Here is a 113,811-nt window from a genome sequence, read left to right as displayed (position 1 = left end):
TGATTATGAATGCAAGACAAACAATTGGAGTCTATGGAACCTGCCATGTCACTGGGGATTCAGGTGGACATTGACAGGGTAGACAAACCAGGGAGTAGAAAAGATAGGTACAAGTTGTTCTTTGGGTCGAACTAGCCACTTGACCAAGGAATACAAAACAAAAGATGGGTGCAAGCTGTCCTTGGGATTGAACTTGGCACTTGACCGGAAACATAGACATATAGGCAGATACAAGTTGTTCTTTGGATCGAACTCGACATTTGATTGGAGATACAAACAGATAGGCAGACACAAACTGTTCTTTTGGATTGAACTGGCTGTTTGGCTGGAGACATAGACAAAAGGGTTGATACAAGCTGTTTCTTTGGATCGAACTTGCTTGTGGGATTATCACCACGTCATGTGAGAAGGTGCAAACTGTTCTTTTAGATCGAACTTGCCGTTTGACCGATAACAAAGCATAAGCTGGGTACAAACTGTTCTTTTTTAGATCGAACTTGTCGTTTGACCGATAACAAAGCATAAGCTGGGTACAAACTGTTCTTTTAGATCGAACTTGTCGTTTGTCCGGAAGTATAGGTATATAAGCAGGTACAAGTGGTTCTTTTTTGGATCGAACCTGGCACTTGACCAGTAACAAGATACCAATTGAAAGTCTGGCTTAACAAGATACCAATTGAGGGTAAATTGTTATTGACTTGATTTGGAAATAGACATGACCATTTTTGTTGGCCCAAGAGTAAATTGAGAGTAAATTGACATTGATTTGAGTTGAAAATTGACATTGGAAGAGGGATTGAAAGTTGAGATTGAACAGAGACATAGACATTGGATTGGAGAGTTGCAATTGACATCGAGATTGGATTGGAATTGAATTGAAAGTTGAAATTGACATTGACATTGGATATTGGAATTGAATTGAAAATTGACATTGACATTGAAACTGACATTGGATTGGATATTGGAGATTGACATTGAAATTGGAATTGAAATTGGAGATTGGAAATTGCTTCGAATTTGACATTGAAATGAAATTGAGATTGCTTCGAATTTGACATTTGACATGGTTGGAATTGAAGTTGGAACGTTGAGATTGCATCGAATTTGACAGTTGAAATTGAATTGAATTTGACATTGGAATTGGATTTGACAGTTGGTATTGAAATCGAAATTGACAATTGGAATTGAAATTGAAATTGAGTTTGTCAATTGGGATTTGGATTGAATTTGACAGTTGAGAGTTGGATATGCAACATGTATGTATGGTGTAGCAAGATTATTGGATGTATGAGCATATAAAATGCATGATTATGCATGTATGAGTGCTTGGAATGCATGATTGATTGGCAGTTGGACGGAGAGGCTTCACAAAGGCAGATGAAACATTGGAAGATTGGGCACGTAGTGGCTCGTGCTGCAACACATTCACAGGGGGAAAACCTCTTTGGAGAGACCGTCGTTGCGAGACGTATCAAAACCATGGCTGAGGGCAATAAGACTTGTAAAGAAGGGACCCTTGGGGGGTTCTAGGATACAGGTCGCCGTTGCTAGGCGTGTCAGTGCTGGGTAAACATTGGATGTTCGCATCTGTGGTCAATGCTTTTAAATTCTTTTCATTCTTTTCATTTTTCAATCCCACTTTTGCCTGAACCGCCCTTTCGGGTTTTCGATTCACCGGGGAGTAAAGATTCTTTTCATTGCCCCATTTTTGCCTGATTTGCCTTCACAGGTTGTCAATCAGCGGGGTGCTCATTTTTGCCTAAGCCGCCCTTTCGGGTTTTCAACTTAGCGAGCTCTTCACTTTCATTTTTTTCAATTTTTTTCATTTTCATTCTATTTTCATTCTTGCCATTGACCACAGATCATCCTGGGGAATAACCTGCTTGTAATAAGTATTGAAATAGACATTGACATTCATTTATTCATGCATGTTTCATTGAAATGTACCTTATTGCTCAGGTTTGCTTTCAAAATAGACATAAAAGATTTTTCAATTTTCAAAGATGTTTGTTTCAAACATTGACGTTATCAAATAGAAAGAAAATGTTTTGTATATAACATTGAAAGTGGAAAGAAAAATAGAGTTTCAAACAATAGAAAGGCTCAAATTGATGTAGAAGAGTGAAAATCAGCCAAAGGCGTGACTTCACGGATTTACAAAGCTTGGAAGATGGTAATTTTATTGGTTGGTGATACATTGAACACGATGACCGCTACATTTCATAGAAATTTTGAATCCACAAGTACAGAAGCCTCTGATGAAGAAGATCATTGACAGTTGCAGATGCCCCAAGGGGTGATGGTGATTTGCCAGATATAGTTACTTGTCTTTATTGTCAACCTCATTTTTGCATGAACCGCCCTTTCGGGTTTTTGGCTCATCGAGGCGCTCATTCTTGCCTGAGTTGCGTACATTCTCAGCGAGCTCTTTCATATTCATCATTTTTTTGTCCCTAACTTTTGCCTGGATCGCCCTTTCGGGTTTTCGATCCATCGGGAAGCGCATTTTTGCCTAGGCCGCCCTTTCGGGTTTTCGACCTACCACGCTGTTCTTTTCTTTCTAGACAAAGTATTTCTTGACTATATCGGCATTAACAGGATTTGGGAGTTCAACACCATCCATGTGTGTAAGAATCAAAGCACCACCAGAGAAAGCCTTCTTGACAATATAAGGACCTTCATAGTTAGGTGTCCACTTGCCCCTTGGGTCGGGTTGCTGACTTATTCTTCTTTTCAATACAAGTTCGCCTTCCTTGAATTCTCGAGGTCGGACTTTCTTGTCAAAAGCATTCTTCATTCGAACTTGATACAACTGTCCATGAGTCATAGCATCCATACGTTTCTCTTCAATCAGATTCAATTGATCATACCGACTTTGACACCATTCAGCCTCAGTCAATTTTGCTTCCATGATCACTCGAAGAGATGGAATCTCCACTTCCAGAGGGAGAACTGCTTCCATGCCATACACAAGAGAAAAAGGAGTTGCCCCGGTTGAACTACGCACTGTAGTACGGTAACCATGCAAGGCAAAAGGTAGCATTTCGTGCCAGTCTTTGTAAGTAGTGACCATCTTCTGAACAATCTTCTTGATGTTCTTGTTAGCGGCCTCAACTGCACCATTCATCTGAGGTCTATAAGGAGAAGAGTTGTGATGTTCAATTTTGAATTCTTCACATAAAGCTTGCATCATACTATTGTTCAGATTGGAACCATTGTCAGTGATGATCTTGTTGGGAACACCATATCGACAGATGATGTTATTCTTGATAAACTTGACAACCACTTGCTTGGTCACATTTGCATAGGAGGCAGCTTCAACCCACTTGGTGAAATAATCAATTGCCACTAGAATGAAACGATGTCCATTGGAAGCCTTCGGTTCAATTCTTCCGATCATGTCAATGCCCCACATAGAGAAAGGCCATGGGGAAGATATAACATTGAGAGCATGTGGAGGCACATGAATCTTATCAGCATAGATTTGACATTTGTGGCATCTCTTGGCATGTTTGTGGCAATCACGCTCCATAGTTATCCAGTAATAGCCGGCTCTTAACAGTTTCCTTGACATGGTGTGACCCGAAGCATGGGTCCCAAAAGTACCATCATGTACATCATGCATCAATTTCTCAGCTTCTTGTTTGTCAACACATCTTAACAAGACCATGTCATAGTTCCTCTTGTATAGGATTTCTCCGTCCAGAAGGAATCTACTAGCCCATCGTCTCAAAGTCTTTTTATCCCTGTTGGAAGCACCGGATGGATATTCACGCTTTTGCAAGAATTGCTTGATGTTGTAGTACCAAGGCTTTTTGTCATTCACATCTTCATTAGCTTGATCTGGCATATTTTCAATAGTAAACACATGAGCGGGTCTATTAAGACGCTGCACTTTGATTACAGGCACATCATTCCAATGGTTCACCCGAAACATGGAAGACAGAGTAGCAAGAGCGTCAGCCATCTGATTTTCATCCCGAGGGATGTGGTGTAGCTCAACCTTGGTAAAATACGTCAACAGCCGTCTCGCATAGTCACGGTATGGGATCAGCTTCTCATGATGAGTCTCCCATTCACCCTTTATCTGATTAATAACAAGTGCAAAATCTCCATAGATGTCAAGGTGCTTAATTCTCAGATCAAGGGCTTCTTCAATGCCCAAGATGCATGCTTCATATTCAGCTATGTTGTTCGTGCATTCAAAAGTTATTCGAGCAGTGAAAGGAATGTGGTGCCCCTGCGGGGTTACAATGATGGCTCCAATTCCTTTACCATAAGCATTAACAGCACCATCAAACACCAATCCCCACTTGCTATTGGGATCGGGCCCTTCATTGATCAATGGTTCTTCACAGTCTTTTGCTTTCAGATACATAATCTCTTCATCAGGGAAATCAAACTTAATTGGCTGGTAATCATCAAGAGGCTGACAAGCAAGATGCTCAGCAAGGACACTTCCTTTGATTGCTTTCTGAGCTTTGTATACAATGTCATATTCAGACAACAACATCTGCCAACGTGCGATCTTTCCAGTAACAGCAGGCTTTTCAAAGATGTACTTGATTGGATCCATTCGGGATATCAACCAAGTTGTATGATTCACCATATAATGACGCAGGCGTTTGGCAGCCCAGGCTAAAGCACAACAAGTCTTTTCAAGCATCGTATACCGAGTCTCGCAGTCGGTGAACTTCTTGCTCAGATAGTAGATAGCATGCTCTTTCTTACCAGTCTCATCTTGTTGACCGAGAACACAGCCCACTGAATCGTCTAACACTGACAGATACATAATCAAAGGCCTCCCTTCCACTGGTGGGACAAGGATAGGTGGTTCCAACAGGTATTCTTTAATGCTATCTAAAGCTTCCTGACATTCATCATTCCATACAACAGGCTGATTCTTTCTGAGCAATTTGAAAATGGGACCACAAGTAGTAGTCATGTGAGATATGAATCTTGAAATATAATTCAGACGTCCGAGGAAACCTCTGACTTGCTTCTCAGTTTGAGGGGCCGGCATTTCTCTGATGGCTCGGACTTTGTCAGGATCAACTTCAATGCCTCTCTGGCTGACAATGAAGCCTAGCAACTTTCCAGATCTTACACCAAATGTACACTTGTTAGGGTTCAACCGCAGCTTGTACTTTCTCAATCTTTCAAACATCTTTTTCAAATACACAACATGCTGCTCTTCATCACTTGACTTTACAATCATATCATCAACATATACTTCAATCTCTTTGTGAATCATATCATGAAACAGAGTTGTCATACCTCTTTGATAGGTAGCACCAGCATTTATCAAGCCAAACGGCATCACTTTATAACAGAACGTTCCCCACGGAGTGATGAAGGATGTCTTTTCTCTATCTTCGGGAGACATTTGTATCTGATTATAACCAGAGAAACCATCCATGAAAGAGAACACTTTGGATTGTGCAGTACTGTCAACAAGCACATCAATATGAGGCAATGGGAAGTTATCTTTTGGACTGGCTTTGTTCAGATCTCTGTAATCGACACACATTCAAACTTTCCCATCTTTCTTTGGTACTGGTACAATGTTGGCAATCCACTCAGGATATTCAGCTGTCATGAGGAAACCCGCATCAACTTGCTTTTGTACTTCAGCCTTGATCTTAAGAGCCATGTCTGGACGAGACCTTCTCAATTTCTGTTTGACAGGAGGACATTCAGGTCTTGTCGGTATCCGATGTTCCACAATCTTGGGATCTAGACCCAGCATATCTTCATAGGACCATGCAAAGACATCTGGATAATCATGGAGAAGCTGAATGATTTTCTTTTTCCCCTCTGGCTCGAGTGCTGCACCAATCTTGATCTCTCGCTTATTCTCTTCAGTACCCAGGTTGATAAGCTCAATCTCTTCCTGGTGAGGCTGAATGGCTCTTCTTTCTTGCTCAAGCAGTCGAGTGATCTCATACGGTATCTCTTCATAATCATCATCCTCATCTTCAGCTTCATATACAGGGAATTCAAAATTTGGAGGAACCATAGGGTCACTGTGTTCGACGGGTTTATTGTGGTTCAATCTGCATAATATGATTGGGATGATTTTAGAAAAATGTTTTTCTATGCAGATTTTTAAAATTAATAAGAAAAATACAGATGTTTTGGTTTTTTCTGGCATTACCATTATTTCCAAGAAAAAGGCACTAAAAAAGTAAAAAACAAAGAGTCGTGAGAAAGACGACCACTTTTTATTGATTAACGGCAATGCCGAAACAAACACGCCCTTACAAAGATATCACTTTCGCCTTGGGCAGAGCGAAAGGATTGTTATTTTGAAAACAAGAAACATGAGCAACAAAACACATTACATGGAAGCATGCATGACTAAAGGAACATCAATGGCTTCCCAATTTCTCACAGTGCCTCCTGGTATAACAAATGCAGGCACGTGACCACCTTCAGCAGCATCTTCAGTAATAGCATTGATGAACCCAGCACTGTAGAAAGTTCCCTTTGAAACAGCAGATGTCGGGGAGAATCCAAGGCCCTCTTTACGCTTGTTTTCCAGAATCTGAATCACTTTGCCCCAGCCAGCAGCTTGCCCTGCTTGAACAGCCTTCTGGGCGTCCTTTAGTGAAGCCATGCTAGCACCAGCCCTCCGGGGCTCTGCACCCTCAACAGTCAATCCTTGAAACGACGTCCCTTCAGCGGACCCTGCTTCAACACAAGAGAACGATGATACCTGGCTAACTAGATATGCTTCCTCACCATGCACAGTGACAATCTTACCATTCCTCATGAACTTGAGCTTCTGATGCAAGGTGGAAGTTACCGCTCCAGCGTCGTGGATCCACGGTCTTCTGAGGAGACAGCTGTAAGAGGCATTGATATCCATGACTTGGAAAGTTATTTGAAATGTCTCGGGACCAACGGTGATTGGCAGGTCCACTTCCCCGAGAACATCCTTGCGGGATCCATCAAAAGCTTTAACCAGATAGCTGCTACCCCTCAGGGAAATTCCATGATGGCTCAATTGTCTTAGCGTGGATTCGGGCATTACATTCAGAGATGATCCAGTGTCTACCAATACGTTGGATATCAGGTCAGATCCACAATGTACTGAGATATGTAGAGCCAAGTTGTGGCGTTTCCCTGCTTCGGGGAGCTCATCGTCACCGAACCCCAAGTTGTTGCAGGCAGTAATATTACTCACTATCCCATCAAACTGATCCACAAAGACCTCGTGGTCAACATAAGCTTGCTCGAGTATCTTCATTAACACTTTCCTATGAGCCTCAGAGCTCATGAGCAGAGACAGGATGGATATCTTTGAAGGAGTCTGTAGCAGCTGGTCAACAATCTTATAGTCACTTTTCTTGATAAGTCTCAGGATTTCGTCCAGATTGGACTCTTCAATAGATTGGCCTGCTGGGCCGGTGTTCTTGTCATCAGGAGGAGCAACTGGTGGAGTTACCGTGGCAATAGGTGTCACCACCTTCTTTTGAAACAAGGGTGGACGGACCTTCCCGCTTCTGAGAGCTGTAACTTCACTAGCAACATTATCAACTGTAGCTGGGGATACCAGAGGCACCTCTACTCCGTTCTCAACCATGGTTGCATTGTATTTGTAGGGAATTGCTTTGGTAGAGGTATAAGATACCGGACCAGGTAGCCTGATCACCAAAGGCTCAACATTCTTTACCTGAGATACACTTTCAACAGGAGAGTCATGGAACACTGGCACAATCACACATACATCACTGGCAATCAAGTACTTGTCATCCATCAGGCTCTGGATATCATTTTGCACAACACAACAGCCCATAGGATTCTGCAGACATTCTGAACAAGAATCATGATCATGTTTGAACAGAGAAGCCTGGCAAAGCTTGACATGTAATGGCGCCAAGGGAGTAACGACATTGCGGACATCCAACATGGGATCCTCTTGAGGAACGGGAATCCTTTCAAAGGCCTCAATCATATTGACAGCAGCATGGTTTGGAAGCGGGTTGTCAAGGACATGAGGAACGCTATTCTCAAAAGTCAACCGTCCTTTTTCTATCAGATCTTTCACAATATATTTCAGAGCAAAGCAACCTTCAACATCATGGCCTTGAGCACCCTGATGGAATTCACATGTTAAGTCCTGACGGAACCTGGGAGGTAACGGATTAGGCGGAGGCTTGCCTGGCCTAGTAACACAGTGTCCCTTAGCTAGTAGAGTTGGGAGCAGCTCACCATACCGCATTGGTATTTGTGGAAAGGAAGGCTTGGGTCGGGGACCCTGTTGTTGCTGCCGTTGCTGTTGAGCAGGAGGCTGTTGTTGTGTTTGCTGAGGGATAGCATTGACGGGCATTGGTGGTTGACCCGGTGGCAGAGGATATTGTTGGTAGAATGGTGGGAAGAAAGGATGTTGAGAGTATTGCATGTATTGATAGGGCAAAGGTAGTTGCATGGCTGCTGCAGACGGGTTACCAGACACCATCCCTACATCAGATTCTTTTCTCTTGTGATGACCATTACCGTACTTCTTTGGTGCACTGGTTGATGATTCACCTTTCTCGAGGACGATAATACCATCTCGGACAGCCTCTTCTAGACGGGTTCCCATTGTAACCATATCAGAGAAGTTGTTCGGAGCAGAGACTATCATTCTCTCCTTATATTCCTTCTTCAGAGTCTTCAGGAATGTCTGCGTTAATTCTTCCTCATCAAGTCGAGGAGAAACACGAGCAGCTGCCCCTCTCCACCTTTGAGCATATTCACGGAAGGTTTCATCTGATTTCTGAGATAGGGCTTTGAGGGAATCCCTGTTTGGCCTTAGACGGGTATTGAACTCGTATTGACCTTCAAAAGCAGCAGCGAGTTCCTCAAAGGTATGAATGTTATCTTTGCTCAGACTAGTGTACCAATCTGCTGCATCATCTGTCAAGCTACTCTGAAAGCAGTGGATCATCAGTGCATCATTGTCGGCGTAGTTAGCCATCTTTCGGACATACCGGATAACATGGTTATGTGGGCAAGAAGTCCCATTGTACTTGTCAAATTCTGGCTCTTTGAATTTCTTAGGGACCTCAAATCGGGATACCAAGCATAGATCACGAGCTTTAGCAGGAGCACCATTGTTTCCTCGGCTAGCCTTGACCTCACGGAGTTCTCCAGCCAACTCCCTCAACTGTCTCTTCATATATTCTATTGCGGGATCTTGTCCACGCGGAGTATCAACATCAATCACCTGTTGCACAGTGTGCACAATAGGGTCGGTAACAACAGTGGTTACTTGAGGCATAGCAGTGGATACAGGTATCTGTCCTTGACCAGCAACACCAGAGACACCAGCAGCAGTATTAGGAGAATAGTAAGCGGAGAGACCATAAGGACACCCATTGGGCATAACAAAACGAGCATCAGTAGCCACAGTAGATAGTGGGATAGACGGAATTGCTTCAGTAGAAACTGGGACAGATGTGGCTGGTTGTTCTTGTGCAGCCAGCAAAGCAGACATAGTGTCATGAGCCTTAGCCAAGTCTTCTTTCATAGCAGCCAATTCGGCACGGAGCCGAGCGTTTTCTTCTTCAAAGTTAGCCATAACCCTTCTCTTGTGAAATCTTGTTTGGTGAATTCTATCTGGTTGATACACTTTGCGAGCACGAGCCACTTTTCAGACTGCGGCGGACAAAACCAGGAGGCAGTAAGCACGAGAGAAGCTTTTTGTGACCAATGAATGCATATGAAGCATGAAATGTGTAAATGCATAAGCAAAAAGATTCTTTTTACGTGTTATCGAAGGGTTTTTAGACAAATTAGAAACTTGTAAACATTACTAAACAACGATTAACATGAACGGGAAACAAATAACCAACATATAGTTTTTACAAGACGATTCCCTTTGAAATGCTAAGCCAAGGGATAGACTTTGAAATGTAAATCAACAAAAAATGGAAATAACAACAGGAAATGGAGATCCTCAAGCATAGGAAGTGGAAGCATCGTCCTCAGACTCAGACTCATAGCTGCAGTATCGTGCATAGAAGTCACGGGCACCCCTAGCCCTCTTGGAGTCTCTCATAAGCAACCTATCTTTCTCTTCAATCTCCCTCTTAGCCTTGGCTAACTCTTTCTTCAGTGTCAAGACCTCATGTGTCTTCTGCTCATCCTTTCCATCCAAAGTCATGATCAAGTTCTCAGCCTCATAATATCTAGCTCTCCTCTGATGCTTCTCCCGACTCTCCATAGCTAGATGCTCTTGATACATCTCCTGGGTAGGTGGGAGTAGAGGCAAAGGCATGGTAGGAACAGATGCAGACACATATCTCATAGAGGGGTAAGGTATACCAATCTCCTCAGCTTGGTTTATCACCCACTGTGTATAGGCCTCATGAGCAATACCGGACCTTACACCCATATGCTTCACTTCTTTCTTCCGAAGCTTAGTCCAAGCTTCCATGAAATCCTCTCTAATTCCCGTGGGAGCATTGGAGTAGTGAAAGAAGTAAGGAGCTGTAGCAAGATTGATGGGCTTATCTTTCATCGGGAAACCAAATTGTCGCAAAGCGAGCTCCGGGTTATAGTTGATTCCACCCCGGGTACCGAGAAGAGGTACATTGAGAAACTTTCCACCACCAAAGATAATTTCCTTAACCCTAGAAGCGGGAGTGAGCCAAACCACTTCATTAGGAGTGAGAGCCATAATCCTCTGTGAAATAGACCAATTCTCCGGATTGTCGTGGAAAGACTTCGGAAGGTGCGAAATAAACCACCTATAGAGGAGAGGCACACAACAAAGAATGTATCCACGACCCTTGCCGGATCGATCATGAATAGCATGGTACGTGTCAGCTAGCAAAGTAGGAACCGGATTCTTGGAGTGGAAGATCATAATAGCATTCATGTCCACGAAGCCATCAAGATTCGGAAAGAGAATAAGCCCATAGATGAGAAGTGCAAGAATAGCCTCGAGAGTGTCCTGACAAGTAGTATTGAGGTTGGCTTTCCCAAGAAGATACTCTGAAGTGAAACCTCGGATGCGTGCCTTAGTGACAAGATTCTTGGAGACATCGGTGGTCTTGAGATAGAGATCCTTAGCAATAACCAATGGAGTAGGAGAATCTTCAGGTCCTGAGAAAGGTATACCCTTAGCAATAGATAAACCCATCAAGGAAGAATAAGCCTCTAGAGTAGGCACCAACTAAAAATCTGGAAAAGTAAAGCACCGATACTTCGGATCATAGAATTGCACTAGAGTGTGCACAAGCTTCTCATCCACATTAGTATGGAGAATAGGAAGTAAAGCCCCGTAACGACGTCGGAAACCAGTCGGATCCTCAATCTTGAGTGCCAAATCTCTCAAACTAGCCAAATCCACTTCCTTGAACTTGTAGGACTTAGTCATCTTCATTCCTACAATGTTTACAAATTCAACTCGTCTAAGCCCTTCGATAACAATGCATGACAAAAGATTTATGCATGAATGCATGTATGCATGAATGCATGATTATGTTCAAGTTCGGAGAAAACATGGTGGGTGAAGTTCAAAGTCGAGGAGTCATGGGTGGACACGGCGTCCGGTGAATCTAGGGTTTTAGGATAATAGTAACCGGGTTCTAAAAAGGTTCCCAAGTTGCAACCTCTCCGACGTATATCACGGTGTCACGAGACAACACTCGCTCCATGATTATACGTGGAAGGTCTAACTTGAGTGTAGTATCGCGTGACGACTAAAACTCGAGACAACACTCGGTTTAGCCTCCGCACTACATCCTAGAAAACGGCCATGGATGGGTTTGGTTTTCTACGGTTCATAGCGTCATAGAACAATTAGAAGTAAAGTGCCTAAACGCGACAACACGCGTCGACAACATCACCCCCAAAATGCCTCAGCTATGTGGGATTGATCGCATAATCCAAAACACGAGGCAACCCCCGGAATGAATTGTCGATTATATCCCTCCTAAATCCTAAGTTCACTCAGCCCGGGTGCAGGACTTTTGATATTCTCACCCCACACGTTTGCAAGAAATTAAACATTTATTCACATAGGAAAGCAAGTAAAGGAAGCGAGTAAAAGTACAAGCGCAAGCGTAAAAATAAAGACTAGGCGTAACTCTCGAATCTCCCCAGTGAAGTCGCCAGCTGTTTTATCTTGGTTTTCGGGTGTCAAACATTGATTACGTTTGAACCTTTCTAACCGGTGATATCTTATTTTTTCTTGGGAAGGGAAAAAGTAAGCAAAACCCTTGAGAATCGAGGTCCGGGAGTTATTTTCGCTACGGGAAGGTGTTAGGCACCCATAACGACTATAGTAACCTATAGGAACCGTCTTTAATTTCTACGCGCGCGCTTTATTTTTAAATGCTATTTGAAAATGTTATTTACACCTAAAATTTGCTAAGTGAAGAATTGGAGGGAGAAGAAAGTGTTTGAATTTTTATTTTATTTGAATTGAAGGAATTTGGTTCCTTGCCTACGTACCCGTTTAAGGGATCAAATCCACCGTAGTTCTCTTCCAAAAATGTTTTTGTTTTTTGTTGGTTGATTTTAAGTTTGAAAATGGGATTTTGAAGAATAGAAAGAGGCCTCAAGGGCATGAGATTGGAAAATAGTGAGGTTGAATTAGTGAATTGCAAAATATGGCCAAAGTAGGATTAGAGTTCATTGAAATTTGATTTAAGAAAATGGAAAAGAAAATACAATGGGATGTTGGATCCCAAGGTTTATTTGGAAAAGCTTTGAGTGAAGTTGTTCACATTTGTTTGGAAAATTGGTTTTTTCTAAGTGGAAGTCCTAGGCATTCATCTAAACATACAATCCTAAACATACATCTAAACATGCATATTCTAGCTATATAGTGATGTGTGTGCGTGTGTCGGTGCTTGTGTCGGTGTACATTATTAGAGTCCATTGTCCTTTACATCATACCCTAGATACATTCTATGGCCTCTTTGCCAAGAAAATTAAAAGCATGAAAGTAAAATATTACAAGAATTCCTAAGTGTTTACATTCTACCTTTGGTACAAATTAAGTTGCAAAAAAGAATAGAAATGAATATGGGATGAAATGAGGATGCTTATGAAATGATGGAACATGAAATGAAAGGAGTTAGTAGCACATGACAATGTCAAAGGAAATGAAGTAAGAGAAATACTAGGATAGAAAGGATAGAAAATAAAGGCAAAAGAGTGCAAATATAGCTAAAATTTATTCATAAAATGCAAGAACCAAGTGACCCATAATTCTCACATTCCAATTACATTTTAAGGGTTTTAGAATCAGGTCTTGGAATGGGAATTAAGGCAACATGATTTACTTGGCATTTTAAAACAGATTTTAAGCATATTTACATCATTTATTCATGCAACTAACTTGTAAGCTAAGTAACTAGCTAAATTTCACACACAAGTATCAAAATCATGTTCAAACAGTGGCTAAAAATTATAGGCACTTATATTATGCATCATAAGCATGTATCAAGGACAAGAAACAAAGTTGAACCAATTTTTACCACTTTTTAGCATAACATTCAAGAAAATAACACTAAAATTGTCTACATACTTTTTATCAAAATTTCTAGTGTAAAAGTATTAGAAAAAACACCAAGAAAGTATCAAGAGAACATGGAAAAATGGTTTGGATTTTTTTGCAAAAGATTTTGATATACAGGAGGTGCAGGAAGCCAAGTTCAGGGGTGTAACTAGCAAAAAAGAGCAAAAACGAGGGATCCAGCAAGAAATGACCCAGGCCCAAGGGTTTAGGGTGGGTTCGGATCATCCAAACGCGCTAGAGGCGTTAGATTGATCCGTTCCCTTCAAAACCCTAAATCCTAAGGCTAGGATTACGCAGCGCATCACAAGACAAATCAAATACACCATAACTAGCAACCTAGGCCGTACACGTCACAAGGAGACAGATCAAACGGTTAGGAATGAAGGAAGACTGGTTCAGAGGTGAACCAGACTGGTTCATATGAACCGGTCCGGTTCACACCCTTATATAAGCAAACCTTGCCGGTTTTCTTTCATTCCTTCCCTTCGTTTCTCTCTCTACATTGTAACTTCCTCTCTCTTCTCTCTCTAGCCTCACCGGTCGTCTTCTCCGGCGGACTTGGCCACCGCCGGCGACGGAACCTTAATTTTACCCAGAAATTTGAATCAAGCACATCAAAATGTTCGTAACCTCATCCTAAACATGAATCTAACACTGGATTTCACAAGAAAGGCCTAGAACGGCGTAGATCGGATTTTGAAACATTCGGTTTTGGAAAATATTTTGAGTTTTCATGATTCTTTGAAAGAAAATGCTCGATCTGCTCCGATCTACACCGTTTGAGGACTTAGATCGCACATGCAAGGTATAAAACTACACGAATTGCAACGGTAAGGCGAAGTACTCGAGGAACTTGAATTTTTACCTGGTTGAAGCTTTGGTTGGAGGATAAAGAAGGAGATCCCTGCGAAATGCTTCGTTTCTTGCTTCTTTGGAGATTTTTGAGCTGAAACCCTAACCGTTGCACTCTGCTTTGCAGGATTAGAGTCCTCTTCGTCTTTGAGCTTTTCTGGTTCAAATTACGATCTGAAATCCTAGGGTTTTGGATTGGTGACCTAGTCCTTGACCTCAGAGATGCTTCGTGATGATTTTCTGGACTTGATTCCTTCCTGTTTGATTCTTCTTCTTCTCTTCTTCGAACTTGATTTCGCGATCGCACTGGCTCTCGCACTTTGCGATTGAGCTGGTGCTCGAATTGCGAAAGAAAGAGTGCTCGATGATGAAGATCTTCGATCTCTGAGAGCTTGATTTTTTACCAAACGAATAGATTCTGCTGCTTTTTGCTATGTGTTCATGTTTATTGAAAGAGGAAAAGTGAATTTGGATGATGAATTTGCGTTTTCTGGTGATTTTTGGTTTCGGTTAGGGTTGAATGTTCTTAATTTTCTTGATGAATGTTCATCAAGTTCATCAAGAACTTTGGCTTTTGATCGAAAAAGGCAGAGAGAGAGAGTTGGAATTGTGTTTTTGGTGATGTGTAAGATAATCAATGGTGTTGCAATGATTGGCGCCTTTTATAGGCTGCCACTTGTGATACTCTGGCATGTCATGATCTGTCACGTGTACTTAGACCTGTAACTAACTTTCTGGACGCCTTTGCAATTGACCAAAAGACAAGGACCAAACTGCAATTATCAAACAATAGTGGACTGGACTGCAATTTGACTTAAAAAAGGACTCAAAACGAAAATTGACTTAAAGGACTTAAGAAGAAATAAGATGGCATAAAAGGACCAAAGTGCAATTTCTAAAAGTTTCAGGACTAAAATGAAAAAAAAATAAAAATAATAAAATTGGAATAAAATTGGTAAATTGGAAAGAACGTAAAGTGAAACAAATAAAATTGATAAAACGGACTAAAATGAACCAACGGCCTAAATGAGGTACTTTAAAGTACCTCTCTGCCGAAATTTCGTGTGAAATGACCAAAATGCCCCTGGGGCTAAAACGACTGTAAATGACTCAGATGCAAAATTTAAAATGGATTTTTTAACAGAAATTGAATCAAAGACTCATACGAGCAAAATTAAAAGACTCAGAGACAATTTTTTAGGATTTAAACAGGGTTTCACCACATGAAAAGACTAAAATGCCCCTAGGGGCAAAACTGACTCAAAAATGACCTCAAATGCAAATTTTGAACTGGATTTTGACATAGAATGAAACAAAGACTTATTCAAACTTATTTGAAAGGTCTTAAACAAAATTTTGAAAGACTGAGAGAAACTTTGACATAGGAAATGACTAAAATGCCCTTGCATGTGAATTTTGCAAATAACATTGAAATAAAATGCAGAGAAAGATGCAATTGATCAGAGATAGTTCAAATGACTTATAATGCAAGAAAAGAGGAATTGAGTTAGTATTTTTAGGTCCAAAATTAGGGTATAACAATTACTCATAGGTTGCATTTCAAATTTTCTTTCAAATCATTTCTATAAGTATATATGCATCAATTGCGTTGTTAATTTCCCTCCAACATTTATACTAACATCAACATACTTATTAACATAAAAGATATTTTAAAATATACTAATAAGGATAACTAATTCCGAAATAGTCATTCTACTAACTCATATTTATTCTATTTCAAATGTACCATTCATATGGCAACATAATCATGCTATAACAATGTCAACTTATTCTAATAATTCATAATCACACATTAGCAATCTAATTGTATAATTTACTACCCAAAGGTGAGTTTTCTAACTAAAGGAACTCACCTTGAATCACTCTTGGAAAAATTGCAAAGCATCTTATCAACAGCCTGCAACTTCTGCTATCTCCAAAACTACATAATCAATTTTCCAAAATAGCTTATGCCTCGACTTATAGGTCTTGACTTTTCCGAAACAGTCCAACCCACTTGTACATACTCCTAACTCATCAACCAGCATATAGAAAAATTACCATTTCAGTCCCTGCCCCAGAAGTTTTCTGTTTGGCTATTTAAGCACTTCCAAAACAGCTTATCTACCAACTTATGATTGCTATCAAATTAATTTCAACCCAACCTTTACCACAGCAGTTCCAACATGAATAATCAGCCCTATGAATCACTTATATAGCAGCTTAAACCACAGCTTAGTCATTTAAGGCATTTTTCTCAAAACTGCTTAACTACCAGCTTAAGCCCTCTAAACAATTAAATTTCTGCTCAACTTTTCCAGAATTAAAGAAAACATGTATACACATCTCCTAACCCATTCCTACAGCAATCCTAACATGTTATGTTCAAAAAGATCAATTATGGTAGTTTTTCTACAAAAGAGCTTATACCTCAAATAAAGCACTTTTGACTGAGGTGAATGTCCCAACAGCAACACACCACTTTTGCCATCTCCTTGAAACCCTAATCAAACTTCATTCCTTGATTCCATCATCTTCTAGTTTTAATCACCAATTTAGAGCATAAACCACATCATAAGGCACAAGTAACACCATTGTGAGCTAAAAAAAATCAATTTTCCAACTTCCTTAGGAACATTGTGAGCTCGGCAGAGAGTGTATGAAAGAGAGAGGAATAAAACAAAATGGTTAAATGGCTAAAATTGTTTAGAGATCATGATTTCATAAATATAAGTTGATTAATTTGAGTATTTAGTTGAAATTGATGAGCTTTGGGTGAAAGAAAGAAAAACCGATTTTCTAGAATGAGAGGGAGGAAAGGAATGGTTCTAGAGAAATGTGGAAAAATGGGGAATGAAGAAGAAAATTGGTCTTTGTCACTTAAATGGGTATAAAAAGAAAATTGACCATTTTGCCCTTCCTTAAAAAAATCTCTAGTCCCAAGTTACCAAAATGTCCTTCAAAGGAAAAGACACAATTATCCTCCGCTAATTTGTAACCATTTAATTTCTCATGTCCGTTGGAATAGTAATACGAAAAACTTACCAAATATCGTCGATTTTCTCAATAAGTAATTAATCCTTTGAAAATTATTTCCGTTCTGACATGTAACTGATACAACAATTTATTTAAAATTACGCGGGATATTACACTTTACATGAAGATAGAGTGTTTTGAGTTTTGTCAAATTTCCAATTGTGAAAGGAATTGGTCCAGAGAGATTATTTTGTGGAAGTTCAATAGTATCCAAATTGATCAAGTTACCTATGGAAGGTGGAATTTGTCCGCTGAGAGCATTTGAGTAAAGATATAGTGTATTGAGTTTTGTCAAATTTCTGATAGTCGAAGGAATTGGTCCAGAGAGTTTATTATCATTAAGGTAAATAGTATCCAAATTGATCAAGTTACCTATGGAAGGTGGAATTTGTCCGGTGAGAGAATTTGAGAAAAGAGATAATGCACTGAGTTTTGTCAAATTTCCTATAGTGAAAGGAATTGGTCCGGAGAGATAATTGCTTGAAAGGTAAAAAGTATCCAAATTGATCAAGTTACCTATGGAAGGTGGAATTTGTCCGGTGAAAGAATTTGAAAAAAGAGATAATCTATTGAGTTTTGTCAAATTTCTGATAGTTGAAGGAATTGGTCCAGAGAGTTCATTATCATTAAGGTAAATAGTATCCAAATTGATCAAGTTACCTATGGAAGGTGGAATTTGTCCAGTGAGAGCATTTGAATAAAAATACAATTCACTTAGCTTCGTTAAATTTCCGATGGTGAAAGGAATTGGTCCAGAGAGAGTATTTTGGGAAAGGTCAATAGTATCCAAATTAATCAAATTACCTATGGATGGTGGGATTGACTCAGAGAGATTGTTAACCGACAAATCAAGAGTTTTTAGACTAAACATCTCTCCAATATGGTGTGGAACAACTCCGTGCAAGAAGTTGTTTGATAAAATTAAGGTGTGGATTTTTGCAAGTGATGAGAAATTGAGGCCCTGAAGCGTACCTTTTAGTCCAATATTGGTAAGATTTATCTTGTTGATGGACTTTGATTCATAATCACACGTGATTCCTTCCCAACCACTACATGGATTATTACCAATCCATGAAGAGAGCAATGCCCTGCTATGGTTGTCAAGGCTTGCTTTCCACTTTAACACAGCATCAGCCTCGCTACCTTGGTCTTTTGATGCAGCATGAGGTGATGTGGGAATTACAAACACATAGAAGAACAAAATAAGACACGACATTGGTAATAGCTTCATTCTTTGACGCATTTTGGAAATTTCAACACAATGAAATATATATAATTGAACTAGACACTTATATTATGATGAATGCATTATAATGGGAGATGTAGGTGATATTTATAATGCATTGTATTGATATTCCTATTTGTCATAGTGAAGACTCAGGCTCATTAAAGTCTTCCACTTTTGTCTTTAAGTTGAAGACTTAGACTTATTATGGTTTTGATCAGAAACATGAGGAGGAGGTAACGAGTTTAACTGAGCCACAAAAAAGAAAATGAAAATCTAAAACACATATGATTAAAATATCTACGTATCTTATCTTTCATTACTCTCTTAAAACCATTGATTATATAATCCACAACTCATAATTTATTGCTGAAAAAATGTCTGTTTCTACTGCCTCGAGTTTCAGTTTTTGCAGCCCTGCTGATAACTTATTTCTGTATTATTAATATATCTATCTCAATGTGATTCTTGTCTTAACAAACTTCATCACATAAGAATTTGAGAGTGACTGATACCAAACATAAAACTATAAAGGAAATAACTGACTTTTATTGAACAACTTTGGTTACGGTTACTGTAGCCAGAATTTGGATTACAATAGAAGAAAATCTAGTTTACAAAATTATATATCTGAGAGAAAACAAATGAAAGTAAGACAGTCACTTCATATCCAAGAAGTTCAAGATTTTTGGTCTCTTCCAAGAATTCGAGAGCTTGGTCTCCCCAATCTATATAAAATCTGTCTAATAACATATGCGGACTGCCTAATAACATTACAGCTGCAGCCTAATATATAATATATGATAATAATACTACTAAGAGGTCTACCAGAATTTTTATGAACCAAAAGACAAAAATTGGTTAATTGTGTATCTTCGCTTAATCAAAATTTTCTAGTTATTTTTTCATTTATTCTTTTTAAAGATACTTTCCCTTTTGGTAAGAGGCCGTGAGAATTTCTTAATACTATAGTGTCACATGTGAGAAAACCTTTTGGTGGTTTGCTATTTTAGAGGCTTCTGAAGAGATGTGTCTGAATGAGTTCCCAGCCTTAAGCAATACTATTGTAGTTCCTTTGATCTGGCAATAAAAGAAGGCCTCTTTGAGATCCAGCAATAACAAAATGATGGTTCATGTATGTTGAAAACATTCTTTCTTGTCTATAATGATGAGAGGAGGGTGAAGAAGATCAAGAAAATTGCCAAGCTCCCCGTTCAAAGAGATCATTTGCTGCCTATGCTTGCACATTGCTTGTTCTATTGAATTTATCTTGCTCATTGGCATTTCATTTAACATTATAAGGATTCATTAATGCACAATTGTGGAATAATTGGGGTCTAACCCTCAAAATCAAAATATCATGTTACTATTACTAATGATCTTAAATTTCGTGTGCAGGACCTCGAACGTCCCATATTTTCAATTGTGGATGTCCACACTTGGAGAGATGTGCCATTTTAACGTCACAAGAGCTTAGCAATTGCTGTAAGTTGTGAATGTTTGTTGCAATTTATCTAACATTACTATTGAATTTGGTCCATGATTCTCACAATGAACGATATGAGTAAAATTTGAATAGGGACAACCTTTTACCTTATTGTCATGATTATTATTGCCTTGAACTACTTCTTAGTGTTAACAATATAGGGTTTCAATAGAACAACAAAGAGACGGCCAATGTTTCAATAATATAACAATAGCATTCCTTGTCAATATGTTACAAGAGAATATATAATAATACTTACTGAACTACTTCTGCTTCATATTTCTGTGTTGGTAACAGAAATCGTGTGATCTTTATTGACGAAGCCTTTAATTCTTTTCAGAAAATGCAGTCGGGGAATTGTGTTTTTTATTTCTATCGAGGTAGGCTTTCACCTTTGTCTGATAAACTTATATATGATAAATTGTTTATGAAGAACATTACCATGGCATTGACAAGTTATCATAATTATGAAGTTTCTAACTAGATGCATCAATAATGGTGGACTTTGACTATATTTTTTACTGTTACTTTTGCATATTATATGTTTAGTAACGAATTACTAATTACACTCGTGAAAATATGTTGGAAAATGAGGTAGAATTTGGTCTGCCAAATAAGTATACTGGTGGGTTCTTCAACTATCGTGTGTATTCATGGTTTGCTATGTTATTTTCATTTGGTTTTTACCACTTGCATTATAATGGTGATGTGAAGTTTTTTTTTTTTTTTTTTTGAAAAGACGGTGATGTGAAGTTGACACTTAAATGATCAGTTAAACTTAAATCTCAATTATTTAACTTAAAAGTTAATCTTCTCTGGTAGTTTAGATTTAAGAGGAATGCTATGGTCACTCACTCAAACACTGCTATATTCTTGTTTAGTTAGATTAGGTTCAGATAGTTCATCATTAGTTTCTATCTATTTGGAAGTTTTCTTCGTTGTGCATAAATCATGTACTTATTACTTAATGTATAATTCTCGGTATAAAAGATTAAAAATGAATATATTTTTAGAAATATCGCCTGACATTATTTATTAGGAATAGGATCTTCTCATTTGGTTCCTAACAGAAAAACCTTTTCACTTCATATAGGGGCAACATAAAGAAAAAGGATGTGAGACACAATATATGAGAGTTATGTAGTATCAATAGGTTCACTTTTATACGCATATAAATGTTTCATAAAAAATTAAAACAAAATTTAAAATTATAGTAATATTGAAAGTGTACTTTAAACTATAAATTTATAACTTTAAACTATAAAATTTGATAATACAACCCAGTTCAAATGATTTACAATACAAACAAAAAGTTTTACAAAAATGAAACAATGAAGTAGTAGAGAAGCATATTTGGTGAAAATAACATTTAGGCTATATATATGAAGCATATTTGAAGATGATTATGACATTACAAACTGCCTGCAGACCTGCTCCATGGTAGGGCGAGAACGTGGGCTTTCAGTTAAGCAAGCAACTGCAATCCTTATCATCGATGCCACCTCTTGAACAATGGTTTTTGTGGGATGAGGGAGACGCTGGTCCAACTTATCTATCAATGGCATTGTATCAAGTCTCAGGTCCGTAACACTTTGTGAAGGTTGTTGCCACAAATAAGTTACAATATCTCCAGGGTGCTTTCCAAAAAGCATTTCCAAGGTTAATATCCCAAAACTAAACACGTCACATTTCTCATTTACTTCCATTGTGTATGCAAGTTCTGTAAACATTCAAAATAGAATTCCATAAACAAAACATGAAATGTAGATTAGACAATTGTGACATAACTCTATTTTACATGTAACTACTAAAGATAAACTACAAATATTATAACCTTAATTAATATAAAAAAAAGAAAAGAGGAATTTACCTGGAGCAGCATATCCAAAGGTGCCTGCAAAAGAAGTCATATTGGATGAATTGGGATTTAGAAACTTAGATGTTCCAAAATCTGAGACATGAGCTACACATTCCAAATCCAAAATAACATTCTTGCTGGATATATCTCGATGAACAATAGGAGGGGAACAATCATGATGCAGATAGAATAAGGCATTAGCAATATCTTTAATAATATTCACCCTCTTATTCCAATCAAATTCACCAGCTTGTTCATTGTCCTTCAAAATGTTGTCCATGCTACCCTTCTCCAAGAATTCATAAACCAAAAAGGAGTGTAATCGATGTGAACAAAACCCATATAACTTCACAATGTTGCGATGTCGAATTTCTGTCAAAGCATGGATCTCATTTGTGAAAGCTTTAAGATTAGACATTTCCTCATTTTGTAATGAATGAAGTTTCTTCACAGCTACAACTTGACCTGTAGGCAACTCTGCTTTGTAAACATTTCCATGTCCTCCAACCCCAATGAGATGCTTGTTGTCAAAATCTTCGGTAGCTTCGATAATGTTCTCGTACACCATTTTTCCATCAAAGCTCCATATTTCAAATAGATTTTCAATTTGAAATTCTTGTGCAGCCTTGTTTTCTTTTGTGCTTGAAGTTCGACAAAAAAGGTATGAGATCCCATAAACAATTAATGCTAACAATAGAGGGCCTAGAGTGAGGGATAAAACTAGCACCAACATTTTGTTAGTCTTATGATTATGAAATTTGCCACCAGATGTTGAGCAAGGCTTTAGGCCAGAGACATTACCACACAAGCCTTTGTTATTTGTCAATGCTTCAATTGGAGCTCTTTCGAAAGCTGTAATGTTTGGAATCGGACCCTCCAACTGGTTGTAAGATATATCAACAGTTGTCAAGCTTAACATATCAACAAAGCTTAAGGGAATGGTACCAGAGAGATTGTTATGTGAGAGATTCAACGTTTCTAAGCGATTCAACTGGCCAAGCATTGCTGGCATGGTTCCATTCATAAAATTCCCACTAAGATTAAGATTTTCAATAACATTCAATTGGGCAAACTCAACAGGAATTTTCCCCTCAAACTTATTTTGGCTCAAATTCAACTGCAGTAACCTAGACAACATACCAAGTTTTTCAGGGATGAAGCCACTCAAATTATTTGTTGCAAGCTCCAATGCAGTTAGTAGATGCAATGATGCAATTTGCACAGGAACTTCTCCAAAAAGATGATTGTTACTTAACGAGAGTTTGATCAACAAAGATAAGTTTTCTAGCTCCTTTGGAATTTTTCGCGTTAGATGGTTTGAAGATAAGTTAAGCTCCTGTAAATTTGTTGCTCTGCCTAGTTCTGGTGGTATTCTTCCTGTTAAATTATTACCGGAGATTTTCAGGCTTGTGAGATTCTTGCACTTTCCCCAATTTGGAGAAAGATGACCATAAAAATTATTATCACTCAAATCCATGTATTCCAAATTTGGATACACACCAAAGCTGTCTGTTATATTTCCAGTCAGTTGGTTTTGTTGAAGTCTCACTCTCTTAAGGCTTGAGCAATTCTTCAAACTCTCTGGAACTAGGCCTGTGAACTGGTTAAGTGCAACAGTGAACATTTTTAACTTCCCACCGATACAAATATTGTGAGGTAAATGACCAACAAAATTATTTTCAGATAAATGGAGTACTTCCAAATCTGTAAGCCTATTCATTTCTGTTGGAATATTCTCACTGAAAGAATTTGAGAAAAGATATAATTTACGGAGTTTTGTCATATTTCCAACAGTGGAAGGAATTGGTCCAGAGAGACTATTTTCATTAAGGTAAATAGTATCCAAATTGATCAAGTTACCTACGGAAGGTGGAATTTGTCCAGTGAGGGCATTTGCGAAAAATGATAATTCACTTGCTTTTGTTAAATTTCCGATGGTGGAAGGAATTGGTCCAGAGAGATTATTATTTGAAAGGTCAATTGTATCCAAATTGATCAAGTTACCTATGGAAGGTGAAATTTGTCCAGTGAGAGCATTTGAGTAAAGATGTAGTGTATTGAGTTTTGTCATATTTCCAATAGTGGAAGGAATTGGTCCAGAGAGACTATTTTGTGAAAGGGAAGTAATATCCAAATTGATCAAGTTACCTATGGAAAGTGGAATTTGTCCGGTGAGAGAATTTAAGAAAAGAGACAGTGTACTGAGTTTTGTCATATTTCCAATAGTGAAAGGAATTGGTCCGGAAAGATTATTTTCTGAAAGGTCAATAGCATCCAAATTTATCAAATTACCTATGGAAGGTGGAATTTGTCCAGTGAGAGCATTTGAATAAAGAGATAATGTACTGAGTTTTGTCAAATTTCTGATAGTCGAAGGAATTGGTCCAGAGAGTTCATTATCATTAAGGTAAATAGTATCCAAATTGATCAAGTTACCTATGGAAGGTGGAATTTGTCCAGTGAGAGCATTTAAATAAAAATACAATTCACTTAGCTTCGTTAAATTTCCGATAGTGAAAGGAATTGGTCCAGAGAGAGTATTTTGTGAAAGGTCAATAGTATCCAAATTAATCAAATTACCTATGGATGGTGGGATTGACTCAGAGAGATTGTTAACCGACAAATCAAGAGTTTTTAGACTAGACATCTCTCCAATATGGTGTGGAACAACTCCATGCAAGAAGTTGTTTGTTAAAATTAAGGTGTGAATTTTTGTAAGTGATGAGAAATTGAGACTCTTAAGCGTACCTTTTAGTCCAATATTGGTGAGATTTATCTTGTTGATGGACTTTGATTCATAATCACACGTGATTCCTTCCCAACCACAAGGATTATTACCAATCCATGAAGAGAGCAATGCCCTGCTGTGGTTGTCAAGGCTTGCCTTCCATTTCAACAGAGCATCAGCCTCACTACCTTGGTTTTTTCTTGCAGCATGAGGTGATGTGGCAATTACAAACACATAAAAGAACAAAATAAGACACGACATTGGTAAGAGCTTCATTCTTTGAAGCATTTTGGAAATTTCAACACAATGAAATTATTGGCAATCACTGAAATATATATAATTGAACTAGACACTTATATTATGATAAATGCATTATAATGGGAGATGTAGGTGATATTTATAATGCATTGTAATTGATATTCCCATTTGTCATTGTCGACATAGTGAGGACTCAGACTTATTATGGTGGTTTTGTATTCTCATTAAAGTCTTCCATAAGTTGAAAACTTAGACTTATTGTGGTGGTTTTGTGTTCTCATTAAAGTCTTCCACTTTTGTCTTTAAGTTGAAGACTTGGACTTATTATGGTGTTTTGATCAGAAACATGAGGCTGGAGTAATAGGGGGAGGTAACGATTTTAGCTGAGCCACAAAAAAAGATTTTTTATTTTTTTTTTAAAATCATTTATGCTTAAAATATCTATTTTATCTTATCTTTCATTACTCCATTAAAACCATTCATTATATAATCCACAATTCATGATTCAATTGACAAAAATGTCGAAATTTCTAGGCTGAACGCCTTAAGTGCAATTTGAACCTCAATTTTGTCATTTATGTGTGTGAATTTCCAATAACTACTGTCATTTTATCCGTCTACCAAATAAAAGTCATTCATTATACAACTACAACCAACTGCATCACCATCCCAGAAGACTTTGTGCTTTTGTGAATCTTGATTCTTGTAATAAATCATGATTGTGGTTGGATATAAAAGATGCCTAAAAATACAAATGCCAAATTAAAACTACTAGGAATCAAACCATGTACACCATCATGTTTGTTACTGAAGATGGTTTCTCAATAATGCGCATTAAACTTGGCTTCCAACCAATCTTACTGGTAAGTAGTTGCTGCAATTGGCAATTAGTCTGAACAATGAATGTTTTTTACCCTCCGAAATTAGTTATCCGTGTTTCGACCCTTTTCAGGTTAAATATCTGATCCGAAAGTGTATGTCCATGGGAATTTAGAAGATATGGTTGTTGTCAACAAACGTTGGCCTGGCTGTCGATAATCCTTCTTCTGGCTTGATAATCTATTTGAAATTCATCAGTTTTGAAGCTGTTAGTTTTCTGTTTCATAGTGAACCGTGGGAAGTGATTTCAACAAGTTTGTGATGTTGAAATCACCAAAAGTATTGCAATATACATGTGGCTTGATAGCCTGTATTGTATTCTGTACTGTTAACCTACTTATACATGCACTTGTTCCTAGCAACAAGGAACCAAACTGTTGAACGTATCATCACGAGTAAATGTTAGTAAATTATTGGGTCATTTAGATTCTAGAACTCGAGCAATGAATCCTAGTATATTGCTCAACTGAAATTTTCGGATCCGTTCGCGTTTTCTACCCAGAAGTCAGAGTGTGTCCTCACTCCAATCAACTTTTAATGGTAAATATTTTATCTTTTAAATGCATATAGATCACGCGATATTTGATCCCTAAAAAAAAAAAAGATCACACGATACTCGTTCATGATTTTATAGAACACTTCAAATATATCTATAAAAAAAAGATCACACGATAGAACACTTCAAATATATCTATGAGATTTTTTTTTTTTTTGGTGGTCAGGGTTTGAACCACGGACCTTACCCTTACATATATTATGCATTGTCCATAACAACTGAGCTAAGCTCACGAGGACAGATCTATGAGATTATAAATATTTAAAAAAGTTTTTAATTCTGTCAAATTTTATTTATTTTACTCATTTGATAGTAATATCAAGGATTAAATTACTCCGGTCTCCAATATAAACCGAAAAAAAATAAATAAACAAAGTTGACGCACCTTGTTAAAAATATGAACCATATACATATATTTTGTTTGACTTTTTAATTTTATACCTTGTTAAAAATAAATAATAGTAATATTTAGATTTGTCTCTTTTTAACTCGTGTAAGAAATTAAAAGTAATTTATTTTTAAAAAAATAGTAAGTTAAAAAAAGTACTAATAAATTTACTTGAGGGTTTGTTAGAGGTGTATAAAACATGATCTCGTGTGCAAAACTCATTAAACTGCTCTGAAACAAACTCTAGGTCATTGTCAATTCTTAACACTTTCAGTTTAGGGAATTAATTTTCCCACCCTATAGCCTTCTCCTGTGCCCTGTAAAATTTTCAAAAATGCCCTTGTGCATTCTGGATTTTAAAATCCGGATTCATGTTTACTATTTCGGATTTTATAATCTGACAATTCTTATGTATAATCAGTCATCAAACTCTCTCACATTTCAGCAGTTTTGAGTTTTGCTTTTAAAAACAACAAAAAAACTAAGTGAAAAATCCTAAAAACCTGTCAAATAAAATATAAAAATAGCACCAAAAAATTCTAAAAATCAAATAAAACTAATGCAAATTTTTTCGGATTTTTCTGAGAATATGAAAAATTTAAAAAAATGAAAAATGGGTCTAAAAAATGGAATTTTGGATTTTGAGGGGCGAAGTCCCGTAAGAAGTCCCTTGAATTTTTTCTGGTTTTCTGGGGAAGTTTCGGAGCAATCCGATCAAGTAGCCCGAAAACCCGATTTTTGACTAAGAACAGGTAACAATGACCCAAAAACGGAGGAATGAGAGTTAGGAAGATTAATATTGTCCCTAAAATGACTATCCATGTTACAAACATGTTTAGAATTTGTGCTGTACAATTCTGATTATATAATCCGAACTGTTTTACCTTGAAAAGGGGTGTTTAGGGGGTTTCCGGATTATGTAATCCGGAAACATCATGTAACGCGCCCTATTTTTTGAAGTTTTCGGATTACAAAATCCGAAAAAATCCGTTACTCATTTTTTCACCCTTTTACAAAAAAAAAAAAACCATTCCGGATTATAAAATCCGGAAACTCAAGGGCATTTTTTGGAAAAAATAGGGCGCGCGAGGAAACCTACATGGTGGGAAAAGTAAATCCCTTCAGTTTAGTTCCAATCTGATTTTCTACAAGTGTATGCCATTCTTTAAATTTTTCAATAACGTCACTTTTATTCTTCATAATGTAAACCCATACCCTTCTAGAATAATCATCAATAATATACATGAAATATGAACCTACCCCATGAGTTTTAACTGATGTTGGACCCCAAAGATCCGAATGAACATACTCAAAAAGCCTACTAGATTTATGCACACTCATCCCAAACTTCACCTTGTGTTGTTTGCCTAACATGCAATTATCACATAAATCTAGTTTGTTCAATTTTTCATTCCCTAGCAAACCTTGTTTAGCTACCTCAACCAAACCCCTCTCACTGACATGACCTAACCTAAAATGTCATAGTGTAGTTATGTCCAAAGTGTCTACACTAGCAACTGATGCATGAGCTATAACAGTGGAACCTTCTAAAATATATAAACCTTGTATTTTAGACCCTTTAGCTATTACTAATGCACCATGAGAAATGCTCATCATACCACTGTTTTATCTTGGTTTTCGGGTGTCAAACATTGATTACGTTTGAACCTTTTTAACCTTTGATATCTCATTTTTCTTGGGAAGGGAAAAAATAAGCAAAACCCTTGAGAATCGAGGTCCGGGAGTTGTTTTCGCTACAGGAAGGTGTTAGGCACCCATAACGACTATAGTAACCTATAGGAACCGTCTTTAATTTCTACGCGCGCGCTTTATTTTTAAATGCTATTTGAAAGTGTTTATTTATGTCTAAGAGTTTCTAAGTGAAGAATTAGAGGGAGGAGAATGTTTGAATTTTTATTTTATTTGAATTGAAGGAATTTTGTTCCTTGCCTACGTACCCGATTAAGGGATCAAATCCACCGTAGTTCTCTTCCAAAAAATATTTTTGTTTTTGTTGGTTGATTTTAAGTTTGAAAATTGGAATTTTGAAGAATGAGATTGAGAGGCCTCAAAGGCATGAGATTGTGAAAAAGTGGGTTTGAATTAGTTATTTTGCAAAAAGGGTCTAAGCATGATTAAAGTTCATTAAAATTTTTATTTAAGAAAATAAAGGGAAAATTCAATGGGATTTTGATCCCAAGGTTTCTTTGGAAAATTATTTGAGTGATGTTGTTCAAGTTTTTTTGGAAAGTTGATTTTTCTAAGTGTAAATCCTAAGCATTCATCTAAACATACAATCCTAAACATACATCTAAACATGCATATTCTAAGCATACATCTAAAGTGAGGTGTGTGCATGTGTCGGTGCTTGTGTCGGTGTACATTATTAGAGTCCATTGTCCTTATTACATCATTGGCCTAGATACATCCTATGGTCTTGCAAGAAATTTAAAGGCATAAAGTAAAATATTACAAAATTCCTAAGTTTTACATTCTAATTTTGCATGGAATTTAAAGTGTAAGAAATAAAAGGATGAGAATGTGAGATGGAGGATGAAATGCTTATGGGATGCATGAAACATGAAACAAAATGGTTAGTAGAATAAAGCATGATAGAATAGAAACTAGAAGCAAAAGAAAGTACTAAAGAAATTGACAAAAAGTAATGGAATTTTTAACCTAGAAGTAGCAAGATGCACCTAAAATTTACCATGATATCAAGCCAAGTATATGCCCTATAATCCCCATATCATGCCAATTAGCTAAAAAAATTATCACATTCAATGATATGAGAAGGACAAGAACATATTCAAGTCAAGAATCATGATGCATTTTATGCATTTTTGGCATTTTATTCATAAATCTAACTTGCAAAACAAGCAACTAAACACAAGGCACACACATATAGCAAAAACACATACAAACAGCAGCTAAAACTTCACAAAATCATGTGGTAATGGATCCAAACATTTATTAAGAGGTGGGAACTAAAATCAAGCAATTTTTCACAAATTTTTTAATGCAAAACATCACAAAATAGCAAGAAAATCAACACATTATTTTTTCCAAGTTTTAATATGCAAAAATCATCACAAAAATACCACAAAACTATCAAGAAGTGTGTATGAAAATTTTTAGAATTTTTAAAGAATTTTTAGACACAAAAACATATAGAAACTTCACAATTTTTAACAAAAATAGTAACAATTGACAAGAAAATACCACACATCTTTAATCAAGATTTTACACATGATAACATCACAAAAATATCAAGAAAATGATCAAGAACACATAGGAATTTTTTAGGAATTTTTAGAGGATTTTTAGATTTAAAATGTGCAAGAAAATCACTAATTTTAACAAGAATAATAAAAAAAAATGCTACATATATTTTCCTCAGGTTTTGGCACAAAAAGATATCACAAAAATGTTAAGAAAAATATCAAGAACACATGGAAAAAGATTTAGGAGTCTTAATGTGGAATTTTAGACAAGACAGGGGTGTATACAGTAAGAAACTATCAAGAATACACAGGAAGGGGGGGTGTGAGCAGCAGCACGTGTATGAACAAGGCAGACTGGGCCTGAGAGATGAGAATGGATCGGGTTAGGGAGGAAAAGAACGGGTCGAACCGGTTCAAGGCCTTATATAAGCCTGTGAACCGGTTCTGGTTCCATTTCCACTCTCCACTTCTCTCTCTAACAATACAAAAAGCTCTCTCCTCTCTCTAACTAAGCCTCGCCGGAGAAGATGAAGAGGAGGTGGTCCGACGCGGTGGTTGGCCGGCCAAAGTGGCGGCGCCACCGCGTTGGAAGTTTAAACTTCCTTTTTTTTCTAAATTTTTTTTTTACTAAAATATTCCTCTTCATCTTATCTATTCATATTCGTGATTAATTTCCACAAAGACATACCAAAACAACCTAGATCTACATTTCAAAATCACGAAAATTAAAAAAAAAATTGGAAAGAAGAAAGGAGAGAGAGCTAACCGACCTTCACTGCTTCCTTCGCGTTGTTCTTCTCCCCTTTACTGCTGCAACTCGTTCTTCCTCTTCGTTCGCCGTTGCGAACGACGTTTTTCCTAGCACCGTTCCTTTTTGTTGTTTCTTCGATCTGCGTCTTTGTCTGATTCAGTGTTGGAACTGGATTCAGATGTGTGATTTGGTACTGGAATCTTTGGTTCGAATTTTGATATGATTCGATACTGGAATTTTTGATTCGATTTTGGTGTGATTTTGTGGATTGGATACTGGAATTTTGATTCGATTTTTGTGATGATGATTATGTGTTGATGATTCGGTGATGATGATTATGTGTTGATGATTCGATTTTGATACTGGAATTTTGATTCGATTTTGATGCGCTACTCTGATTTATTAGTTCACTTCGATTAGGCGTACTGCTCCAACCATACTGTAAATTTATCCATCTCATTACTACATGTTATGATCATGTGGCTAACTCTACACTTCTTGCTATTTCGAGCACCGACTTATAATCACTGATGAATCATTTTCAAATACTACAATTTTTTTTTAAACATACACTACATACTTGTTCTCGCAAAGTGTTCCTTGAAAGATTCTCACATTCACATTATTTATGAACTAACACATACTTGAATATTTGAGGCTTATTTCCAATTTGTTCTTGTCTGTAATGACAGTTACACTTACGATCTCCTCTATAATAACTTCGACTCCCAAAATTCGATTTAGTTAACAAAATCATTTTTTTTTGGTTTTCAGGACACTTGCATAAGAAAAATCATCAGATAAAAATGTTTAACTCCTCAATACTTTACTTCGTTCTTAACTCTTTTACACTAGCGACAATTTTACCTGTAGCAGAACCTTAAAATAATTTTCAAATTCAAAAATCTTGATTAACCCTTAACACATCAACATATTGTATTCATGCGTTAATATATTCTTGTCCTCGACATTCTGTTTAAAGAGCTTGACATCATTCGTCTATTAGTTCACTGTACTTTGGCAACTTCTTATTCAGTCTTCATTTTTTTTTTCCGATTAAGAGTTACATCTTGTCTCTGACCATCACCGGGATCTCTTTCCACTTACTGTTATACTTGTATTTCTTTGTTCGAAGAACAACTTAATATCATGATAAATGCAAGGGGTCTTATTCAATTTCCTTAGCGTACAATCCTTATTAGTTTAACTTTTCTGCAATTCCGTGCTAATAAAAAATACATACAAATCGTGCTCTAATCCGTAAGGATCTTTTCACTACTATTTATTCATCCTTCTTGACTCGTATGCTGCATAGCATCTTCAATTTACTGATTCATAAATCTAGCACTTTAGATTTCGGGAGGTGCGACTAATCCAACATAGTTTATCTGACTTACGTTGTCCATTCTTTGCTCACATCGAGGGGGTTTTCTTGTCTGTTCCAAAATAATTTACTTATTCCTTAATTAGTTCACTTAACAGTTCAAGCATCAAAATCCAGCTCATTTCGGCATTCAAGTCCCTCACTTCTTACATCCTCTACTTCGACTGAAAGCTTATGGATTCCATTAATCGTGTGATAATTTTCCTCATATCAAATTCTTCTTCTGATCCCACAGTCTTAATTACGCCTTTAGAATTATTTCTTTCTTCTGTACCTTACTTATGCTTCTTATACTAATGCTCATATCGAAGTCGCAATAATCCCTTAATCATTCTTGAATCTCTTACTTCTCTACCGTTCAACAACGTGTCCATCGATATTGAGGTATTCCGTCTTATCCTTAATATTTCCTATATGTTTATGAAGAATCTTCTTCATCTGCACATACTATCGACGACCATTTGGCATCCAATACTTCCTTATCAAAATTCGTTATAAAACCTGACTTCCCTTCTTCGTACGCTTCATTCCTCCTAGGCCCTATTCAGCTCACAGACATTTGTTCTAACTGCCATATACTAGGTTGAGTTGATCAGGCTCAGCTAGATATGACATTTAGAATAAATATCCGGAACCCAATGGTCCCACTACGTTTTATTGAATTCTAATGACCCAAGGCACGATCTGAATCGACCAGCTCTGATACCAAATTGTAACACCCATACTAAATTTATCTAGAATATTTAGCATGTGCGTTAAACTTAGTACTGGATACATTAAAATTACAATAAATAAAAATTTTTACTGAATAAATATATACATCACTGCAAGATCGTACATTTGCTTTCTGAATACACGTCTGAAACCATAATAAATAATATGAACTATTACAACATGAGAATGTGAAATATATCATTCAGCCTCCTGTATTGTCTCCTTGCCACGTACAACCTGCTGATCTGAAAAAAATAAAAGGGATTAGGGTGAGACGGGATGTCTCAGTGAGTTCCACCTATCCTAGGTTGTAGGCAATCACAGGGAACCTAGGATCGCCATCTGTCTCTAAACTTAACCCATTCAGGGTTTATACTGTTTTATCATGCATAACTGAGCGATCGGGGGATAACTAGGATCGCTATCTGAATTACTAATATAATTCTAATACTAATGATAAAATCATAAACATAATCATAATGTCTGTCATATTATGTTAGAAATGTTAGCGTTGAACAAACAATATTATCTGAGTTGATTTTACGGAATAAACCCAGGTGGAGTAACCCCGGAATTTATTCCACTCTGACCGGTATTAATTTCCAACTGGCGGGAACCCAACTGACGGGGATACCGGACTCCTCTGATTATTGTGGGGTCATCCTCACGGATAGTGCCCGTTCCAACTGGCGGGAACCTTTCGTATCCAACTGGCGGGATAGTGAAAGCCACAACTTAAACATGTTTTAATATTATAACTTGAACTGATTTCCTTGTAGTAATAACATTCTGAGTCTAATAATAAAGACGTAGTAATTTCGTCTTTATTCTGAAATTATTTGTTATACTAACCTATTCAGGTTCTAGGCATATCGTTGTCATATGCCATTCCTAAAAGGTTATAAAATTTCCCCATATCCTGATAAATTAAATCCGACTAATTAAGCCGAACTTTCATACTTAGAATTCTTTACTTTCCAATGATTGGAAATCTACCCATGAATGAATTGTTTCCAATGGCTAATTTACTCTAAACATTCTTTTACACAAATAAATATACACTATGGTAGTATATGATTAGAGGATATTCATAATACAATTTCGGCTAGATATACATATTCGATAAAAATGAGAATTTAGAGTCTTAGCCAAACCAAACCATCATATCACCTTAAAAATATAATTTATATTAGCTAAGAGCCGAAATAAAGTAATAAAATCCAACAATTCTCACTTTCCGGAATGTTAGCCGAAATTGCATATTTATTTATACTCACGTAAAACTTATCATAATAATTTTCCTCTAACTCCTACATTACCATAAGCAATTTATCAACATAAAAATTATTTTAGAGTACACTAGCAAGGGTGTGAACCTTAAATCATATTGTCACTAAATTATGTCTTAATATATATCAATTTATAAACTATCATTCTAGTGGCATAATATAACTACCCAAAGGGAAGTTTTTCTATCTAAGGGAACTCACCGTGAATCATTCTTGCAAATTGCAAGCAGCTTATTCCAAAATCTGCAGCTCTGCTATCTCCAAAACTCTATAATCACTTTCCCAAAATAGCTTATGCCTTAGCTTATAGGTCTTGCCCCTTCTGAAACAATTCAAACCACTCGTGACATAGCCTTACTTCATCAACCAGCTTACACAAAAAAATTTATTTCCGTCCCTGCACCAGAAGTTCGCCGTTTGGCTATTTAAGCACTTCTAAAACAGCTTAATTATCATTTAAGCACTTTTAACATTACTAAAACAGATTATCATTTTTCCATTACTCATACGTCAATTAAACATATTTCTCATAAGCTGTTCTTCAGAAAATAATACTTGAAACAACTTAACTTTCAACTTAAGCTATTCTTCAACGGCTTAACTAGCAACTTATAACTTCTATAAAATTAATTTCGACCCAACCTTTAACACAGAAGTTCCAACATGTATAATCAGCCCTATGAACCACTTATACAGCAGTTTGAATTCACAACTTAGTCATTTAAGGCATTTTGCTCAAAACAGCTTAACTGACAGCTTATGACCTCTAAACAATTCAATTTCAATTCAAATTTTCCAGAATTAAAGCATACATGTATACACAGCTCCTATCCCATTTCTACAGCAGTACTAACATGTTAACTTCAAAAATCAGTTATGGAAGTTATTGGAACAACTTATGGCTTTTAGCTTCTAGCTTTCTACCCTTTTCATTCCAACAACAACAACAACAACAACAATTGCTACTAACAGCCCTTACCTCAATCTTGACACTTCTTCTTGCTTCCAACTTTGAGTTTCTACTTCAAACTTGAACCTAGTATCCAAAAATACCCTCATGAACTTCATTTCTTGAATTTCACATTCCAAACTTGCAAAAGAAACTTACCTCATGATTCTAAAAGATGGAGAGTTGCTGTTATGGCTGATTAGAGGGAGACAAATTAATTCTTGAAGCTTGTTTCTAGCTTATCTCACTCTAGAGATCTCACTTGAAGCATGTGCAACTTGATTCCATGAAGAATTGTTGAAAAAAATGGAGGTTAGGGTGGCTCATGATGAGGACCGATTTTGGCAAGGGAAGGAGAAGGATGAAATTCTCTAGAATGGTTTGGAAAAATGAAGAAAGTGGTAGAAAAATGGTCCCATTTTTTAAAAAAAATCTTGTGTCCTAAATGACCAAAATGTCCTTCAAGGAAAAAGACACTTCTACCCTCTATTAATTCATAACCATATAATTCTTCAAGTTCATTGGAATAATGTGTGAGATATTTACCGATTAACGTCGCATTTCTCAATAAATAATTAACCCTTCAGAAATTATTTTTGTTCCGACATATTCATCTGATACGACAATTTATTTAAAAATCAGCGGGATATTACAGTCACTTCATATCCAAGAATTTCAAGATTTTTGGTCTCTTCCAAGAATTCGAGAGCTTGGTCTCCCCAATCTATATAACATTACAGCTGCAGCCTAATATATAATATATGATAATAATACTACGTACTAAGAGGTCTACCAGAATTTTTATGAACCAAAAGACAAAAATTGGTTAATTGTGTATCTTCGCTTAATCAAAATTTTCTAGTTATTTTTTCATTTATTCTTTTTAAAGATACTTGCCCTTTTGGTAAGAGGCCGTGAGAATTTCTTAATAGTATAGTGTCACATATGAGAAAACCTTTTGGTGGTTTTCTATTTTAGAGGCTTCTGAAGAGATGTGTCTGAATGAGTTCCCAGCCTTACGCAATACTATTGTAGTTCCTTTGATCTGGCAATAAAAGAAGGCCTCTTTGAGATCCAGCAATAACAAAATGATGGTTCATGTATGTTGAAAACATTCTTTCTTGTCTATAATGATGAGAGGAGGGTGAAGAAGCTCAAGAAAATTGCCAAGCTCCCCGTTCAAAGAGATCATTTGCTGCCTATCCTTGCACAATCCTTGTTCTATTGAATTTATCTTGCTCATTGGCATTTCATTTAACATTATAAGGATTCATTAATGCACAATTGTGGAATAATTGAGGTCTAACCCTCAAAATCATAATATCACGTTACTATTACTAATGATATTAAATTTCGTGTGCAGGACCCGGAACGCCCCATATTTTCAATTGTGGATGCCCACAGTTGGAGAGATGTGCTATTTTAACGTCACAAGAGCTTAGCAACTGCTGTAAGTTGTGAATGTCTGTTGCAAGTTCTAACATTACTATTGAATTTGGTCCATGATTCTCACAATGAACGATATGAGTAAAATTTGAATAGGGACAACCTTTTACCTTATTGTCATGATTATTATTGCCTTGAACTACTTCTTAGTGTTAACAATATAGGGTTTCAATAGAACAACAAAGAGACGGCCAATGTTTCAATAATATAACAATAGCATTCCTTGTCAATATGTTACAAGAGAATATATAATAATACTTACTGAACTACTTCTGCTTCATATTTCTGTGTTGGTAACAGAAATCGTGTGATCTTTATTGACGAAGCCTTTAATTCTTTTCAGAAAATGCAGTCGGGGAATTGTGTTTTTTATTTCTATCGAGGTAGGCTTTCACCTTTGTCTGATAAACTTATATATGATAAATTGTTTATGAAGAACATTACCATGGCATTGACAAGTTATCATAATTATGAAGTTTCTAACTAGATGCATCAATAATGGTGGACTTTGACTATATTTTTTACTGTTACTTTTGCATATTATATGTTTAGTAACGAATTACTAATTACACTCGTGAAAATATGTTGGAAAATGAGGTAGAATTTGGTCTGCCAAATAAGTATACTGGTGGGTTCTTCAACTATCGTGTGTATTCATGGTTTGCTATGTTATTTTCATTTGGTTTTTACCACTTGCATTATAATGGTGATGTGAAGTTTTTTTTTTTTTTTTTTGAAAAGATGGTGATGTGAAGTTGACACTTAAATGATCAGTTAAACTTAAATCTCAATTATTTAACTTAAAAGTTAATCTTCTCTGGTAGTTTAGATTTAAGAGGAATGCTATGGTCACTCACTCAAACACTGCTATATTCTTGTTTAGTTAGATTAGGTTCAGATAGTTCATCATTAGTTTCTATCTATTTGGAAGTTTTCTTCGTTGTGCATAAATCATGTACTTATTACTTAATGTATAATTCTCGGTATAAAAGATTAAAAATGAATATATTTTTAGAAATATCGCCTGACATTATTTATTAGGAATAGGATCTTCTCATTTGGTTCCTAACAGAAAAACCTTTTCACTTCATATAGGGGCAACATAAAGAAAAAGGATGTGAGACACAATATATGAGAGTTATGTAGTATCAATAGGTTCACTTTTATACGCATATAAATGTTTCATAAAAAATTAAAACAAAATTTAAAATTATAGTAATATTGAAAGTGTACTTTAAACTATAAATTTATAACTTTAAACTATAAAATTTGATAATACAACCCAGTTCAAATGATTTACAATACAAACAAAAAGTTTTACAAAAATGAAACAATGAAGTAGTAGAGAAGCATATTTGGTGAAAATAACATTTAGGCTATATATATGAAGCATATTTGAAGATGATTATGACATTACAAACTGCCTGCAGACCTGCTCCATGGTAGGGCGAGAACGTGGGCTTTCAGTTAAGCAAGCAACTGCAATCCTTATCATCGATGCCACCTCTTGAACAATGGTTTTTGTGGGATGAGGGAGACGCTGGTCCAACTTATCTATCAATGGCATTGTATCAAGTCTCAGGTCCGTAACACTTTGTGAAGGTTGTTGCCACAAATAAGTTACAATATCTCCAGGGTGCTTTCCAAAAAGCATTTCCAAGGTTAATATCCCAAAACTAAACACGTCACATTTCTCATTTACTTCCATTGTGTATGCAAGTTCTGTAAACATTCAAAATAGAATTCCATAAACAAAACATGAAATGTAGATTAGACAATTGTGACATAACTCTATTTTACATGTAACTACTAAAGATAAACTACAAATATTATAACCTTAATTAATATAAAAAAAAGAAAAGAGGAATTTACCTGGAGCAGCATATCCAAAGGTGCCTGCAAAAGAAGTCATATTGGATGAATTGGGATTTAGAAACTTAGATGTTCCAAAATCTGAGACATGAGCTACACATTCCAAATCCAAAATAACATTCTTGCTGGATATATCTCGATGAACAATAGGAGGGGAACAATCATGATGCAGATAGAATAAGGCATTAGCAATATCTTTAATAATATTCACCCTCTTATTCCAATCAAATTCACCAGCTTGTTCATTGTCCTTCAAAATGTTGTCCATGCTACCCTTCTCCAAGAATTCATAAACCAAAAAGGAGTGTAATCGATGTGAACAAAACCCATATAACTTCACAATGTTGCGATGTCGAATTTCTGTCAAAGCATGGATCTCATTTGTGAAAGCTTTAAGATTAGACATTTCCTCATTTTGTAATGAATGAAGTTTCTTCACAGCTACAACTTGACCTGTAGGCAACTCTGCTTTGTAAACATTTCCATGTCCTCCAACCCCAATGAGATGCTTGTTGTCAAAATCTTCGGTAGCTTCGATAATGTTCTCGTACACCATTTTTCCATCAAAGCTCCATATTTCAAATAGATTTTCAATTTGAAATTCTTGTGCAGCCTTGTTTTCTTTTGTGCTTGAAGTTCGACAAAAAAGGTATGAGATCCCATAAACAATTAATGCTAACAATAGAGGGCCTAGAGTGAGGGATAAAACTAGCACCAACATTTTGTTAGTCTTATGATTATGAAATTTGCCACCAGATGTTGAGCAAGGCTTTAGGCCAGAGACATTACCACACAAGCCTTTGTTATTTGTCAATGCTTCAATTGGAGCTCTTTCGAAAGCTGTAATGTTTGGAATCGGACCCTCCAACTGGTTGTAAGATATATCAACAGTTGTCAAGCTTAACATATCAACAAAGCTTAAGGGAATGGTACCAGAGAGATTGTTATGTGAGAGATTCAACGTTTCTAAGCGATTCAACTGGCCAAGCATTGCTGGCATGGTTCCATTCATAAAATTCCCACTAAGATTAAGATTTTCAATAACATTCAATTGGGCAAACTCAACAGGAATTTTCCCCTCAAACTTATTTTGGCTCAAATTCAACTGCAGTAACCTAGACAACATACCAAGTTTTTCAGGGATGAAGCCACTCAAATTATTTGTTGCAAGCTCCAATGCAGTTAGTAGATGCAATGATGCAATTTGCACAGGAACTTCTCCAAAAAGATGATTGTTACTTAACGAGAGTTTGATCAACAAAGATAAGTTTTCTAGCTCCTTTGGAATTTTTCGCGTTAGATGGTTTGAAGATAAGTTAAGCTCCTGTAAATTTGTTGCTCTGCCTAGTTCTGGTGGTATTCTTCCTGTTAAATTATTACCGGAGATTTTCAGGCTTGTGAGATTCTTGCACTTTCCCCAATTTGGAGAAAGATGACCATAAAAATTATTATCACTCAAATCCATGTATTCCAAATTTGGATACACACCAAAGCTGTCTGTTATATTTCCAGTCAGTTGGTTTTGTTGAAGTCTCACTCTCTTAAGGCTTGAGCAATTCTTCAAACTCTCTGGAACTAGGCCTGTGAACTGGTTAAGTGCAACAGTGAACATTTTTAACTTCCCACCGATACAAATATTGTGAGGTAAATGACCAACAAAATTATTTTCAGATAAATGGAGTACTTCCAAATCTGTAAGCCTATTCATTTCTGTTGGAATATTCTCACTGAAAGAATTTGAGAAAAGATATAATTTACGGAGTTTTGTCATATTTCCAACAGTGGAAGGAATTGGTCCAGAGAGACTATTTTCATTAAGGTAAATAGTATCCAAATTGATCAAGTTACCTACGGAAGGTGGAATTTGTCCAGTGAGGGCATTTGCGAAAAATGATAATTCACTTGCTTTTGTTAAATTTCCGATGGTGGAAGGAATTGGTCCAGAGAGATTATTATTTGAAAGGTCAATTGTATCCAAATTGATCAAGTTACCTATGGAAGGTGAAATTTGTCCAGTGAGAGCATTTGAGTAAAGATGTAGTGTATTGAGTTTTGTCATATTTCCAATAGTGGAAGGAATTGGTCCAGAGAGACTATTTTGTGAAAGGGAAGTAATATCCAAATTGATCAAGTTACCTATGGAAAGTGGAATTTGTCCGGTGAGAGAATTTAAGAAAAGAGACAGTGTACTGAGTTTTGTCATATTTCCAATAGTGAAAGGAATTGGTCCGGAAAGATTATTTTCTGAAAGGTCAATAGCATCCAAATTTATCAAATTACCTATGGAAGGTGGAATTTGTCCAGTGAGAGCATTTGAATAAAGAGATAATGTACTGAGTTTTGTCAAATTTCTGATAGTCGAAGGAATTGGTCCAGAGAGTTCATTATCATTAAGGTAAATAGTATCCAAATTGATCAAGTTACCTATGGAAGGTGGAATTTGTCCAGTGAGAGCATTTGAATAAAAATACAATTCACTTAGCTTCGTTAAATTTCCGATAGTGAAAGGAATTGGTCCAGAGAGAGTATTTTGTGAAAGGTCAATAGTATCCAAATTAATCAAATTACCTATGGATGGTGGGATTGACTCAGAGAGATTGTTAACCGACAAATCAAGAGTTTTTAGACTAGACATCTCTCCAATATGGTGTGGAACAACTCCATGCAAGAAGTTGTTTGTTAAAATTAAGGTGTGAATTTTTGTAAGTGATGAGAAATTGAGACTCTTAAGCGTACCTTTTAGTCCAATATTGGTGAGATTTATCTTGTTGATGGACTTTGATTCATAATCACACGTGATTCCTTCCCAACCACAAGGATTATTACCAATCCATGAAGAGAGCAATGCCCTGCTGTGGTTGTCAAGGCTTGCCTTCCATTTCAACAGAGCATCAGCCTCACTACCTTGGTTTTTTCTTGCAGCATGAGGTGATGTGGCAATTACAAACACATAAAAGAACAAAATAAGACACGACATTGGTAAGAGCTTCATTCTTTGAAGCATTTTGGAAATTTCAACACAATGAAATTATTGGCAATCACTGAAATATATATAATTGAACTAGACACTTATATTATGATAAATGCATTATAATGGGAGATGTAGGTGATATTTATAATGCATTGTAATTGATATTCCCATTTGTCATTGTCGACATAGTGAGGACTCAGACTTATTATGGTGGTTTTGTATTCTCATTAAAGTCTTCCATAAGTTGAAAACTTAGACTTATTGTGGTGGTTTTGTGTTCTCATTAAAGTCTTCCACTTTTGTCTTTAAGTTGAAGACTTGGACTTATTATGGTGTTTTGATCAGAAACATGAGGCTGGAGTAATAGGGGGAGGTAACGATTTTAGCTGAGCCACAAAAAAAGATTTTTTATTTTTTTTTTAAAATCATTTATGCTTAAAATATCTATTTTATCTTATCTTTCATTACTCTATTAAAACCATTCATTATATAATCCACAATTCATGATTCAATTGACAAAAATGTCGAAATTTCTAGGCTGAACGCCTTAAGTGCAATTTGAACCTCAATTTTGTCATTTATGTGTGTGAATTTCCAATAACTACTGTCATTTTATCCGTCTACCAAATAAAAGTCATTCATTATACAACTACAACCAACTGCATCACCATCCCAGAAGACTTTGTGCTTTTGTGAATCTTGATTCTTGTAATAAATCATGATTGTGGTTGGATATAAAAGATGCCTAAAAATACAAATGCCAAATTAAAACTACTAGGAATCAAACCATGTACACCATCATGTTTGTTACTGAAGATGGTTTCTCAATAATGCGCATTAAACTTGGCTTCCAACCAATCTTACTGGTAAGTAGTTGCTGCAATTGGCAATTAGTCTGAACAATGAATGTTTTTTACCCTCCGAAATTAGTTATCCGTGTTTCGACCCTTTGCAGGTTAAATATCTGATCCGAAAGTGTATGTCCATGGGAATTTAGAAGATATGGTTGTTGTCAACAAACGTTGGCCTGGCTGTCGATAATCCTTCTTCTGGCTTGATAATCTATTTGAAATTCATCAGTTTTGAAGCTGTTAGTTTTCTGTTTCATAGTGAACCGTGGGAAGTGATTTCAACAAGTTTGTGATGTTGAAATCACCAAAAGTATTGCAATATACATGTGGCTTGATAGCCTGTATTGTATTCTGTACTGTTAACCTACTTATACATGCACTTGTTCCTAGCAACAAGGAACCAAACTGTTGAACGTATCATCACGAGTAAATGTTAGTAAATTATTGGGTCATTTAGATTCTAGAACTCGAGCAATGAATCCTAGTATATTGCTCAACTGAAATTTTCGGATCCGTTCGCGTTTTCTACCCAGAAGTCAGAGTGTGTCCTCACTCCAATCAACTTTTAATGGTAAATATTTTATCTTTTAAATGCATATAGATCACGCGATATTTGATCCCTAAAAAAAAAAAGATCACACGATACTCGTTCATGATTTTATAGAACACTTCAAATATATCTATAAAAAAAAGATCACACGATAGAACACTTCAAATATATCTATGAGATTTTTTTTTTTTTTTTGTGGTGGTCAGGGTTTGAACCACGGACCTTACCCTTACATATATTATGCATTGTCCATAACAACTGAGCTAAGCTCACGAGGACAGATCTATGAGATTATAAATATTTAAAAAAGTTTTTAATTCTGTCAAATTTTATTTATTTTACTCATTTGATAGTAATATCAAGGATTAAATTACTCCGGTCTCCAATATAAACCGAAAAAAAATAAATAAACAAAGTTGACGCACCTTGATAAAAATATGAACCATATACATATATTTTGTTTGACTTTTTAATTTTATACCTTGTTAAAAATAAATAATAGTAATATTTAGATTTGTCTCTTTTTAACTCGTGTAAGAAATTAAAAGTAATTTATTTTTAAAAAAATAGTAAGTTAAAAAAAGTACTAATAAATTTACTTGAGGGTTTGTTAGAGGTGTATAAAACATGCTCTCGTGTGCAAAACTCATTAAACTGCTCTGAAACAAACTCTAGGTCATTGTCAATTCTTAACACTTTCAGTTTAGGGAATTAATTTTCCCACCCTATAGCCTTCTCCTGTGCCCTGTAAAATTTTCAAAAATGCCCTTGTGCATTCTGGATTTTAAAATCCGGATTCATGTTTACTATTTCGGATTTTATAATCTGACAATTCTTATGTATAATCAGTCATCAAACTCTCTCACATTTCAGCAGTTTTGAGTTTTGCTTTTAAAAACAACAAAAAAACTAAGTGAAAAATCCTAAAAACCTGTCAAATAAAATATAAAAATAGCACCAAAAAATTCTAAAAATCAAATAAAACTAATGCAAATTTTTTCGGATTTTTCTGAGAATATGAAAAATTTAAAAAAATGAAAAATGGGTCTAAAAAATGGAATTTTGGATTTTGAGGGGCGAAGTCCCGTAAGAAGTCCCTTGAATTTTTTCTGGTTTTCTGGGGAAGTTTCGGAGCAATCCGATCAAGTAGCCCGAAAACCCGATTTTTGACTAAGAACAGGTAACAATGACCCAAAAACAGAGGAATGAGAGTTAGGAAGATTAATATTGTCCCTAAAATGACTATCCATGTTACAAACATGTTTAGAATTTGTGCTGTACAATTCTGATTATATAATCCGAACTGTTTTACCTTGAAAAGGGGTGTTTAGGGGGTTTCCGGATTATGTAATCCGGAAACATCATGTAACGCGCCCTATTTTTTGAAGTTTTCGGATTACAAAATCCGAAAAAATCCGTTACTCATTTTTTCACCCTTTTACAAAAAAAAAAAAAACCATTCCGGATTATAAAATCCGGAAACTCAAGGGCATTTTTCGGAAAAAATAGGGCGCGCGAGGAAACCTACAGGGTGGGAAAAGTAAATCCCTTCAGTTTAGTTCCAATCTGATTTTCTACAAGTGTATGCCATTCTTTAAATTTTTCAATAACGTCACTTTTATTCTTCATAATGTAAACCCATACCCTTCTAGAATAATCATCAATAATATACATGAAATATGAACCTACCCCATGAGTTTTAACTGATGTTGGACCCCAAAGATCCGAATGAACATACTCAAAAAGCCTACTAGATTTATGCACACTCATCCCAAACTTCACCTTGTGTTGTTTGCCTAACATGCAATTATCACATAAATCTAGTTTGTTCAATTTTTCATTCCCTAGCAAACCTTGTTTAGCTACCTCAACCAAACCCCTCTCACTGACATGACCTAACCTAAAATGTCATAGTGTAGTTATGTCCAAAGTGTCTACACTAGCAACTGATGCATGAGCTATAACAGTGGAACCTTCTAAAATATATAAACCTTGTATTTTAGACCCTTTAGCTATTACTAATGCACCATGAGAAATGCTCATCATACCACTGTTTTATCTTGGTTTTCGGGTGTCAAACATTGATTACGTTTGAACCTTTTTAACCTTTGATATCTCATTTTTCTTGGGAAGGGAAAAAATAAGCAAAACCCTTGAGAATCGAGGTCCGGGAGTTGTTTTCGCTACAGGAAGGTGTTAGGCACCCATAACGACTATAGTAACCTATAGGAACCGTCTTTAATTTCTACGCGCGCGCTTTATTTTTAAATGCTATTTGAAAGTGTTTATTTATGTCTAAGAGTTTCTAAGTGAAGAATTAGAGGGAGGAGAATGTTTGAATTTTTATTTTATTTGAATTGAAGGAATTTTGTTCCTTGCCTACGTACCCGATTAAGGGATCAAATCCACCGTAGTTCTCTTCCAAAAAATATTTTTGTTTTTGTTGGTTGATTTTAAGTTTGAAAATTGGAATTTTGAAGAATGAGATTGAGAGGCCTCAAAGGCATGAGATTGTGAAAAAGTGGGTTTGAATTAGTTATTTTGCAAAAAGGGTCTAAGCATGATTAAAGTTCATTAAAATTTTTATTTAAGAAAATAAAGGGAAAATTCAATGGGATTTTGATCCCAAGGTTTCTTTGGAAAATTATTTGAGTGATGTTGTTCAAGTTTTTTTGGAAAGTTGATTTTTCTAAGTGTAAATCCTAAGCATTCATCTAAACATACAATCCTAAACATACATCTAAACATGCATATTCTAAGCATACATCTAAAGTGAGGTGTGTGCATGTGTCGGTGCTTGTGTCGGTGTACATTATTAGAGTCCATTGTCCTTATTACATCATTGGCCTAGATACATCCTATGGTCTTGCAAGAAATTTAAAGGCATAAAGTAAAATATTACAAAATTCCTAAGTTTTACATTCTAATTTTGCATGGAATTTAAAGTGTAAGAAATAAAAGGATGAGAATGTGAGATGGAGGATGAAATGCTTATGGGATGCATGAAACATGAAACAAAATGGTTAGTAGAATAAAGCATGATAGAATAGAAACTAGAAGCAAAAGAAAGTACTAAAGAAATTGACAAAAAGTAATGGAATTTTTAACCTAGAAGTAGCAAGATGCACCTAAAATTTACCATGATATCAAGCCAAGTATATGCCCTATAATCCCCATATCATGCCAATTAGCTAAAAAAATTATCACATTCAATGATATGAGAAGGACAAGAACATATTCAAGTCAAGAATCATGATGCATTTTATGCATTTTTGGCATTTTATTCATAAATCTAACTTGCAAAACAAGCAACTAAACACAAGGCACACACATATAGCAAAAACACATACAAACAGCAGCTAAAACTTCACAAAATCATGTGGTAATGGATCCAAACATTTATTAAGAGGTGGGAACTAAAATCAAGCAATTTTTCACAAATTTTTTAATGCAAAACATCACAAAATAGCAAGAAAATCAACACATTATTTTTTCCAAGTTTTAATATGCAAAAATCATCACAAAAATACCACAAAACTATCAAGAAGTGTGTATGAAAATTTTTAGAATTTTTAAAGAATTTTTAGACACAAAAACATATAGAAACTTCACAATTTTTAACAAAAATAGTAACAATTGACAAGAAAATACCACACATCTTTAATCAAGATTTTACACATGATAACATCACAAAAATATCAAGAAAATGATCAAGAACACATAGGAATTTTTTAGGAATTTTTAGAGGATTTTTAGATTTAAAATGTGCAAGAAAATCACTAATTTTAACAAGAATAATAAAAAAAAATGCTACATATATTTTCCTCAGGTTTTGGCACAAAAAGATATCACAAAAATGTTAAGAAAAATATCAAGAACACATGGAAAAAGATTTAGGAGTCTTAATGTGGAATTTTAGACAAGACAGGGGTGTATACAGTAAGAAACTATCAAGAATACACAGGAAGGGGGGGTGTGAGCAGCAGCACGTGTATGAACAAGGCAGACTGGGCCTGAGAGATGAGAATGGATCGGGTTAGGGAGGAAAAGAACGGGTCGAACCGGTTCAAGGCCTTATATAAGCCTGTGAACCGGTTCTGGTTCCATTTCCACTCTCCACTTCTCTCTCTAACAATACAAAAAGCTCTCTCCTCTCTCTAACTAAGCCTCGCCGGAGAAGATGAAGAGGAGGTGGTCCGACGCGGTGGTTGGCCGGCCAAAGTGGCGGCGCCACCGCGTTGGAAGTTTAAACTTCCTTTTTTTTCTAAATTTTTTTTTACTAAAATATTCCTCTTCATCTTATCTATTCATATTCGTGATTAATTTCCACAAAGACATACCAAAACAACCTAGATCTACATTTCAAAATCACGAAAATTAAAAAAAAAATTGGAAAGAAGAAAGGAGAGAGAGCTAACCGACCTTCACTGCTTCCTTCGCGTTGTTCTTCTCCCCTTTACTGCTGCAACTCGTTCTTCCTCTTCGTTCGCCGTTGCGAACGACGTTTTTCCTAGCACCGTTCCTTTTTGTTGTTTCTTCGATCTGCGTCTTTGTCTGATTCAGTGTTGGAACTGGATTCAGATGTGTGATTTGGTACTGGAATCTTTGGTTCGAATTTTGATATGATTCGATACTGGAATTTTTGATTCGATTTTGGTGTGATTTTGTGGATTGGATACTGGAATTTTGATTCGATTTTTGTGATGATGATTATGTGTTGATGATTCGGTGATGATGATTATGTGTTGATGATTCGATTTTGATACTGGAATTTTGATTCGATTTTGATGCGCTACTCTGATTTATTAGTTCACTTCGATTAGGCGTACTGCTCCAACCATACTGTAAATTTATCCATCTCATTACTACATGTTATGATCATGTGGCTAACTCTACACTTCTTGCTATTTCGAGCACCGACTTATAATCACTGATGAATCATTTTCAAATACTACAATTTTTTTTTAAACATACACTACATACTTGTTCTCGCAAAGTGTTCCTTGAAAGATTCTCACATTCACATTATTTATGAACTAACACATACTTGAATATTTGAGGCTTATTTCCAATTTGTTCTTGTCTGTAATGACAGTTACACTTACGATCTCCTCTATAATAACTTCGACTCCCAAAATTCGATTTAGTTAACAAAATCATTTTTTTTTGGTTTTCAGGACACTTGCATAAGAAAAATCATCAGATAAAAATGTTTAACTCCTCAATACTTTACTTCGTTCTTAACTCTTTTACACTAGCGACAATTTTACCTGTAGCAGAACCTTAAAATAATTTTCAAATTCAAAAATCTTGATTAACCCTTAACACATCAACATATTGTATTCATGCGTTAATATATTCTTGTCCTCGACATTCTGTTTAAAGAGCTTGACATCATTCGTCTATTAGTTCACTGTACTTTGGCAACTTCTTATTCAGTCTTCATTTTTTTTTTCCGATTAAGAGTTACATCTTGTCTCTGACCATCACCGGGATCTCTTTCCACTTACTGTTATACTTGTATTTCTTTGTTCGAAGAACAACTTAATATCATGATAAATGCAAGGGGTCTTATTCAATTTCCTTAGCGTACAATCCTTATTAGTTTAACTTTTCTGCAATTCCGTGCTAATAAAAAATACATACAAATCGTGCTCTAATCCGTAAGGATCTTTTCACTACTATTTATTCATCCTTCTTGACTCGTATGCTGCATAGCATCTTCAATTTACTGATTCATAAATCTAGCACTTTAGATTTCGGGAGGTGCGACTAATCCAACATAGTTTATCTGACTTACGTTGTCCATTCTTTGCTCACATCGAGGGGGTTTTCTTGTCTGTTCCAAAATAATTTACTTATTCCTTAATTAGTTCACTTAACAGTTCAAGCATCAAAATCCAGCTCATTTCGGCATTCAAGTCCCTCACTTCTTACATCCTCTACTTCGACTGAAAGCTTATGGATTCCATTAATCGTGTGATAATTTTCCTCATATCAAATTCTTCTTCTGATCCCACAGTCTTAATTACGCCTTTAGAATTATTTCTTTCTTCTGTACCTTACTTATGCTTCTTATACTAATGCTCATATCGAAGTCGCAATAATCCCTTAATCATTCTTGAATCTCTTACTTCTCTACCGTTCAACAACGTGTCCATCGATATTGAGGTATTCCGTCTTATCCTTAATATTTCCTATATGTTTATGAAGAATCTTCTTCATCTGCACATACTATCGACGACCATTTGGCATCCAATACTTCCTTATCAAAATTCGTTATAAAACCTGACTTCCCTTCTTCGTACGCTTCATTCCTCCTAGGCCCTATTCAGCTCACAGACATTTGTTCTAACTGCCATATACTAGGTTGAGTTGATCAGGCTCAGCTAGATATGACATTTAGAATAAATATCCGGAACCCAATGGTCCCACTACGTTTTATTGAATTCTAATGACCCAAGGCACGATCTGAATCGACCAGCTCTGATACCAAATTGTAACACCCATACTAAATTTATCTAGAATATTTAGCATGTGCGTTAAACTTAGTACTGGATACATTAAAATTACAATAAATAAAAATTTTTACTGAATAAATATATACATCACTGCAAGATCGTACATTTGCTTTCTGAATACACGTCTGAAACCATAATAAATAATATGAACTATTACAACATGAGAATGTGAAATATATCATTCAGCCTCCTGTATTGTCTCCTTGCCACGTACAACCTGCTGATCTGAAAAAAATAAAAGGGATTAGGGTGAGACGGGATGTCTCAGTGAGTTCCACCTATCCTAGGTTGTAGGCAATCACAGGGAACCTAGGATCGCCATCTGTCTCTAAACTTAACCCATTCAGGGTTTATACTGTTTTATCATGCATAACTGAGCGATCGGGGGATAACTAGGATCGCTATCTGAATTACTAATATAATTCTAATACTAATGATAAAATCATAAACATAATCATAATGTCTGTCATATTATGTTAGAAATGTTAGCGTTGAACAAACAATATTATCTGAGTTGATTTTACGGAATAAACCCAGGTGGAGTAACCCCGGAATTTATTCCACTCTGACCGGTATTAATTTCCAACTGGCGGGAACCCAACTGACGGGGATACCGGACTCCTCTGATTATTGTGGGGTCATCCTCACGGATAGTGCCCGTTCCAACTGGCGGGAACCTTTCGTATCCAACTGGCGGGATAGTGAAAGCCACAACTTAAACATGTTTTAATATTATAACTTGAACTGATTTCCTTGTAGTAATAACATTCTGAGTCTAATAATAAAGACGTAGTAATTTCGTCTTTATTCTGAAATTATTTGTTATACTAACCTATTCAGGTTCTAGGCATATCGTTGTCATATGCCATTCCTAAAAGGTTATAAAATTTCCCCATATCCTGATAAATTAAATCCGACTAATTAAGCCGAACTTTCATACTTAGAATTCTTTACTTTCCAATGATTGGAAATCTACCCATGAATGAATTGTTTCCAATGGCTAATTTACTCTAAACATTCTTTTACACAAATAAATATACACTATGGTAGTATATGATTAGAGGATATTCATAATACAATTTCGGCTAGATATACATATTCGATAAAAATGAGAATTTAGAGTCTTAGCCAAACCAAACCATCATATCACCTTAAAAATATAATTTATATTAGCTAAGAGCCGAAATAAAGTAATAAAATCCAACAATTCTCACTTTCCGGAATGTTAGCCGAAATTGCATATTTATTTATACTCACGTAAAACTTATCATAATAATTTTCCTCTAACTCCTACATTACCATAAGCAATTTATCAACATAAAAATTATTTTAGAGTACACTAGCAAGGGTGTGAACCTTAAATCATATTGTCACTAAATTATGTCTTAATATATATCAATTTATAAACTATCATTCTAGTGGCATAATATAACTACCCAAAGGGAAGTTTTTCTATCTAAGGGAACTCACCGTGAATCATTCTTGCAAATTGCAAGCAGCTTATTCCAAAATCTGCAGCTCTGCTATCTCCAAAACTCTATAATCACTTTCCCAAAATAGCTTATGCCTTAGCTTATAGGTCTTGCCCCTTCTGAAACAATTCAAACCACTCGTGACATAGCCTTACTTCATCAACCAGCTTACACAAAAAAATTTATTTCCGTCCCTGCACCAGAAGTTCGCCGTTTGGCTATTTAAGCACTTCTAAAACAGCTTAATTATCATTTAAGCACTTTTAACATTACTAAAACAGATTATCATTTTTCCATTACTCATACGTCAATTAAACATATTTCTCATAAGCTGTTCTTCAGAAAATAATACTTGAAACAACTTAACTTTCAACTTAAGCTATTCTTCAACGGCTTAACTAGCAACTTATAACTTCTATAAAATTAATTTCGACCCAACCTTTAACACAGAAGTTCCAACATGTATAATCAGCCCTATGAACCACTTATACAGCAGTTTGAATTCACAACTTAGTCATTTAAGGCATTTTGCTCAAAACAGCTTAACTGACAGCTTATGACCTCTAAACAATTCAATTTCAATTCAAATTTTCCAGAATTAAAGCATACATGTATACACAGCTCCTATCCCATTTCTACAGCAGTACTAACATGTTAACTTCAAAAATCAGTTATGGAAGTTATTGGAACAACTTATGGCTTTTAGCTTCTAGCTTTCTACCCTTTTCATTCCAACAACAACAACAACAACAACAATTGCTACTAACAGCCCTTACCTCAATCTTGACACTTCTTCTTGCTTCCAACTTTGAGTTTCTACTTCAAACTTGAACCTAGTATCCAAAAATACCCTCATGAACTTCATTTCTTGAATTTCACATTCCAAACTTGCAAAAGAAACTTACCTCATGATTCTAAAAGATGGAGAGTTGCTGTTATGGCTGATTAGAGGGAGACAAATTAATTCTTGAAGCTTGTTTCTAGCTTATCTCACTCTAGAGATCTCACTTGAAGCATGTGCAACTTGATTCCATGAAGAATTGTTGAAAAAAATGGAGGTTAGGGTGGCTCATGATGAGGACCGATTTTGGCAAGGGAAGGAGAAGGATGAAATTCTCTAGAATGGTTTGGAAAAATGAAGAAAGTGGTAGAAAAATGGTCCCATTTTTTAAAAAAAATCTTGTGTCCTAAATGACCAAAATGTCCTTCAAGGAAAAAGACACTTCTACCCTCTATTAATTCATAACCATATAATTCTTCAAGTTCATTGGAATAATGTGTGAGATATTTACCGATTAACGTCGCATTTCTCAATAAATAATTAACCCTTCAGAAATTATTTTTGTTCCGACATATTCATCTGATACGACAATTTATTTAAAAATCAGCGGGATATTACAGTCACTTCATATCCAAGAATTTCAAGATTTTTGGTCTCTTCCAAGAATTCGAGAGCTTGGTCTCCCCAATCTATATAACATTACAGCTGCAGCCTAATATATAATATATGATAATAATACTACGTACTAAGAGGTCTACCAGAATTTTTATGAACCAAAAGACAAAAATTGGTTAATTGTGTATCTTCGCTTAATCAAAATTTTCTAGTTATTTTTTCATTTATTCTTTTTAAAGATACTTGCCCTTTTGGTAAGAGGCCGTGAGAATTTCTTAATAGTATAGTGTCACATATGAGAAAACCTTTTGGTGGTTTTCTATTTTAGAGGCTTCTGAAGAGATGTGTCTGAATGAGTTCCCAGCCTTACGCAATACTATTGTAGTTCCTTTGATCTGGCAATAAAAGAAGGCCTCTTTGAGATCCAGCAATAACAAAATGATGGTTCATGTATGTTGAAAACATTCTTTCTTGTCTATAATGATGAGAGGAGGGTGAAGAAGCTCAAGAAAATTGCCAAGCTCCCCGTTCAAAGAGATCATTTGCTGCCTATCCTTGCACAATCCTTGTTCTATTGAATTTATCTTGCTCATTGGCATTTCATTTAACATTATAAGGATTCATTAATGCACAATTGTGGAATAATTGAGGTCTAACCCTCAAAATCATAATATCACGTTACTATTACTAATGATATTAAATTTCGTGTGCAGGACCCGGAACGCCCCATATTTTCAATTGTGGATGCCCACAGTTGGAGAGATGTGCTATTTTAACGTCACAAGAGCTTAGCAACTGCTGTAAGTTGTGAATGTCTGTTGCAAGTTCTAACATTACTATTGAATTTGGTCCATGATTCTCACAATGAACGATATGAGTAAAATTTGAATAGGGACAACCTTTTACCTTATTGTCATGATTATTATTGCCTTGAACTACTTCTTAGTGTTAACAATATAGGGTTTCAATAGAACAACAAAGAGACGGCCAATGTTTCAATAATATAACAATAGCATTCCTTGTCAATATGTTACAAGAGAATATATAATAATACTTACTGAACTACTTCTGCTTCATATTTCTGTGTTGGTAACAGAAATCGTGTGATCTTTATTGACGAAGCCTTTAATTCTTTTCAGAAAATGCAGTCGGGGAATTGTGTTTTTTATTTCTATCGAGGTAGGCTTTCACCTTTGTCTGATAAACTTATATATGATAAATTGTTTATGAAGAACATTACCATGGCATTGACAAGTTATCATAATTATGAAGTTTCTAACTAGATGCATCAATAATGGTGGACTTTGACTATATTTTTTACTGTTACTTTTGCATATTATATGTTTAGTAACGAATTACTAATTACACTCGTGAAAATATGTTGGAAAATGAGGTAGAATTTGGTCTGCCAAATAAGTATACTGGTGGGTTCTTCAACTATCGTGTGTATTCATGGTTTGCTATGTTATTTTCATTTGGTTTTTACCACTTGCATTATAATGGTGATGTGAAGTTTTTTTTTTTTTTTTTTGAAAAGACGGTGATGTGAAGTTGACACTTAAATGATCAGTTAAACTTAAATCTCAATTATTTAACTTAAAAGTTAATCTTCTCTGGTAGTTTAGATTTAAGAGGAATGCTATGGTCACTCACTCAAACACTGCTATATTCTTGTTTAGTTAGATTAGGTTCAGATAGTTCATCATTAGTTTCTATCTATTTGGAAGTTTTCTTCGTTGTGCATAAATCATGTACTTATTACTTAATGTATAATTCTCGGTATAAAAGATTAAAAATGAATATATTTTTAGAAATATCGCCTGACATTATTTATTAGGAATAGGATCTTCTCATTTGGTTCCTAACAGAAAAACCTTTTCACTTCATATAGGGGCAACATAAAGAAAAAGGATGTGAGACACAATATATGAGAGTTATGTAGTATCAATAGGTTCACTTTTATACGCATATAAATGTTTCATAAAAAATTAAAACAAAATTTAAAATTATAGTAATATTGAAAGTGTACTTTAAACTATAAATTTATAACTTTAAACTATAAAATTTGATAATACAACCCAGTTCAAATGATTTACAATACAAACAAAAAGTTTTACAAAAATGAAACAATGAAGTAGTAGAGAAGCATATTTGGTGAAAATAACATTTAGGCTATATATATGAAGCATATTTGAAGATGATTATGACATTACAAACTGCCTGCAGACCTGCTCCATGGTAGGGCGAGAACGTGGGCTTTCAGTTAAGCAAGCAACTGCAATCCTTATCATCGATGCCACCTCTTGAACAATGGTTTTTGTGGGATGAGGGAGACGCTGGTCCAACTTATCTATCAATGGCATTGTATCAAGTCTCAGGTCCGTAACACTTTGTGAAGGTTGTTGCCACAAATAAGTTACAATATCTCCAGGGTGCTTTCCAAAAAGCATTTCCAAGGTTAATATCCCAAAACTAAACACGTCACATTTCTCATTTACTTCCATTGTGTATGCAAGTTCTGTAAACATTCAAAATAGAATTCCATAAACAAAACATGAAATGTAGATTAGACAATTGTGACATAACTCTATTTTACATGTAACTACTAAAGATAAACTACAAATATTATAACCTTAATTAATATAAAAAAAAGAAAAGAGGAATTTACCTGGAGCAGCATATCCAAAGGTGCCTGCAAAAGAAGTCATATTGGATGAATTGGGATTTAGAAACTTAGATGTTCCAAAATCTGAGACATGAGCTACACATTCCAAATCCAAAATAACATTCTTGCTGGATATATCTCGATGAACAATAGGAGGGGAACAATCATGATGCAGATAGAATAAGGCATTAGCAATATCTTTAATAATATTCACCCTCTTATTCCAATCAAATTCACCAGCTTGTTCATTGTCCTTCAAAATGTTGTCCATGCTACCCTTCTCCAAGAATTCATAAACCAAAAAGGAGTGTAATCGATGTGAACAAAACCCATATAACTTCACAATGTTGCGATGTCGAATTTCTGTCAAAGCATGGATCTCATTTGTGAAAGCTTTAAGATTAGACATTTCCTCATTTTGTAATGAATGAAGTTTCTTCACAGCTACAACTTGACCTGTAGGCAACTCTGCTTTGTAAACATTTCCATGTCCTCCAACCCCAATGAGATGCTTGTTGTCAAAATCTTCGGTAGCTTCGATAATGTTCTCGTACACCATTTTTCCATCAAAGCTCCATATTTCAAATAGATTTTCAATTTGAAATTCTTGTGCAGCCTTGTTTTCTTTTGTGCTTGAAGTTCGACAAAAAAGGTATGAGATCCCATAAACAATTAATGCTAACAATAGAGGGCCTAGAGTGAGGGATAAAACTAGCACCAACATTTTGTTAGTCTTATGATTATGAAATTTGCCACCAGATGTTGAGCAAGGCTTTAGGCCAGAGACATTACCACACAAGCCTTTGTTATTTGTCAATGCTTCAATTGGAGCTCTTTCGAAAGCTGTAATGTTTGGAATCGGACCCTCCAACTGGTTGTAAGATATATCAACAGTTGTCAAGCTTAACATATCAACAAAGCTTAAGGGAATGGTACCAGAGAGATTGTTATGTGAGAGATTCAACGTTTCTAAGCGATTCAACTGGCCAAGCATTGCTGGCATGGTTCCATTCATAAAATTCCCACTAAGATTAAGATTTTCAATAACATTCAATTGGGCAAACTCAACAGGAATTTTCCCCTCAAACTTATTTTGGCTCAAATTCAACTGCAGTAACCTAGACAACATACCAAGTTTTTCAGGGATGAAGCCACTCAAATTATTTGTTGCAAGCTCCAATGCAGTTAGTAGATGCAATGATGCAATTTGCACAGGAACTTCTCCAAAAAGATGATTGTTACTTAACGAGAGTTTGATCAACAAAGATAAGTTTTCTAGCTCCTTTGGAATTTTTCGCGTTAGATGGTTTGAAGATAAGTTAAGCTCCTGTAAATTTGTTGCTCTGCCTAGTTCTGGTGGTATTCTTCCTGTTAAATTATTACCGGAGATTTTCAGGCTTGTGAGATTCTTGCACTTTCCCCAATTTGGAGAAAGATGACCATAAAAATTATTATCACTCAAATCCATGTATTCCAAATTTGGATACACACCAAAGCTGTCTGTTATATTTCCAGTCAGTTGGTTTTGTTGAAGTCTCACTCTCTTAAGGCTTGAGCAATTCTTCAAACTCTCTGGAACTAGGCCTGTGAACTGGTTAAGTGCAACAGTGAACATTTTTAACTTCCCACCGATACAAATATTGTGAGGTAAATGACCAACAAAATTATTTTCAGATAAATGGAGTACTTCCAAATCTGTAAGCCTATTCATTTCTGTTGGAATATTCTCACTGAAAGAATTTGAGAAAAGATATAATTTACGGAGTTTTGTCATATTTCCAACAGTGGAAGGAATTGGTCCAGAGAGACTATTTTCATTAAGGTAAATAGTATCCAAATTGATCAAGTTACCTACGGAAGGTGGAATTTGTCCAGTGAGGGCATTTGCGAAAAATGATAATTCACTTGCTTTTGTTAAATTTCCGATGGTGGAAGGAATTGGTCCAGAGAGATTATTATTTGAAAGGTCAATTGTATCCAAATTGATCAAGTTACCTATGGAAGGTGAAATTTGTCCAGTGAGAGCATTTGAGTAAAGATGTAGTGTATTGAGTTTTGTCATATTTCCAATAGTGGAAGGAATTGGTCCAGAGAGACTATTTTGTGAAAGGGAAGTAATATCCAAATTGATCAAGTTACCTATGGAAAGTGGAATTTGTCCGGTGAGAGAATTTAAGAAAAGAGACAGTGTACTGAGTTTTGTCATATTTCCAATAGTGAAAGGAATTGGTCCGGAAAGATTATTTTCTGAAAGGTCAATAGCATCCAAATTTATCAAATTACCTATGGAAGGTGGAATTTGTCCAGTGAGAGCATTTGAATAAAGAGATAATGTACTGAGTTTTGTCAAATTTCTGATAGTCGAAGGAATTGGTCCAGAGAGTTCATTATCATTAAGGTAAATAGTATCCAAATTGATCAAGTTACCTATGGAAGGTGGAATTTGTCCAGTGAGAGCATTTGAATAAAAATACAATTCACTTAGCTTCGTTAAATTTCCGATAGTGAAAGGAATTGGTCCAGAGAGAGTATTTTGTGAAAGGTCAATAGTATCCAAATTAATCAAATTACCTATGGATGGTGGGATTGACTCAGAGAGATTGTTAACCGACAAATCAAGAGTTTTTAGACTAGACATCTCTCCAATATGGTGTGGAACAACTCCATGCAAGAAGTTGTTTGTTAAAATTAAGGTGTGAATTTTTGTAAGTGATGAGAAATTGAGACTCTTAAGCGTACCTTTTAGTCCAATATTGGTGAGATTTATCTTGTTGATGGACTTTGATTCATAATCACACGTGATTCCTTCCCAACCACAAGGATTATTACCAATCCATGAAGAGAGCAATGCCCTGCTGTGGTTGTCAAGGCTTGCCTTCCATTTCAACAGAGCATCAGCCTCACTACCTTGGTTTTTTCTTGCAGCATGAGGTGATGTGGCAATTACAAACACATAAAAGAACAAAATAAGACACGACATTGGTAAGAGCTTCATTCTTTGAAGCATTTTGGAAATTTCAACACAATGAAATTATTGGCAATCACTGAAATATATATAATTGAACTAGACACTTATATTATGATAAATGCATTATAATGGGAGATGTAGGTGATATTTATAATGCATTGTAATTGATATTCCCATTTGTCATTGTCGACATAGTGAGGACTCAGACTTATTATGGTGGTTTTGTATTCTCATTAAAGTCTTCCATAAGTTGAAAACTTAGACTTATTGTGGTGGTTTTGTGTTCTCATTAAAGTCTTCCACTTTTGTCTTTAAGTTGAAGACTTGGACTTATTATGGTGTTTTGATCAGAAACATGAGGCTGGAGTAATAGGGGGAGGTAACGATTTTAGCTGAGCCACAAAAAAAGATTTTTTATTTTTTTTTTAAAATCATTTATGCTTAAAATATCTATTTTATCTTATCTTTCATTACTCTATTAAAACCATTCATTATATAATCCACAATTCATGATTCAATTGACAAAAATGTCGAAATTTCTAGGCTGAACGCCTTAAGTGCAATTTGAACCTCAATTTTGTCATTTATGTGTGTGAATTTCCAATAACTACTGTCATTTTATCCGTCTACCAAATAAAAGTCATTCATTATACAACTACAACCAACTGCATCACCATCCCAGAAGACTTTGTGCTTTTGTGAATCTTGATTCTTGTAATAAATCATGATTGTGGTTGGATATAAAAGATGCCTAAAAATACAAATGCCAAATTAAAACTACTAGGAATCAAACCATGTACACCATCATGTTTGTTACTGAAGATGGTTTCTCAATAATGCGCATTAAACTTGGCTTCCAACCAATCTTACTGGTAAGTAGTTGCTGCAATTGGCAATTAGTCTGAACAATGAATGTTTTTTACCCTCCGAAATTAGTTATCCGTGTTTCGACCCTTTGCAGGTTAAATATCTGATCCGAAAGTGTATGTCCATGGGAATTTAGAAGATATGGTTGTTGTCAACAAACGTTGGCCTGGCTGTCGATAATCCTTCTTCTGGCTTGATAATCTATTTGAAATTCATCAGTTTTGAAGCTGTTAGTTTTCTGTTTCATAGTGAACCGTGGGAAGTGATTTCAACAAGTTTGTGATGTTGAAATCACCAAAAGTATTGCAATATACATGTGGCTTGATAGCCTGTATTGTATTCTGTACTGTTAACCTACTTATACATGCACTTGTTCCTAGCAACAAGGAACCAAACTGTTGAACGTATCATCACGAGTAAATGTTAGTAAATTATTGGGTCATTTAGATTCTAGAACTCGAGCAATGAATCCTAGTATATTGCTCAACTGAAATTTTCGGATCCGTTCGCGTTTTCTACCCAGAAGTCAGAGTGTGTCCTCACTCCAATCAACTTTTAATGGTAAATATTTTATCTTTTAAATGCATATAGATCACGCGATATTTGATCCCTAAAAAAAAAAAGATCACACGATACTCGTTCATGATTTTATAGAACACTTCAAATATATCTATAAAAAAAAGATCACACGATAGAACACTTCAAATATATCTATGAGATTTTTTTTTTTTTTTGTGGTGGTCAGGGTTTGAACCACGGACCTTACCCTTACATATATTATGCATTGTCCATAACAACTGAGCTAAGCTCACGAGGACAGATCTATGAGATTATAAATATTTAAAAAAGTTTTTAATTCTGTCAAATTTTATTTATTTTACTCATTTGATAGTAATATCAAGGATTAAATTACTCCGGTCTCCAATATAAACCGAAAAAAAATAAATAAACAAAGTTGACGCACCTTGATAAAAATATGAACCATATACATATATTTTGTTTGACTTTTTAATTTTATACCTTGTTAAAAATAAATAATAGTAATATTTAGATTTGTCTCTTTTTAACTCGTGTAAGAAATTAAAAGTAATTTATTTTTAAAAAAATAGTAAGTTAAAAAAAGTACTAATAAATTTACTTGAGGGTTTGTTAGAGGTGTATAAAACATGCTCTCGTGTGCAAAACTCATTAAATTGCTCTGAAACAAACTCCAGGTCATTGTCAATTCTTAACACTTTCAGTTTAGGGAATTACTTTTCCCACCCTATAGCCTTCTCCTGCGCCCTGTAAAATTTTCAAAAATGCCCTTGTGCATTCTGGATTTTAAAATCCGGATTCATGTTTACTATTTCGGATTTTATAATCTGACAATTCTTATGTATAATCAGTCATCAAACTCTCTCACATTTCAGCAGTTTTGAGTTTTGCTTTTAAAAACAACAAAAAAACTAAGTGAAAAATGCTAAAAACCTGTCAAATAAAATATAAAAATAGCACCAAAAAATTCTAAAAATCAAATAAAACTAATGCAAATTTTTTCGGATTTTTCTGAGAATATGAAAAATTTAAAAAAAATGAAAAATGGGTCTAAACGATGGAATTTTGGATTTTGAGGGGCGGAGTCCCGTAAGAAGTCCCTTGAATTTTTTTCTGGTTATCTGGGGAAGTTTCGGAGCAATTCGATCAAGTAGCCCGAAAACCCGATTTTTGACTAAGAACAGGTAACAATGACCCAAAAACAGAGGAATGAGAGTTAGGAAGATTAATATTGTCCCTAAAATGACTATCCATGTTACAAACATGTTTAGAATTTGTGCTGATACAATTCGGATTATATAATCCGAACTGTTTTACCTTGAAAAAGGGTGTTTAGGGGGTTTCCGAATTATGTAATTCGGAAACATCATGTAACGCGCCCTATTTTTTGAAGTTTCCGGATTACAAAATCCGGAAAAATCCGTTACTCATTTTTTCACCCTTTAACAAAAAAAAAAAAACACCATTCCGGATTATAAAATCCGGAAAGTCAAGGGCATTTTTTGGAAAAAATAGGGCGCGCGAGGAAACCTACAGGGTGGGAAAAGTAAATCCCTTCAGTTTAGTTCCAATCTGATTTTCTACAAGTGTATGCCATTCTTTAAATTTTTCAATAACGTCACTTTTATTCTTCATAATGTAAACCCATATCCTTCTAGAATAATCATCAATAATATACATGAAATATGAACCTACCCCATGAGTTTTAACTGATGTTGGACCCCAAAGATCCGAATGAACATACTCAAAAAGCCTACTAGATTTATGCACACCCATCCCAAACTTCACCTTGTGTTGTTTGCCTAACATGCAATTATCACATAAATCTAGTTTGTTCAATTTTTCATTCCCTAGCAAACCTTGTTTAGCTAGCTCAACCAAACCCCTCTCACTGACATGACCTAACCTAAAATGTCATAGTGTAGTTATGTCCAAAGTGTCTACACTAGCAACTGATGCATGAGCTATAACAGTGGAACCTTCTAAAATATATAAACCTTGTATTTTAGACCCTTTAGCTATTACTAATGCACCATGAGAAATGCTCATCATACCACGTTAAATTTTAGTACAATATCTTAGACCATCAAACATGCTTGTAGGTATTAAATTTCTCTTAAGTTCAGGAATATACTTCACATTCTTCAAAAGGAAATCACGGTCATCAAACATTTTGAGACAAATAGTGCCCATACCTTGAATTCTTCAAGCCTCATTATTACCAAGGCAAATAGCTCCACCTTCTTTCAGCTCTAATGTTTCAAAGTAATCCTTTCTCGAACAGATGTGATAAGAGCATCCAGATTCCAAGACCCAGCTCTTTTCAGGTTCCCAACTTGTCACAGTTAGTGCTCCAACACTCTCATAACATTCCTCTACTTTGTTTTATCACTACCACCCTTTGACCTAGACTTTGACCTGGATTTCTTGTCTTTCCCATTTCCACTTTTGTCACTTCTCTCCCTTGAGACATTCAAGTCTTCTCCACTATCATCAACCTTCAACTCTTTGAATTTGGTTAGCTCTTTGGTTCTCAAAGCCGCTTGGACTTCCTCCAAAGTGATAGTGCCCTATTTTCCATAAAGCATTGTATCCTTGAAATTCTCAATGGACCTAGGTAAAACACACAACAGGTGTAAGGCTTTATCTTCATCTTCCAGATTTACATCTATGTTTGCCAAATCATCAATAATGTTATTGAACTCCGTCAGTTGCTCCATTATAGGTTTTGACTCCACCATTCGGTAAAAGTAGAGTTGTTGTTTCAGACATTGTCTATGTGCCAAGGACTTGGTCATGTACAATGAATCAAGTTTATTCCACATAGACACATCAGTAGTCTCCCTTGCTACCAATCTCAACACCTTATCCCCAAGACATGTAATGATGACACTGACCACTTTATCATTCATCTCAGTTTTCTCAGCAGGTGTTAGATGTGCAGGCATCTGTGCTTCTCCCTTCAATGCTTCAACACACTTTTGTTAAATTAGAATTGCCCTCATCTATACCTTCCACAACCCAAAGTCGTTACTACTAGTAAACATCTCAATATCCCACTTCGAACCCATGATACCTGGTTATAGATTTGACCTTTGCCCTACGGTGGGCGCCAATTGTTGTGAATTCGTTGCAAAAATCACACCAATAAACTTGATTTGTGGAGCAAATAAAACCAAGCAATCAAATCAAGTGGGTGACTGAAGGTGAGAAAAAACACAAGAAGGGGGGTTGAATTGTGTTTTTGAAAAATTCTTTGTTTCGCCTAAAACTGAACACACTGATCAGAAGCTAAGTGAAACAGCTTCTGAAGTGATAATCAGAATCTACACGCAGCGAAATAAAACAGAGAGAGAAGAAGAACGACACAAAGCAATTATACTGGTTCCTTCCACAATCCGGAAGTAGTCCAGTCCCCCTTGCACTTCCAAGGAGATTTCACTAAGAGTAATATCTGATTACAATTGCTCAAGCACACCTGCAAGAGACTTCCTTTGCTCAAGCACACTTTGCAAGAGTCTTCCTATGCTCAAGAACACAATCAAGAGACTTCCATACTCAAGCACAACTGCAAGAGACTTCTAACTAAACAAAATTACACAGAAAATTGTTTAAGGTTGAACACTTGATATACAATCAGAGGTGCTCACAATACAAATCAGATACAGACTCAATAACTTAAGAATTTCTAAGATGAAACTTTGAGACACCGAAATTCTAAGTGAATGCAGAACAATTTCAGCAGAGGTTTGACACTTGTAATAATGTTGTGAGTCTTTTGTTCAGCATTGCCAAAACTCTAAGTCTCCACTCCTTTATATAGAGGTGTGAAAGAGACGTTATGAAATTGCCAGCACATCAAAGAGTCGTTGTTGAAGCTTGATCTTTCACCAATTGTAACGCCCCATTTTTATTCTATTATTTTTAATAGACGTGTGAATATTTTTATATGACTTTATTATTTGTGGAAATATTAGGAGAAATAAAAAAATAGGAGTAAAATATTAATATTTTGGTTAATGGGAGTTAATTAGTAATTATGTGAAATTAAGGGAGTTGGGTGAGAAAAGAAAAGAGTTATATTTTTGGGAGTAAAAGAAAGAAACGTGAGAACAGAAACATTTTCACGTACAATTGAGAAACAACTGGTTTTGGAGAGAAAAAGGAGAAGAACCAAGAGAGAGAGCTAGGAAGGAATCGATTGCTGTAGCTATTCGTTCATTTTGCTGAATTAAGGTAAGGGTGGGATTCCTTTCAATAATCTTGATATATAATTTGAAAATTGATGAATTTGTTGTTCTTGGTTTTTAGGGTTTGAGAAGTTATGATAGATGATGAATTATGATGAAACTTGTTGTTGAATTACATGATTGTATGTTGTTTTGTTCCCTATGTTGTATACTAAACCTGTAAACATGTTTGTAAAACGATTTGGGTGATTAAGGGATCAAAGATGGGATTTTTGGGTAAAACCATGTTGAAATCGCAGCATTTTTCTGAAATCTGAAGCAGGACGCGAAAGCGTCGCATTAGCGTCCAGAAAGCGTCCACACCTTGTAGCTGCCCAGAAATTTTTGTGGAGGACGCGAAAGCGTCCTTTTGACGCGATAGCGTCCTACCCAAATTGTTGAGGACGCGAAAGCGTCCTATTAGCGTGCAGAAAGCGTCCTCATCCTGAGTTACGACATTTTGGACGCGAAAGCGTGCTTCGCTCGCGAAAGCGTCCTGTCCCTTTTTGTAGAGGACGCGAAAGCGTCCTTCTGTCGCGAAAGCGTCCCTGGTCTTGTACGGCCATTTTCTGAATTTTGTTTAGAGCACTAGGAGTCTATTCTGACTATTTTAATAGGTTCCCTTGATTTATTAAGCCATGTTTATGAAGTGAATATATTATTATTGAAGGTTGTACTATATGAAATGTATGTGTAAACACTTTTGTATAACAAAAGTTGTTGTTCCATTGTCGAAGTTGGGGAGTGTGTCATAATTGTTTTAGGCACATACGTTGTTGTTGTTGTTGTCGTTCTTGAAGTTGTATGTTGATATACACAAGTTGAGTCCATTTGCATACTCACATCTGTTTGGAGCTCATGCCCTGGAATGTTTATCATTCAACCGTTGGGGGCTTATGCCCTGGAATGTTTATCATTCATCTGTTGGGGGCTTATGCCCTGGGATGCTTTAACCATCCAACTTGTTGGGGGCTTATGCCCTGGAATGCTTTGCATTCAACGCGCGTAGATTGGTACCACCTGCATGATGCATTAGTTGTTGTCGTTGTCGCATTGTCGAGTTGTTGTTGTCGTTGTCGCATTGTCGAGTTGTCGGTGTCGTTGTTGATAATGAAGTTGTTGTTGTTGCTTCTCTTTGTTGCTGAAAATGATTATGTTGTTGCTATATGTATTCTTTATATACATTATTAATGATGCATGATGTGATATGTTGTTGTTTTCATTAATTTGATGAATTATATATTATTATTATTGGATAAGTTTCTTACCCCTTCTGCTTGAAAATGCTGCCCTTCGTATGGGTAACTTGCAGGTAATGATGGCTTGTAGGTTTGGTCGGCTCAAGTGTCTAGGGCTCTGATACATATTGGGATGGGGATTCGTCGCGACTGTTTTCGTTTTCTTCATTTCTTTTATGTATCATATTTTTGGTAAAAGACTTAATAATGGAGTTTATCATTGTCGAAAATAATGTTGAATATGTTGAGGCCTTTGTGCCAAGATTTTCATTGACGTTGGATTTGGTTGAAATTTTATTTTCTAAAGAATTATTCCGCTGCATGTTTTGGAGATATTTTAAATATTGGTTTAAATAAATAGCTATTTTCTATTTATGAAATTTTGATTAGCAGTGTGACACTCCGTTGTTTGGTCTACTCTGATTAAATTAATTAATATTTCGTTGTTGGGAGAACGGTGTGTTACAATTGGTATCAGAGCAGGTCGGTCCGTCCGGCCAATTAGTAGAGTCGTGTCGAGCCTAGTAGTGTTGTGTGACAATTTTGTATTGTCCTTGTTGTCCTAATTGTTGTTTGTTGTTTGTTGTGCAATCCCTAGTATGAACTGGTTGGAGTACAACCATGTGCATATTAATTGTTTTAGGAAGACGGTGTACTTTTCTTCTGCTAAAGAAGAGAGTGGAGCAGAATTTTTATCTACCAAGCAGCTGAAGCAGTTAGAACATGATGGAAACTTGATGTTTTCTTTGATGGCGTATTTGTCTGTAGAGAATCAGTCGATAATTGATAGATTGCCCATTGTGAATGAATTTCCTGAAGTCTTTCCTGATGAGATTCCAGATGTGCCACCAGAGAGGGAGGTTGAATTTTCAATTGACATTGTGCCGGGTACGAAGCCTGTGTCGATGGCTCCTTACCGTATGTCAGCTTCCGAGTTGGCAGAATTGAAGAAGCAGTTAGAAGAATTGCTTGATAAGAAGTTTGTAAGACCGAGTGTCTCACCTTGGAAAGCGCCGGTATTGTTGGTAAAGAAGAAGGATGGTAGCATGAGATTGTGCATAGATTACCGTTAGTTGAATAAGGTGACGATAAAGAATAGGTATCCACTTCCGAGAATTGACGATTTGATGGATCAGCTAGTGGTTGCTCGCGTGTTTAGCAAAATTGATTTGAGGTCAGGTTACCATCAGATTAAGGTGAAGGATGAAGATATGCAAAAGACGGCCTTTAGGACACGGTATGGACACTATGAATATAAAGTGATGCCTTTCGGTGTTACTAATGCGCCTGGGGTGTTCATGGAGTATACGAACAGAATTTTTCATGCTTTTCTAGATAAGTTTGTTGTTGTATTTATTGATGATATTTTGATTTATTCTAAGACTGAAGAGGAGCATGTAGAGCATTTGAGGATTGTTTTGCAGGTGTTGAAAGAAAAGAGGTTGTATGCAAAGTTGTCAAAGTGCGAGTTCTGGTTAAGTGAAGTAAGTTTCCTTGGACATATTATTTCTAGTAGTGGTATTGCAGTTGACCCGTCGAAGGTTGAAGCGGTATCACAGTGGGAGACTCCTAAGTCAGTTACGGAGATTAGAAGTTTTCTTGGTTTGACTGGTTATTACAGAAGATTTATAGAAGGATTTTCGAAGTTGGCACTTTCATTGACTCAGTTGACCTGTAAAGGAGAGCTTTTGTGTGGGATGCTCAGTGTGAGAGTAATTTCAATGAGTTGAAGTGGAGATTGACAACAGCTCCAATTCTGATTTTATCAGAGCCAGATAAACCTTTTGTTGTATATTGTGATGCGTCCAAGTTGGGCTTAGGTGGTGTGCTTATGCAAGATGGCAAGGTAGTAGCTTATGCTTCGAGACAATTGAGAATACATGAGAAGAATTATCCTACACATGATTTAGAGTTGGCTGCTGTGATTTTTGTGTTGAAAATTTGGAGGCACTATTTGTACGGTTCCAGATTTGAAGTGTTTAGTGATCATAAGAGTCTGAAATATTTATTTGATCAAAAGGAGTTGAATATGAGGCAGAGAAGGTGACTAGAGTTGTTGAAGGATTATGATTTTGGTTTGAATTATCATCCGGGTAAAGCCAATGTGGTTGCAGATGCCTTGAGTAGGAAAACATTGCACATGTCGGCTATGATGGTGAAAGAATTTGAATTGCTAGAGCAGTTTAGAGACTTGAGTCTTGTTTGTGAATTGGCACCTCAGAGTGTGCAGTTGGGTATGTTGAAGATTAATAATGATTTCTTGAAGAGTATCAAGGAAGCACAGGAAGTTGATGTGAAATTTGTAGACTTGATGGTTGCTAGTAATCAGACTGCAGATGGTGATTTCTAGGTTGATGATCAAGGAGTGTTGAGATTCCGAGGCAGGATTTGTATCCCTGATAATAATGAATTGAAAAAGTTGATTTTAGAAGAAAGTCACAGAAGTAGCTTGAGTATCCATCCGGGAGCTACAAAGATGTATCATGACTTGAAGAAACTGTTTTGGTGGTCTGGATTGAAGCGTGATGTCGCTCAATTTGTTTATGCTTGTTTAACTTGTCAGAAATCGAAAGTTGAACATCAGAAGCCTGCTGGTTTGTTGACACCATTAGATGTGCCAGGATGGAAATGGGATAGCATCTCCATGGACTTTGTGACGAGTTTACCGAATACTCAAAGAGGGCATGATGCCATTTGGGTCGTTGTCGATAGATTGATGAAGTCGGCACATTTTATTCCGATTAATATCACCTATTCAGTAGCTCAGTTGGCGGAGATTTATATTCATAATATTGTGAAGTTGCATGGTGTCCCGTCGAGTATTGTGCGGATAGAGATCTGAGGTTCACTTCGAGATTCTGGAAGAGCTTGCAAGAAGCTTTGGGCTCTCAGTTGAAGTTGAGTTCAGCGTATCATCCGCAAACAGATGGTCAGTCAGAAAGAACGATTCAATCATTAGAAGATTTGTTGAGGGTGTGTGTACTTGAGCAAGGTGGAGCTTGGGACAGTCACCTACCATTGATAGAGTTCATGTACAACAATAGTTACCATTCGAGTATTGGTATGGCACCTTTCGAAGCTTTATATGGTCGAAAGTGTAGAACTCCTCTATGTTGGTTTGAGTCGGGTGAAAGTGTTGTGTTGGGACCTGAAATAGTTCAGCAGACTACGGAGAAGGTCAAGATGATAAGAGAGCATATGAAAGCGTCGCAGAGTCGACAGAAGAGTTACCATGACAAGCGTAGGAAGGACCTTGAGTTTCAAGAGGGTGACCATGTGTTCTTGAGAGTCACTCCTATGACCGGTGTGAGTCGTGCATTGAAGTCCAAGAAGTTGACTCCAAAGTTTATTGGTCCTTATCAGATATCTGAGAGAATTGGCACGGTGGCTTATAGAGTTGGTTTGCCACCACATCTTTCGAACTTGCATGATGTGTTTCATGTGTCGCAACTTCAGAAGTATGTAGCGGATCCTTCACATGTCATTCCTAGAGATGATGTGCAAGTTAGAGACAACCTTACGGTGGAGACTTTACCTTTGAGGATTGATGATCGCAAGGTGAAGACGTTGAGAGGCAAGGAGATACCTCTAGTGAGAGTTGTTTGGGGAGGAGCAGCTGGTGAAAGTCTTACTTGGGAGTTGGAGAGTAAGATGCAGGAGTCATATCCTGAGTTGTTTGCTTGAGGTAATATTTCGAGGATGAAATTCTATAAGTTGGGGAGAGTTGTAACGCCCCATTTTTATTCTATTATTTTTAATAGATGTGTGAATATTTTTATATGACTTTATTATTTGTGGAAATATTAGGAGAAATAAAAAATAGGAGTAAAATATTAATATTTTGGTTAATGGGAGTTAATTAGTAATTATGTGAAATTAAGGGAGTTGGGTGAGAAAAGAAAAGAGTTATATTTTTGGGAGTAAAAGAAAGAAACGTGAGAACAGAAACATTTTCACGTACAATTGAGAAACAACTGGTTTTGGAGAGAAAAAGGAGAAGAACCAAGAGAGAGAGCTAGGAAGGAATTGATTGCTGTAGCTATTCGTTCATTTTGCTGAATTATGGTAAGGGTGGGATTCCTTTCAATAATCTTGATATATAATTTGAAAATTGATGAATTTGTTGTTCTTGGTTTTTAGGAAGTTATGATAGATGATGAATTATGATGAAACTTGTTGTTGAATTACATGATTGTATGTTGTTTTGTTCCCTATGTTGTATACTAAACCTGTAAACATGTTTGTAAAACGATTTGGGTGATTAAGGGATCAAAGATGGGATTTTTGGGTGAAACCATGTTGAAATCGCAGCATTTTTCTTAAATCTGAAGCAGGACGCGAAAGCGTCGCATTAGCGTCCAGAAAGCGTCCACACCTTGTAGCTGCCCACAAATTTTTATGGAGGACGCGAAAGCGTCCTTTTGACGCGAAAGCGTCCTACCCAAATTGTTGAGGACGCGAAAGCGTCTTATTAGCGTGCAGAAAGCGTCCTCATCCTGAGTTACGACATTTTGGACGCGAAAGCGTGCTTCGCTCGCGAAAGCGTCCTGTCCCTTTTTGTAGAGGACGCGAAAGCGTCCTTCTGTCGCGAAAGCGTCCCTGGTCCTGTACGGCCATTTTCTGAATTTTGTTTAGAGCACTAGGGGTCTATTCTGACTATTTTAGTAGGTTCCCTTGATTTATTAAGCCATGTTTATGAAGTGAATATATTATTATTGAAGGTTGTACTATATGAAATGTATGTGTAAACACTTTTGTATAATAAAAGTTGTTGTTCCATTGTCGAAGTTGGGGAGTGTGTCATAATTGTTTTAGGCACATACGTTGTTGTTGTTGTTGTCGTTGTTGAAGTTGTATGTTGATATACACAAGTTGAGTCCATTTGCATACTCACATCTGTTGGGGGCTCATGCCCTGGAATGTTTATCATTCAACCGTTGGGGGCTTATGCCCTGGAATGTTTATCATTCATCTGTTGGGGGCTTATGCCCTAGGATGCTTTAACCATCCAACTTGTTGGGGGCTTATGCCCTGGAATGCTTTGCATTCAACGCGCGTAGATTGGTACCACCTGCATGATGCATTAGTTGTTGTCGTTGTCGCATTGTCGAGTTGTTGTTGCCGTTGTCGCATTGTCGAGTTGTCGGAGTCGTTGTTGATAATGAAGTTGTTGTTGTTGCTTCTCTTTGTTGCTGAAAATGATTATGTTGTTGCTATATGTATTCTTTATATACATTATTAATGATGCATGATGTGATATGTTGTTGTTTTCATTAATTTGATGAATTATATATTATTATTATTGGATAAGTTTCTCACCCCTTCTGCTTGAAAATGTTGCCCTCCGTATGGGTAACTTGCAGGTAATGTTGGCTTGTAGGTTTGGTCGGCTCAAGTGTCTAGGGCTCTGATACATATTGGGATGGGGATTCGTCGCGACTGTTTTCGTTTTCTTCATTTCTTTTATGTATCATATTTTTGGTAGAAGACTTAATAATGGAGTTTATCGTTGTCGAAAATAATGTTGAATATGTTGAGGCCTTTGTGCCAAGATTTTCATTGACGTTGGATTTGGTTGAAATTGTATTTTCTAAAGAATTATTCCGCTGCATGTTTTGGATATATTTTAAATATTGGTTTAAATAAATAGCTATTTTCTATTTATGAAATTTTGATTAGCAGTGTGACACTCCGTTGTTTGGTCTACTCTGATTAAATTAATTAATATTTCGTTGTTGGGAGAACGGGGTGTTACACCAATGATCTTTTGCCTGATTTGGTTTTTGTCCTATGAAGAACCAATTTGAAATCCATTCCTTATCCAAGGAACATCTATGGAGGCGAAGCCGTATTCTGGAGCTGTTTTCTTGTCTTGTAGCGTGGACACAAAACAGAGTAGTGGAGAAGGTGGTTGTACAGTTTGTACAATAGTACAATGTCAACGCTTTCGTCCAAATTGCAAGCACATGCCTTCAAACACCTTTGAAATGACCGTTGCAAAATTCCACTAATCTTTTGTTGTGTTTTCGAATCCAATAGACAGCTTTTTGCAGTGATGATTCTTCAATCCTTGAATCTTTGCAAATTCATTTTATCTTCAGCTTCTGGTGAAATGACTTCTGATGAGGCAGCTTCTGATAATGCAGCTTCTGATGATGCAGCTTCTGATGATGTGGCTTCTGGACCTCTTGTCTTCAGGAGCACTGTTCTTCAGGAGCACTATTCTTCAGAAGCACTTTACTAACTTCAGGAGCGGCTTTGCTTCAGGAGCGCTTTTTCTCTTCAGGAGCGAGTTGCCTTCAGGAGCACTAAGCTTCAATTTTGTTGATTCCTTTTGCTCTTTATTTGCTCATTCAGAACCAATAAATGATGTAACTTTTTAATTATGGTCCTGTACACTTGAACAAATATTAGCTAGTCCAATTTACAATTTTTAATACCTTGTTATCATCAAAACTCTTTAAGGTTCATTGTTAAACACATTTTGTTCCAACAGTGACAATATAATTCAAGCAAAAATAAACAGCAATAGATAAAGGAAGAAGGAGAACACAAAAAATCTGTTTACCTAGTTCGGTCAAATGATGACCTACTCTGGGGGAGAGAGCAGCTCTCCGTTCCACTATAATGATATGAGTTTCCTTACAAAGAGATATTGAGGATTACAAGAATTAGTCTTCAATCCTAATTCTACCCAAGTCTCAATCTCTTCCCGTGACCAAGAGACTCAATCCTAACAATGTTTTGTTCAAGGTGAAGAAAAAAAAATCCTAACCCTAGTGTTTATTACCAAGAGAATTCTTTATAAACCCTATTTTGTTTGTTGGCTTCTAAATCCTGTTTTCTACACACTTTTTCATATAATACAAAGTTTATATTTATAGTGAAAGCATAAATATAAAACAAAACAGGCCCAAGAAAAAATGTTTTATTTTTTTTGCTGCTGCGACATTTCGGGCACCGATTTTTAGACTTCAGCTCCTGAAAAATGTCGAAACAAAAGTCTCCCAAAAACAGGCAAAATCGGTCCTCGAACAGCACAAATCGGGCACCGATTTTGGACTTCCAGGATGCATCAATTTTGAGTCACTTTTCAACAGTACCTTCATTACTTGCCTTTATGAGAACCTTCATTACTATGTTCGTGTATAGATAGTTGTTTGGAGACATTGTTTGAAAATTCATAATTCCTTTGTTTGAAAATTATGTTAAATGGGTGTTTGCCTTTAGGGTACCTTCAATCCATGAAATAATGTAAAGGTAGTTGTTTGAAGACAATGTGAGATGGATGTTCTTTTTCTTTAATTGGACTGAATCATGAATACATCTAACTTTTTTACAAGCATTCGACCGTTATTTTGATTATTGATTTTGTTATGTATTATAATCTGCATAATGAATATTGATGAAATTATGGAAATTTTTCAAGCAGATCGACGTACCAAATTCGTGGAGGGCACTGTGGAGGTAAACATGTTTTTATTTTTATTTTTTATGGAAAGATAAAATTGTATTGTATTTTTAGCATTTGACTGTATATTATGTTACCTAAATTGGTGATTTAAACTTTTTATTTATAGGGTTTGGAAAGTAGTTGTGGCTCTGGTTCGGAGGTCGGCAACACTTCAATTGACGAAGATGTTGGGGAATCCAACAACAAAGGATTTTCGTGCAACTTCGATGCTGCAACAGTTGTGGATAGTATGGTTGATATAGAGAAAATTAACTCGAAGGAAATGAGTTGCAAATAAATAATGATTTACATTTTAATTCACCTAAAAATAAATCAATAAATTTCTATTGTATATTAAACATTAAATTAATAAAACATTTTACAATACTTTTCCCTCAAAAAAATAAAAAAAATTCCTAAGTAAGGCATTGAATACATTCCAAAAGTATTGATTCAGAGAATCTATCGATTCAAATTTTTTGTTTAACGGATCTAAGTCCAAATTCACTTGCACGAACGTAATGTTCGTAAACACACCTTCTATCGTTACGAATTTTCCTAATTTAAATTGAATATCAAAGAAAAAGTAAAGGCTAAAAATGAATCAATTTTATTGTAAATACTAAATCTTATATTTAAATAGTCTTTTTTTTTTAGAGAATTTAAATAGTCTTTTTTAGAGGTCAGATTTTAATAGTTCTTAAGACAATCCTTCAAAAAAAAAAAAAGTTATTAAGACAAAACATATGTTCAATCCTTAATAATTTAATGTTTTAAATTAGTACATTTTTTTTTTAAAAATATATTATACAATTTATTGTATGCATGTATTTATTTTTATAATTTAATATTATACTTAATAAGATATTTTCAAATGACCTGTAAAACAACTTTCTTCAATTGAATATTTTTTTTTAAGGAACAATTGAATAAATTATTAAAATTATATAGAATTCAAGTTTAAATAATATTAAATATTTCCTCTAGCGTTACCATACACCTCCCTTCTGTAACACAATATACTAAGAAAAATGTAACCGCCTCTAAAAAAATAGTTAATGCAACCAAAAAGTCAAATCTTTTTTTTTTTTTTTGAAAGACAAAAAGTCAAATCTGTTTTATCCAAATTTAGTTTTTTTTTTGCTTACGTTTAATTTAATACGGATGGAGTATACTTTTATTGAAAAATATTGATAACCCTCGATTTTTTTTTTTAACACTCAATTTAATTTTTTCAAAAAAAAAAAAAATTATTTCTTCAAAAAAACACTAAATTTAATAAATTCTTTCCTTCACATTTTTTTTTTACAATTGACTTTAATTCATTAATGAGATCTATATCTTAATAGTGGAACCCGCATAAATTTTAACAATAGTAGAGAGTGTTGGAGAAAAATACGTAGGAGAGAATTGGTAGCATTATTTCACTTTTATATGTGTGTATATAAGTGAATGTGGTTTTTCATTCCAATAGCAGAAAAGATGAAATCAATTGTGAGGAAGACAAGTTTATCACCAAGGAATACTTGGATCAAATTGGATTCTAATGGACATAGTTCCTTCCTCGACGTAGACAAGTATGAACTTATGCGTCAAGTTCGTATTGATGCTCGTGATCTAAGGATTCTTGATCCTCTTCTCTCTTATCCTTCTACCATTTTAGGTAGAGAAGATGTTATTGTTCTTAACTTGGAGGTTGGATTCACTTAACTTTTTTCTTATTAGTTTCATTCTTTTCATGAATGATTTTTTTGGACACAAATTTTGATATTCGACACGGTAGAAACATATATTTTTGATTTTTTTTTATTAATACTTTATCTTTTATTGGGTGACCATGATGATAAATGTACTAGTTCAGGTTATATTCTATACGATGTCCGATATATGGTTGGATTCTATACGGTGTCCGATATATGGTGTCAATTTATTGTGTTCAAATATTATCTCTGCATTTTGTCAAAAAAAAAAATATTATCTCTGCAATCTTTATAATTGTTGTTATTATTAGTAATTTGTTTTATCATTTTATAATATGTTTTAGTTAATCTTTTGTTTTAATCTTTTGTTTTCAGCATATCAAGGCAATCATCACTGCAAAAGAGGTTAGTCAAGATTTATAAAAAATATTGAGTTAATATTCTAATGTTTGTAGAATTTAATATGGATCTTAATATTCATATTTGTACCTAAATCATTTGTGTAGGTGTTTTTGCAAGACCCAGCAGGGGAAGATGTGGTCCCTGTTGTTAGAGAACTACAAAGAAGATTGTTTACCATTGACACAAATCAAGGAGATGATCAAGACCATAGTCCACTTGATGTTGAAGTAGATGAAGATGATGGTATGCTTGATCATTATTCTACCTTTTTTATATTGAAGAAATTTTAAGAATTATAGCCAATTACACTTTTGATTATTTTAATTTAATTTGAGCTATGTCCAATTATTGTGTCTCATTATTTTATTGAGTGGTTTTTAGTTCCTTCATATTACTATTTTATAAGGATAATGATAAATACAGCGAATGCTGTTTTCACGATATCTTCCCGATAGAGTTGGCAGCATAACATCCTTTGGATTTCACATTTATTTGATGAACCTCTTAATAAAAAGAAATTTTAAAACCGGAAATGCTACTTATCCCGACATAATGTTATCACGACAACCTCACGACCGTACTACACTTTATACCATGCTTCACCTCTTTATTTGCAGCCACCCATGTATTCCAATCAATTCTAGATCTAACAGCCACAATCCATTCGGGATACTTTCTTGATTTTTCTTTCGCTTTAAATAGCATCTCCCTTTTAAAACATGTCCGCCGTGTTTTCCGGAAAGGAGCAATTATGATTGGTTGAATTGTGTTTCGTGATCCCTTCAAGAAATGATTTTATAATCAATTTTTTTCTCTTTCAATTTATTTGAGAATCTCAAAATCATATTTAAGATCTTAGACCTATTTTTTAGGGAAGATCTTAGACCTATTAGAAGCTCCAACTATTTTAGTATATATTTGTAAGGAGTCATTCTTTTATGGTCATATATGACCAAATGTGTAGTGTTTAGGTATACATACATAAATTTTGTCAAAAAAAAGGTACGTACATAAATTAAAGAGATATTTTTCTAAAAAGAAAAAAAGATCTTATATTTTAGAGTTATGTGTCTCTCTCTGTGTGCCTAAACACTACATCAGGTGTTGTGAATAGGCAAGACTTGATCCGTTGTAAGAATTAAGGGGGAAGGGGCGATGTAAATGGATATTCATGGACATGGATAATATGATATATGTACTTTCATATCCATACGAATATCCGTTAAGCAGGTAATCCACAAATTTTAAGATATCTACAAGTATATAAGTATATACAGATATCCTTGAGGCGGGCGTAGGGGGCTAAACCATATGAAAAAAGAAATAATTTGTATAAACTAGTCAAATAAAACTATTTGTTCTACAATATCTTTAACATTACTTCCCTTCAAAAAAAATTTTTAACACTAATCCCTATATTTATAATTTGTAAGTGAACCATAAACATTAGTTTATCATATAAATATAGTTTGACTGAATCCAATAAAAAAAATATCTTCGCATTAATATGTTGATGATCTAAATATGAAATGTAGAGTCACCGTTCGAATTCCGAGCACTAGAGATATTGCTTGAATCAATTTGTAGCTTCCTTGATGCACGAGCTTCAGATCTGGAGATGGATACTTATCCTACACTTGATGAACTTACAAACAAGGTATAAATAAATTACTTGTTTCCATATTATTTCTTCAAACTTTAAGGGTCTGTTTGGAATAATTTTTGAGAGTTTTAGAGGCGGGAGGGTTTTTGAGGATCTATTATGGGTTTTTAAGGGCATATTCTTTGAAAAATATACAATGATCTACGATCGTACAACACTTTAATCACGCTTTTTTTTTTTTGAGACATTTTATAGCTAGAAGAAAAACAAGTCATCCCTCTTCCACTGCTTACAGTTTGTAATTCAGACCCTCTTCCACTGTACATTAGTGTAGTAACAATTTTTTGCGTAAAAAAGTGTTGTTACCTATAACAATTTCATAAAAGAAAAGTGTTACTGCATGTGGTAAAATAAATTACTGCACAACTGCACAACAGGAGTGGATTTGAATTATAGTTTGTGAATACTATACTTCTATGATGTTAATTTGATATTTTTGAATTACTTATATGTTTAGATTAGTAGTCGGAATTTGGACAAAATTCGTAAATTGAAGAGTGCGATGACAAGACTGACTGCTAGGGTTCAAAAGGTATGTCTTTGATGCATTGTTCAAAGTATTTGTATGCAGAAGAAAATCATCATGTACCTGAATTTTGTGAAAGTTACATTTTACACTTCAAAAATATTACACTGCGTCCTCGTAATTTTGTTACACCCACCGACTAAACACAAACTTAATTTATATACACCGTCAATGTAACATATATATATATATTTTTTATATATTTTGAATAAATCATAATTAATTATTAAAAACGGTTGATTTTAATCATAACTACTGTTGTGCTATGTATTTACAATGTCATTGTAGCAAAATTAAACTTTTTTACCGAATGCCCTAGGATCTAAAACATCTTAAAATGACTCTAATTTTGATCTATGCACAAATTATATTGTTAATACTTTGGCACAAATTTTTCTTATATAATACAGGTAAGAGAAGAGATTGAACACCTGATGGATGATGATGAAGACATGGCTGACCTATATTTATCAAGAAAGTTGATAGGATCATCATCACCTATAAGTAAATCAGGTGCTGAAAATTGGTTTGCTTCATCTCCCACCACAAAGTCCAAAAGTGTGGCAACATTTCTTAGTGATGAAAATGATGTGGATGAGCTTGAAATGTTACTAGAGGTCGTTAACATTATCTGTATATTTGTAACATGTAAGAAATAATCTTCCATTTTTAGTTATTATGAAATGCTATTAATAAGTGATGTTAATCATTTTGCAGGCTTATTACATGCAAATTGATGGCACTTTAAATAGATTGTCTACGGTAAGTACCAAAGTTATATTGATAAATATTGCACATGCATACACATTTTGAGCTTACATTGCATACATCACTTTATTTTTCGTTTTTTCAATGCTAAATAAATACCATTTTTTTAAAATTTTGGGTTGAGCCTAACTCAACCTACAAAATTGGCTTGTAAGACGAGAGATGTTTACTACTTGTAAATTTATTTTCAAGTCATATCGCATTCATATTTGAGTACTAAAACTTATCTATGTAGTTCTAATTAATTTCTATTTACAGCTACGAGGGTACATTGATGATACAGAAGATTACATTAATATTCAGGTAAGTAACTTACAATTTATAAGTAGTGTCAATTTTTATTTGATCAATGACATTGTATACAAATAAAATGTATGTATATTTTGCAGATTGACAACCATCGAAACCAATTGATTCAGGTACTACAATATGTGCTTGTTTATACATAATTCATGTCATGTAATATTACTTTTTTCTGTTTATATATTTTTCATGTCACCAAGTCCTTGAATATTTTTCTTTATGCAGTTGGAGATATTTCTTAACTCAGCTGAACTTTCTCTAGCATTTTATTCGGTTGTGACTGGAATACTTGGCATGAATATTCAGTATGGTTGGGAAAACAACCATGGTTACATGTTCAAATGGGTAACCACAAATTAACTAATTTTTTTTTCTTCAATTTAAATATTCAAAATAAATAATATAATATATAATTTTTTATTGGCAGGTGGTTATTTTTACAGGAATTTTTTCCGTATCTATATTTCTCACCATAGTTGCCTCTGCTCGCAAAAAGGGGCTGGTTGGATCATGAATAGCTGAATCAATCTTGTGGAAAAGGGGTCAATTGAATGACTTTGAGAATTCCTATGGCTTATGAGTTATGTTGCTGAACTTTTGGTTATACTTTATTTTGGACTTTGATTTGTTTTACTCTTGTTAAAATTGTTGTTTAAAGATCATAGGAGATATCTACATGGTTTTAGAGTTGGAATGAAACACAAATATTAGCTAAAATCTTTATATACACTGCTCTTTGGATTTTAGTACAAACACTTTACTATAAGATGGTAATACACATTCTACTATATTAGCTAAAATCCTTATATTGACTTCCCCTGAGGTCTTTGCAAATAATATTCATATTCCCTCTATTTGTTAATTGTGTTACATGTGATATGACCCATGAGTATCTGTTAACTCAGAACAACATATATTCATATCATGAAAATAAATTCTTTTTTCTATTTTACTGGATGTTTTAGTAAGTCACTGACTGGATATATTTATTCATCAAGATTATTACTTTTCCTACTCTATGGTATTCTCGTGTGCCCTGTTTTTTTTTTCCTTTCAAAATTGCCCTTTATTCGGATTCTATAATTCGAACGTTTTTCAGATTATACAATCTGAACAGCGTAAAAATTGAAGTTCAGCATGTCTAAGACTCGTCCTTACCTAGAGTGGGTGAAAAACTTATTCGGAAAGTATATTCTGAAAGTTATTTCCATATTTCGGGTAGTATAATCCGAAAAATGACCTTTTTAAAAAGCGGGAAACCTTTCAGATTATAGAATCCGAAACTTTCTAATATATAAGGCTTGCCCAGAACCGAGCAGAAGTTCACCACCTTTATCTCCAAACACCCCCTATATCTCGAAAAACACACCATTTTGGACGAAAACGTGATTTGGAGTATCAATTTAGTCATCAACAATGGTAGAGGCATAACCCAAAAATAAAACGAATGCTTGTTCTCAAAACCCCTTAAACCTTGACGCTTAAGGTGTCGAGCACGTTTGGTAGAGGCATGCGAGGTTATTGACGACCGTTCTTCAGGGAGGAAGATTTCTTGTTTCAGCGAGGGGACGATGGAGTATGAGCACTACCTCAGTCGTCAGAATCACGAGGAGGATGAGGAGGAGGAGGAGGATCTGGAGGAGTAGGAGGAGAATGAGGTTTTCACAGAGGAGCTTGTGCTTGTGCTGATATGGCGTCAACCGATGCTTGTAGTGGACTCTCGAGTTGTTGCGCGTGTTGCAAGATTTTGATTTGTGTTACGACTTTGGTCAAAATCTTATCTTGATTCTCTTCGACGCAGTTGATCCTGACACTTTGCTGCTGCAAGAGGTTCAAGACGTTTGTGAGGAGCTCATTCTTCTTTCGAGGCTCGAACGATGCCTTGGAATGCTGGAAGAACTGAAAGGTAACGTTCGGTTGCACTGACGGTGGAGGAACCATCATTTAGCAAATGATCGATGAAATATGAGGGATTAGAGATAGAACTAGAAGAGGACAGTTCAAATTAGGCCACATTAGAACTTCCTAGAGTGACAACTTGGTCGAAACGATCTTGAAGGTTTTGAAGTACGGGAAAAAGCATCACCGAAGTACTGAAGGTGTTTGTATTAATGTTTCTGGCATGAGTTGGCTAGGAACCAACCATCGAAACTTCGAAGCTGAATCATTTAAGGTGGTAGCAGACGATTACAATGATGGACTTGAGAAAATTTGTTCGGAATCGTGAATGATTACACATACAACACTAATGATCTGTACAAGAACAAAGCTAAGGATGGCGTGGCTTCAGTGATTTGGTACGATGGAGGAGACACTCCGCTATGACCTATAAAATAAATACCTTCTTCGATGTTGAAGTCAGTATATGTGTTTAAATGTGTAATTTTAGGGTTGTACCTAGGGGTGGCATAGATGTCACACTTATATAGACGAGTTGGTTGCAACCTTTCCCGTGTAAAACGACATGGGTAGCGAAAGACGGTCAGATGTCGAGCGAATGGCCAAGATCATCTCAGGACGGTGGGTGACATTCTTTAATCTGTTAGTTGTCCTTCGTAGATACACCCTCCAGTCACTGTTATAAGCAAAAATCAATATTTTAGATTCATTCGTTAAATGATATATGTGATATTTATTATAGACCACATACATCATTTAATGAATAAATCTAAAATGTTGATTTTTGCTTATAATAGTGACTGGAGAGTTTAAGTTGTTATTGCGCTGATGTGTGGTCTGGAACAATGTGTATACTTCAAATAATAAAATGATTGTATACTTCAAATAATTAAATGATTTGTATTTTCATTTATGTGTCGAAGGGTGTGTTTGATCAACTAAAGATAAGAGTTTGTACATGAAAATTTCATTTGTATTGTGTTTGATTGTAAAATTGTTTGAGAGACTGGACAAATTAGGGGCATAAAGACATGACAAAACTGAAATTATTGTCCCTTAATGAAACACATCACATTTTTTTGTCCTAAATAAAACTTGTCTAAAATACCAAAATGTCTTTTTGTCCACCGAACATCGCATAAGACAAATTAAAACTTGATCAATACCAAAATGTCTTTTTGTCCACCGAACATCGCATAAGACAAATTAAAACTTGATCAATACCACAAAATTTCGTCATGTGTTATGCTGTTTTGTCTTGTATTGTTCTATCTCGTACTTACCTTTTAAGAGATCAAACACACCCGAAATCTTATGTCCATAAATTTGTGTCTATTAAGTATTTTCCCAAAATAAGATTAAATGCCAAAATAAAATTTACATTAGAGACTAATTTAGTACTTGTTCATCCAATGAATAATTAATTTATTTGATCCAAAAATCTCCTAGTCCTAGAAGTGTAGGTTTTTTTTTTTTTTTTACTCAAGCTATAGTAGGCTAATACAATAATAATTCAAACGACTTATGTACATACAACAGTAGCCTAACATAGAAAAGTCAATCGAAAAGCCATATTTTTCTATTTATAAACAAACAAAAATTTATCCAAACTCTTCATATTCTATTATTTGCTTATTGGAACCTTCCGGGACATGAGAATGAAGCTTCCACTCAAGTTCATCAAGTGCTCTCTGAATAGCCTTTTCCACATCAGTTCCTGCAATCTTTCACCAAACCAACAGATATTTAGCATAAACAAATATTAATTTTTTTCAACTCTCATCAACTTACTACTAGAAAATCCAATACACTAGAAATCTTAATTAATTCTACCTTGTATAGTTTTACAAAATCACAAAAATATAATTTTTCAATAAAGGGTTGCAAACATACCTCAGATTCTATCTCTAAGACTAAAAACAACTCCTGCTGAGAAAAATTTGACTTGATGCTTTTAGTATCAATACCATAGTCTTTCAACAATTTCAATGTCTCAAGTATAGAATCAATTCCAGATGTAGGACATGGCACTCTAAAATATTGAATTTGTTTTCTTCTGTCAAGTAGTTCAACATTTTCTTCAAGCACAAAGTTTTTCCTTTCCAATTCCTCTTTGCATCCTTGTAGCCTTTGAATTTCCTTAGCTGCTGTTTGTACTACAGAATTATTATCTGTCTGCCATAAAAATAAAATAAAAATTTCAACATTAGAAATAGCTTGAAATGAAAACTAAAAAAGGGATTATTTTAAAAGGCTCATCTAATCATAGTAATATATGTTAATCATGGTTTTAAAGTGCAGTCTGCGACCATAATTGTGGTCGTAATATAAAGGATTTTGATGTCTCTACAACGATATAACAGCCGCAATATAAAATTTTGTAGGATACCGAAAATGCAATTTAAAACAATGATGTAAATGTTTCTATATATACTTTGGTTCCCTGAGGTAACACTGCATGTAAGTTGAAGCAACATTGTCTTTGTCTTTGTCTCCTCATTCTTTCACTAATCATGTGCTTGAAACCACGTTCTCTTTCACATTCTGCTACTTTATTTCTCTCTAAAGGCAAACTTTTCCTCAAAAATGCAATCATCCTCTTGTTCATGTTATTTGAATTGGACCCTTTTAGAGAACTTTGTTCCCCAAAACTAACCTTGGGTTGGTCTCTATATTGAACAAAAGCACTTAGATTTGGTGTAGGACAAGGTTGTGTTTGAACAAAATTACTATGGTTTATAGGTAAAAGAGGTTCATCCCAAAATACATCACCTAGAAGATTTTCAGGAAAAAACTGTTCCATCGTGTGATATGGTTCTTAATTTAGTTGAAGAGTAAGAGACAAATATATTCTTGGTGTTTGGTTTATATGTTGAGGAAATGGTGTGCTATACTTTGAAAACGTGGTCAATTACACTGTTGTGGCCATTCGTGGGTCAAAATTTGTGCATGCAATTAAAGTCTTACTTTAAACTAAAGTTGCTTGTTTTATGCTTGCCCCCAATCAAGAATTCACGCATGGTAGGCCCAGCATCCATATTTGAGAAAACTAGTCATAGTCAATTCTCCCTCCAAATTGAGTGTTTTTAACTACAATAAAAACTTTTGGTTGGATCAACTTTGTTTTGGTAAACCACAAAAGAAATTCCCAATTATGTCTACAAGTTTAGATAGACTTTGGGTGAAAGACTAATCCATCAAGAGTTGTTTAGAGAAGGAAACTTAATCCATTGGTTTTCAAAACTTCTCAACAAGAATATCTCTACTAGGATTTTGATATTTTCATATCAAATTTATATCAATTGTAAATATAAATGTTCTATGAAAAATACAAAAAAAAATATACAATATGACTACGAAAATAATAGCAAGAGTAAACCTTCATTTCCTCTATAAAAAGTATCATTCTTTAGAGAGTTGGCTCAACATGCTTGTTTAGATGTCTAAAACAACAAACTTTACACTAAAGTTTCTTAGAATTAAAAAAATAAAATTAATGTAGGATTTAGAAAAATAAAATAAATGAAACTTTGTTGAGTCTAAAATTTGAACTTTGATCAAGTTTTGAACTGGACTAAGGCCCATTCTGCTCAGACTTGGGTGAATAACAAAACTAGTTGTCCAACATTAAGTTTCAACAATTACTTTTCTGACTTTAAAAATGTCATTTTGACACATGAAAATGACATTTTTGCCTCCAACGGTAGTTAACTACCGTCGAAAAAGCCGGCAACAGTTAACTGCTACTGTACACCAACACAGCATAAAAAAAATAAAAAAAAAGCTCCAACAGTAGTTAACTACCGTGGAGCATGAAAATTAAAATTTTCAGCTTATTTTTCCCATTCAGCTTGAACATAGTACATGTATGCTGTAGAAGCACCGTCAAATTAAGTAAACTTTCCTGCTCCTATGGGACCCATTTTGCATTATTTACTATAATCAATTCAGTTGATTTATTCTTATCTCTTCCTCCTTTTGTCTTCTACCACAAACAAGTCCAACAACAGTACCTTATTTTCGCTCTTCAATAATTTCCGGTTCTTATTCCAATATTTTCCTTCTTTCAAATCTTAGTTTCTTCTTCTCACATGTTTAACCAATTAGTTTCCATCTCCTTCAAAATAACACAGGGTCTGTTTTGCAGCACAATGATATAACAATTGGTTCTTATATCCTTCCAAAAAAGCTCAACAAAATAGGAAGTGTGAGATAGTACGTAGAGCAAAGCAAAGGGTTATTTATCCACCACTTCTTTTTTGTTTTAATAAAAAATGAAAATATGATTGAAACTTTTAATATACTAAAGATGTATGTTGTAGAAGCACCGTCATGATACATTCAAGTTTAAGAAAATATCTGTAAAAAAAATGGTAAAATCCATGCTCCACGGTAGTTAACTACCGTTGGAGTTTTTTTAAATGTTTTTTTTTTTAAGTTGTGTTGGTGTACAGCGGTAGTTAACTACCGCCGGATCAATCCAGCGGTAGTTAACTACCGTTGGAGGCAAAAAATGTCATTTACTTGTGTTATTATGAAGTTTTATATATCAGAAAAGCAATTTTCTTAAGTTTCCTAATAAAAATGTTCTTATTATGGTACCTTTTGGTTCTTTCATTATAAATGAGAGCATTCTCACACACTTGCAACCTCAAATCTTCCAACTCACTTTTAGAAGTTTTTTTTTACCAACATGAGTTTGACCAAAATTTAAAAATTTTATGGTCCAATAAGCTTTGTGCTCTAACTCTCCATGGTAAATGTCAAGCTTTGCCATAGACTAACGGATAGGGTGACAATCCTATATGAGTTTTGAAAACTGTCCTATATATATACCCACAATGCATCGTCTAACTTCCTAGACCATCTTTTCTATTTGATGCAACTGTTTTCTCAACAAATTGCTTCAATTGCCGGTTGAAACCTTTACTTGGCCATTAGTTTTAGGGTGATTGGGAGAAGCAAATTTATGTTTCACATTATATTTTTTAAAAACATTTTCAAGGTACTTATTGCAAAAGTGCTTTCCCACGTCACTAATCAAAATTCTAGGGGTTCTACACTTAGGGAATATGTTCTTTTTCAAAAAAATCACCACAGATCGGGCATCGTTTGCAACACAAGAAGTTTCATCAACCCATTTAGTAACATAGTCTACAGAAAATAGTATATGCAAGTTATAGTAAGAGGATGGGAAATGTTGCATGAAATCGATTCCCAAAAATCAAAGGGTTCAACCTCTAATATACCATTAAGGGGCATCTTATTCCTATAAGATAAGTTACTTGTCCTTCAACATTTGTCACAATATTTGACGTACTCCTAGCAATCCTTGATCAATGTTGGCCACCAAAAGCCACTTTTCAACACCTTATTAGTTGTCCTTTCACCATTGTGGTGACCCTCATAAGTTGAACTGTGACAATGCCACATTATGCTTCTAGCTTCTTCACCGGCAACACATCTACGAATTAAACTATCATGTATTAGCTTGAACAAGTATGGGTTATCCCATAAGTAAAAGTTGACAACTTCGAAGAATTTCTTCTTCTCTTGTCATGTGAACTCATTTTGACACCATGCTGTCATCTTTAAAATTTGTCATCTCTGCAAACCATGGTCTTTCTTCTACAACAAACAGTCTTTCATCAGGGAACTCTGCTACTATAGAATTTTCGTTCTTGGTCACCTCCTTATTATCCAACCTTGATAGGTGATCTTCTACCATATTTTCCACTTCTTTCTTATCTTCGATCTCCAGGTCAAACTCTTGTACTAAGAGGATCTACCACATCAACTGAGGTTTTCAGTCCCCTTTTGTAAGCAAGAACTTAAGAGATGCTGGTCTGTAATTACAATAACTTTGGAGCCAATTAGATGAGAACGATTTTTTTTAAGCAAATATCACCGCAAGTAATTACTTCTTAGTTGTGGAATAATTGATTTGATTTTCATTCAAAACCTTGTTTTCATAATATATTGCATGGAAAAATTTCTCATTGTGTTGACATAAAACTGCTCCAACCGCGTAATTACTCGCATCACACATAAATTTGAATAGGAGTCCCCAATTTGGAGCAACGATTACGGCGTTGTGAGCAACTTCTTTTTAATAACAGAAATGGCTATAAACATTTAGCATAAAAAACAAAATCATTCTCTTTGACCAAGAGGTTACAGAGGGGCTTTGCAATTTTCAAAAAGTATTTAATAAACCGCCGATAAGATCCATGGTGCTTTGTGTCTCTCCCTTGGGCAGCAACACTATGTTGGTATCATTTAAATTGGGCGGCAATGATTCATCATCAAGCTGCATTTTACAAGCATCATACACATCTTTACCGCAATCCTCCCAAAAGTTGTGATAAAAAGATGGATTTATCTTATCCGGGCCTGGAGTTTTATTTGGATGCATTTGGTGGACAACTTCAGGAAACTCCTCTATTTACTGGTTGCTGGATTGCTTGAAGCACACGGTCATATGAACTTTGCTGGCGGTTGAATAAAGAAGAGAAATAATTTTTTGCCTAATTTACAAGACCTTGATGATCTTTGATAGCATTACGACTATCTGCAGTGAGCATTTTGATAATATTTCTTGTTTCCGGGCTGAAGCGGCTGCATGAAGAAAAAAACAAGTATTCAAATCACCTTCTCTTGAACCAACTGGTTTTAGCACGTTGGCTCCAATACATTTCATCTTGCACCATTAAATAATTGATTTTCGACCTAACAAGGTAAAAATCGTGTTTTGTTCAGAAATATCATGATAATGGATGTTGGCTCTTAGTTGATCGAGTTCCTTTGTGCATGCATCAAGTTGACACCTAAAATTAACAAAAGTGACACGACTCCATGACTGAAGTTACGTCGCACATGCATAGATATATGGTCCATAATGTTTTCTGTAATATCGTTGTTCCATCCTTTATAAACTACTTCTTTCACTTCTGAGCTTTCCAACCTGCATTGTCAAAACGAAACTGTGCATAATTACAATGTAGAATAATAATATAACAATGATTCATAAATGGAAAATCTAAGATGGTATGTGGAAATTCATGGAAATTGCCACATTAAAGTATAATTACAACAAAATAAAATGGACCACATTATGGAGTTACATGTAAACAATATCATCATCAAATACAAAATGAAAACACATAATATTAAAATAGGATTAACTAAGGTTCCCACGATTCTCCATTACTCCTACATATGAGGCTTATTTCTTGTAAACTATTTAAACAACGAGGGGACCATTACATCTCAGTATGTTCCTGTTGAGGGATACACTAAATCGAATATTTCTTGGTGCGAGACTAATCAAATAAGATCTCTTTATATTTTCAGAAATGATAAGTAAACACAACTTTTTGGACAAATACTAGACACCATGGGCAATTAAGTAATTTCAGATTTAAAACACAGGGACAATTTTGACATTCCATTCCCATCCTCCTCTTCTTCCCTATTCTCTGCGACCCTTCTCTTCTTCTTCCACCACCACCAGAACTTCTTCCTCACCCTTCTTCTCCAACTTCTTCCGTGTTAACTCCAACTTCTTCCTGTGCTGACTTCGACTACTACCCAAAACTTCCCGTTCTCATCCACATCCATGTCGTCCGCTTAATACTCACTACCCTTCAGATTTGTACTCTTGAACCACCTTCACACCGCTGGTGCAATCAGAATCGAAGTTTATTGGTTCTCCTTTATTTGGGTCGGACTCGGATCCTGGTCTTCTCCCATAGTGATTCGTTCAATAACAAAAGGGTTATTTCCTTCATGCCGTCGGAGAACGACGACGGTGAGAGAGCGGTCGTCGGTCGTCGGCGAGTGACAGAAAAGAGGAAGATGATAGAGTAACAGAGGAAGAGGGTGAGTGAGAAAAGAAGAAAAAAAGAAAGAAAGAAAAAAAAAACATGAGTGAACAATGCAATACGTATATGGTGTCGTATTTGTGTTTGTTGTTTTGTGTCTTATTATCATTCCTGTTATATTTTATACGTGTCAAATTGATGTTAACTTAAACAACGTGGGTGAAATTACATCTCTGTATGTTTCAAATGAGAGTTAAACTAAAATTCGACTAAAACGACGTTATTTAACACTAGCGAGAAAATATGGGAACTTACGTGTATGTCTTTCCGCTCTTTATATTGCATTAATGTTTGAAAATTATGAACAGTGTTTGTTTATAAAATTTTGATTGTGATTAAAAGTAAAAGTATAAATACTTTTTGCTTTCAAATTATTTCAATGACACCAACAATATTACAAAAAATATATAATCTAAATTCTTATTTTTTTTAATGACACCAATAACAATATATTTATTATAGAAAAAGTTGTTTAATGGTATAATTGGGATAATGAAAAAGTAAGTATATATTCATCTAGTTTGTTACACTTTTTTAAGATAAAGGAAAAAACTGGACATATATATACTCATATCGTGTTTGTTACACTTTTACTTTAATAATTAAATTTAATCTTATCTATTTGTTATGTGTTATTTATATTGAAAGTTGAGAGTAATTTTGGAAAGAGAATAATCCAGCCCAAAATAGCCAAAACAGGCTATTTTCTTTATATAGTATAGATTACTTACTAATGTGCAGACGAGCCATATCGTGCTTGTCTGATTTTTTTACTGCGTTAATGTGTAGATAAATCTTAAAATGTTTCTTTGTGTAATTAATATGGGTCTCAAATTTTAGACATGAGTCCCACCCAAAAGCGGTGGAAGGATGTGCTCGTCTGTCCTTTCATTTTTATTTTGTTGTTGCACTAACATGTTTATATATATGATTATGTTTCTTTTGTGTAATTTGATAAAGCTATAGGCTGAGGGAGTCATAATGTAGCTTGATAAAGCTCTCTCCCTGGAAGTCCGCCTTAAAGGTTAGAAACTTGACCCGTTGTCGTGGCTTCTGGGTTTTTGAAGGCCTGACAATGCTTTTAGGAGTATCTTTGCAAGGTTATAGGGATTTATGATGTCGTGGCTTAGTGACATCCAATTTGGGGTCTCCTAGGATCTTCCAGTTACATGACCATAACTTCGTGCCATCCAGTCTAGTGCTTCTCAAGGTCCTCGAGTTACCAGAATCGTAGCTTCGTGTTGTCTAGTATGGTGTTTCTTGGGATTGATCCACACCTTGAGTTGTCTCTTTAGGTGAATTGTGTTTTTTGACTTGTTGGTCTTGGTCCGCCGCTGGGGGGAGATCGAATGTCCCGATGATAAGTAGGGGCTGCAGGGACTTGTGTCTTCCCAGCTTTCCTACTTATCAGGTTTCTTCACCTCTCCTTTGAGGGATTCCTATGTTCTCATGGTTCCTATCCCCTACGACCGGGGCGTAATGGCAATACTTCGAGGTCTTTAAGTCATTCGTGGGTGGCCTGCTCCTCGGTGGTGGGTTGATTGGTGCCCGAAGCTCGTCCCAAAGTGGTTGAGGATCGTCCTGTCGAAACATGGCTGATTGAACTTCCGATACCTTGTTCCTTGATGGACCCGTCGTGTTGGTCTGTGATTTATTCACAAGTTATGATGTGGCAGCTGTCTTATGCGGATGCGACGTTTCCCTGACTCAATGGGACACATGACATTATGGGTGCAATGATGACCCCTGTTGAACACGTATACCAGTCTTCCCTACTGATGAATCACGTTCGTTGGTTTCCTCTCCAACTCAACCATCGGATCCTCTTGAGACTCGAGGGGGCCTTTCGTTGCCTATTTAAGGGTGGGACTTTTTCCTTATTGATTCCCATTTGTTTTTCCTTTCCTAAATTTTTTTCCTCTCCATTCTTCCGACTTCGGCGAACTTTCGTGCATGTTGTTCTGCCTTCTCCTAGTGAGTGTTCTTTCTCATACCCTTAGCATTTTGTTTGATTTTGCCTCGCTGGTGGTGGTGCTACTATACTGTATGAGAGTTTGGCTTTTCCGTGTTCCGATCAACTATCCTGCCGGAGGGCTTTTGATTCCTGCTGGCTATCTTGAGTCTTTCCCCTTTGTGAAGGAGGAGTATATGGGTGCTCCCTCGATTTATAGCGACCCGAATGAGGGGAAAGCTTTTACACCTTCATTTTTGTCAAATTCTTCAGGTGATTGGGTGGTTGAGCCCCTGCCTTTGAAGATCTTATATGCAGCCGTTGAGAGTACTCGTTTCTGATGTATGAGTATGTGTACGAGTCATTGGGGCTCGTCTTCCGCTCTCGACCTTTTATGTGGGAGTATTGAACTAGGTGAAGGCCACCCCTTCTCAGCTTCACCCCAATGATGGGGATACATGAAGGCATTCATTCAGCTGTACGAATGGTACATGGTGGTGCCTGACCTGCCCATTTTCTTCCATATGTTAAGGTACCATTGGGATGCGCCTAAAGGTTCTCGACTAAGGACTTCCTATTTTCGGGGGCTCATCTCCTTTTACTGGAATCAGTTATGCTTCTTAATTCCCTTTAAGGAATCCATCAAGAACTTCAAGTTCCAATTTGTGGTGTTCGAATTGCATTTGCGCTCATTTAGTAGGGAATGATGGTGAAGAAGTGTACGCTCCTAGGTTTCGTTTCTTGTGGTCATCCAATTCGTTCGCTTCTGATGAGGGTACCCCTCCTCTTTGCTTCGAGATGCTTCATATCGTTCAACAAAGATTCTTCTGTAACCATGTAGAATTCGTTGGCACCTTTTCTCCCTCTCTGGTAATTAGCAAGAAGACAATGGAGATTACTCATCGGGATAAGCAAGGGTTCGATACGCCTTGCCTCCTGAAGTGTGAGACCACCGAGGAGTCCATTGACCTCCTTGGTAAGTTTTCCTTTTCCTTCTACCTTTATTTGTTTTCCTTCTGTATCTTTTTGACCTCCTTTCCGTTTTTTTTATAGATGAGATGCCTCTCAAGTCTTATCTAGATAAGAGTGGAGATAGGACCGTTCGTCCCATGGAATCAGCGGAGGAATCTGCTACCGAGTCGGAGGACTCCTTAGATAATGAGGGTGGATCCCTGACCTTGGTAGTTCCATGGGTTGAGTCTTCTCTCGGTTTGGCTTTGAAGAGGAGGAAATGCTTTCTAGGAGAGACGTCCTGACCCGTTGATATTGCGGCGGTTGGTGTTGACACTGCGAAGTTCGGGCCACTCTATTCCCACCCTCTTCCATTTCTAAGGGTGTTTCGGTGGCCGCATGAATTTCTTACATGCTGAAACTTGTGTCGCTCTCCTGTTTCTTGTTGGCTGCTTACCAGTAATTTTGTAGTATGAAGCAGAGTTTGATCGCCTCAAATGACAATCTCAAAATCCCAAAATGCCTTTCTTGAAACAGAGTAGCTGGACAAGACCTCCGAGTTTGAAAATATCACTGGATTGGTAAAGGGTCGGAGGAAGTTGCTGAGGTCGTGAGACTGGAGAACGTTCACATGTCTGGGGAGTGCGAGAGGCTAGCTCGTCTCTTGGAGGAATCAGAACGAGCCCTGCATGAGAAAATTTTATAAGTTCCTTCAGATGTGGCCGCCCTGTAGGATTGGAACGAAGCTTTGGACGCTGAGGTTGAGGGTATGAAGCAGGTTTTGAATGCCATTGGACGAGACTCCATTGAGAATGTTGTTCACTAGGAGGAATTTTTTTCACAAGATCATCGTCGACCCTAACGAGCAGGACATGTTCCGCGTCGTGGGGGACAATGAATTTTTAATCCTAAAGGAGCCCTAATGATTTGACGGACGCCGTGGTGGAGGATTCCTTGAAAAGTTAGGGGAAGGTGATGTGGCACTTCAGAAATATGAAAAAGAAAATTAATTGTGGTAAAAATCATAAATATGGAAAATCAGAATATATGATTTGGCAATTAATTGTGGTCAAATTTTTTTTGAAAGGTTTCTTTAATAGATTAGACAATCATTCAACGATTTTTACTGTCATTGATATCACTTGAATTAGAGAATCAAATTTTTTGTTCCATTTTCAAAAAGAAATCGCTTTTTTAACCTTTTAATTTTTAGTAGGAATTTAACCTAAAAATCCTTTTTTTTTGTAACCTTTTAATCTTTTTAGTAGGAATTTTGACCAAAATATTATGACCAAACATTTCAGTTTTCACACATATATTTTGTAAGATTAATAAATAATTTTGTAACCGTTCTTTCTCCAAAAAAATTCTATGAATGGTAATTAATAAAAAACATTATTAAATTTAAATAACTTTAATGTAATTTTCCTAACACTACTTAATTCTCTAGTCAGTATAAATAGCCTAGTACAAGGTGTTCATGTCACCTATCAAAACAAAATGGCCTCTTGCATCAATTCTCTCCTTTTAACCTTTCTAGTTATTTGTGTTTTATTTGCGATGGTTTCAGGTAAGAAACTAAATCAATAACTCGACTTTGTTATGTTTGAAACTAAAATACTTAGATTGTAGAATATGAGTGATCTTTGAAATGGATATATATTTTAAGTTAAAGTTTCTCCACAGTATTAGATAGTATTTCTAATGTAGTTTTAATGATTGTTGCAGGTGATGTCCCATTTCCAAAAGGAAAACGTTGTTTTACTTCAACATTGTGTCCAACTGGACCACAATTTTGTGACCGTTTTTGTCGAGAATCATTGGGTGACCCTAATGGTGGCTTTTGTTTCGATGGCCATGGCGTATGTTGTTGCAACTAGACTTTTGAGATCATTTTGTTTGATGATTGTATATCTACTACAATCACAATCATTAAGATGTTTATGAAAATAAGTTGAATAATCAATATTGTAATTTTAATTTGAAATAATATTAAGATTTTTTATTATTATTAATGAAAAGTCAAATTTATTATAAAATATTTGCGAATTCTATTAATATTATAATAATAAAAATATAAATAACATTAAATTATTAATAATATTGTCAGAAGTACCTATACAATATAGACCAAAAATAAGTTGAATAATCAATAATGTAATTTTATAAAAAATTATATTGTTAAGATTTTTATATTATTAATGAAAAGTCAAATTTATTATGAAATATGTGCGAATTCTATTTTTATATTATAATAATAAAAATATAAATAATATTAAATTATTAATAATATGGGTTAAATAAGTTTTTTTTTATCCCTATAAATATAACGAATTTTGATTTTAGTCCCTACAAAATTAAATTGATTGTTTTCATCCTCACAAAATATTTTACCGTTTTTTTGTCCTTAATGACTACTTTATGTTCATGTAAATGTCAAGATTATAACTCTTTTATGGTCAAATTGTATTCATGTATGTCCGTTTATTACGTTCAACATTTATATATTTATATTATGTTCAAAAAATGTCAAAAACATATCAAAATTATATCCATTAGGGACGAAAAATAAAACAAAATTTTTTGCAAGGATGAAAACGTCTCATTTTATTTTTCAGGGATTGAAATCAAAATTTGATATATTTATGGAGACGAAAAACTTATTTAACCCTAATAATATTGTCAGAAGTACCTATACAATATAGACCAAAAATAAATTCTTCTCCCATGATTAGATACAACATATGTATTTATCCTTATGTGTTTAGATCAGTTGGTACAGACAATGCATAACATATTCAACATATATATTTTCCTTTCTTTCATTTCTTTAAAAAAAAACATATTTTCCTTTTTCCCCTAAAAAAGAATATTTTTTTTCATCTAGTGAGAATAATGTATTGGTTCATGCCTCTCATGTCTTTTATATTTTAATGCTTTAATAAAAAATAAAAATGAAAACTCTTTCAACAAAAAAAAACTACGGTGAATAACCCAGGGAAATGGATCCACTCCTGCCATATTCTCTCCAGCTGCCTCTCCTGTGCGGTTCTCGACCATTTGATTAATCTAACGGTAGAGTGTTAATTAGAGGAGAGAGAAACTTGAGTCCACTTCTTTTTCTTCAATTTTTCAGCAATAAATTTTACAGAATAACTTCATCGTTGTTGTTACAATGCTGTAATCTACCCAATTGTTTTTGCCTAGAATATCATACCTATGTGCCGTGAATTTTGTATGAGCATTGAAGAAATTTAGTTTTTATAATTTGTTGAGCCAATTAAAAATTATAATATAACATAAAACAAAGTTCTAATTAGGATTTCGTTCTAGTTTCAAAAGACAAACAAATCCATCTTTAATCTTCATCACTATCAACAAGAACATCAATTTCAACCACCCAGGATACAAACATACGGAATCTACCTTCATCTCTGTCGAGAAAAATTAAAGATTAAAGATGGATTTGTTTGTCTTTTGAAACTAGAACGAAATCCTAATTAGAACTTTGTTTTATGTTATATTATAATTTTTAATTGGCTCAACAAATTATAAAAACTAAATTTCTTCAATGCTCATACAAAATTCACGGCACATAGGTATGATATTCTAGGCAAAAACAATTGGGTAGATTACAGCATTGTAACAACAACGATGAAGTTATTCTGTAAAATTTATTGCTGAAAAATTGAAGAAAATGAAGTGGACTCAAGTTTCTCTCTCCTCTAATTAACACTCTACCGTTAGATTAATCAAATGGTCGAGAACCACACAGGAGAGGCAGCTGGAGAGAATATGGCAGGAGTGGATCCATTTCCATAACCCAGTAGTATTTCTTTCGGAGAAAAAAATGGAGTATTGTTTTTTTACTTGTGTGTAACGTGTGCCGACGCACGGATTTAGTTATCATGCATCGAACAATGCAATCGGACTCATACAAACGAATATTTACAAACGAAATTTATTACTCCCTCCGTTTCAAAATGAGTGTCGCTTTAGCGAAAAAAAATTGTTTCAAAATGAGTGTCGTTTTCAGTTTCCAATGCAATAATAACTTTCTCTTTTCAATTGTACCCTCCAATTAATACTCTGCACACTACTTCCAAAGTATTACTTTTAAAACTAACCAATAGTTAATAAGGATAATTTGGTAAAATAATCATTCTCTTTCTTTTAATCATTGCATTTCTTAATATGTGTGCAAACACCTAAAACGACACTCGTTTTGAAACGGAGGGAGTATATTATACCATTGCGAAAACAACTTCAGGATATATATTAGGTGACATAACATAAAATTTACGAAATATTTTTCAAAAAAAAATAATTACGAAATAATAAAGCAAAGTACAACACCTAAACTTTTCTAAATCACACAAAGCAAAGTACAATAGGTTAAGGAATACATGTGGTACAATAAGAAGTGACTAACTTATACATCTTCGATACAACTATCATAATAACCAATGAAATTCAATCCGCCAACCTGCAAAGTCTTTCATCACATCACGAACTGCAAAAACCAAACCAACAACCCGTTGTGGCAAGAAAACTTATGAATACCAGACATAAAACTATCACCTTGTTCATCAGTAGCGATTACACAAACCACGGCAATATTCTAATCTATGTCTCTACTATTACAAATGGTTATAACCCATGCAAAGCCTAACAAAGGGAGAACGCTAACCATCATTATTCCTAGAAAACCCATCCCGAAATCTTCAATATTGATGACAAATAGTAAGGAACAAAATAATGACAAGTAGAGTGATACAAATAAGAAAAGATTTAGCTATTTTTAGAGAATTGATAAATAATTTGTTAATGATGTGAAAATAATGAATAAAGATAAAGTATTTATAGAATGGATTTTAAAAGTGTCTGTTACTGTTCATAGTTGTTGGAATACCTTGATTGTGTTTACTGTTCATAGCCGTTGGCAAAAAAGTAATAATTAACTGTTTATAACCGTTGAAATAATTTACCGTTTGTAATCCTTGGATAATGAGGCAATACAGATATGATACAGTACCAAATACGACGATACGAAAAAATTTCAAAATTCAAGATATGATATTGCCAAGAAACATTAATATAAAAGTTAAATTTTAAATTAAATAACTAAATGCAATATATACAAATATAAGTAATATTGATAATAAAGAAGGTTATGTTTTTTTAATTCTTAGGATATTCGGTTTGTATTAGGATATACGAAAATTCACGAATCAATGGAGACTCTACTTTTTTTAATTCTTTTAACCATTACATAGTAGCGTATATATATATATATATATATATATATATATATATATATATATATATATAATATATTTCTGAGCACCTCTATACCAATCTATCGGTTTCTTCCTAACATATTTTCTTCAATTGATTTTTTCAAGAACAGGTTTATAAAACAAAGGGAAATGTATGAGCTTGCCTAAACAAAGAATAAAAATAAATTTATTTTTTTTATAATAGAAGGAAAAAAAGTTTATATGAATAAATAGATTCTTTATAAAAAAAAAAAAATCACATGATATTATTTTAGAATTTTATAGTTTCGACGGATATTTAACTTTAAAGGTGAAACTCAAGTGTTAAATAAATTTGTTTGTAAAAAAAAAAAAACTTAAAATTTATCTTATGGTTACAATGTTTTTCTTCCTGATATACTAAGACTAGATTAAAAATAAAAATAAAAAACATGCTCTCTTTTAGATTGGCATTCCCGCCTCACCACTTTGCTGCCTCTCTCATCCTCAATTCAAACATTCCTTTTAACTATTCGGATGCAGTGGTGGGTGGTGCGATGATCAGCGTTGGCCATCAGCAGTGTGAGGGATAGGAGAAGTATTTTCCTTTTTCTCATAGAGAAAATGCAATCTAGACTTGCTTCTTGTTAAAATAGATTGCTAAATAAACCTAGAAGAATGGCTCTTGATTCATTGTTCTTTCCTCCATTCTATCTTACTACATGCAGATTGCCTGGCTTCCCCATAGTATTTGTGATAGCATCGATCAAACCACCCGTAATTTCATTTGGAGAGATGCTAACTAACAAAGGCATTCACTTGGTAGGTTGGAAAAAAAATGCTCGCCTAAAGCAACAGGTCAATCTAGGCATGAGAATGTCAAGGGAAACTAGCATTTGTCTCCTTGGTAAGCTTGTTTGGGAAATGATTCAATCCTCAAAAAAGCTTTGGGTCGATCTTTTATCTGTCAAATATGCTGCTAGATTGAATTTCCTCCATGCAAATACAAAATCTAGCGACTCAACCACTTGGTCATCTTTAATTCATGCAAAAAACATCATAAAAGACGGTTTCTCATGGCACATGTAGTTCTTCTTTTTGGCCTTTCCCTTGGAGTTATTTTGGTTACTTAGGACACTTAGCACCCTACGTAGATGTTAATGACTTGCATCTGACTGTTAAAGACGTGCTCTTCCCAACAATCCCCACACTCTGGTTCTTTAAACCCATCTCGCTCCCTTAGTTGCGGACTCCATCAACAACGTTTTTGTCAAGTTCAATGCATCCCTTGAAGATGATTTTATTTGGGCAAGTAACGAAAATGGCACCTACACTATTAAGATAGGGTATTCTTGGCTTCTTTCTTGCATGGACCCGGTAACTTCCTCTTATCCTAATCTCTCTTGGTCTTGGATTTGGAAACCTCGTCTTCTGGAAAAATTGAAATTTTTTATTTGGTTGACTTGCAAAAAATTCAGTGCTAACTCTCTCTTTGCTCAACCATAGAAAATTTGCCCCAGTGCAATTTGTGTGCGATATGGTCTCCAAGAGGAATCACTACTTCATTTTGTGCGTGACTGTAATTTTTCTAAAAACATTTGGAATCATGTAGGTTTCATTTGGAATCTTCAAGGGACCATCAAGCACATCTCTTTGACTATCGAGCACAACCGTTTTGGCAGTCCAAAACATATATAATGCATATCCCACATCATTGAGATTGATTGATTCATGTGATCATTGGAAGCAATATTACAATTAAATAATATTGTGTTGCATTGAACTTCCTTTACTATTGCATTTTGTTTGTGATGTTTTAGTTTACTTAACTTTTTTTTATGATGCCAGGACTTATTTAAAGATAATTAGAAATATCTAAATTGACGATAACAATGTAAGAGAGTGAAGCAGGACCGGCCATTAACGGGAACATTAAGTTCGATGGAGTTGAGCCTCCAATTTATGCGGGCCTAAAAAAATTATATGAGTCCCCAATTATGGACTATATATATGTTTCAATGTCCTAAATCCTAATGCTTTTTTAATTTCATTGATGCTCTATATTGTAAAATAACATTAAGTATTAAATTAAAATTTAAAAAAATTATTTGACCACAAAACAATAATGATAATTATGATTACAATGATGTTAAATATTACAACGAATTTTTCAATGTTTTGGAAGTTGTTTTCCTTCCAAAAAGGCTTTGAAAAGCACCAGAGACCTCCCTGGTTGAGAAAAGGGAGCTGCATGACCTGCTCCTCTTATGGTTGCAAAGGACAAGATGTCCCCATAAACTTGGGTTGACCCAGCAACCTAAACAATCAAATATAAACATAAGTTAGTTTTAAAGTGGTGTAAATGACTTAACAGTTTTAGAAAGGAAAAAAAAGTTAACACTCAGTTAGGATTTTGATAACATTTACTATTGTGAAAAAGTTCACAGAAACAAATATACTATTGTGAATGATTTGTTATTTTTCTTACAAAACTATTGTGAATGACGTATCACCAAATGAACCCATAAAATAAAAATCTTATCCATTCTAAATGTTTACCTGTCTTCCCATAAACCAAGGTCTATAGGCCCCTGTTGTGTTCAACCCTAGTTCCTTGGCCAATCCGATCACTAAAGATCTCGTCCCAGTCAATGGTATGACCGAGTCTTGGTCACCACTGCAAGACCAAAAAATAGCTTTGATTAAATGACATTGACTAACTAACTGGTAAATGTAACGACAAGTAACAAGTCGGAGGAAAAAAATTGGGGTTACCTGTATGCTAGAACCCTAACACCCGACTTAACAAGTTTCCCTAGCATAGAGATGGTAGGAATCTCAAGGTTCTGAAAATCATATACCATAACTCTATAACAGAAAGGAAATATTGGTATTAGCACTACATCTCATATCTATAAACTTTTGACAAAATGAGTTAAATTATTCTCACAATAAAAAGTGGAAATGAATGGATGAGATATAACCAAGTTGAATGAAATTTATGTTCTATTTATATTACTATTACTATTCTATTTAATTTCGTCTAAATCGCCAATTTGGTCTCTTATATTGAAAAACATTTTGTAAATCAATTATATATGTAGACCAAAGTTTTTGGAAGTTGTAACAAGATCCAAACTCTATTGCTAAGTCGTCTATCGATCAGAGTGTAAAACTTACGAAGTACATGTTGACCAATTTCCCACAAGCTGTGTATGCAGTGCCTTCTGCACTTCTTTCCTATTTAGATATACGACAGTTTCATGTCCGACGCACACATCTATCTTCTCTGCAGCTTGCTAATAAAAGATGGAAGGAAGAATTAGAATCTGAACATGGGAAAGAAAAGAAAAGAAAGTAGAGAATTTAGATTGACAGAGAACGGGAGTTGTGTATACCAGTTGAGTTAACGCATATGCCTGTTGTTTTCCTGGTGGTGGACAGACATCAAGAGTTACATCCATTGCATCAGTATATGCAGTAACCTGTCCAAGAAAAGTAAGTTAAGTTTAATTGTAAAAGTCTGATCAATTTTCACCTAAACTTAATTTTAAAATATGCCTCCAGAATGTCACGAAAATTATTAAGAACTAGTAGATTGGCTAAAATTAACAGTTACCTCCATTGACAACAGCCGATTAACTTTATCACATGCGTTACTCAGTTTCCCAGTCCGACTTTGTCTTTTAATTTCAGCAACACTGCATACTGTTTTCAACATTTGATATGTTGAATCTTGAATATGTCCGTGAGACCACAAAAATTCAGCTCCACTGCTGAAATCCGTGTTGAATTCAAGAAGGGGATTTCCTATCTGCAAAATGTTAACAAAGGAACAATGTTAGTCAAAAATTATAATTTCCTATCCGAAAATTATTTAAAAAAATATTCCGAATTTATACTTACTGCTATCCCCTTCAGTCGTATGTTGGCTTTCGTTTGAAGGATTAGCTCCGCAAGCTGCGGGGCAAAGTGACCTGAAAACAGTAATGAGGTTTTAATTAACACAACATTCAAATTAAAAATACTAATCACTTCAAACAAAAATCTACTACCTGCGTAGCTCTCTCCGGTAATAAAGAAATCACTTCTTTGATACATGGGAAATCTGGAGAACCAGCCCTGTAGAAACAACAGATTATCCCTTGCTGCATATATAGCAAGGGAATAGTATTATTTCGGAAAGAAAAAAAATCAAGGGTAAAAATGTCAGAACTTGAAGTTTACTGAGATGATTCATTGAAGAAAACAAAGTAAAAGAAAAGAGAAAAGAAATTAACCTGTAATTTGGTCATTCACAAGAAAATAATCCGACTTGTTGGCTGAATATGAGAAGCCAACACCAATCGGAGAGTCTAAGTAGATCATGTTAGCTACTGCAAAAAGTAGAAATATAATTTTTTTTAGTATAAGCCAAAAAAGTACGAAAAATCAACAATATAAGAAACTTGTTGTGTTACCTTTGTTCCAACTGAATGAGTTTTTCACAAGGCCCTTCCTTGTTGGCTTGAAAGGACCATGCTCCGAAAAGGCGCCTTGACCTACTGAAGAGCAGCCAGGTCCTTCAAGATCCAAAACAAAACAAAACATCTTAGATCAATTCAAAAATATTTTAAAAATAGTCGGCAACAATATTCACTATTTGATACAGACTTTGTTATTAGTCATTTAGGATTGTTTTTAGTAAGTCAAGTTTTCTGTTTATGTATCCCATATAAATACGTTTCATTTTGGTCCCTTAACTTATACTCCGTTAGCCAAATAAATCTTTTCCGTTAAGTTTTATGAAAAAATGTTAATCTTCATCCTTTTCTTTCATGAGATCCATCATCCAACCCAGAATTTCAGAAAATTCATCAATTTCATCACCTCCATTCATCACCGAACTTAGAAAAAAAGAAAGAAAAAGAAAACACAACAAAACCTCCTCATAACACATTGGTGTGCACTATACGAAGCAAAATAACAAAAATATTTGAGAAATAAACAAATTCAAAGTGTAAATAAAGAAATTACTAGCTACTAGAATGAAAGTGCAACATCACTGACTCACATTCATATTCAAGTAGCATTACAATTAAAGCTTTTGATCCAAACACATAGGGCCAATTATGCCAGCTATCCGATTCTAATGTTACGAAATTAAAATTTGGAAATTGAATTCTCTAGCACATAGCTAAACACTCTCGCCTCTAATTCTTGCAAGTTGAATGTCCTTTGGCATAAATGTAAGTTGTAACTCTGGGCATGAACAATGCATAGATTTATGTCTTTAAATCTGGGCATGAATAGTGCATAGATTTATGTCTTCAAAGATTGAATTGAAACTTTGAGGATTAAATCGATGAAAGTGAGATTTTGATTTAGGGAAAAAAAAAAGGTTTGATTCAAGAAAGAATGAATAAAAAGAATTGATTAGGGTTTTCAATTTAGGGGAAAATTGAACATTAAAGTTGAAATTGGATTATTAGGTTTGTTGAGTTTTTATTTTTTCCTGAGATTAATGATGAAAGGAGGTGATGAAGATTAAAGTTGATGAATTTTCTGGAATTCTGGGTTGGATGATGAACTCATGAAGGAAAGGGATGAAATTAATGTTTTTTAATAAAACTTAACAGAAAGGATCTATTTGGCTAACAGAGTATAAGTTAAGGGACCAAAATGAAAACAACAAATAAGTTAAGGGACTAATTATACAATTTAGCCTAGATTTGCTAAACAACTTTCACCTAAACTTAAGTTTGAGAAACTTGTGACATAAACTAGACATGCCACCAGAATGTAAAAAAATGTTAGGTCAAATTTTTTGAGAATACAGTTAGTGTTTTGAAACAAAAATAGTAGATTAGGTAAAATAAACACAGTTACGTACCTCCGTTTAACCATAATACTAGTGGTTTTGAAGCAGGATCAACTTCTGCTTCAACGAAATAGTAGAAAAGGGCTCTCTGGTGGGTTTCATCAATGGTTATGTGGCCAGAAAATTGTTGGAAGTGAACTATGGGCTGATCAGGTAAGCTTCTGATCTTGTCACCTTCCAAAGTTGATATCACTCCTCCAATAATGAACAAAAGAATTGTAAAGATAACACATAACTCGGTGTTAGATGTCTTCATGGTATGAGAGATTTGGTGTTGTAGAAAACAAGTGAAGAGAGGTGGTGAGGCTAAGAATGAAGTTGGAGTGAGTGGTGATGATGATGATGATGATGGAGTTTGTGTTGAAGGAAAGAACGAATCTGGGAATATGGGAATGTGAGTCTAAAGCACTCGTAGTGATATGTGTGCTGTAACAGTAGTATTCCTTACCACACTTGGTAATTTTAATTAGTGGGGTAAAAATCTTGTGACATGTTCCACTTAACTAAAACATGAAAAAAGTGGTGGATTCCAATGTGTTACTCAACTAAAATACTTTCATGAGATGAGACCCTTTGCACATTGTACCATGTTTCCGTTTAAGGCAAAGACGTGTGAATCAATAAACTAACCCACTTTCACTGCTTTTGTTTCCCTATGTGATGCTTTTGTTCCCATTTCTACACACATCAATTTTATGTGGGATCAAAGCTCAGAAGATTGGTAAAAAATATGCTTTTGGTCCCCCCAAGCCCCAAGTGAGTGGGATTGGTAAAAATATGCCATGGGGATGATGAGTTCGACATCTTTCACAGCTGACCCTGTTCTGGAGGCGGAAGTGGCCACACCGCCCTTAGGCTCGACCCAACAAGATGTGGTGATGTCAAAGCAGCTTGTTGATCAGATCTCATCTTCTGAGGTAACGAGCGAGTTAAGTGATGGTGCTACTCAAGGTGGAGGCCTAGTTGTAAAAGAAGATATTCTCCTTATGAATAAACTATTGTTTATATAATCCTTAGGTCTTAATTAATAGGTACTTTAAATTAATCCAATAAAAAAGATAAAAAAGATTCAAGGAAACCCTAATCTCCACTACTTATCTGAATCAACCAAACCTAATTTCACATTGTGCAAGACAATTAAAAACTTGCAAACCCGTATTTTTTTTTACTGCTTTTTAATCAATAAATTTAGTAAATTGCTAAGTTGAACGACAATTTTTGTGGAGACGATAACTTGTTGCTTTATTGTTTTTTACGATTGGATGCACCTGCCAATCCGTCCATCAATATACACCAAGCATCAGCTTGTGGGGGACCGTTAAGAATTCAAGAAGAAGAAGATATTACTTGAGGAACAAGTTATCTCCCATAACTCTAACTAACTTGCCACATAAGCATGTACAATTGTTATGAAAGTTATAAAGACCCTGAAATAGAACTTGTTAGGTTAGACTTGATAGTTGGGTTAGACTTGAGTTAGCTTATAAATAGTATTCACCATCATTGTAATAAACTCAATTGATGATAATAGAGTTTTTTTCACTATGCTCTCAATTTTCTCTTCTAGATTTCTCAATTCACTTTCTTAATATTAAGTGTGGTTTACATCTTTCAAGTGGTCTCTATATGCAAGTTGTAACCCAGCACAAAGTTATCAGATTAAGAGAAAAAAATTACTTAGAACTTGTTAAGACAATAATATAGATAAAATGATAAGATTAGAATAAATAATAAGACAAGAAAATTTCATTAATTCATCAAGACAAAACAGACATTTGAAGCCATTATTTAAAACAACCCATTCAAGGGCACACAAAAGGCTTAGATCACATCTGTTACATAACCAACATAAACAAACCAATGAAAACAACAACAAAACATGACACACAAATCATCATAAAACCAAACATTCAACAAATGATTCCAGAAACCAACCAAACAAACACATCAAGACCTTTTCTCAATCTGAACAAAACCACCACCCTCAGCAGGAGGAGCTTCAGCGTTCTCGTGAGTATGACCATGGCAACACTTGTAGCTAACAGAAGCAATCTCCATTGTTCTTCCACAGTTTGAATCAGGACAGTAAATAGGATCAAGAATATCAGAAGGGTAATTAGCCAACTGCATATTAGCACAAGCAACAGGAAAGTCTCTTCTCTTCCTCTCATAATACTCCTTAAAAGCAACATCAAAACCAGCTTTCTCAAGCACTTTTTCTTTCCATATCTCAAAATCCACAGCAGTTGCATACATTTGATCACCGCGACCGAGCAGTTTCACATTTGGTCCTTTGCTTAGTAGAACCCAACCTGGCTGGTCTTGTTTGAGACAAAGCAAGCTTTTGATTTCATCGATTGTTGGATCTTTGTGTTTCTTTTGAAGCATGTTTGCAAATAAGTTCTCTATGCCAATCCAGAAACGAGGAACGATTCTTTTGTCTTCTTTTCCGAAGTGGAAATGCTCTATTACTGCATCAGCTTTTCGGGTGATTTCGTGCCTTTTGATTTTCTCGATTGCTAGTGCAAAGTCATGCGTCCATTTTGGGTCTGTTCCTCCATATATGAAGATGAATGTGTCCCCTTTAATCTGATTCACATTCACGTTATATAGAATTAACCAAACAAATATTCATTGAAAAGCATAATATTTAGCAAATTGAATTCCCTTTAGCAAAAATAGTATTAATAATTGCAAAATTTGTACTTACAAGGTCTTGGAGTCTTGGATAAACCTTCTTCATTTCAGCCCAAAACCAGTTCCACTTTTGAGTAAGTGACTCATCATCTGTGGGACGAAAAGGGAAAGCATCTATTCCCCAAACAAAAATCATATGCATTGCATTATGGTTCACAATCCTACCTAGAGGGTTCAGAACAGGTAGAATTGGCTTATTCTTGTAGCTCAAGTCTTCTCTTATCAGCCTTATTCCAGCCAAGGGATAGAAGTACTCAACCACATACCATGGCATTTCTAGCTTCAAGTTATCAAATTCAGCTTTGTGAAGTAGGGTCCAATCATCCACAATTGGGATCCACAAGATCTTGAAATCTTCTTTTCTGTATCCTTTTAGTTCTCTTGGTTCTTCTTGCAGTCCAACGTAGATGGATTGAAGAAGACGAATCTCGTCTCTTATGCTGTCTAGGCCTGAAATGAATACCAACACATGCTTCCTCCTAAACACTTCGATGCTAACCTGTTGAATTAACGCGGAAATTAGAGACGGAAAAAAATAAGAAGCTATTTACTCAATGAAAATGATTTCACAAAGTAAACGGACCATAATGTTGTATGCTTTATAATTTTGAAAACTACTAAAACTTGTTATTTAGTGACAAAATATATTGGTCCCTCTAGCAACCGATTTTGCTACTGATTTTCAAATCAGTAGTTAAAACAAGTTTGTGATCGATTCAGAGATTGATATAAAAAACGTCGATATTAGTTGCTATTGTTAGCGACCAATATAGCGGACAATTCAGTCATATCATTAATAGTTATCATTAGGTTTTTGATATCTTTAAACATGAACCACATTTGAATATTAACTAACCATTTGTCTGTTCAAGCCATCAAAGACAAGGGGGTCCTGAATTTCATTGTGGAAGACTAAAACCTTCAAAACCTCAACAATTTCTGTTGGAGTTTGAAGAACCCTCTTACGCCTCCAGTAATCTTCTAGCTCACCTGCAATATGCACACACATAAATTATAATCGGTATGCGATTTATTTTTCTTCATTGATAGTTCAATGTATGTATGTTTCCAAATAATGCATTAAAAATTCAGTGTTTGTAGCTCCCACTAAAAAAAGCAAATAAAGATAAAATGAATAATTAAGCATATAAATAATTACCTATATGCTTTCTGCTCCTTGTAAGATGAGCCTTTAATTTGCTTACAATGGAAGCAAGTTTGACATCATAACTTGATAATTCATACCTATCATCCCTGAAAAAAGTTCATGAAAACACTCTCATGAATATTACTCGGTCTGATCCATATTAATCGACACATTAACCTTACTATATGTCAATACACCACTTTGACCACTAATATCATTAATTATATATCGGTAATAGTAATGAAAAAAATGATATTTTAAAAGTATTTATTGAGACAGATCGAACAAACACGAGTTACGAAAAGATATTCCAAGGAATCAAAGTACTTACGAATCACCAAAAAGAAGATCAAGATGATTAGCACAAATAATAGCAGTAATGATAGCCCAATAAACAGCAACAGGAATCTCTTGCATAGCTTCAGACAAAGCAGGAACATCTTTATGTTCATATCCTTTTGTTGAAAGCTTTTCCAACTCAGTAATACACTCAACAGCAAACAAGAGATTCTTCACCAAACTGTTGTAATCAGCAATGGCTTGTCTATTCTTTTCGACACTTTGAACACGGTTCATTATTGCTAATGATCTTCCAAGTGAGTCACCACTTGGTGTTTGAACTAGGTGCCAGAAATTTCCATATTCTAATGAAAATGCAGCTAGTGCAAAGATTGCTTTTCCATCCCATGTATGGGATTTCAGCTGATCAAGAATTGACATTGTTGTCATGTGAGCATGGTGCTCACCAGGAAGTGTGCTCATCATCTACAAATCACAAAATAATTTAGTTAGAACTTAGAAATAAATTTCACATTTTTTGTCACAATCTTTTCCTAAGTTAATTTTTTAATTTTTTTTTTGTAAATGAAGAATTTAGATATCCCATAATAATATGTTCCTTTTAGTTTCTCATAGATTACTTCCAACGGAGGTAATCTTATTGCAGATGCGTCAAACACTAAATATAAAGACCTTTTAGCCGAGATTCAAGTCTTGGTTAGAATTTTCTTTCTATTCTCAATTGCCTCTAGAATAAATATATAAGCAAAAATGTATATGTATTTAGGTCAGATTAGACCAAATACATGTATACAAGTTGTAGTAAAGACATGTACATGTTAGAATATTGCTATAAAATAAAATGTACATGTTGGTGTATATTTCATTTAAAGAGTACTCGTTAATATCATGTCATTTTTAACCTATACAATGATCTGAATTTTAAAGTCAAAAATGTATATGAAATTGATATAAAAATTACCTGGGCAGAAATATGCTTCAGTTTACGGATAGGAGGCTCATAACCAGATAAGGGAAGTCTGTCTTCTACAAGACCTACAGGAGTCCCAGTCTGCCAAACAAATGATACAATATTTTTCTTCATTAATTCACAATTATATTTGGAAGCGAAAAAATGTTAATAATTAGTTGTGAGAAATGTATACCTTGGATGCAACACTATCAGCGACTGCACTGGAACGCTTGAGAATGTTTGAAGTGAGATTGAAAAGTGATTCCACATCGTACCTTTCACCGGTGTGGACATGAGTTAGGTAAACGGTTTCGAGGATCTTATCATCACTCCATGCTAATGGGTTTGAAGTTTTTCCTTGTTGGCTATAAGCTGACACATTACTTGCAAGTGAAGCTGGCGCCATTGAAGACGACATGTTAGGCCAAGAAAGTTATTATTATATCTCTTTGGAGCTACTATGGTTTTGTTGCAAATGATGTTTTGTTCTTTTGTTGTTTGGCCTATTTATAAGGTTGAGAAGAGATAATAGTTTACACTTTGTATGACAAGTTTTCAAAAGAATAAAAGAAATGGCTGAAATACATGTTTGTCCTTTATCTAGCTTAATGTTAATTAGAGTTTTAAATCATAATTTTAGAATGAAGTATCTTCTAAACAATTGTAAAATAGTCACTAGTAACACCTTAAATAATATTTTATTCGTCCGATTTTTTTTTTTATAAAAAAAGAAAATCTCTTTAATTAAATTCTATAAGTTTCAATTTGATCTCTTGTCAAAACAAAAAAGTTTCAAGTGTATCCCTTATCTTAATTTTTTTTATTACTTTGATCAATTAACTTTATAAAAAACTTAACTTGGAGCACATGCTTTTTATTTTTTGGTTTCAAAGTTGTTTATATAATGACATTTATATATTAATGCTATCTCTTATGTTGTTTCAAAAAATAGTCTGTTATTTTTTTTTTGACTGAATCTAATATTAACCTCTAAATTTTTTTTTTTTTTAAGAAACCTCTAAAAAGATTTTTTTTTTTTTTTTGAAGAACTCTAAAAAAGTTAAAAGTGGACTCTTATAATTTTTCATAAATTTTAACAAAATATTATATGTCTTTCTCGTTTATATTATTATCAAAATATCTTTTACGGAAAATTGTAAGGGTTTAGAATCTCTTTGGAGATCCATATTAAACAGACCCATTTTTCAAAAATTATACCAATGTTGTCCTTTCTATATTTCAATTTAAACAAAAATGAGCACATTAAAGTCCAAAATAAAGATTGAAAAACCAAATTATAACTAAAAACTAAAATAAACTGAAACTAAGAAACAAAATAAAGAGGAAAAAAAAAAAAACTATTCTAGCCTAGAAATACATAATGTTGACCAACTTTATTTGTGTGGCTCTTAAAACCTCGTATGTTCATGATTCATGAGGTGATTAGGCCCTAATCATTTGGGGTAGTATCGGTATTATCAATTATTTCCCGCAGCTTTTGCTTTTGACAAAGATGGTGGTTATTCTTGTATCAAAACATTGAAGGAAGGAATATATGTTTCTTTTTTGGCTAATAGAAGGAATAAATGTTTACTACTAAAGGTTAAAAAGAAGAAGAATATTTGTATGATTGCGATAACAAGCAATGGATTGATACACACAGTAAAGTGTGTGGGACATTTCATTCCAAAAAAAAAGTAACCTGCACGTAAATTATCTTGGATAATGACATGGTTTCAAATTGTAGTAATATCTTGCATCTCACAGCATGCAATTGCCCTGTGGGTTTAATTGTTCCATTCTCATCACAATACAATACATAATTGTAGTAGATTAAAGTAGTGTATAATGATGAGAATTAGTTAATTGTTGTGTTAATTTCCTTGACGGTTGTTATTGTTTTCAATTTTGTCCTTATCAAAAGAGAATTAGTTAATCTTTTCATAAAATATTTATTACATATTACAAAAAAATATTAAAAAAATATAATAACATAAATAGTGTATTTGTAAAAAAAAATAATAATGTATTTTATAATTTAATAATCTTATAAGAAGTGACAAAAAAAAACTTTAAAAAGTATTATATTTATGACGGATGTAGTAATACTTATATGGTTAGAATTTGTTGGGACATACGGGAAAGATTATCACAATGAGATAAGAGCAACCAAAACCTAAGGGCATTAGGTTGGGCACTACCTCTTCATCCAAAACATTAGAACATTTGGTTTATGTGTCCTCTTACTTATATGTTGTTCAATATATACTCTTCTATTCAATGTGAAACTTTAACTAATACTTGACATTTAATAAAAATAAAAATAAAAAAACTATTGCTTGACACATCAAATCTCTCCCAGCAAGAATCACTCTCACTCCCTCACCAAGTTGAATAATGTAAAAAAAAGACTTATTATACTTAACTGAATGAGAATAATGTAAAACATAAATATTGAACAACTATAAGTTTCTCAGCAGGCCATCGAATAAAACAAATAAAAATGTATAAATATAGCGGTTATGCCTAGTTAATTTGATTTTCTTTTTGAGAATACACATGCTTATAACACTTTTTCAATGGCAAATAAATATATTGATAAAACAAGAAGAAAACCAATGGATACAAAGAGTAACAGGGATTGTATTTAGGTGACATTGGTTTTTGATGATATTGGTGACATTCTTTGTATCTCTCTTTTAATCAATCATTTTCTCTTATTTAAATAACTTATTTTAATCATTTATTTATGGGAAATGTTAACTTGTGCCCTCAAGGCACAAGTTTAGAAGACAAATATAGAAATAATGTATTGGAATGCGTGTATTAAATTTAATTTTTAATGTTTTAATGAATTGAATGCACAAAATTTAAGAGAATATTTCTCTTTTTGGATTTCTTAACATGTGCCCTAAGGGCACAAGTTAACACTACCCTTTATTTATTCATCATTGTCTCTCACCAAAAGCAACGTTACCTAAGTGAACTAGTAATAGAGGTAGACAAATAGACAAAGTACAAATGAATGAGAGAGCGAAAAAATAAATCAACGGCTATATAACAACCAATACAGCAAATAAAAAACTAAGACCACATGTAAAGAGCCACCAAACGGGTCAAACCAAAGCAAAAGTAGGGAACCCAGGTTGCTCACACTAAGGGTGTGTTTGGATGGAGGGTTTAGAAGGGGAAGGGATGAGAGGGTTTACATTTCGTTTTTTAATTACGGACATCATGGAATGTTTTTTAAAAAGTTAAAATAATAACATGATAAACAATCATATAATAATTCAATCACACTTGATTTATTTTAGAAAACCATGTTATATAGACCGTGATTTAGAAAAGAAAAATAAATCTTCCCCTCCCTTCCTCTCCTAAACCTTCAATCCAAACACACCCTAAGAGAAGCCACAGGAACCAGGCAACCACCTAGTAAAACCAAATCCACGAAATGCTCTATAACCATCATATCATATTCCCAGAAAAAAAAAAATGAAATTAGTGCGGGCTTTCAAGACCACATAGTATATATGTTTATCTTTATTTATCTCTCTGTTACCTTTTATATTATACAATTACAAACATATACAATTACAAACATTAAAAAATACATATAATTTAAATCAAATGACATCGACTTGTCAAAAAAAAAAATCAAATGACATCGTCTTTGACATCAACATTTTGATGTTAAAATATCATTTTTAATGAGATGTGATGTGTTTCATGCAGAGATGTGGGTCATGTATTTGGGTTTGGAGCTACCTTAAAGACATGGGATTGCGCACATTTGAGTTGAAAGTGATTCCAAGGTGTTGGTCGACAAGATAACATGACATTGTAATATTAATGGTAGTGTTTCTACATTTGGCGCACCCGTTAGTTTAAAATCATAAATTAGCCATACTTGGATGTGAAGGCAATAGAGCAACTGATTGGTTAGCTTACTTTAGTTTAATTTTAAGCGCTTTTGATTCACATACAATGGGGACTCCTCATAGAGAGCCACTTTGATAACATATTTGACGCTTATATGCCTCAGAATGTTGGTTTAGGTTTGTTGTTATTTTTCTTGGGCTTCTGCCCTTTTTTGTACCCAAAAAATTATTGTTTTTAATGAACAAGCATATGAGCTTCAAAGTCTTCATATAAATTTTTCTACTTTCTTTCTCTTTGTTTAATAATTTTGAGAGTTCCAGTCAGAAAATAAAGTTTTAGAGTTTCAAAGTCTTAAAGAGAATTTAGAATGATATAAAGCATGGTAACAAAGAAGTGATTGGATTTACGAGGAACAATTGTTTTTTTGTCAAGTAGTTTATTGGCTAGAATTCACCTTTTTCAAGGTGAATGAGTGGGGTGTCCGAGGTTCGAACCCCGGCTCCTGCATATAATAATTTTCAGGGGACTAAATTTTAATTTGAAGGCAATGGATTAATTTTCAGGCTTTGATATAAATACATTAATTAAATCCAACATGAGATAAAATTATCAAGTTTTCGATACGCTGATAGCGAGCTCATCCAAAAAGAAAAAGATATGCTTATAATAAAATTAATTTAGTCCTTTCAAAAAATTTATTTAGTATATAAAGAGCCTAATTTAATTATTCTTTGATACATCATTTGTTTTAAGCAATTTGAGAGAGCATTGTTATCACATGTTCTTGTCAAGAGTTTTGGAGTAACTTCAAACTTTTCTTTATGATGATGAAAACATGTCGATACGATATTCAAGAAGTCTTGTTTTTAGTTGTTGGTGAATTTGTATACAAATCAAGCTTCTTGCACACTTTTCATTAAGCAACGTACTTAAATCCTCTAAAAAAAGAAAAAAGGGGTCATGCTTAAATAGTATGCCAGGATTAAGCGATTTGTTTTCTTATTGAAGCTAGCTCAATTAGGTTCACTAAATTGATTAAATCTTATTTAATTATTTTAGCAAAAAAAAAATATAGTGCAAAAGCATCATTATCTATACGCTAACATCTTTATATCTGATGATATAGTGATATCGTTCCTCATGACTTGGTGAACAAATGAAGATGCATCTACATGAGCACTCCATTTTTTTTTCCTTCTTGTAGTGCGCTTGAGTTTCTTGCTCATTTGAAAATGAAATCATAGAAACTCAAATATAGGGGGTTATGACGAAAAAATGGAGATAGATGAGATAACACTTGAAATCAAAATAGAGCACACCAATACGATGAACAAATTCAACAATTCGAAGAAGATACGAGTAAAAGTTGAGACAAATTAAGGGGAAAATATTTTTGACCGCTGAAAATGACCTAAAACAGTCACCATACAAATATATAGTGTCACTTTGTGTAGCGATGATGCAATTATGCTCACATGACGATGCTTGTATAACTATCATAATAGTTTTGAATGTCAAATCTACGTCTAGTGATGCCGGCTTGTATGGCGCTACCAACCATCAATCAACAAAAAAAACCATCCACAAATTTCGTCTAGCATTACAAAACAAAATTTCACATGACAAAGGGACTTACTTCGCTAGACATGACTAAACCAGAAATCAATTCTTTCATATCTTGATAAATGAAGAAATGCAAAAATAAAGTTACTTATACAATAGATTGCCTCCTAATAAGCGTTTCTTTACCATCGCTAGGTTGACAAGCGATAAAGGATCATGTAAAATGACATGAAATCTCACTCTTGTCAAGTGGAAACAAATATGATGGAGCAAATTGGGTGAGTCGTCTAGTTAGTCTTTATATGACTGGTCACTTTGAAATTCATAACTGATACCTTGAACATTAACAGTTAGGATAACTTATTTATCCTTTAAAATAAAGTACACTTTATAGAACCACTACTACTACTACTACTAATTTCCAACTTTAATAGCATTGAATATGACCCTTGGGGTAAGCAACCATACATAATAACAATAACAATAAAATAAACAAGAATTAAACTACCAAACTTTGCCTCATTATCCACATTTAACCATGGTTATCACGTTAAATAATAAATATGAATGTTTGACAGTCCATGAAGAAAGGGGACAGGGATAACTCACCCCAGATTAGTTAAATGAACAATTTGCAAGTTAAATTTCCGCTGAACTTAAATAAAACAAAGAAATAAAAAAATTATTTTGATTTCATGTAAAAGGAATGAGCAAAAAAAAATTGTTTTTCCCCTGCATAATTGTATTTGTATGTCTTCATCTTATAGGTCTCAGAATCTGAAGTCAGGATCTACATCCATTGCCCAAGCAAACTTTTCCAGCAGAGTTTTACTGAAAATCTGAGCATTTCAAGCCCAAAACAAGAGTATGTTAGTCAGATGCCAATCAAAATCAATACTATAGTTATTACACAGATCAGTTCAAACCAAAAACAACATTTGGGGGACTACATCAAAAAACGGTATATGTTATACTCCCTCGGGTTCTATATATACGTAAAAGTTGAGTCAACAAAAGTTTATGTATTCGGACCAAGTTTTAGACCATATACATCAACTTTTATTTACTCAGCTTTTTCTTATATATAAGATCGGAGGTAGTATGAGATATCAAAAACACATTAAAGCCTTTATGGATTACTAGTCTGATTCTGATGGGAAGCAACCTAGCTTCCGGAAAATAAGCAAGATCATACAAACAAGGCAAAATCCAATAGAAGCTTGACTGTTATTTGTTTTTCATCAATTGGGGGAAATAAATTTACTTCATGCGCATTCTTATCGAAATTTGATCAAGAGAATAAATACTTGAATCAAATGTAATCATATAAGAAGTGAAGAAGTCCAGACCTTTTCAATAGGAACCTCGTGCCGCTTGCACCAGGCAACTGATATCCTGGGATCTAGGTAGTTTATCTTGGACGTGCCAAGTGCCACAGTTTTTAAATCTTCTTTAGTCATCATATCACGTTCCATTTTCTTAATTTTTGCGCTGGTTTGATCCATCTTTTTCTTTATCCTGTATGTTACATAAATCACAATCACACATTACACTTGGTAATTATAACAATGAAGTGTATGGATGCTAAGAAAGCTGTATATTACGCTTCAGGAGCCAAGTTCCGTTTGGTCTTTAGAGGCGACATTCCTTTTTTTGCCCTGTCGTAATCTGTTTTCAGCTCCTTCGAAAGAGCCTACAATTACAAAGTGTCAGCATCAAGTATATGTTTACATGCCCTCTAAATTTCAAACAAAATGAGCCAGTGAGTAGAAATTTATCCACACCATGGTTTCCAAATTCTAAAGAATATTATCACCTTAAGTTCATCAATCTTTTCATTCAACTTTGAAATTTGTGTGCCGTGAGATTTCGAAACAGCACGTTGATGATTACAAATGATTGCAACCTGTTATGGAAAAGACACATCAATGCAACTTAGCAAACCAGTAAAATACACAACAATCTGTGCAT

The 113,811-nt window shown here is 34.9% G+C and overlaps 9 protein-coding genes and 8 long non-coding RNA genes across 25 annotated transcripts in view; 7 read left to right on the top strand and 10 right to left on the bottom strand.

Annotated features, from left to right (window-relative positions):
* Positions 1–17,432: 17,432 nt before the first annotated feature.
* Positions 17,433–18,780, bottom strand: LOC146953902 (uncharacterized). Its single transcript, XM_085712370.1, has one exon. It carries the CDS (start codon positions 18,651–18,653, stop codon positions 17,499–17,501), a length of 1,155 nt encoding a protein of 384 aa, XP_085568496.1. The 5' UTR covers positions 18,654–18,780; the 3' UTR covers positions 17,433–17,498.
* Positions 18,781–19,757: 977 nt separating this feature from the next.
* On the top strand, positions 19,758–20,604 carry LOC146953901 (uncharacterized). Its single transcript, XR_015011348.1, has 2 exons — positions 19,758–20,120; positions 20,462–20,604. It is a non-coding gene; the product is annotated as an uncharacterized LOC146953901 (long non-coding RNA).
* Positions 20,605–21,349: 745 nt separating this feature from the next.
* Positions 21,350–25,076, bottom strand: LOC146953900 (MDIS1-interacting receptor like kinase 2-like). Of its 2 annotated transcripts, XM_085712256.1 has the most exons (3): positions 24,728–25,076; positions 21,992–23,356; positions 21,350–21,841 (listed from the first exon to the last, which is right to left on the bottom strand). In XM_085712256.1, the coding sequence occupies exons 1-3, from the start codon at positions 24,993–24,995 to the stop codon at positions 21,525–21,527; spliced, it is 1,950 nt and encodes a 649-aa protein (XP_085568382.1). In that variant the 5' UTR covers positions 24,996–25,076; the 3' UTR covers positions 21,350–21,524. The 2 variants fall into 2 exon arrangements, with proteins under 2 accessions (XP_085568382.1, XP_085568374.1); XM_085712248.1 differs by having other exon boundaries at positions 21,992–25,076.
* On the top strand, positions 21,679–38,334 carry LOC146953897 (uncharacterized). Of its 2 annotated transcripts, none has more exons than XR_015011337.1 (4): positions 21,679–21,780; positions 36,463–36,549; positions 36,889–36,928; positions 37,976–38,334. It is a non-coding gene; the product is annotated as an uncharacterized LOC146953897 (long non-coding RNA). The 2 variants fall into 2 exon arrangements; XR_015011339.1 differs by having other exon boundaries at positions 36,846–36,928.
* LOC146953899 (uncharacterized) lies at positions 25,208–26,230 on the top strand. Its single transcript, XR_015011343.1, has 2 exons — positions 25,208–25,828; positions 25,918–26,230. It is a non-coding gene; the product is annotated as an uncharacterized LOC146953899 (long non-coding RNA).
* On the bottom strand, positions 30,616–35,517 carry LOC146953898 (uncharacterized). Of its 2 annotated transcripts, XR_015011332.1 has the most exons (4): positions 35,259–35,517; positions 35,130–35,186; positions 34,352–34,547; positions 30,616–33,106 (listed from the first exon to the last, which is right to left on the bottom strand). It is a non-coding gene; the product is annotated as an uncharacterized LOC146953898 (long non-coding RNA). The 2 variants fall into 2 exon arrangements; XR_015011330.1 differs by having other exon boundaries at positions 35,130–35,506.
* On the bottom strand, positions 37,774–41,502 carry LOC146953896 (MDIS1-interacting receptor like kinase 2-like). Of its 2 annotated transcripts, XM_085712295.1 has the most exons (3): positions 41,154–41,502; positions 38,418–39,782; positions 37,774–38,267 (listed from the first exon to the last, which is right to left on the bottom strand). In XM_085712295.1, exons 1-3 carry the CDS (start codon positions 41,419–41,421, stop codon positions 37,951–37,953), a joined length of 1,950 nt encoding a protein of 649 aa, XP_085568421.1. In that variant the 5' UTR covers positions 41,422–41,502; the 3' UTR covers positions 37,774–37,950. The 2 variants fall into 2 exon arrangements, with proteins under 2 accessions (XP_085568421.1, XP_085568412.1); XM_085712286.1 differs by having other exon boundaries at positions 38,418–41,502.
* A 131-nt stretch (positions 41,503–41,633) lies between these two features.
* Positions 41,634–42,656, top strand: LOC146953895 (uncharacterized). The gene is made up of 2 exons (XR_015011342.1): positions 41,634–42,254; positions 42,344–42,656. It is a non-coding gene; the product is annotated as an uncharacterized LOC146953895 (long non-coding RNA).
* Positions 42,657–49,327: 6,671 nt separating this feature from the next.
* Positions 49,328–51,945, bottom strand: LOC146953894 (uncharacterized). Of its 2 annotated transcripts, XR_015011335.1 has the most exons (4): positions 51,688–51,945; positions 51,559–51,615; positions 50,781–50,976; positions 49,328–49,535 (listed from the first exon to the last, which is right to left on the bottom strand). It is a non-coding gene; the product is annotated as an uncharacterized LOC146953894 (long non-coding RNA). The 2 variants fall into 2 exon arrangements; XR_015011333.1 differs by having other exon boundaries at positions 51,559–51,935.
* Positions 51,946–54,202: 2,257 nt separating this feature from the next.
* On the bottom strand, positions 54,203–57,931 carry LOC146953893 (MDIS1-interacting receptor like kinase 2-like). 2 transcript variants are annotated; one of them, XM_085712277.1, is made up of 3 exons: positions 57,583–57,931; positions 54,847–56,211; positions 54,203–54,696 (listed from the first exon to the last, which is right to left on the bottom strand). In XM_085712277.1, the coding sequence occupies exons 1-3, from the start codon at positions 57,848–57,850 to the stop codon at positions 54,380–54,382; spliced, it is 1,950 nt and encodes a 649-aa protein (XP_085568403.1). In that variant the 5' UTR covers positions 57,851–57,931; the 3' UTR covers positions 54,203–54,379. The 2 variants fall into 2 exon arrangements, with proteins under 2 accessions (XP_085568403.1, XP_085568395.1); XM_085712269.1 differs by having other exon boundaries at positions 54,847–57,931.
* Positions 57,932–58,062: 131 nt separating this feature from the next.
* On the top strand, positions 58,063–59,085 carry LOC146953892 (uncharacterized). The gene is made up of 2 exons (XR_015011346.1): positions 58,063–58,683; positions 58,773–59,085. It is a non-coding gene; the product is annotated as an uncharacterized LOC146953892 (long non-coding RNA).
* A 14,513-nt stretch (positions 59,086–73,598) lies between these two features.
* On the top strand, positions 73,599–78,257 carry LOC146953891 (magnesium transporter MRS2-I-like). Its single transcript, XM_085750691.1, has 11 exons — positions 73,599–73,830; positions 74,211–74,240; positions 74,342–74,480; positions 75,773–75,894; positions 76,358–76,432; positions 76,837–77,043; positions 77,144–77,188; positions 77,453–77,497; positions 77,584–77,613; positions 77,723–77,842; positions 77,925–78,257. Exons 1-11 carry the CDS (start codon positions 73,618–73,620, stop codon positions 78,009–78,011), a joined length of 1,113 nt encoding a protein of 370 aa, XP_085606817.1. The 5' UTR covers positions 73,599–73,617; the 3' UTR covers positions 78,012–78,257.
* A 2,547-nt stretch (positions 78,258–80,804) lies between these two features.
* On the bottom strand, positions 80,805–82,242 carry BHLH92 (basic helix-loop-helix (bHLH) DNA-binding superfamily protein). Of its 2 annotated transcripts, none has more exons than XM_085712223.1 (3): positions 81,831–82,242; positions 81,290–81,571; positions 80,805–81,113 (listed from the first exon to the last, which is right to left on the bottom strand). In XM_085712223.1, exons 1-3 carry the CDS (start codon positions 82,197–82,199, stop codon positions 81,021–81,023), a joined length of 744 nt encoding a protein of 247 aa, XP_085568349.1. In that variant the 5' UTR covers positions 82,200–82,242; the 3' UTR covers positions 80,805–81,020. The 2 variants fall into 2 exon arrangements, with proteins under 2 accessions (XP_085568349.1, XP_085568342.1); XM_085712216.1 differs by having other exon boundaries at positions 80,805–81,120; positions 81,831–82,240.
* Positions 82,243–91,656: 9,414 nt separating this feature from the next.
* Positions 91,657–92,220, top strand: LOC146953889 (uncharacterized). The gene is made up of 2 exons (XR_015030245.1): positions 91,657–91,751; positions 91,910–92,220. It is a non-coding gene; the product is annotated as an uncharacterized LOC146953889 (long non-coding RNA).
* Positions 92,221–97,543: 5,323 nt separating this feature from the next.
* LOC146953888 (serine carboxypeptidase-like 45) lies at positions 97,544–101,685 on the bottom strand. The gene is made up of 11 exons (XM_085712210.1): positions 101,312–101,685; positions 99,900–100,001; positions 99,720–99,815; positions 99,495–99,587; positions 99,346–99,416; positions 99,059–99,253; positions 98,838–98,924; positions 98,620–98,738; positions 98,215–98,307; positions 97,999–98,116; positions 97,544–97,756 (listed from the first exon to the last, which is right to left on the bottom strand). Exons 1-11 carry the CDS (start codon positions 101,553–101,555, stop codon positions 97,610–97,612), a joined length of 1,365 nt encoding a protein of 454 aa, XP_085568336.1. The 5' UTR covers positions 101,556–101,685; the 3' UTR covers positions 97,544–97,609.
* A 1,338-nt stretch (positions 101,686–103,023) lies between these two features.
* LOC146953887 (protein SIEVE ELEMENT OCCLUSION B-like) lies at positions 103,024–106,875 on the bottom strand. Its single transcript, XM_085712180.1, has 7 exons — positions 106,589–106,875; positions 106,405–106,494; positions 105,475–105,908; positions 105,156–105,250; positions 104,853–104,986; positions 104,010–104,495; positions 103,024–103,888 (listed from the first exon to the last, which is right to left on the bottom strand). Exons 1-7 carry the CDS (start codon positions 106,811–106,813, stop codon positions 103,247–103,249), a joined length of 2,106 nt encoding a protein of 701 aa, XP_085568306.1. The 5' UTR covers positions 106,814–106,875; the 3' UTR covers positions 103,024–103,246.
* Positions 106,876–112,339: 5,464 nt separating this feature from the next.
* LOC146953886 (DNA topoisomerase 1 beta-like) overlaps positions 112,340–113,811 on the bottom strand; it is an 8,186-nt gene continuing 6,714 nt past the window's right edge. For both annotated transcript variants that reach the window (XM_085712188.1, XM_085712197.1), the window contains 4 exons: positions 113,657–113,746; positions 113,445–113,533; positions 113,190–113,358; positions 112,340–112,679 (listed from right to left, as the gene is read on the bottom strand). In XM_085712188.1, the coding sequence (XP_085568314.1) occupies positions 112,611–112,679; positions 113,190–113,358; positions 113,445–113,533; positions 113,657–113,746 (417 nt within the window). In that variant the 3' untranslated portion in view covers positions 112,340–112,610. The remainder of the gene's footprint in view (positions 112,680–113,189; positions 113,359–113,444; positions 113,534–113,656; positions 113,747–113,811) is intronic.

Source organism: Medicago sativa, chromosome 1 (genome assembly GCF_051527215.1).
Source record: "Medicago sativa cultivar Bolivia chromosome 1, Bolivia_mono, whole genome shotgun sequence".
Taxonomy (NCBI): Eukaryota; Viridiplantae; Streptophyta; class Magnoliopsida; order Fabales; family Fabaceae; genus Medicago; species Medicago sativa.
The sequence above is the reverse complement of the archived record's forward strand: the minus strand, read 5'-3'. Positions and strand labels throughout refer to the sequence as shown.

Coding starts and splice junctions, on each gene's coding strand:
- LOC146953902 (XM_085712370.1), bottom strand. CDS start 18,653: ATGCGTCAAAGAATGAAGCTATTACCAATGTCGTGTCTTATTTTGTTC.
- LOC146953900 (XM_085712248.1), bottom strand. CDS start 24,995: ATGCTTCAAAGAATGAAGCTCTTACCAATGTCGTGTCTTATTTTGTTC. Junction 21,842..21,991: donor CTTTGGATATGCTGCTCCAG/GTAAATTCCTCT, acceptor GAATGTTTACAG/AACTTGCATACACAATGGAA.
- LOC146953896 (XM_085712286.1), bottom strand. CDS start 41,421: ATGCTTCAAAGAATGAAGCTCTTACCAATGTCGTGTCTTATTTTGTTC. Junction 38,268..38,417: donor CTTTGGATATGCTGCTCCAG/GTAAATTCCTCT, acceptor GAATGTTTACAG/AACTTGCATACACAATGGAA.
- LOC146953893 (XM_085712269.1), bottom strand. CDS start 57,850: ATGCTTCAAAGAATGAAGCTCTTACCAATGTCGTGTCTTATTTTGTTC. Junction 54,697..54,846: donor CTTTGGATATGCTGCTCCAG/GTAAATTCCTCT, acceptor GAATGTTTACAG/AACTTGCATACACAATGGAA.
- LOC146953891 (XM_085750691.1), top strand. CDS start 73,618: ATGAAATCAATTGTGAGGAAGACAAGTTTATCACCAAGGAATACTTGG. Junction 77,044..77,143: donor AGCTTGAAATGTTACTAGAG/GTCGTTAACATT, acceptor ATCATTTTGCAG/GCTTATTACATGCAAATTGA. Junction 77,498..77,583: donor AAGATTACATTAATATTCAG/GTAAGTAACTTA, acceptor TATATTTTGCAG/ATTGACAACCATCGAAACCA.
- BHLH92 (XM_085712216.1), bottom strand. CDS start 82,199: ATGGAACAGTTTTTTCCTGAAAATCTTCTAGGTGATGTATTTTGGGAT. Junction 81,572..81,830: donor TGTTACCTCAGGGAACCAAA/GTATATATAGAA, acceptor TTTTTATGGCAG/ACAGATAATAATTCTGTAGT. Junction 81,121..81,289: donor TCTTAGAGATAGAATCTGAG/GTATGTTTGCAA, acceptor GTTTGGTGAAAG/ATTGCAGGAACTGATGTGGA.
- LOC146953888 (XM_085712210.1), bottom strand. CDS start 101,555: ATGAAGACATCTAACACCGAGTTATGTGTTATCTTTACAATTCTTTTG. Junction 99,254..99,345: donor TACGACTGAAGGGGATAGCA/GTAAGTATAAAT, acceptor AACATTTTGCAG/ATAGGAAATCCCCTTCTTGA. Junction 97,757..97,998: donor CTTGGTTTATGGGAAGACAG/GTAAACATTTAG, acceptor TTGATTGTTTAG/GTTGCTGGGTCAACCCAAGT.
- LOC146953887 (XM_085712180.1), bottom strand. CDS start 106,813: ATGTCGTCTTCAATGGCGCCAGCTTCACTTGCAAGTAATGTGTCAGCT. Junction 105,251..105,474: donor GATCTTCTTTTTGGTGATTC/GTAAGTACTTTG, acceptor AACTTTTTTCAG/GGATGATAGGTATGAATTAT. Junction 104,987..105,155: donor AAGGAGCAGAAAGCATATAG/GTAATTATTTAT, acceptor TGCATATTGCAG/GTGAGCTAGAAGATTACTGG.